The 144,179-nt window shown below is 39.3% G+C and overlaps 2 protein-coding genes across 3 annotated transcripts; one reads left to right on the top strand and one right to left on the bottom strand.

Moving 5' to 3' along the window:
• Window positions 1–9,869: 9,869 nt before the first annotated feature.
• Window positions 9,870–39,953, bottom strand: waca (WW domain containing adaptor with coiled-coil a). Its single transcript, XM_038275172.1, has 13 exons — window positions 39,739–39,953; window positions 39,509–39,539; window positions 38,510–38,702; window positions 29,062–29,153; window positions 28,484–28,599; window positions 28,285–28,400; window positions 21,549–21,803; window positions 16,321–16,443; window positions 16,084–16,232; window positions 13,670–13,794; window positions 10,321–10,513; window positions 10,107–10,234; window positions 9,870–10,019 (listed from the first exon to the last, which is right to left on the bottom strand). Exons 1-13 carry the CDS (start codon window positions 39,777–39,779, stop codon window positions 9,950–9,952), a joined length of 1,632 nt encoding a protein of 543 aa, XP_038131100.1. The 5' UTR covers window positions 39,780–39,953; the 3' UTR covers window positions 9,870–9,949.
• Window positions 39,954–42,763: 2,810 nt separating this feature from the next.
• Window positions 42,764–141,228, top strand: LOC119776630 (MAGUK p55 subfamily member 7-like). Of its 2 annotated transcripts, none has more exons than XM_038275170.1 (4): window positions 42,764–43,032; window positions 122,706–122,874; window positions 133,168–133,286; window positions 141,079–141,228. In XM_038275170.1, the coding sequence occupies exons 2-4, from the start codon at window positions 122,838–122,840 to the stop codon at window positions 141,211–141,213; spliced, it is 291 nt and encodes a 96-aa protein (XP_038131098.1). In that variant the 5' UTR covers window positions 42,764–43,032; window positions 122,706–122,837; the 3' UTR covers window positions 141,214–141,228. The 2 variants fall into 2 exon arrangements, with proteins under 2 accessions (XP_038131098.1, XP_038131099.1); XM_038275171.1 differs by lacking the exon at window positions 42,764–43,032 and adding an exon at window positions 104,665–104,783.
• Window positions 141,229–144,179: the final 2,951 nt, after the last annotated feature.

Raw genomic sequence — 144,179 nt, 5'->3', positions numbered from 1 at the left:
AAAACATATCAAACTTTGCACTTCTGTGGCCTACTGAATTGTTTTTAATCCAACTGAAATATTTGATTTTCTAGTGTGATGCAGACACTAAATATGCTAAGGGTTGAAGCCCTTGAAAGACATCTCCCTTTGCTTAATAAAAGACTCAAGTCATTTTGTTTGGTGATATGCTCACATCTTATGAACAAATGCATTATGTAAATTTTAAATGCATTATTTTTGCAAGACACATTTATAAAGGAATAAAGTAAAAGATTAAATAGCCTTTTTTTAAAGTAGCGTACTTAAGATATGTTTCTGTTGAATATTTACGAATCTCAGATTTCCGACATGTGTCCCCCCCAATTGTAAACATATTCCTACGCCCTTGACCGTAGGTACCGTATTACCCTAGTGGCCGTTAGCTTTAAAAGTCCATAGGTAAGCCGCATTGTTATATACAGAGATGGGAAGTAACGAAGTACAAATACTTAGTTACTGTACTCAAGTAGATTTTTCTGATATTTTTACTTTACTTTCCTACTTATTTTTATGGTGAATTTTTACTTCTACTCCTTACATTTTTACACCAATATCTGTACTTTCTACTCCTTACATTTTAAAAATTGTGTCGTTACTTTAGTTTTGAATCATTTCAATGGAGTTACCGTTATTATTTTTCACGTCATCAATACCAAATTCAATCTAATTGGATGGGAATCTACGTTGCATTTGACGCACCACTACAAGATGAATCGACAGATTCGGAGGTATTCATTGGCGGCAAATCATTGCAGCTTGGTGGCGGTGGCGTTAGCATAGTAGCATGGACGACGAGATGATTGAAAATGAACACAACGGAGATCTAGTCCTATTGGCAGACATCCATTTAAAATGTAGGCAACGGCATGAAAAAAGTGGTTTCTACTTTTACTTTTATACTTTAAGTAAATTTACAAGCCTGTACTTTGTTACTTTTACTTGAGAAAAGAAGTTTAATCAGTACTTCCACTTTTACTAGAGTATTTTTTAACCCAAGTATCTGTACTTTTACTCAGGTATGGAAAGTGAGTACTTTTGCCATCTCTGGTTATATAAGCCACAAGGTGGAAAAATGGGCGAAAAGTCGCGGCTTATAGTCCGAAAATTACGGTAGACTCTGTTTTCCTAAAGCCACTTTAAATTTAAAAAGATGATGTAAAAATAAGCAGTGTTGCACCGATACACATACCAGTATCAGGCGGGCCCCGATCCAGCACTAAAATGGTGGTATCAGTATTGGTGAGTACCAACAAATACGGCATCGACATCATTTTGAGAGTCAAAAGTTTATTCAACTATTGTCACCCATTCCATGTAGGCAATAAAAAAGTTCTACTGGATTTACTTTGTATTCGTCTTTTTCTTGCTTCACAAAGGAAGGCAGCAGCTCGACGAAGCCATGACGGCAATTATTTAACATCCAAGTAGTTTGCAGTTCTTCAGTTATTCACACACATCAATTTCAAACAGATGGTATCGGTATCAGTCAATAATGCACAGCCAGGTATCGGCGCAACACTAAAATTAAATAAACATTTCCTAAAATCTGTGTTTTTTCCTGAATGTAAGCAGATTAATAATAGTGTTTCTGCCCTTTACCCGGTTAATTAGCCGCACGGAAATCACCAAGAACAATTTTGGAACACCTGAAAAAGCATTAATTAAATCAGCTGCTGCTCTTTAACCCTTGGGATGGTCTATAAAACTGTGAAACTATGAATCTGCACATTTGAAAGAGTCTTAAAGACGTGACAGTTAATTGGTTAATGTAGGATTATTAGATATTATGCACTGAGACATGATAACGGAGCTGTTTTTTTTTTTTTCATTTAGAATTAAAATTATCTTATTCACTGCAAAAATAAGTGCATTTGTTCTTGAATTGAGGAGATAAAAAAGACATTTTGCCAATGGAATAAGATAATTTACCCTTAAAATAAGAAAACACAATTGCATTGTCTAATTTAAAGTGACTATTATCTAATTATCTTATTTTAAGAGCAAAAATACTCATTCCATTGGCAAACTATCTCATTTACCTGCTCATATCAAGGGTAAATACACTTAATTTAAGATATTTTTACATATTTCTAGATCGTTTTTCAAGTGTTGCTTTGGTATTTTTTACTTACCTGCTTAAATCAAGGAAGATGCATTTAATTCTAGAGAAATTGACTGATTTTTAGTTTTAGTGTGACTTTCCTGCGAAAATTCACATCTAAATAAGGGCAGTTTCCCCTGATCTGAGGAGGTAGGGAAGACAATTAGCAAATTAGATAAGATTATTTTTGTTTAAAATAAGAACAAAAACAACTCTTCCATCTTATTTCTAGTGACAATAAAGCAGAAATATTCCTTCCATTGGTAGATCATCTTATTTACCTGCTCAAATTCACTGATTTTAGGTCATTTAACTGCATTTAGGGGGAAAGTCTACTTAGATGAACAATCTTTTAATTCACGATTCATGAGTTAAATTGAAATAACAAGCTTCCCATTTGAGTTCTCCTCCAATACATGCAGCAACACACCATGATGCTGCCACCACCGTACGTCACAGTGAGAGTGGCGTTCCTGTTTTTCGGCCAAATGCTTTTATTTTATATCATCAGACCACAAGACGTCCTTCCAGTTTTTCAGGATTCTGTTTTTATGTGTATTTGCATATTTAATCTGGGCTTTTTCCTTTTTACTCTTACGGCTTCTTCCCCTCTGAGTGGCCTCTCAGCCCATGCTGGTACAGGATAATGACGCCTTCTTGCCAGCGTCAGCCATCTTTATCTTTTGTTCCAGGGTGAATACACAAATCCAGTGGAGGGTAGTAACGAGTTACTTTACTCTGTTAACATTTACTTGAGTAACTTTATAAACAATAAGTAGTTATATCACTTTAGTAAGTACTGTTTCTTTTGCTATTAAAAAACGAATGTAAAAATAAGTTAAAATGTATAAAATCAATGTGTTTTCGCTCAATTTGAGCAGGTAAATTAGATAATCAGCCCATGAAATTTGTGTTTCTGCCCAAAAAACAAGATAATTCGATATTATGGACTGGAAATAAGATGATGTTGATGTTTATTTTTCTCACATTAAGCATAAAACATACTTTTTCATTGGTAGATTATCTCACTTATCTGCTCAAATCAAGGGAAAAAACACTTATTTTAAGAAGAATTGATTTTAACTTTTTAACTTCAAGCCCAATACAAACCGATGCACACATTGACCAATAAAAATGTTAATCATAGTTTGGGAACAGTGCAGTTCAACTTAAAAAACTGCAATTTGAACAATAGAAACAGAAAAAAATAGTTACTCTCATAACTTTCTTTGATTTTCAAAGTTTTATTTTCATTTGGTGTATTTCCCTTCAAATTTTTCATTTACAAAATGATGTTTTTATTTTTTTAAATGTCCATGTACAAAATGTTGTTTTATTTTTGCTTGCAACAATAATGGAATAAAATTTACTCCATACATTATTGTGAAATTATGTAAAGCCCCCATAATACTGACTTAAGAAAATGTTTATAATAATTATAATCATTATTGTGGGGATAATTTTCATCATCCTAAGTGAAAAAGTTTATTGTTATGTGGAGTAAATCTAGCGTTTCTAAAGGGACTGGTGGCCTAGAGGTCAGATAGTTTAGTGTTTGCATCCAGATTGCTGGTTTGAACCCTCGACTCAGAGTCCCTAAGCAGGACCAGTGTAGCAACTCCCTATAAAGGGATCTTTCTGGTTTTTATTTAAACTATATATATATAGTTTATATATAAATATATATATATATATATATATATATATATATATATATATATATATATATATATATATATTTATACAGAAGCACTATATGTGTATATATTTGATCTCTTTATTTTATCTTTATTATCTTGTGTAGTTGGATGTGTGTATTATTATATAAAACTGTAACTGGAGCGTGTAACACAAGTAATTTCCCTCTGGGATTATTAAAGTATTTCTGATTCAGAATCATAAAATAAGGGCAGTTTCTCTTAGTTTGAGCAGAAAAGACAATTAACCAATGGAATAAGATGGTTTACCTTTAAATAAAAAAGACAACTTTATGATCTTATCAAATGATTTTACTTAAAATCACTATTCTAGTTGCAAAAAAAAAACAAAAAAAAAAGAAGTGGGATGGTGGATTTTTTTTTTTAATTATACATAGCCTAATTAATATGTACTGTTAACCTAAAGCAATATGCATGGAATGGTTGTTACATTTCATATACGCCGGTCATTGACCTTGACAGAGGCACCTTACAGTAGAACTGCAGTCAGTCCCTGGACTGCCATGGCTGTCACTGCCCATACAGAGCTAGGGACTAATATCCCACTGGGATCAGCTTCATAGTCATGGTCGGACACTTCTTTGATTTTATTTATTTTTCTCAGACTACCCTTAAGCCCACAGCCAGCCAAATGTTGAAAGGGCAATATTATTAGCCACGTGAGACCATCCTGATCTCGCGAGCTTTCAAGATTTCACCCTCTAATCAGTCTGGAGACTCTCCGTTGAAGTAAATTTGGAGCCTTTTACCAAACGAACGTCCAATCAGCGTTGGCTTTGAGGCGGGTTGAGGTGTGACGCAACGAGAAGCGCGACAGTTCAGTCTAAAGAACACGGCGGCTTCAGCCGATGAAACTAGCGTTAGCGTGGCTAACGAGCAAGTTTTATCGGAATTACAGAGTATTTCTTCGCTGAAAGAAGAGCAAAACACTGCTCTGCAGGCTTTTCTCAGAGGAAAAGATGTTTTTGCTCTTCTCCCGACTGGTTTCGGCGAGAGTTTGATCTATCAATTGGCTCCTCTTTGTCGTCGCTCTGTTAGTACGTCATATGCTTCGTTGATCTGATTGGTTTATTTGGCCCGTCTATCACCAACATAGGCCAATCAGCAAACCAGTATTTTATCCCCTTCCCAAAATTACTTTAACGGAAGGTTTCCAGATGGATATGCGGAGCAAATCCATCTGGCGGAGTCAGGTTACAATATTATTGCATATATATCTAAAATATAGAAATGTATAGTTTAGTAGAAATTTTACATTCGTTAATAAAATGACATAATAAAATAAATATAATAAACTGTTAAATAATAAAAAATGGTATGGGGGAATGGTCATTTAAGAAGGGAGAGGATTTAAAAAAATTTTTTTTGAGAAGGGTGATAACACCTCAACTCGAGTACAGCTTTAAAGGCAAGAAACAAATTTTGTTGACAGATAATCTTATTTTGTGCTTATAAAAGGGTCAATACACTTATTTAAAAAAAAAAAAAGTTCTACTTATTTTTTTAAATAATTTTTGCCGTCTTCAGATTGCACTATTTCAAAGTAACGTTAAATAAAATCTTCCCACAAGCGTCCCCTCTGTGGCAGATAGAAGATCCCGGATAGCACCAACTTAGCTCAGCCTAAGCATCCAGGGTTCCTGGTATTCAATATTTCTATAGTACTCCTGTGCATCTAAAATAAATATCCACCCTGAAGTACAACAGCTCCTTTTAGAATCGGGTCATAATTTGACTACAGTGATCACCTAAAGCTAAATGATGGAAATCTGATGGTTCCACCTTAATTTGAATCTTGGCTCAGGGAATTAATAGGATTGTTGCTCTTTGAAAAAATGAGACTTGATGCATCAGGTTGACCTCAGCAGTTCTATACTGTATGGAGCCACTTTTAGAGCATTTGAAACTGGTTTCTATCCAACTTTCTTTTCTTTTTTATCATCTAAACTAGTACTATTTTTTTCCCCCTTTTTATTTATGTGTATTTTTACCTTATTGGTTTGTTTATCAAACTATGCTCACAGTGAATTAACTTGTCATTGTTTTGCTAAAACTAAAATTGAAAATACGGAAGGAGAAAAACCCCTTTAGTCCTGATTTCTGAGGCGATCATCTCAATAATAACAGCAAAGAATAAGACATACAAGAAAAAGTAAGAGCTACTCAATAAAAAACTAATTTAATCATATAAGGTAGAAGAGTGATGCTGCCCCCTGCTGGCAGAGAATCAGCTGTTCAGTCATTTAAAGGTGAGTTTCTGAGAAGAAAATCTGATATTTAACTCTAAAAGGCTCTGTGACACTGCAAATAAGAGTCTCTTTGTAATAATAAACATTTTCTAAAAAACAAAGTGTCAAAATATATTAACTCTGAGAGGATGTAAACTAATGAGCACAGTATTTATTTCATTAAGACCCCTTAGGAAGTAGACAGAATGTCCCTGGTTACTAAGAGGTTTCTACAAAGTCTGATTATTGCAGAAAACCATATGTACAAAAAAAAAAATCAGTTTCATGTATTTTAAAGCAATCTTTTGGGGTATTTGCTTTTTTGGACACAAGGTATTTAGTTATAAACAAACAAAAAAAAAACGATTCCACATGTCTTTAATGGTGAAAAACCTGAATTTTACATACAAATGTAGTTGTTTTATTGAAGAAAAATGAGCTGAAATGTTCTTAACTCAGGTTGGATATGGATGTCAGGCCTGGAGACGATGGGATCCTGTTCTTGCTCTGTTAATGACTTAAAGGGTTAAACCTACACTGGAAAAAATCTAAATCTAGATAAGTCATTATTTCTTAAAATAATTGCATTTGTTCTTGAATTTAGAAGGTAAAAGACATATTTTGCCAATGGAACAAGACAATTTACATTTAAAATAAGAAAACACAATTACATTGTCTTATTTCAAGTGCATTTTATCTAAATACCTTATTCCCAGAGTAAAAATACTCATTCAATTGGCAAATCATCTGATTTACCTACTCAAATTAAGGGTAAATTCACTTAATTTGAGAAATTTTTACTTATTTCTAGATTGTTTTTCCAGTGTAATAGTGGATCTTTTAATGATTTCTGCTGTTCCTTTTACATAAAAGCAGGATTTCACCAAACTTTATACAATATTTTTTTGTAGTTAAGAAAGTTCTGATATATATTGGTTGTAATAATACCTACAAGGTTTAACTTTTCACTCCTATTTCAGCAGCTTGGAGTCTGTTTCACTTTTTACCTCAACATTATGAGACAAAACGAAAAAAATCCTCCCATCTATTGAAAACTCCCCCTGTAGATCAATTAATAACACTGACACCATTGTCATTTTAGCAGGTATCAATACTTTTCGTAGTCCTAAAAGTGTCTCCTCTTTATATATAGTGGCAGCCCTTCTTCTACATACAAGCTCTGAATTCTGCTGGTCATTAAAATTTCAATGGAACGTCTCTCTCCTCCTCAGGTTGAAATATTTTCCACCTTTATCAAAGGAATATTGTTTTTTTTTTTTTTTAGGGGGGGGGAGGTGGTATTTCAAGATGTTATGCAATTGCAAAATAAAAAAAAAAAAAATTGCAAGACACAGGGTACATGTAATTACTTTACTCTGCATTTATATGTCAAATTTTGTTATTCCTAAACATTTAATTTAAATTAAATGCTTTAGGGTGTTATTTATATGGTGGAGCACTTTGCAATTTAAAGTTATATTTCTTATTTGTATTGAGATACATTTGGAGTAGATGGAGAAATGTTAACCTATGTTTTTATATATATATATATATTTTAGGGATGCACGATATAATCGGCCCCCTATCGGTAGCGGCCTTAAAACTGAATATCGGACATCTGCCCCCCCACCGATTTAACCCGATATTTGATCAGCGTCTGAGTTTCTAAAGTCTAAAAAAAAAATAAAAATACTACTTCTTCTTCCTCAAAAACTTCTTTTTTACAGACTTAAAAACTTCTAAAGACGAGGGAAAAAATATTGATACATTAAAATATCCCAATATCTTCATATGCTGATATATTGCCATTTAAAAACACCATATCAATCTCTTTTACTAATGAAATATTGCTATATGTCATCGTTATGCTACGAAATCCCCCGAAAATTCACGAAATTTTGCCATATTTTTATATGTTGATATATAGACGCGGTATCGATCTATTTTACTAACAAAATCTCACAAGAATTGGCAAAATATCACGAGAGTTTGAAACAGAACGATGAAATTTCACGAGATTTTGAAAGTAAAATAGATCGATACCGCGTTTTTAAAAATCAATTTGATATCAGTATATGAAAATATATTTGAGTATATTATTTTTCAAAGTGTCAGAAATGGATAACAAAACTGCTATTTTCAATGACTACTTATTTTTGTCCAGCTTTAACATCAGTATCGATATCGGTTATCGGCTACATGAGTTTTAAAATATCGGCATATCGGATATCGGCCAAAATCCCAATATGGTGCATCCCTAATATATATATATATTTTTCTAATGTATCTCCTTTTTCAACCTCCTATTTTATGGAGGTCAACAATTTTTTTAAGAAAAAAAAAAAAAAAGTACTATTCTAATTGGTGGAGATTCATCAGAACCAGTTTTAGTTGTGGACTTCCAGCCAGCTGCAGCTTTGCAAAAGCACCACCAGGTGTCAGCAGAACGCTTGACTTCACTTAATTGAAATTTCTTTTGGTTCTTTTCATCATCAGAAACTTATTTTATCATCACAATACTTTTGAATCATAATCATCTAAATGAATAAGAATTAGTGACAAAAAAAAAAGGTTAAGTGATTTTATATTTTTCATCTTTTAATCCATAAGCAAATTCAATGCAGTTACTACGGGATTTTTAGTGTTATAAATCTTACTTCTTTATGCACTTGGCCTCCTGAAGAAACCCATTTTGAGTTTGTAGGTTTTCAAGAGTAATGTTTTGATTGTGGTGCTGATTACTGGGGGGATGCATTCACTGATATACTAATATATAGTTTTTAAAGAATGAACAAAGGGTGTTATAATCATCGTTATCAGGATAGTACAACAAAATATAGATTTTAAGGCCATTTTTTTCAGCCCTACAATTATTACAACCAAATATCACACATCCAATAAAAACAGGGCTAGCTTCAGTTTAACATGTTTATTACAATACGTACATTTCACATTTGAGCTTTGACCTCTCGTTGCCCTGCGCTGACTGTAGAGGTGCTCCACATGCACCCGCCTTGGACCTGCTGAAGCCGTACTACAGCTCCTCCACCGGGCGCTGGTGAAAATGTGTGGCTATCGTTGTGATTTACTGCTCGTCACTACAACTCTTATAAATAAAACCTTTTTTTTTTTAACTCTGTCTCTCTTAAAACTCCACTGTTTATGTTAGCAACTGTACAAAGGAATGAAAACAAGAGGTACAACCTCAACTTGAGAAGTCAAAGAGGAGGAGGGAGGAACATTAACAGCGGGAACCCAAAAGGAGAAGAAAATAAAGCACAACACAGAAAGGAGGGATGCGTCGGATGAAGAGGTGGGGCGGGGAGAGTTTAGCGGGAAATGGTCCAAAGCAGCGCGCCGTCACATCCCACCACTGATTTTTGTTTTTTTATTTTAAATAATCACTCACTTCACCAACCACCAGGCACTGATTCTTTTCAGACTGGTTAATGCAGGGCTACCAGAAGCTGCCGACGGACCACTGAACCACTGTTAGCCCCCCCTCCCCTCCAACGGTTGGGTGACGTGCCGAGTGACAGAACCAAGCTTGAAGTCTGCAGATGAGTTAAAGATGAAGGACTGCTGATTAGTCTGGATGTCCAAAGCTTTTGATAAGCATGGCTTTCCATGGCTTCCATCTACAAAACATATTTACAACATAGATAATAACATCTACAAGAAATCTACATCCCCGCCCCCCGTTAAACACACCGCGGGTTTTTACAAAACTAAGTCTTGTAAAGCAACCCTCCCCTACCTCCACCTCTCCCGGTCCAATCCAGCTCTGTTAAGACTGGCTCTGAGAGGAACCAAACAACCGCTCTGTGCAATGGGTTCCCCGCCCCCTCCCCCAAAACAACAAACTCTCGACCCCAAAGTTCTCAGACCATGAAGGAATTTTGATTCTTCAACTTTTCAAGTTCTTTGATTTGCTGTCTCAGAAACAATATCCTGTGGGAGAGACGGAGAGAGGATGATCAGACATCAGGAATGAGACGCGGAGCGGGCGAGAAGGCGGCGTTTTTTTTTTTTTTTTACCTCTGCTCCCGCAGGGTGGCTTGGATTTCACAGACTCGGACCAGAGAGCGCAGGTTTTTGAGCTCGGTGCAGTTCTCAGACATGCAGATGCTCCCCATGCTGTGAGCTTCTTCGCGTAGTCTGGATGCCTGTTTGATGATGGATGTTAAAAATCACCAAAATAAAGGTTGGAAGGATAAAAACCAAAAAAAAAAAGCTGATTTTAAGAACTGACCTGTTTCTCTGCGTGTTCTGCGGGCCATCCCTGCACGTGTTTGATAAGGTTCTCGTTAAAGTGGGTGGCCAGCGTGGGGGTGAGGGAGCAGGAAGGTCGGGCCGCCGAGGCGTTGGGGGGCGCCGAGGCAGAGGTGGAGGTGTTGCTGCTGGAGGCGACGTGGTTGGGTCCTGGAGACGGACTCCTCTGACTGCTGCAGCGGACAAAACGTCAGCAAACTTTAACAAGCGTTTCTCACAGTCCTCATCTGTTAACAGGGAAACTAGGAACGTTCCCAAAACTAGAAAAACAGGAACCTGACCTCAAATATAGGTCAGTGTTTATTCAGTCAGAAACCAGGGAAACCATTATCCAATTTCTAAAAATCTCAACAAATAAGTCATTTTGGGCTCACCTCCCATCATCACATGTTGATCATTAACATGAGCCATGTGTTTTAACCCTCTCCAGGCAGATGTTGCAGATTTGCAACAGCTAAATGCCACTTAGCTTAATACTCAACATCCATATTTTAATAGCTTTTGTTACTCAGAAGTACAACAGAAGGACTTAGTTGTGCATTTGCAACAAACAGTTTCTCTCCAGCTCACCAGAGGGCACTGCTGACTCACTTTCAACATGGCTGAGTCCTTTCTAAGCACCAATTTCATATAAGTATTACTACCAATTTGCATTATTTTGAAATCAATACTACATTAGATGAATCATGAATGTGTTTAGATATGACACATGCCAGTTAGTAGATTTTATCTCCTCTGGGTTTTTCACCAGAGGCATCTTGATTTCAATGTTGTGGATTCGCAACGTGTGCCCAGACAGGTACCAATGAAAGCTACATGCTTTATCTACTAGTTTGCCTATATTGCCAACAGTTTAACAGAAACTGTCTTCTCAAGAGGTTTTAACAAATGTCGGTGGAGAAAAAGTTGTCTCTAATTTTGTGAGACATTTTTTTAGAATTTTGTTTTGTTAATTTTTTGTTTGTGATATTCAAATAAAGTTAATGTTCATATCAGATTCAATCTCCAGTGATAATTTACCACTCCGGACCACTGTTGCAAATCTGCAATATCCCAGAATTCACTGCATGTGAAGTAGGGGTGGACCGGTTCACAAAATCCGCGGTTCGGTTCACAGTTTTCGGTTCGGTATATGTTGATTGTTAGCCTGACATGTTGGTCGTGTTGCTGTTAGCATAAAAAAACGTGTTTCACAATGCTTGCACACTGTTGCACTTTTATCCTCAACATTCTTTCCGCCGTCATGGTTGGCTTTGGTCTCAGTACCGCCACCTTCTGCTCTGGAGTGTACACGCTTCGCCTATGAGAAAAAGGAGCAGCTCATGAACCGAACGCAACACACGTGAACCGAGACAGTCGAACTGAACGGTTCGGACGGTTTTCATAAACCGTTCCATCCCTAATGTGAAGGTCTCTCTCTCTCAAAAAAAAGTCTGAATTGTATATTACTGCCCCATATGATCATGTCCCAAATATCAGATTTTTCCTGCAACTACAACTTAATCTGAGCCTGAGATGGTTAAACAAGCCAGAAACAGAGTAAAGTGTATTTAATGTTTACTTACAGGAAACTTTACTCTGAGGACGCAGCCCTCTATAACCTCTCATCATTATGTTCTATCAAACTGGTTCTATAGTCACTATATTACAGATGGAGTAATGTAACGAAAGTAATCCCTCCCTGGGATTATTAAAGTATTTCTGATTCCTGGTTGATGGGACGGGTGTTGTGAATGAAACGGTGCCCAGCTTGAAAGAGCTCCTGTGTGTCGCTGAATGTGAGCACTGATGACTGAAAGACATCTTCTGCCTCCGTTTATCTGTTTTCTACAATGTGATGAATTCATGTTAATGTGGATTTAAAGACATTTCAATTAGTGGAAAAAATTGCAGGGGGGGTATAAAAAAAAAAAAAAAAGAGTCAAATTCACCAAAACTTTTGCGACCCCCATGCACCCCCTGTCGAAGACCTCCGCTTTAGACAAACTAAAGCAATCCATCGACCCATGTGTGTGTGTGTGTGTGTGTGGGGGGGGGGGGGGGGGAAGCAGAGAACCCATGAATGTACACAGAGAACACTAATTCTCCAAATCTAATCTAGAACCAGGGTTCCTACAGCATAAGGCAAGTTAAATTCAAGACTTTTTAAGACTTTTTAATGCCACTTGAAATAAAACTTTAAGACCAAATTCACAAGAAACAAGAAAAACCTGCTTGCGACAACTTAACCCAAAGGTTAATTTTAACATAAACCACTACACTAATGTTTCAAATTTTGAAACATTAGTGTAGTGGTTAGCTTTCTTCCCAAACAGGAAGAAAGCTAAAAACACACAAATCAAAGATATATTTTAACAATTATTTAACTGGATTCACAAACTTTGTTTTAGCAGGGAACAAAACTAATCAGTTTTAAAGCCACAACATAACCAGTGCTAAGTCTTAATGTCCCGGCCGCAACAATGCTTTTATTGGTTCCGCTATCGGGACAGAACCAATAATGGAGAGCCGCTTTTTTTCTTTTTCTTTTTTTAATAAAAAAAAATTTCTATTTTAATGTTTTATTAAGATTACAAAAATAAATCGTAATAAAAATAATCCTATTTATGATGTTTTAAAATATAAGACCCACGAAAGACTATTAATACCAATTAAGGCCCTAGTTTTATTTTGAAGGACGCGGGAACCCTGTTAGTACAACCTTCTTGTTCTGAAGAAGCTTTGTATGTTAATACCATCTATGTTTAAAGGAGTCTCACTAAAATAGACCTTTAAATATGACATAAAGCAGCCCTCTATAACCTCTCATAGTGTTATCAATAAAAGCACAGTGATTGTTTTTTTTTTTTTTTTTATAAGGCTTTATATAAATAAATGGAACTCGGCAAGGATACCTGGATTAATCTTTAACTGTAATGAGGTCAAAAATGCTAGTAAACAAAAACAACGACCCAAACTGAGTCTGATGGAGAAGAACAGACCCTGATCTGTAAGGTTGAACCATCTGATGGGATCTGGCTCTCAAAGAAAAAAGATCAAAGCTGTATTTTATTTAAAATAAATTAAAATTGATAGGAAACACTTGCAGCAGCTCTGATCTAATTCTTGAAAAATCCACCCAGACGGAGCTGCAGAAAGGCTTAAAAGAATGAAGGCCAACAGAGCAAATAAAGTTCCACAGATGACCAGCAGGGGGAGCAACAAGAGAACATTTAAAAAAAGCTGAATGGAAATAAGCTGAAACAGCACAGCTTAACAGGAAATAGGGAACAGTCCAGTTCTGGGGCGACGGCATTCCGTCAGCTCTGCTTCGATGTGTGCGTACTGACCTCTGGCGCTGAAGCGCGCGCGGCGAGGCCGTGGTGGCGTCGTGACCGTGATGCTTCTCGCTCGATAGGGACTGCTGAGACGGGGGTTGCGAATGAGGCGGCTGCTTCACTGCTGGCGTGCTCACCTGAAACAGACGTCAGCGATGCGACATCAGCACCAAACTTCATTCTGACGACAGAATTCAGCAACATCACAGGAACCGGAAACCTCAATCTGTTTCAGACGGTTTCATCTTTGATGTTTGGTTAGAGATGCCACACTGTGACCTGTTACCTTCATACCTGTTAGATTATTCCCACTGAATTATCTGAAGAGAATAAGTCAATCATCAGGCTAAGGCTTCCCCTAATCAACCGTTTAACAGGTCAAAGAGCAGCAGGGCCTGAAAGTCAGATAATATTCTAGAACATTTTAAACTGTGACCCCAAAAAAATCACCGTAATGCAAACTTTAAACCCCTGAAAAATACATCTCATTACTTCACTCTATCTTTGCATAAAAAGTGAAGTTTATACAATCTTGTCATTTTCATAAGAAAATAATATGAAAGAAAATCATGTATTAAAAGTTACATATACTTATTGGAACATTTATGTATTTTAGGACATATTTTTGGGTCTCTAAATATCTCAGATTACATCAAAACCTGTTGTAAAATGCTACTAAAGATTCTCAGTTATCCGGGGCAGTCATTCCATAAAAGAAAATTAAAAACAATCCACTGGGTTTTGTTTACAAGTTTGAAGACGTTTTGCTTTTTATCCAGAAAACTTTTTCAATTGAAATTTTCATTTTTTATGAAAAAGCTTCCTGGATGGGAAACGAAACGTCTTCGAAAGGAATTTCTTCGGACAAAACTGTGGTACATCTACACCTTATGGACAAAGGACATTCTTTTGAGGACCACATTTTGGACAAAGAAGATAGGTTGTTTGGATGGGGAGTGAAGGAAGCCATCTATGTTAAGAATAAACAACCTTAAACAGAGGGGGTGGACTCAGGTTTCAGCTTTCAAAAACCTACAATTCCACACTAGAGTTGATTCCTTCCTGCATATCATCGTAGCCCCTGAGAACCTCACTTGTTCAACCAGGCCAATAATTCTCTTAGGCTATGTTCAAACAGCAGCCTGAAGTGACCTAAATGTGATTTTTTGGCCCATATGCGACATGGATCTGATCTTTTCAAATGCGACCCGTGTCTTAACAGCCAGGTCGCATTCATCCGACCTGAACGCAATCAATACCCCACAAAGGTCGCTATTCTGAGTCTTGCTATGAAAAAGCGGCAAAAAAACAACAACCATGGTGGAAGATGATGATGCCGAGAGCAGTATTTATGATTTACGATCTTGAAAGGATTGTGTTTTAAGGTTGGGAAAGATCGCTAGATGCGCGCCGGCACTAACATCTATGTTTACTTCTGTAAACACAGAGCCTGTGATGTCATTGCGTCCTCTACTGCGCATGCGGGACACTTGCGTTGTATGACTGCAGTTCACGCAGGAGATCACATACAAGTCGCATATATTTGGAAATGTGAACGCCAACGCAAAAAACACAAAAAAACGGAATTGAGCATCATGGCCCCGCAGTGTGAACGCAACCTTAGACAGATATGAGGTATTGCAGGGTTAGGGTTAGTTAATAAAAGAAACCAAACAACCCTCATTCCCCTTCGTTTGTTTCAATTAGTCTTTTTTTCCCAAAACAAAAACAAGGCTTTGTTGGGCTACTGTATACAGGGTTCGCACACCTTTTCCAAGGTCAAAATCAAGCACTTTTCAAGCACTTTCAAGATCCATTTTAAAACTTTTTCCAGCACCTTACACCACCGTAAATTACATATCAATACATAGTCAAAATTATTATTTAGTGTTTTTATCGCATTAAAAGATATGCTATAAACAACCAAAATTGTGTTAGCAGAAGGATCAGATATTTAAGCAAAACACAAGTTTTAATTTTTCAAAATGTATCAGTCTAAGTAGACGTTGCTTGATATCTAACCTGCCTGAGACAATGTAAAAACAGTTACCTCGAACAAAATCACTCAACAGGTTCACTTCACTTTCAATTAATTTATTGAAAATATAAAAATGCTTTGAGGTAGACAGCTGGAAACAGTTTTTCGCGGATGACTGCCGGGTTTTTTCCCCCCGAAATGAATACATAAAACTAAATCCTATCTTAATTTGTCAGAGCACACGAGGCAGATATTGATTTTCTATTATCAGTTTTAAATAACTACTTACCTTTCCACATATTTTGAATTGAAAAAGCTTCCTGGATGGAAAGCGAAATGCCTTCAAACTTAGAAAACAAAGTCCAGTGGATTGTTTTTAATTTTCTTTTTTTTTTTTATTCCCCACATGAAGCACTTCTTTTTGTTGTTTTTTTTTCTCGTGACTCACTTTTGGCTGTGAGATGACGGGCTGTGCGCTAAGGTGGGGCTTTAAAGGACCAACGTTCGTCTGCGGCGTGCTGATCCTCGGCGAGACGTAGGACCTCGGCGACGACGCGTCTGACGTTAAAGACATTGGTGACTGATTTGATTGTTGAGCTGTTGGAGAAAAAAAACGAAAACGATGAGGCGCCTTTAGGACCAACCAGTGTGCATCAAGCAGCATTAAAACAGAAGCGTCCTTTACCTTGGTTGGAGAGCTGGGCAGCTTGAGAGAGGATAGTAGTGATGTTGAAAGCCGACGGTCCGGCTGTGAGGATCTTGTGGAGCATAGACTGTAATGAAGCTTGTGTGACGGCAGCTGTGAGAACTACAGAAAAACAAAAACGGGAGAGAAGTCGGTTAAGACAGGAACTAAATGCAAATCCTCTTCAATGAGATTCAATAAAGTTATTCACTGTCTGTTGATTTTACTCAGGAAAATTAGCTGTTTTTTTTTTTGTTTAAAGACATTTTGGAGGTCTTTTTTTTTCATTTAATTTAATTTAAGATGAAAAGTGTTTAATGTTTTTTTTCTGTATGTCAGAGAGTTCTCCAAAGACAGATAAATTCTTCCTATGCGGTCTGACAAAGCAGCTAAGGTTAGGTGGTTTTTCTTAAGTTAAATCAGATCTCTGCACAGAAAGCTTGTTAAAATTGAAATAAATAATTATATCCAGATGCTTTTACAAGACAGAAAACGTTTATATTACAGGTTTGTAGTATCCTGATTGTAGTACGATATTTATGCAGTTTAATTTCATTTAATCTCTCTTGGTTTATTGATCAGTATGAAAGAATCTTAATGAGTGCAGTTGAGAAATTAAACCACAAGGAGGCGCAGTTTGTGTTTTAATTTATAGGAACCCTAATAAACTGGTAAAGCTCAAGATTGATTCTCAAAATTTAGGATATTAAATTGGTTTTCTGATATTTAAAACAATCTTTAGATGAAATAAATTACACTGAATTAAATGACTGCAGCTATGCAATATGTTCATTCTAGTATTAAATCAACATTCAACAGGAAATCAAAACAAAACACTGATTTCACTGATTTCAGGTCATATGAACCAATCTCTAGGAATCAATATTAGAATCTATTTTCTTTTAACCCAGCTCTAATATATTTCTTCCCACAATGTTTATTTTTCTTGACTGCAAATGAAAAAGGGAAAAAGCTCATAAATAATAATCTGATGATAATGTTTGTATATCAGATGCATCTTAAGTGTTCCAGAGATGTTTGGAGGATGTTAACAACAATAACTATGCACAGCATATTAATATCAGATTAATTTAGTCATGAAAATCGGTTTAAAATTGATCCTAATCAACAATTAACCCATAAATAGGACAAAGCTGCTAAAAGTTTTCCCACAACTGAACATTTGAAGCCTTGTACTGTAGGATATTTTTTTATTTAACTCACAGCGGGTCATTTAACCAATTCATTTCTAGCATTCTCTCCTCTGCACATATGGGCTGGCACCAATACAAGACGAAACACAGAAAACTGCCAATAATGGCCGCAGATAACTTAGGGCCGCCGTATCGATCAATCTCCAGTGATCACCGTCAGGCTGTTTGCTCATTAGATCTGTGATCCTTTAGATGAGGCTCAGGCAGATTTTTACAGATTTTCCATGATCCCATTTTCTCCTTTCAATGTTCTTTCAATTTGTGTGTAATCTGAAACTAAGTGGCAGATTTAATTATTTGAATAATAGTTTTTAAAAGATGAGTTTGTTTTAAGATTTACCCTGATGGTCTGGTCTTTAAACATAGGCTGAATATCGGACATCGGCCACCCCACCGATATTTACTACTAAACTACTTCTTCTTCCTCAAAAACTTATTTTATTCCTTAAAAACTTCTAAAGACGAGGGAAAAAATATTGATACATTAAAATATCCCAATATCTTCATATGCTGATATATTACCATTTAAAAACACCATATCAATCTCTTTTACTAATGAAATATTGCTATATGTCATCGTTATGCTACGAAATCCCCCGAAAATTCACGAAATGTTGCCATATTTTTATATGTTGATATATTGACGCGGTATCGATCTATTTTACTAACAAAATCTCACGAGAATTTGCAAAATATCACGAGAGTTTGTAACAGAACCATGAAATTTCACGACATTTTGAAAGTAAAATAGATCGATACCGCATTTTAAAAAATCTATTTGATATCAGCATATGAAAATAAATTTGAGTATATTATTTTTCAAAGTGTCAGAAATGGATAACAAAACAGCTATTTTCAATGACTACTTATTTTTGTCCAGCTTAAACATCAGTATCGATATCGGTTATCGGCTACATGAGTTTTAAAATATCGGCATATCGGATATCGGCCAAAATCCCAATATCGTGCATCCTTACCACCAAGAAGTACCCATGACTCTCATATGTACACAACAAAATCCTGCATCATATTTACAGTCGACAAGCTGCAGCCATGTCCCAAATTCTTCAATTTCCAGCCACTTTTGTTGAAATTTGCATTTTCCAATTCTCCAGCTTTTTCTCCACCTCAAGCTTCTTTTCTGAAAATACGGCTTTTTAAATAAAGCATTTTAAATGCCACAATAATCACATTTAATGAATTTCAATGCCAATTCAGACCTTAATTTGAAAAATAATCATTTAATGACTTAATGATTTTTAATCAACCTCTGAAACCCTGAATAAAGTTTTACTAAAAGTACACAGACAATACGATAATGGTTACTTCTCTGGCGGATGCTGAACGCCCTACTAGCTCAAAGACATTGATGATTTCATTACTTGGCGTTTATATCACAGCAACTTTCGAGACTTTTCAGGAGAGGACGATTATTCAACAGGATCAGTTTAGATTACTTATTCAAAATAGGTTAGTAAAATGTTAAATAAAGCACTTTCTCTCCATTTCCATCCAGGCTGCACTTATTAAACAATGACAATGCTCTTCTGAGCAAAGTGAGAAGCTTTTATGCAGGTAATCAAGTGGCAGTAATTCACAGCTTGTAATCGGCCATTTATAATAATATTCTATGGTACCTTCTCATGAAAAAATATGAAACAAAGCCTAAAAAGGTGATCAATAAGCTCAGTAAATATAAAACAGATTTCAATCCAGAATTTACCTTATGGATCATACACAAGAAAACCACTCGGGTCTATAAATATGCTCTTCAGTTAGAGATACACGTTCCAATGCTCTGCTTGATTAATTGGATCAGGTCAAGTCATTTTTACTAATACAATACACTGTAATACAGGTTCATTGATATAGAGATCTGTGCAACAGACTTGGTCTGATATCGGACGATTCAGCCCAAGTATCGTATGGGAAAAAGTGGAAAGGTGCATCTCTATGTTCGGTTGAATACAAACCTAACACAGCAGACAAACAGGACAAACACTTTAGACTTAAAAAAGCTCAACAAGTCAATAGAGAAGGCTCTCTCTGTTCTCAGAACTCCTCTAGAGCATCTGAAGTAGATTTATAAAGAAGACTTCTTCATAAATAGAGACATTATGGACAACAGAGAGCATCATCTTCAGTGTCTTCAGTCAGAGGCTTCTCCAGACCGATTGATGCAGTAGATACTTCTAGCCTACAGCTATTATCACATACAGTAACTGGTAAAAAAAAAGAGCTATTGCAACATTTAATTTCTCTTTTGGATTAATAAAGCACTGTTAAATCAAATACCGTATTTTTGCGACTATAAGGCGCATATAAACGTATTTTTTTCCCCCTCAAAATGTGTGGCGCGCCCTATAGAGCGGTGCGTCCTATTTGTGTTGTTAGTGCGACGTTGTTGAGACCACCATGAGAACGTTAAAGGGGGAAGTGTGGGCGTGGATTGACAGAAACTGCCGCCTATGGTGATTTTTAAGAGAAAGACTTTGCCTAAAGAGACTTTTCCAGCTGTAGTCGTTATTAAGGCAAATGAAAAGGGCTGGATGGATGAGGAGATGATGAAAGAGTGGCTGAGGGAGGTGAATGTAAGGAGACCAGGTGCTTTTTTCCACGCATCACCATCGCTGTTAATCTGTGAAACAAATGAACGCTGTGCTCGCTGTTATTCCGGGAGGTCTGACAAAGGAACTTCAACCGCTCGACATCAGTGTGAACCGGCCGTTCAAAGTAAGGCTGCGAGCGGCGTGGAGGCGATGGATGACCGACGGAGACCACAGTTTCATGAAAAGTAGAAGGCGGCGCCGGGCAAGTCACGCCACAGTTAGCGGATGGATTGTTGATGCTTGGACTAACGTGTCTGCTGGCTCTGTTGTTCGAGCTTTCGCAAAAGCCGGCATCATTTCCGAGGAGCCGCACGGCACGGAAAGTGACTCTGACAGCGAAGAAGGGGAAATTAGCATGTCTGATTTAGTGCAGCTGTTTAATTCAGAAACAGGATGATGACCAAACCAGATGAAAGTGCGCATTCAGCTCGGCAAAGAACTCATGCTCTTCCTCAACACTGAAGTCCTCAGACATTTTTCTTTCGTTGTTTCTTTCTTTGCACAGGTAAACAGCACATTTCTTCTTCTACGCTTGCATTATCTGCAGAGCAGACGCTGAATGCGCACTTTCATCTGGTTTGGTCTGCCGGCTTCCGTAGACTTGTGAACGCGCTTTTAGGAAATCCTATACACTACTGTTTATGCTCTAAAAACATTCTAAATGACTTCGTTTCGAGTAAATTCTGGATGCTACCCACTCAGGACACTTGGAATACATTGGACGAGCAGTATGGAGGAATATTGACACGTTTTTTGTGGACTTTTATGGACCTCTCTGTCTCGGTCACCATAGACCTCCATTATTTGAATGTCAGCAGACAGCAAGAAGCCTCCCAGATCTCCAGATGCATTTGAGATATCAAAAAAGTACTCCAGAGTGTTGTTCAGCATGGGGGTGAGTAGAAAATGAAGGCTAATCATGTTTTGGGTGTACTACTCCTTTAAGCTCAATGTGTCTGCAGGAGAAATAAACGGTGAACAGATAGTTGGGTTTTTGTTTTTTTAAGGCAGATACCAATAAGATGCATCTTTCTATCTCTAGTAGAATTTAACCTATCAGGTTTTTTTGGGGGACGAATTCTTTAAGCTGATATTTATTCTTTTTTTGCTTCATTTACATGACAAAAACAACAAATTAAAGCAAACATTAACGAATGGTGGCAAACAGAGAGCAGCAGCCTTACTTGGTCTCATAGCATGGCTGCTGAATGCACCAGTGAACCTGGGGAACGGATGGACGCACCTGCCTATTAAACAAACAGTTCCTCAGAGCAAAGACACTGCCTCCCTTTCATCCCTTGAATACTTCATGCTACACAAAAGAGCTGAGCAGCAATCTGAGCGTGGACGCAGGCCAAAGAACAGCATCAGATAAACTGATTCATATTCTCTGATGTTTGCTCACCTTCGTTGATTTTTGCCATATCTACGCTGGCGTTGTTGAGCTGCAGAGCCGTCTGAAGTGCTGGGAGGAGCTGGCGAAGCAGATTGGGGTCCTGAAGGATCGGGGGGGTTGGTGACTGAAGGACCGGGGAGACAGGCACGGTGGAGGCGGATGATCCTGGCGGCCCCGATGAAGGGTTCAAGCTCCCCGCAGCCGAGGAGGAGGACTGGGACTGGCTGGGAAGAGTCGCTGTGGGCTTCTCCACCGGAGTCGACTCTGTGGTCAAAGAAAGGAGAGAAGCTGCAGCCTTAAACGTGTTGCACTTAAAGAGCATCAGACTTTAGTTAAATCAGCCAGAAGTGTGTAAACATCTTTTAGGAGCAAAGGGGGAACCTTTTTTCCTGTTTAAAAAACCTTAGTAGAAGTTCGGCAGCTACTCAATCACATTAGCAAACATGTAAATTGAACCTGACTGACTTTATTTGAAGAATTTTACACTGAAATGAAGGTTTATGATGCATAAAAATCATACTGTACAGAAACATGGAGACATTTTAAACTCCATTTGTTATATTCTTCAACAACAAACACCACAAAATGTATAATCTTTAATGATACTAGAGTTAAAAACATTGGAGGTTTATGGAAGGTTTGCAATGACAATCAGGGTCAAAACGAAAACTCATAGCTAAAACCAACTCTAAACTAAACTTCATGTGCAAGAGGAAATATTTTCACTACATATTTATATTTTTAACTATGCAAATGAGTAATATGGATTCAATGATATAAAAGTTTTGCAGAATAATTTGCATAGGAATGATGAGTATTCCTAACAATGACCAGAAGCTTTGCCGTCTTCCAGTCAGGCTCACCACAGTAGAGTGGATCGCTCTTGTCAAGTCGTCCGCATCATTGGACCATAGCGCAGCATTTTACGCTGCTTATCACTCAGTTTCATTTCAGAAAACTGTGGAAGCCTTTCTGGTACAGCAGCTGAATGCTTTAAATCCTACTTGAAGCACAGTGACTTGCTTTTGTCAGTGTGCAACTTTACATCAGATAACAAAGAAATTCCATGTGGGGTGCCCCATGGGGCCATGCTAGGACTCCTCCTTAATATCCACAGCAGGCATGTCCAAAGTCAGCCCTCGATGGCTGCTGTCCTGCAGGTTTTAGAGGTTTCGTTGCTTCAGCACAGCTCATTTCCACTGATGACTGATTAACAGCCTTTTGCTGAACTGCAGTCATCAGAATCAGCCGTGTTAAACCCGTGAGACAGTGAAAACTCACGAAAAAAGATAACAGCCCTTGAGTACTGACTTTGAACATGCATGATCTACATGCTTCCTCTGACTCAGGTCTTAACAGACACAATAAATCTCTTGTTCACAGGTGTCCACAGATGCACATGAATTCTAAAACCTAAGCTGCAGCTACAGACCTCTGAACCTTTATATAGATGTGTATTTGATACTTGTTTGTCTTGTTGCTAGTGTGTTGTGTTTTTCCCTGTAGTGGTTCTACTCTGTTTTTTCCACTCTCATTTCATGCAGGTACTCATGCCAACTTCTGGGATCTAAATATAACCATATCTTAACTAGGGATGGAACGGTTTATGAAAACCGTCCGAACCGTTTGGTTTGCGTGTGTTGTGTTCGGTTCATGCGCTGCTCCTTTTTCTCATAGGCGAAGCGTGAACTATCCAGAGCAGAAGATGGCGGTACTGCGACCAAAGCCAACCACCAGTAGTAAACAAGAAGAAGAAGCGAAGCAGCGTAGCTCTGCTACAATATTAAAAACAATTACAATTCATCAATTTTTTGGGGATTTTTTCATTATTTTTTATGCGATTTCGGTGTAACAATCAACATATGCCGAACCAAACCGAAAACCGTGACCACGAAACCGTGAACCGAACTGTGGATTTTGTGAACCGTTCCACCCCTAATCTTAACTGCATTTAGTGTATTTATACATCAATTCACAACAAATAATATCCAGAGACTTTACAAATACCAATTCATTGACAAAAATGGATGATTAAACCAGTTAAAATATTAAAAAATCTTTGTAACACTGCAGTACTACTGTATCCAAGGTAAGCCAGCTATAGAACATCTTTTAAGAAAGTGAAGCATTATCTGTGAAAAAGAAACTTTCAGTTGGAGAAAAGAAAAAACCCTGATTGCTGCTGTGCAAACTGACACATGCGTTTAATGTGCTCCAAGCATGTTTACCAGCTTAATTTTCAATTTAACCGTTTATGTCCATCAAAAAAAAAAAAAAAAAAAAACAATTTCCTCAGAGTAGAGGATACTGCACAAAGAAAACATCTGATATTCTACTTGTATAAACTGGATGGTTCCTTTTAACAAGAAGTAAAAAGTCATGCAGCTCAGTAAAAGCTAAAGGATGCTAACCAGTTAGCTACAGAGCACAGCGAAGCCCTAACAGAACATCAACACATGCAAAGTCCTGTATGCTGACCTGAAATAAATAAATTACTATATTCCTTACAAATAGGTAATTAGGTAAATGGGGACAACAGGATCAGAAATCCTCCACTCAAGTCCTCCAAATAGTTGAAGGAAAAAAAAAAGTTTCCCCACATCGTAAACATGACTCAGCAGTGATGGTGGGATATTTACCATCAGGTGGAGGACAATAAAAACAGTCACTCTGCTGCCAACAAACATAGAAATACTGCTTAAATTTTAAATTTAGTGTTTTTGTCTTGTGCCAGGTTGCATCAGTTCCTCTAGTCAGTATGAAACCCTGTCAAATCACTAGCTACAAGCATCACTAGATTTTGCTGTCCATAAGTTCTGAAACATATGGGAAATATATATACGAGAACTAAGATGATTCGAACCACATGCCCCTTTTTTTTTCTTTTATAGCAACAATGAAAACAAGAATAAATGTTCTGGGTTCTCATGCAGTATGTAGCAGACAACCAGTGCTCTATGCTCCTTATTTTCAGTCCCATATGAACATCATTGGAATCATTGGGGTTATTCATCTCAAGCAGACAAGGATGATGCAGCTGCAGACAACGGGTTGCTAACGGATGCTAACTGTCCTGAATGCAGGAGTTGTAGCTGTAAAGCTGAGGCTATAGAATACAGTGCAGCCTTTGCTTCTGGATATTCCTCCTGTTGCGTAGCAGGAATGTGCAGTCATTCATTGAATCATAATAATCAGTCCATTAGCTCCTATTAAAGCATCTCATCGAAGACATGACTGCACACTGTATCCAGTCTGTAAGAGCTTGCAGACTGTTACTGGTTAGTCTTTATAGAAGTAGCTGTGGAAATATTTCCCGTCACTTTAAGCTCTTCTGTTTCTAGAACGTTCACCCACCAGTCTGCTCTCTCAGGACTAAATTTGGATGCAGATCCAAAAATTTAAGCTGAAATTGCGTTGAAAAGCCTTTAAATTGTCTCCCCTAGCATCCTGGAAGCACAGAAGGATTCAAAGCTACCATGAGGGAATTCAAATCAATCTTAAAGAAAAGCTGCTGGATCAGTTTGCATCTGTAACTGTCCTAATGTTTAATGAGTTTTATCTATCTTGTTTCATATTTCTAATTTTTGGCTGATTTTTGCTGCTGTCATGGACAGGTTGCTCTTGAAAATAGGTTTTAATCTCAATGAGTTATTTTCTTGGTCCAATAAAAGTTACCCTCCTCTGTAGCGCTTTGCAATACCCATTCTTCCACTTCATCTATGTAACAATGATGCATTTAGGTAACATTTAAATGCTCTGTAGTAATAAAGCACAATGTTTTCTATTATTCGGAACCCAAGGACATGCAGCCCAAGGTTATTCTGGAGGAGTTCCTACCAATAATTCAACGCCGTACATGAAACAAACTGTACGGTTTTCTAAATGTGCCGCAGCTAGCCATTTGCATACTGCGTAGCGCCTCAGGTTCACTGCAGCAAAGTTAGTGTGAATCTGTATGAACGGATTAATCTTCACTCCCCCAGACAACAGGACGTCGCTCTCCAAACTTAAAACAGGGATCCCTCATGTCTGCTCAGTGCTTTTGTTCTGGTCTGGTAAGACATGACTGTACCAACGAGTTCAGAACATCGCAGCTCATCATGTCCACTCATAACACCAGTGGCGGGACGGTGAGTAAGAATTTGCAGACAGATAACCTACTGGGCTTGTTATACGATAACAGTCTCTCAGTAACAGTGAGGGTTTGGTTCTGTGTACGTTTTAATTAGGGGTGTAAATAATAATCGTTTTGTATCGATGCATCGATCCAAAAGCCGACGATCCGATGCATCGATACGTCCGCAAGATAATCGATTCATGTTTTTTTTTTCTCCCTCCGGTCTATTTTTATCCATTTACTCCTGGGCGTAATTCTCCCTCCCGTGCTGCGGTGCCGCTAAACCTATTTTGCCCTCCTACCTCGCTTCCTGGTTATACTCTTACAGCAGTTTGTTGCAGCAAGCTTCACACAGACATTTTTAAATTATGCTCAGTATTGAAGCGTGGTCTGTGCTACATGCTGTGGGTCTAGATACGGCCGAGGCGGTGAGGAAGTGGGGGCCGACGACGGAGGGACATGAGGGCCAAAAAGAGCGGAGATTCAGCTGGAAAAAGGCTCCCAGCGGTCTCGCGCACCTCGCTCTTCTAGCGGGTCAAACTTCACGAGTTGTTTTCGGCAATTTCGGTCATAAAAACAAAACAAGCCGGCCTCCTGTCTGGTGCACTGTTTGCGGTCAGCTACAATCTGGGAGAGGAGCAGCGGAGCGTCTGCGAAGGGGGCGGTGACGCAACACTCTGGAGCTTTCTTCTTCTTCTTTTTTTTAATGGCAGTTGGCAAACAACTTATAGGTGCATTACCGCCACCTTCCAGAATGGAGTATGGACCAGACAAACTATTATATTCTCCCTAAAATACCCGTTCTTCTTAGAAAATTAAAAATACTACCAAAAACTACATCCCCAGATGACCTTTGAAACAATTCCCTTATTTGTAGTTTATTTTTATTCCTGTCTAACTCTCTAAGCAACATCTCTCTTTCCTGAATATATTTATTACATTCTAAAAAAAATATGTTGGACAGTTTCTCTGGAGCCGAGGTATTGCATTGAACTCATTACACTGATATTGTGCAGTATTTTTTTATGCAACTTTTCTACTTCTGTTATTTGCTGTTGTTTCTAAAGAAAATGCATAATGATATTACAGCTTTCATTGATTTATTTCAAACTTGAAACTTTGTTTAGCCTGTAAGGTGTAAAAAAAAAAAAAAAAAAAAAATAAATAAATAAATAATAATAATTAACCGATTAATCGAATCGAATCGTATCGTGGTGTATTCTTAAGTATCGAAAATAATCAAATCGTTGGGTCAGGAAATCGATACTGAATCGAATCGCCATGATGGATGTGATTTACACCCCTAGTTTTAATACATCACCAATTTCTCATTTTATTCCATTAAAAAAATAAATAAATAAAATTGAACTTTATTGATCTCACGTTGGAGAAATGTATCTCTGCATTTAACCCATCCCCTTGGGGAGCTGTGGGCTGTGGGGTTAAGGGTCTTGCTCAGGGATCCAGAGTGGCAGTGGGGCTCAATCTCATAACCTCAGGGCTCTATGCCCGAACCAATAGGCCCCACTCCCCCAACTTGGTGTTTGTTTTTATTCTTTATATGCCTTTTCTACCAAATTCTTATTTTAAAGGTTATATCCAAGTAACGTCTTCCTATGAGCAATGAGTTGAAGGCACAAACTAAACTGTTCATAATTTATTCTTTATGGTACGCCAGCATTCATAACATGTAGGCCAATCACTGTCCCCCCAGACATCCGTGGTTATATTTTTTATATTTATATTTTTTAAAACAAAGCGAGTGTGTATGACGTCATCCGCATGCGGACTGGAGTTGTGACAGGCAGCCCGGGCCATAGGAGGCTACGCTCCACCCCTTATATTCATTCTAGCTAATCTGAATCGTTCAATTCCATTTGAAGAGCGAGATCATCTGTGGTAGCAGCACTAGACATCTTCCAGGCATGTGAGGAAAACTAGCAGCAGTTCAGAGGACGGGATGAATCAACTGTAGCCAGCGCGAGCGGATGACGTCCAAAAAAACGAATAAGTACAGACCACTGCAGCAACACATATATTTCAGTAAGTTTTAGTTTTTTTAAAAAGAAATTGTTTTTTAGTTAAATAAAATTGTTGTTTTTCTATTTTTCATCATTTAGTCGACAATATTAACCTTATTCATCTTCTAGGTTCAAAAGGCAAGGAAACTACCACTCTCAAATGGGGAAAAATGCCCTCAGTGGAAAATCGCCTCAGATTTATAAGTTTAAAGATCAAATCTAAAAACCAGTTACCCTGTTTAAATCAAAAATCAGCCTCTACCCAAAGGGAAACATCTAACCCAAACAGCCATTAAAGCAGAAGCTAAACCTCTAAGATAAAGCTAGCAGCTTGGTTCCAAGTCACACCTTCACCTCTTCCAACTTTAAACCCTAAAGATGTGAGTTGGATAAAGCAGGGCCAGGGCCTGGATGTGTTCGCTCACAGCTATTGTGACTTTAGAAAAGCCTCATAGTCTGTCTGTTGTCCCGATTAGAACATGTCATCCTTTGAGCTTCCAAAGCTAACCATCTTCAACAAAAGACCAAACGAACAGAGCATCTGTGAGCCAGAGAAAGAGATGAAAGCCCGCAGCTCGTCACTGTTGAGCTTATATGTAACACTTACTAGATCCAGCAAAGCCTGGGGCTGCTGTTGCTTGCATGGCCTCCCTTCTGTAGTCCCTGTCTTTGGGGAAACTGTTGACAACAGCGGTCTTTGTCGCCTCCTTTTGCCTCTGTTCTCTGCCAAATGCAAAACAACTCCTGTGAGCCCTCCGCGTCTTAACAGTTGTGCGCCAAATCAAATCTATAAAGTCCAGCATTACCTCTCCAGCCATTCTTTGGGCTTCTCCCACTGGGACACCTCTGTCCTGCAGTTGTAGTAGTATTTCTTCCCAGAGGAGCTGATGTGCTCGGACCAGTCGTCTCCAGGCTCGTAAGGCTGAGGTGAGAAACGCAGTTAGCAGTGTAGGGTACCAGTAATAATAAAAGACAAGCGCTCATGTTGAGAGCCTGATGCAAGAGGTTGTAATCCGATGTGAAATGCACACAGATGCATGGATAAAAGCAGTGGGCTCTGGTTGGGCTATGAGCTTAGAAATTAATGTTAGATGCTGAAGAACTTGTGATACAGATTCACAAAAAAAGTTTCTGTTACTGCTGTTCATCATATTGTTTTCCAGCAGGGAAGTTAGTACAAGCAAACATGTCCAACCAATAAAGACGTCACTGAGAGTTTTTTTTTTTTTTGAGGTTGATAGAATCAATTCAAATACGTCTTATATTACTGCAAACTGCTGAAAGGGAAATATTTGTATAAAACTCTGCAGTAGAAGTGTTTACTGCCCCAAATCCGGGACTATGACAGCATTAGCTTCAAAGCTTTAGCAGAAACAATACGTACCGTGTCTGAGGTCTTGTGGGGGTTAGAATGAGAGTTGGAGCTATGGAGGGAACTGTGGTTGTGGGAATTTTCTTGTGGAGAATAACTGGGTCCTGTAAGAAAAAAAAAAAACTTCATGAATTATCAGATTAAACGAAAGTGTAAAGCGACTAGAGACGAAAACGGATAAATAATCGACTTATTGTTGATTACTGGTTTATTAGGTAAAAATTTGTTCCACTGTATTATAGGGAGCTCCACACAATGCTTATTTGAAACAAAAAAATATTACAGTGGAAGCATGATTGGAAGGAGACCCGTCCAAGAATATTTACAGCATCTAATGGCATTATATAGAATTAACTTTATGTGGTTCTGTTAGTAAACACTATAAACTTTGTAAATTATCGCCTAAATAGCTGTGCTGCATGGAGAAGTGGCGTAATTTCCCTGCTGTGCTCTCAAGGTAAGGATAGAAAAAGACATGCTAGCAATTAGCACAGTAGAAGGTGAAGGCATTAATGAGTTAAAGCAGTTTATGGAGCAAAGTTTTAATGCTGCGTTCACACCGGACGCAGCGAGTTCACATGCAAAGTCAATGGTTGACGTGCGTCAAGGCGCAGCAAAAGGTCCCGCAGCACGTCTGAGCAGCTGAAGCAGTGCGTCGGGAGTGTTCAAGCATCTGACGCGAGCGACGCGACGCAACGCAAACGCGCTGCTGCTCGAGATGGAAAAATTGAACTTTTGCTGCTCGACGCGCCGCTTATACCAATCAGAGAAGCTGATCTGGGAGCTGGCAGAGAGACAGACAGATCGCTCATGATACAGAGCGCTATGATCACTCCTCTGAAACAGTTTATGAACGTCTAAATTAACAATCTTTCTAACAATCTTTCCCAACCTTAAAAACTAAATATTTTCAAGATGGTAAAAAAAAAACAAAAAAAACCCGGCAGCTCTATGCTTCATTGTCAGCCATGGTTGTTTTTTTTCTCTTGCTTCTACGGAGCAAAACGTAAAATAGCGACCTTTGTTGAGTATTGACGACGTTCAGGTCGGCTGAATGCAACTGTTCGTTCACACAGGACGTATTTGAAAAAGATTTACATCGGATTCAGGACCACACAGCCGAGTGGCCTGGGTCGCATTGGAAAACATCAGATCTGTGTTGTTTCGGCTGCCATGAAAAGATCAGATACAGATCGTACATGGGCAAAATAAATAGGATTTGTGTCACTTCAGGCTGCAGTGCGAACTTAGCCTAGCAGTTCAAATGATACTTCTACATCTCTATACATTTATTCACTTTTTTTTATTCAGTAACTTAATGGCTCCTGTTTTTTCCTGTTACACTTTATAAATGTATTAAAGTTGAATAACGGCTAAGAACACATTCCTAGTTTATTCAGTCTAGATTTTATACAGCCAGCAAATATATTCAATTCAGTATTATAGGGCAAATTCACAAGACATGAATTCAATCAGATCATACAGAGATTTAAGTTTTCTGAGGAAAACCCGCTGATTACATCGAGCCATTTTAAAGTGTTAAAATATGAAGTAGGTTTTTGGGGGGTTATTTTTACTTAACAGTGTAAAAAAAAATTATATATATAGTCCATGTTATGGAAAAATATTCCTGATACAAGAGAAAACTGACAATTGAAAGAAATGCCAGTCTTACAACCAATAAGAATAAAGCTACAATAAACTCCTTTTTTCCAACTGAATCAAATTTAAAATTTTCAATAATAATGGTTGAAACTTCACTCCACATCTAAAGTCTGCTTTAGTAGACAGACCAATGCATCAGCAGGCCCATGTTTTGAAATCTGCCATGACACAAGGCAGATTCATTTGTTAAAAAATGTATTTTGTTTAAACAGACTTAACATTTGTTACTACCATGTCATTTATATTATGCAAACCGAGAGGAATCAATCAATGTTCTCCTACAGTGTGTAATGTAAAGCTACATGGTGAGGACAAGAAACCTATTCAGGAAAACTCCAATGTCAGACAGAAAGAACATTGTGCAAAGTTCTCGAGAACAAGAACAGAGTTCAGAGCAGATAGACGTGACTAACGAAGGAGAAGCAGTGGAGATACTTGTTGGACCCATTTTGATGACAGTAGGAAAAGACATTAAAGACCCCCTGATTTAGACCTTAACTATCTCTATACTCCCACTCTGCAGAATCTGTTAGTTCGATCTCTAACGTTCTGCTCACTCTGCTTTTTCTCATAGTAGCTTCATCTGGTCTGTTCCTGTTTGGCTATGACTCCATCCTGGAGAGAAATATCAGCTGTGCTGCTGCCATCGACACCTTTGTTTATAAATGTTGGAGATCGGCCTGTTTTTCAGTGTGGTCCTGTTTTTCTGACTGTGACTGCCTGGATGTGCTCTCTTCATCATCTGGCATGAGAGCTGGCTTGAAGCTCGTCTGCCTGGCCGTGTGCCTCCATTTACAGCTGCTTTTCGTATCTCTGCTTCTGTCTCCTTGAACCCCAGTCGGCCTCAGCAGATGGCCGCTCACACCGAGCCTGGTTATGCTTGAGATTTCTTCCTGTTAAAAGGGAGTTTTTCCTCTCTACTGTCGCTACAAGCATGCTTAGTGTGAGGGATTGTATTCGAATCAATGAGTCGATGCAATCAACTGGTTTTCCTTAGATAGAAAACTTTGAATCAATCTGACTGGATGATCTGGTTGAACTGTAAAGTGCCTTGGAATGACAAGTGTTGTGAATTGGTGCTATATAAATAAAGTGAACTGAAATAAAGGAGTAGAGACAATATGAACGGTGTCTCAGGTGAGACCGATTGACTACACATCCTATCTAACTGGTTGCATCCTTGTCTACTCTCTGGGAGCAACACACACATGGTCATGGGGCAAGAACAATCCTACATGTTGCTTTCCCTGATTTGCACACCACCCATAGCAGGATTATTTTACAAGAATATCAACAGAGCCACCCTCATTATCAAGACCTGTTGGAAGGAAAGGATTGGGAAGAAAATAAAAAATTCAGCACCGTTATCTTGCTGTCTGAACAGAGTGCTCTCAGATGGCGTTAGGCCACATATAGATTGGCTCTAAAGTCCTGCAGTATAATTTTATCAAAGAGAGATGCCCAGGTATGAAAAAATGTGCAACTTTAGTATTAAGAATGTAACTGAATAATGACTTATCTAAGCACTAACACACTTTAATAATACTTTTCTTGTGGCTGCTGTTACTGACTGAAGCAGATTCAATGTTAGCTGATTTGAAGGTGTTTATTAATGAAGTCAAAGGGAACAGAGACGTAAGGAACAGTTTAAAAGGAAACTATTCTCTAGAAGATGTAAGCAGTTCAATCGGACTGCAGCAATGGAAAGTAGATAGCAGGAAATATGATCATATTACAAAGATTAAAGTAGCCAAATTAAACTTTTGTAACCCAAGCCTACCTGCTGCTACTATAAAATCCAAAGCCTCATCATAATTTGAATTTTAAAAAGTACAGAGATTCTCAGCAATGAGACCAGACTAACTTTTACAGAACTTTAATCCACCTAGACTGTTATTTTTTTTTGTCAGCTATTCCACAGCCATTTTCAAAACAGATCCATTGGTGCTGAACGACTACAGATACTGAGCTCTGGCTCAGAGATTCCATCTCAAAAGTTAGTTGCCGTAAACTATGCTAAGGCTATAAACTCAGTCAGGATGCCATCCTGCAGCACTCAGCCTAGAACCAAAGCCAGAATATGTTAAATATAAAAATGAAATTGCCTTAGAAAACATAAAAACCTCCAACATCTGATACTGGATATAGGTAAATGTGCTTTAATTCTGTCTTTAAAAAGAAAGCTCCATGTGAAAAAGAAAATTCACGAGATTATAATAGAGTTTATAGGGTTGACAGTAAGGTTCACACAACGTTAGATGTTTAAGGAATTCAATTTTATAGAAAAGTTTAGACTACGGGTAATCAATTACAAATCAGTGGGGTCTAAATTAGGGCTGGGCGATAATTCAATACCGATATATATCGATCGATAGACGTGTGGCGCAATATAAAAAAAGAGCGTTGATAAAAGTTCGATAAAGAAACGCAGTTTTCCTTCCTTCTCATTGTAGCCTAGCATGTAGGTTTATGCTAGTCACTACTTCCTCCCAACCAATCACAATCGCAGACCCAGGCACGCCGTCACAAAGCGCCGCCCTCTCAAACCACAACACAGAGCACATGAAGGTCAATTTAGTTATTTGTTATATTTATTTTGGTCACTTTTCTGGTCACCTTAGTTTATTCTTTGTCAGTATTTAATAACACAACTCAGGTCTCTTAAGTTATTTTTCTTTAAAATAATTCTGTTATGGTTAAAAAATTTGGTTAAATAAAGATTTAATTAGAAGTCTGTGTTTGTGTTATTTATTATAATTAAATCATTTAGCAATATCATAAAATGTCAAGGCAGAGCTGCACATAAAATATGGTTTCAAATTTTTTCATTAATTATCGATATCGATCAATATGCATTTTTTTTTTTTATCGATAAGCTTTTTTTTTCTATATCGCCCAGCCCTAATCTTTCAGCACACTATTTCACTTTTCTGTCACCAGTTGTTCCAGCAGTCCACACTTTCTTTCCGGCTTGCCACAGGTTTGCCTGCAGTGTCTAAAAGTAGCAGCAGCAGCAGCAACCCAGACTGACAGCTCATTGGCTAATTTGGATCACGTTTAGCCTGGTGCCGGCCGCTCTGGACGGCTTTATCGTACAAACAGAAGAAGCAGTGCAAGTGAAATAAGACACTGCCGTCGGACAACGTGCAGTAATTTATAAATGTTTTAAACCAGGTTGGGTTCGGATTAGCCAGCGGGTGGATCCGGATTCGGGCCGCGGTCGACTAATCCGTGACCTCTGGTTTAGACTATTTCAACCAGACAGAACTGAGTTAGCCAACTCATTTATAACATGTAAACTTTTATAATCCTTTTTCTTGAAAGAAATTTATAGGAGCCAAAATATTTTGATTCAAACGATACCCAGCCCTACGTCTCACTCTGAATAGCTTCAGGCAACTCGCTCCAGTTTCTCACAAATCAGCAGGCTGGAACATCTTTCACACAGATCCCTACTCCTGGCTCTCATAATATCTAAAAATCTAGACCAGATCCATTATTTGCCATTTAAAAACAAAACCCCGCAATAGTTTAAAGCTTAAACTGCTTTATAATCTAATGCAGTTACATCAGAATCCATGGTTCGGGGGCTACTATGCATTCCTTCTCCAACAGGTTTGACTCAATTGAACGACTGAAAGGACTTATCAGCTCGCATTCAGCTCTGCAGAAGCCTGGCAATATCCCATTCATCTGATCCAGGTGCATTAAAGACACTGTAGGATGGTCGCCGCCGACAACTGGCCTTGACGTTTTAGAGGACTCTCTGCTCCAGCTTCAAACTGTATGCTAGCATTGCCTCGTCACTCTTTAAGTGAGGAAGAATCCTGTTTATCACACGCCCATTAAGGCAGGTGTGTGGCAGCAGAGAAACACCAAAAACATACATGTCAGTGCGCCCCAAGTAGCAGGACTGAGACACACCGAACTGATAGATACTGACATCAGTAAGTTTCAAAAGCTGCTTTCACAAAGTAAAAGGCTTTAAGATTAGAATTTTCCATTTGGTCTTTTATCTGTTTTCACTGCTTATGCCTGAAACATTTTAATTGTTTTATATAAACTACAGGAAAGAGAAAATTAATATAACCAAAACATTCCTGCTTAAACCAAAGAAAAATGTATGTTTTACTTTTCCTCTATTTGATCAAAATATAATTGCTGCACAGCTTCATCCTCTCAGAAAATGAAGCGAATACAAGTAAAAAGTGGAGATTTCTTTAGCTGCTGCCACGTTTTGCCTTTAACTGATCACCAATAGCAAAGGAGTTCAGCCTCCCTTCACTGTTGACTCTCTTAAGGCGGGCTACACTGTGCGATACAGCTCAAACTGTACGACGAAACTTGCAGGGTTTAAAAGTTCACAGCTTACAATGCATGCCCTCAAACCGTGCTGGCCGATGCTCTGAAGCGCTTTACTTGCTCAAACTACATCTCCAAAAACCACACGTCAAAATCAGCGCTCCCCTCCACTCCCTTTTTTTGCACATGCTCGAGGTTCTGGTAAATTGGCTCAACAGAAGGATTTGCCCACCTCACGATGGCTGACTGAACTTCAAACATGTTTGATTTTCTCCCGACCTTACGATTGCTCATCGGGAGCTGGTCGTGAGAGGCTGATCTCCCCTCGTTACCCCCTCTATACTACATGACACAGGACGCACGATGAGGATGAAACTCAGCCAGTTTAAAAAATTCTCGCACAACTGGAGAACCCGTCTCTAAAGGGCCAAAAAAAAATCATGCCGTGTACGCCCGGCTGTAGGTAAACTACAGTTAGCACCTAGATGCTAAGTATGAAATTTACAACCAAGGTTTGAACAGCAGCCGCAGATTTGCTAAACTTTCAGTAACTAATATTCCTTTAAGCTGTGTTTTCTGCTTTAAACAATGACACTGCTTCTGCTACTGGAATATGCACATTATTGACCCTTTATGATAGGAATGGAATAAGAAAACATCTTGATTGGATGTTATTAGATCTCACATTCAGCGTGCAGACCTAATACAACTCTGGCTTATACGTTTTCTAGGGGTACATATCAACTGATCACTTGATGAACTTTATAAATTACTTTGAAAATGTTTTCATGATGTTCCAGCCGTTTGGCTGAGGCCTGAGCTTTGTTTCACCCCAGTAACAGACCACAAACTGCTGTGACAAAGAGCCTCAGGCCATCGCCGTTTCTTCTATGGACGCCATCACTATAAACATGAGGAAACAGTGGATTTATCTTCTCAAAGCTCTCCGCATCTCAGAGGGATGAAACATAGTTTAGCTGCCATTCGGTTTGTCCATCAGAACGAATTCTGTAAGTAACCCCTACACAAATAACCGATGCCAATCCTCCAGCATATGATGATGATAGTTTTTCTTATAAATCCTTGTCCACATTACAATGCCTGCAAGCTGCATTCTTGCGGCATGTGTGCATTCACAAATACAGGATAATCCATCACTTTCTGCTTCAACAGTTCAAGACTTGATGACACAGGTAACAGGTTGTTCAATCGCACTACAGTATCATGGTTTAAGGCAGAGCATATTGCTGTTATGAAGGCAAGAGTTGGCAAATCCAAATCCAAACATGGCAGAGCAGGAGGATGCACACTTGGCTGCTGTCATCGCCTCTGTTTTGTCAGAAGCCAATACATCATCTTTAAAAGAACAGCAAGAGTGGAAAAGTTGTTGTGGTTTCTCATGGCGTCTGATACCATTTCATTTGTTAGCGTGATTGGCTAAAAACAAACCTTGGTAGGCGGACACAAGGTGTCGCTTTGTCCAATCCGGTCAGAAGGTTCTGAAGCCGAACAGATTTGATCAGAATGAATAACGTGTAGATCTAAACTTAAAGCTAAGCTTTGTCAGTCTAAAGTTTTAGATTCCATTTTCCTTTGCAGATGTCAACTAAAACTAAATGGGTGAAAAAAGAAAGAAAAAAAAGAACTCTCTCTAGAGTGAGTATACGAAACTAATGCTGTAATGAAAAGTTTCCTAGTTAGACAGACTTTGACACACAACAACCTATTAACTTCTAAACACATGATCTAATATTAATTTTGGTCTAAGCTAAAATGTTTAAGTCCTAAAACAACATCAGCTTTCAGGATTAACTAATACTGATATGAACCTGATACAATATCACCCTGAATTCTACTTTTATTACTCATTTTGTAGTGTAAGAAAAGGACCGATAAAGTGATATTACTCAAAGACAGTCAACAAAATTAGACATGAGGACAACTGATCCATTTATTTTTTTTTTTAAATAAGTTATAGAAACTTTAAAGAGAAGCAGGACATTCCTATCAACTAGCTTAGATCTGAGACTTTTAATGCAGGCTGATATATTCCAATGTTATTTCTATTTGGCTGATAGATTAAATCTGACACTGTGTGATTTTCAGCATTTTTCGATCGGGCCGACTTTCAGCCTGATTGTGAGTCGTGAGTGGTGTAGCGTACAGGGGGTTACGAGCAGCGATCAGCCTCTCATGACCACCTGCCGATCAGGAATCGTGAGTTTGTGGGCAAATCCCTTAGGACGCATGCGCAAAGAAGGATTCTTCTTTTTATTCTTCCTCTCAGATCTAAACACGGCAACATGGCAGGGATGCAAAGAGTGAGATGCAGTTCCGTCTGCAAAATTGGCAGACCGCAGCAGCCATGTTTGCTCAGCCACGTCTTTTTTTTTTTTTTTAAATACGTGGTCACCCTTTCTTACTAGGACTTTCAGCACAAAATTGCACAAATTGCCAAGGCAGCGCGGTTCACTATAGTGAGCTTAGTCGTACAGTGTGAGCAGCAGATGCGTGCAATGATTGAAAAAAATCGCACCGTGTACGCACGGTTTAAGATCTTATATAAATATTGGATTAGTAGAACTCAAAATTTTACTTTCTGATTAAATTATGTTAGCTGCGCTTCATTGCAGAGCAGCATAACTGTTCTGCTGTGCTCCAAAGGTGAGGATGCAATGATTAAGTGGGTATCTTTTTGCAAACTGTGTGCAGCATCTTAGGAAAAAAGAAATTGACAAAACAGCCAAACCTGTAGGTCCCAGATGGTTTGCATAGCAGAACATTCAACTTCTATACACTTTCCAGGTTTATTTTTCTGCATTTTGTATATTTAGTCGTACCTCCAGGTACACATCTTGCCTGTTTTTTACTGTCTTGACTGCAGTCACATATCCATCTCTCTGAGTCATCAGAGCTGCTCTAACTTATTTTTGAATGAAGAGCGTGCAAAAACGTTCAAATGAAACTTGTCTGTCCTCGAGTCCTGCAGGTTTTAGAGATTTCCCTGCTCCTGCACAGCTGAACAGGCCTTTGTTCAACAGGAATCAACATAATCAGCTGTGCTAAAGCAGGGAAACCTCTCAAACCTGCAGGACAACGGCCCTCGAGGACCGACTTTGGTGATGCCTGCTTTAAATTACAGCCATTTGTGAACCCCACAAGGTGCCCAATTGAAAACCTGGGTTAACTCAAACATTAATTATGTCCCTACTACCAATTACTTCTGCTTTGGGTTACAGGTTTTACTAAATAATAGTGAAAAAGCCTAGCTGGGATGAATGTCATAACCCTTCTGCTGGAATCAGAATATCTCCTAATAACTAAAACCTTTTTTCTCAAAATGGAAATCTGTTGCAAAACTTATTAAAAAACGCTTTACTTTCACACTATTCAAATGACCACAAAGGTTTTTTTTTTCCAACATCAAAAAACAAAGAGAAATCCCTTCATCTCGTTGCACGAGTCTGTCGCTCTTTAACTGCAGCCACCTCACCTCCATCCCTTTCTCTGACGCGGTGCGTGTGGACAGCCTTTGCTCTGCCGTGGCCTGCGCTGTCCCCGTGTTTGTTCTCCGGGCTGTCAGACCTCCTGAGCACCTTGCAAGGAGGAGTGACATCTGCAGGGTCGCGCGTCTTTTCGCGCCGATGTTCCCCTCCTGGATGGCTTTTGGATGAATATTTGAGAGTCTGGAAGCACCAAAACAAGGAACTTAGCATCATCTAGTTAGAAAAGTTGATTTTAGTCTAGAGAAAGTATTGGATCAAACTAATATATACATTTAACTGTCTTTACAGACAAATAGGTTGCTAATATAAAAAAAGGTTCAATAATCACCAATTTTGTGCCATCAATTATATCTTTTTTTCTGCTTTTCCCACTCAGACCCCAACTCACTTTAATTTTCTGCAAAAATTGCTCATAAACCTCATAATCTATTACCAAGTTTATATCCACTCAGCATTTAAAATGATAGAGTAGTGATAATTACGTTCAGTTAATTACATAAGGTAAACAACATATCCAAACACAGACGGCTACCTGCCTCTGCTGTCCAATAATAAGTTTATGGTTTTATTCAGTTAAAATAAGTGGCGGCCTTATACAGACATATGGACGACAGTTGAGTTAAAAGATAAGATGACTTTATCCTTAAAATGACAGATTGAGCTCGGGCCCTAATCGGAGCGGCTAGCAAAGAAGGCTAACTGTAGCTAGCTATCGTTAGCTTCGATCTGCACTGGAAACTCCCTCTGTCGTTTCTCTAAACCGCTTCTTTCGATACATTTGTGTCGCTATATGTTGTATCAACATTTAAATGTTTATGTTGTGGATATTTGCTATGCTATATCTACATTTTCGTGTAGGTTATCCACTACTTTTCGTGTTATTTTCCGCACTGAGGCCTGTGCTTTCTATCAGCCTGAGCTAGAGTGTCCATTTTAATCTTATTTGCTGCTAGCAGGCTAACAGGCTACGGCTAGCTAATAAGTACCTGATAGGGCTGAGAATCTCTTCGGTCGCACCTGAAAATAGAAAACAGTGTGTGAGAAACATTCAGTGCCACTGTCGAAAATAAACGACTTTGCAATGCTGCTGAAGCAGCACCTTTAAAGTTTCTAAACACTTATTTTGGTTTCGGCAAAAATGGCGGATAGTCTACGCGTAGCTACGAGGAAAAGGGGGAAAAAATCTGAATAAGTAACGTGAGAAAAGAATGTTTACCCATCGCCGAGTCTCGGTTGTTTCCTTGCATACATTACCATCAATGCCGTGTTAGTGTGCTTAGAGTGGGATGTGAAAGACTTGATAATGGCGCTATGTGTTCCTTGAAATTCGACGACCTGAAATCGTCAGTTATAGCAATGCTATCGGGAGCGCTGGTCTGAAGAGCGCCCTCCCCTCAGTCCAGCTCCCAATCTGAAAACACAGCTCAGCCAGATAGCAGCGGAACACAGCGGCTCAGCAGTCAGCCGGGTTGCCACATCGGAGAAAGAGACCCGTTCAGAATGCCACGCAACACCGTTACAAATTTAGGTATTCCTTTTATCCAATTCAATCCTCGCAGTAACGTTATTGTATTGTAAGGTTTTTGTATTACAACCGTAAATAATCTATACTAAAAATCATAAAGGGAAAACATGATCAGACAGATAAATAAAAAGAGTCTAAATAGAAATACTTTAGAAATAACCCAGACGTAAATTATGAGCAAACCTGGCAACCTTGTTGCTGCAACTCCTGTGATGCAAACATGTAGCCTACTTCTTACAAAACATGACGATGAATTTAAAAAGTGTAAATCAGTAGAGTATCATGTTATTTATTTTCCATCCCACCATTAATTTGAGAAAGAATACAATCCAGGTTTTAGGAAAAAAAAAGTCGAAAACAGTCGGTTTCTGTTTTGTGAATGAGGCAGGGAGTGAGCTTTTCCACTGGTGACATCTACTGGTGGAGTTTTCTTATTACAGGCACATTTCATCTTTAATTTATTTTTTTATTAATTTGGTGTTTATTCAGACTAATAATCATACAAATAACTGTACTATTTTAGAAAATTATTCTTTATTTTAGAAAAATCTTTAAGTAAACTTGATTTATTAACTAAAGAAGACCATATTGAGCTTTAATGTGGCCCCTCCCTAATACTCCCACTGGCTCTAATTTGTTGTTGATGGTGTTTATTAAACTATATACGACTTCTTCTGCAATAATAAAGCTGCATTTACAAAGATTGTAACTGAAAACGTTATTGCAATATTGAGCTTCTAGTGTTGTAGGGGAATTGTGTATGAAATCAGCCCCCATCTGATTTTTTTTTTTTTTTTTTTTTTTTTTTGTAGTAGCTGTATTGCATGAGTTTTTTTTTTTTTTGTTATTCCTGAATTTGTGCTGGTACTGTCCTCCACAGTACTTTGTTTTGGGTATGTGGCAATTTCTTTTTAATCGCAAACATGCAGAAGGTTACAGTATGCCTGTCTCTGTGATAATGCTCTATGTTTTCATGCATCAGTATATCTATACACAGATATTTGACTCGGTTCAGAATGGATAAGTGTCACACAAGGGCTGCTTGCCTGCTTCCCATTGTTAACAAACAATGTATCTCACATCGTATTCAAAGCTGAGGACAAAAGACCCAAGTGCCTCAGCATTTTGGTTCGCAGTGCACCAACACAGGATCGTGAATGGAGGGGGACATCTATTGTCAGCGCATTCACAAAAGCACAGATTTTTTTCGCTCTCTAACAAAGCCAGAGGACCACTGCAGTGCGGCCAAAGAGAAAAAGATAACTTAATTCAATCAGTTCCATTCATTTAATCATCCTGGCCACCTGTTGGTCTTTCCTGTCGTTTGGCCTCTAGGGGGCGATATTTCATCATTTTAATACTTCATAAAATTAGGGTTAATTTCAGCCCTTATTCATTTTTAATAGTGTTATCATGTTATTGTTTTATCATTATTGTTGCTATTACTATTATTAATATTATCATTATTAGTTGTAGTATTTGTCTGTCTGTCTGCCTGAGTTGCTGAATTTATAAAGAATAGTTATACAGAATTTCGCTATCCTTTTGAATGTTTAGCACTTAGTGTCATGAGTATAAATAACACATCAAAGTGAGAAAAAAACAAATGAAATTGCTCCATTACATTTAAGAATGCTCTTTTAACTAAGTCTTAGACTTAGACAACTTTTATACACAGAGTGTATACAAAATGAAATCTCATCTGTAGGGCTTTGATACAGTGAATGAGCAGCAGTGAATAGTGAAATTAAAATTTCCCAATCTTAAATTGCAGCAGTGATCAAATCTAAACATGGTGCAAAAATGCATTGATATGGAAGTCCAGGGCATTGCGTATCAGTGCATTTTTGCACAATTTATTTTTTCTCCTACATTGTTTACAAAGCTGCAAAAATGAAAAAAAATTATATATATATATATATATATATTGATGTTTCAAAATGAAGCCGCTTATGCTGTGTTGAACAAAACAGAAAATCCTGAATCGATTGTCATAACAATTCCAATCTTTGTCACAGCAGCTTTTAGAAAATTCATTTTTTCAATTTCCTTAAACCTACCATCAACTACACTAGTTTCAATATGTGTAAAAAAATATACAATTGTAATCTGATCGTATCAGAAATAATTAGTTTTTAATTCTTGAAGTATAATTGGTTCTTTAAATTTGGATCAGTACTTCATCACTTGAGGCCATTACCATTTATGTCCACCTGTAGTTCTTTCTCCTCATTTAACCTCTAGAGTGTGATATTTATCCATTGTATGACTCAATCTACAAAGCTCCACAGACTGTGGTAAATTAAAGTCAGTGGATTAATACATAATTATAATTAGTGGTCTTTGTGTCAGTAAAAGTAAAATTATATATATCAAATTAAATAAGTTACTTATAACGAGCAAATATTCTAACGGGTTAAATAATGATGTAAACATGTAAAAAAAAAAAAACAGCAAACAAATATGGCTGTAGAAAGGAAATACAATTTTTGTTTTATTTATTTTAATTAATAAATACTCTTCATAATCTCATTAAGACAAATGTAGCAAACGCTTTGTTTTCTTTGAGCCTCGGTAATTGATAGTAAAACCAGCCAATCAAAAAGCAACGCTTTTTCAGTAAGCCCGCCTTTAATACCTCTCAGCCAATGAACGCGCTTTATGGGCGGAGTCCGAAAACACCGCCGGACACAAGGCAGATCTGAGATCAGCGTTCCGGGTCGCCTTGTCTCCAAATACAACGATGTGTCCAAACACGTAAACCGCTTCCAAGTCAGCATAACAACGAAGCACTTTCTCCGCCGTGGGACAGTTGGCACCGTCGAAGCGTAGCATTTTGAAAGATTTCCCTCAGTGGAAGGATAAGAATATGCAGAGGAGAGCAAGAAACGGAGATATTCAGAGCAGGGAATGAAAAAGAGAAGGATTCTGTGTTCAGAGGAAGTAGAAAAGCTGTGAAGAAGATATCATTCAGCTCCGATACAAGTGAGTAGCCTGCGTTTGTTGTTTCCTCTTATCAACTTTTAAATTTAAAGCAATGAAAGCAATGTTGATGTTTACTGTCAGTTAAAAAAACACAACAAAAACAAAAACAATGACGTTGTTTTACTTTAATGTTATACCAGAGGCTAAAATAAATAGATTTTATAGATATAAAGAGTTTCTGCTGCTGCTTTTGGGCTAGAAATACAAATTTCTGCACAGAATGAGTATTTTAGATGTTGAAAGCAGCTTTTCTGAGAAAGACGTCAGAGGTGCTGTCATGTACAGCTCATAACATCAGAGTTTCCTCTCTACTTCCACTCCCTCAGCCTGAGCTCCTCCACTCCAGGAAGTGGACAGGGCTGCTGCTGCAGCTGCTGCTGCAGGGCTCAGAGGGAAAACCAAACCCTGCTGGGTGAAGTGAAGGTGTGTGAGGGCTCTGACTGGCCTCCCACCCATGGGAGACTGAACATTAACAGCCTGATTCATTTGCACCTCAATTCAGTTACTTTAAGAAAACAAAAACAGCTTGTTTTATTGCACCAGTGTAGCTGGGTTCCACTTCTGCACAGAGGCGTAGCCAGAAAATCCTACCTGGGTTGGCCAGTCAATGGCCGAAAGGCACCAGAACCTCAGGGTCAACCCGCACTGTTCCAACAGGATCGAGCACAACATCCATATTTTCTAGACAAACTGTAATTTCCTGCAGCCTTTGCTAACAAATACACAGATATATTTAAACATCTATGCTGTGTAAATAAAAGGTAAATATAGTGGACAAAAGTCTTTCAGGTTTGAGTTCTGGGATGAACATATTTTCAGAATCAGACGTACTTTAATAATCCCAGAGAGAATTACTTTTGTTACACGCTCCATATATATATATATATATCTATATATATATATATATATGTATATGTGTGTGTGTATGTATGTATATATATATATATATATATATATATATATATATATATATATATATATATATATATATATATCAGGGATGCACGATATTGGGATTTTGGCCGATATGCCGATATTTTAAAACTCATGTAGCCGATAACCGATATCGATACCGATGTTAAAGCTGGACAAAAACAAGTAGTCATTGAAAATAGCAGTTTTGTTATCCATTTCTGACACTTTGAAAAATAATATACTCAAATATATTTTCATATGCTGATATCAAATTGATTTTTAAAAACGCGGTATCGATCTATTTTACTTTCAAAATCTCGTCAAATTTCATTGTTCTGTTACAAACTCTCGTGATATTTTGCAAATTCTTGTGAGATTTTGTTAGTAAAATAGATCGATACCGCGTCAATATATCAACATATAAAAATATGGCAACATTTGGTGAATTTTCGGGGGATTTCGTAGCATAACGATGACATATAGCAATATTTCATTAGTAAAAGAGATTGATATGGTGTTTTTAAATGGCAATATATCAGCATATGAAGATATTGTGATATTTTAATGTATCAATATTTTTCCCTCGTCTTTAGAAGTTTTTAAGTCTGTAAAAAAAGAAGTTTTTGAGGAAGAAGAAGAAGTATTATTATTTTTTTTTTAGACTTTAGAAACTCAGAAGCTGCTCAAATATCGGGTTAAATATTGGTGGGGTGGCCGATGTCCGATATTCAGTTTTAAGGCCGATACCGATAGGGGGCCGATTATATCGTGCATTCCTAATAAATATATATATATATATATATATATATATATATATATATATATTTAACTATAAATCCAAATAAAGTGATAGTGATGTGCAAAAAAGTGCAAGAAATGAATGAATAAATGTCAATTACAGAGGGGGGTGTCTGAATCACTTGAGGGAGGCGTTATAGAGATTGATGACCACAGGCAGGAATGATTTCCAGTTGCGCTCTGTGGTGCATCTGGGTGAAAGGAGTCATCTGTTGAAGGAGCTCGTCTTCTGGACCAGTGTGTCATGGAGAGGATGAGGATGTGGAGAGGACCATTTTATCTTTACTTCAAATAATTCAAAATATAGTTCTGAAAAGAGCATGAATTCTCTTATCTATCATCTTTAATGTGTGTATATTGATGTGCATAATTAAAGGAATAGTACACCCAAAACATGATTAGCCTTCATTTTCTACTCACCCCCATGCTGAACAACACTCTGGAGTACTTTTTTGATATCTCAAATGCATCTGGAGATCTGGGAGGCTTCTTGCTGTCTGCTGACATTCAAATAATGGAGGTCTTTGGCGCCCGAGGCAGAAAGGTCCATAAAAGTCCACAAAAAACGTGTCAATATTCCTCCATACTGCTCGTCCAATGTATTCCAAGTGTCCTGAGTGGGTAGCATCCAGAATTTACTCGAAACGAAGTCATTTAGAATGTTTTTAGAGCATAAACAGTAGTGTATAGGATTCCCTGAAAGCGCGCACATGCGCGATCACGACACTACGGAAACCGCGGCAGACCAAACCAGATGAAAGTGCGCATTCAGCTCGGCAAAGAACTCATGCTCTTCCTCAACACTGAAGTCCTCAGACATTTTTCTTTCGTTGTTTCTTTCTTTGCACAGGTAAACAGCACATTTCTTCTTCTACGCTTGCATTATTGGCAGAGCATACGCTGAATGCGCACTTTCATCTGGTTTGGTCTGCCGGCTTCCGTAGCGTCGTGATCGCGCATGTGCGCGCTTTCAGGGAATCCTATACACTACTGTTTATGCTCTAAAAACATTCTAAATGACTTTGTTTCGAGTAAATTCTGGATGCTACCCACTCAGGACACTTGGAATACATTGGACGAGCAGTATGGAGGAATATTGACACGTTTTTTGTGGACTTTTATGGACCTTTCTGCCTCGGGCGCCATAGACCTCAATTATTTGAATGTCAGCAGACAGCAAGAAGCCTCCCAGATCTCCAGATGCATTTGAGATATCAAAAACGTACTCCAGAGTGTTGTTCAGCATGGGGGTGAGTAGAAAATGAAGGCTAATCATGTTTTGGGTGTACTATTCCTTTAACTACAGTGTTTCTGTATTGGCAAAGAAGTCATTAATCGATTCAAATCACGATTCACATGCCACAATGCGATTCTATCACGATGCATCATGATACTTGAAATATTGTGATGCATTGCGATATTTTCACTGAATACTGTAACAAAAGATACAGCCATTACCAGTGGCTGACTGGCTGGGTATGATCTGGATAGTGTCTTCAATTGATACATAACTGAAAGCAACTGAATTTATACATAGCTGTATTTATTAAAATGACTTTTGGAGGTATTGCTATGAAAACAAATACTGGACACAAATATTACTATTACTGGCATGGACACACTGACAAAATGATCTTAGGATTCATCAAACTTTAAATAACAAAATAAGGATAATCAGTGCCATTTACATGGCCTCTGTGGTCCTTTAAACCAATGAAATAAAAAACATTCAAATGTATATTTCCTCTTTTGCAAATTACGTGCATCATATCAATTTTGTTTTTACCTTCTTTGTTTTTAAAGCCAGAATGCATCCAAGCATCTGACTTTAAATGTGATGGAGCCGGGGGGCGAATTTTCTCAGTCTCCTCCATATTTTGTTTACGAATGACTCGTCTCAGTATCCCGAGGCCGGACATGCTTGTGACACAAAGCAGCGGGCGTCAACACATGCGCAGCGACATCTGCTGGACAGGAAGTTGTATTCCACTTGATCTGGCTGATGTGCGCCAACCATTATTGTATTTTATTTGTTCATTTATTTATTTTTTTAATAATCGATTCTTGCCTTCAAGAATCGATGTAGTAGATCACAAAAATTAGAATCGCGATGCATCGTCATAACGATTGTTTTGCACACCCCTAGTTTCTGTTGTCTAGTATGTGTTAATATATGAAAATGTTTGAATGTTTTGAATATTCCCCTTCAGAGTATTGCTGCTGCAATCGTCTGTATTACAGAGAAAAGATGGCAGGAGACCACCTAGCTCCATCCCTGCTTCTGCATCTGTTTAATATGATACTCTGTATTTATGTGTGGTTCTAGACAGGGGTCAACGGGAGCCAGAGCCCCTGTAGATCATGTCCTGGCCACTGTTTTGGCTCCTGAAGACATGGTACTCAAAAAAATTGTAATGATGGATGATATGCGAAGGAGCAGACATGGTTACTGATAGTTCCTTTCATAATTCAGGAATGCAACATATTTTTGAATTATTTTAAATGAAAATTACAAGATTAATTCAAATCAAATAACTTAAAAATGTTAAATTCAGCTGGATCTATTTCATTTTTTTCATTATAAATTCTTTTTTACTAATTATTTAAAAACAATGAGGTAATAGGAATGCTACATATTTTTGAATTATTTTAAATGGAAATTTAAAATAAAACCAGATTTATTGAAATCAAAGAACTTAAATTAGAAGTGTTAAATTCAGCTGGATATTTTCCCTTTTTTTATTATTTTTTTTTTACCAATTCTGTTTTACTAATAATAATAAAAAAAGGTGATAATAATACTACATACATACATGTATAATAATAATAAATATTGTTTTAAATATTTTAAATGAAATTAACCAGATTTATTCAAATAAAAGAACTTACAACTGTTAAATTCAGCTGGATCTTTTTTTTAAACTAATTTTGTTTTAGTAATTATTTAAAAACAATAAGGTGATAGCTTCAGTTGTATTGGAAAACAAGTTTTTCTTGAGTTCTCATTCAGAATTTATAGAAAACGGTAATTTTAACTTAAATTAAGTCACAAATATGTTAAACCCCTAACTTATGAATGTATATTGACCTTATAAGACATAGAATTGTAATGAAACCTAATTGAAAAGAAATTTTACTTCATGCAGACCATCTTAATATTTATTGAATCCTTTGCCCTGTTTTTTTATTTCATGCTTTTCTGTGCCCCCATGAAAACATGCTGGCCCCCCTCCTGGCCCCCTGGTACATTTGTTCTAGAACCGCCACTGCAGAGCTGTTTCTGCTCCAGCACTCCTGATTTAAGGAATGGATCCACCTTATCAGGTTATAATTCTACAGATATGTATGCTGATTTAACTGCGGTGTGCTGAAACGGGGAGCACCAGGTCCCCCGGTCTCCTCTGACATAGATGGAATGTCGCTTATTGTGTTCAAGTCACAATTGCTCTTATATGGTTCCTTCAAACAGATGACACCATTGTTTTTTTTAAGACGTTGGCAAAAAAAAAAGCATGAAACAAAACACACGACAATAATTTATCATTTAAATAATAATAAGAGAGCCACAGGACCAATTAACTATTACTCTGCACTGTGGAGTGCAGAGTAATAGAGTAATATGGAGTAACATTTCTCCATCATTTAGTTGTTGTCCCAATTAAAAATCTGTATTCTTGGATTAAAAATGTTTCATTTATTTAACTAAAATAAAAAAATAAAAAATCCCCTAGCATAAAAAAAAAAAAAGCAACTGATTTAATTAAGTGCCTAAAAAATATCTTTTGAATAATAAAGCTTGCGTTCTTTTCACTCTAAGCCCCATACAAAGAATCACTCTTTACCAATAAAAATGTAAAAGTCCAGCAGACCAATAGATATATGGAAGAAAAACAGTCTCAGCGGGAACAGCGCTGAGTGCAGCCATTGTGTCACGTGATCAAATGAGCTAATTTCATTGGCTAGGAGCTGCCCGACTCTATCGAGTGTAGATTGCTTTGGCTTAAGTTCACCAAAAGGTCAACACTTTTGCAGCTGATTTTTTTGCAGCTGAATTTTTGCAGCTGAATTTTTGCAGCTGAATTTTTTGCATCTGAATTTTTTGCACCTGAATTTTTTGCACCTGAATTTTTTGCATCTGAATTTTTTGCATCTGAATTTTTTGCACCTGAATTTTTTGCATCTGAATTTTTTGGACCTGAATTTTTTGCACCTGAATTTTTTGCACCTGAATTTTTTGCACCTGAATTTTTTGCAGCTGAATTTTTGCCGCTGAATTTTTGCACCTGAATTTTTTGCACCTGATTTTTTTGCACCTGAATTTTTTGCACCTGATTTTTTTGCACCAGATTTTTTTTGCACCTGAATATTTTGCACCTGAATATTTTGCACCTGAATATTTTGCACCTGAATATTTTGCAGCTGAATTTTTTGCACCTGATTTTTTTGCACCTGATTTTTTTGCACCCGAATTTTTTGCAGCTGAATTTTTTGCACCCGAATTTTTTGCACCCGAATTTTTTGCAGCTGAATTTTTGCAGCTGAATTTTATGCAGCTGAATTTTTGCAGCTGAATTTTTGCAGCTGAATTTTTTTTATGGTGAATTTTTACCAGATAAAAATTGAGTGTAAGGAAGTAAATGTCTAAAAAAATTCAGTTTTTAAAATTCGGTGTTAAAAAAAGGCAGATTCCAATGAGACTGTTTTTCTTCCATATAGATATGCATCTTTGCTTCTCACTCCAGAGGAAAGAGTCTCCAGAAGTGAAGAGAATACAAAATGTGAAATGCAGTTTAAAACAATTAAATTAAAGAAATTATTTGGAAAGTAAATGAGGTATTTTTCAGAACTTTTGTTTTTTACAGTTGTAGAGCGATAGATAGAATCCTGTCGTGCATATCTGAGGAAAACTTCGGCAAGATTCCAGAAACCTCTATGATTTAACCGCTGCTCTGCTCCGTCATTCCGCTCCCACTGGGAGTAACCCAGTTCTTCCTCTAAACCTTGAGTACAGAGAGGTGGGAGGCCTTCAGTCTGCATTCCAACAGGACAGATAGAGTCTCCCAGGAGACTTTGATTGTAAGTATTTTAGCCAAGTTCATTACTGGAGCTTGTTGGGGAGGCGAACACCCTAGCATCCTGGCATGATTTCATTAAGCCTTTCAAATAATGAATGAGTTCCTCTAATGACTGAGGGTGTTAAGCTGCAAAGGGTTTACTGCCTGGAAATCAGCTTGCCGGCTCTGACTTCTGTCACAGCTTGTGGCAACAAAAACACACACTTGGCTGTTGGATGGGTGGGTGCACACAGTCCTAGAATGTGTCAGGGTTGGCAGGAGTCGGGGAGAGGGGGGGTTGTGTCCCTGACAAAACCCAGAGCAGGAGAACTTACTCCTGCCTGTTATCTAGACAGGTGTCTGAGTTTGACTCCTGCATAGCTTTCATTCCCAGAATTTGACCCTAGATTGGCCAGACATTAAAAATGGAAAATAGAGTCGTGGGAACTGAGAGCGCCATCGCCAATAAGTCCAGCCAAGCAACCTGCTGATGGAGTCGAATGCCTTCTGTTGTTGACGCACCCGGGGCTGTGTTGATTAGAAATACAGGAGAAGAACTCATGACAAGGGAATAAAAGCTAAGAGCTGGCTTCAATAACTGCTTGTCAGCAAGACGGCTATTTTCTTGGGGCTTAAGCGTGGGTGGGATTCAGTGCTATAAGACGCCTAATCCAAGTGTTAGTTCTGATTGCTATCGGCTCAATAAGAATCCTGAAAACCTTTGAAGGCAAATGTTGACACTTTGCTGTTCAGTCAGGTTTTCTTTTCATGCGTTCCTTTAAAAATATCCAATTTAAACAAGAATTGTTGCATATAAACCTCCCAAGAGATCCAGAGTTAATGAGTAATGGTTCCTCTGATCATTACAGACGACCCTATAGGCTGATATTTTAATCACCCTGGTTGTGAAATGAAACCATAGCTTTGCTTCTTCTTTAGGCTTTAAGAGCTTTCCGTGCGTGAGTGTCTCTGAAATTTTAGGGGAAGTTTTACAGTTAGCAGTGGCTAAACATGGCTTCGCATGAAATATGAATACAAGCAGGCTATTACTTACTTTAAGACCTTGTACATTCACTCTGCAGAGGCCTTGAGGCATCTACTCTTCGGCTACGTTCACACTGCAGGCTTTGATGCTCAATTCCGATTTTTTTTTTTGTGAAATCGATTTTTTTTTGGTTTTGTGTTGCCGTTCACATTTCCAAATATACGACTTGTATGTGATCTCCTGTGTGAACTGCAGTCATACAATGCAAGTGTCCTGCATGCGCAGTAGAGGACGCAATGACATCACAGGGCAGCATGCTCTGTGTTTACGGAAGTAAACATGGATGGTAGTGCCGGCGCGCAACTAGCGATCTTTCCAAACCATAAAAACACAATCTTTTCAAGATGGTTAAACATAAATACTGCTCTTAGCATCATCGTCCACCATGGTTGTTGTTTTTCTTGCTGCTTCTTCATAGCAGGACCCAGAATAGGGACCTTTGTCGGATATTAATGGCGTTCAGGTCAGATGAATGCGACCTGGCCGTTTAGACACAGGTCGCATTTGAAGAAGATCAGATTCTTATCGGATTCAGGACCACATAACCAAGTGGCCTGGGTAGCATTGGAAAAAAATCGGATCTGTGTTGTTCAGACAGCCATGAAAAGATCAGATACAAGTCGTATATGGGCAAAAAAACAGACTCGGGACACTTTAGGCTGCATTGTGAACGTAGCCTTAGATTCCAGGAAACTTTAAATGAGGTGTAAATGTTTAGTTGGGAAACCCATCAAGCTTTGCTTCTCCCTATGTAGTTCTTAGTTTGTGTGCAGTGTGAACACCCATTTTTCTTAAGTCTCCCTCCTGCAGTAGATTGTGGACTTTCTTGTATTATCATACTGTGGCATAGTGTGAGTAACATAACAGCATTAAATGGAGAAAAACTAAAGAAAGAATCAACTTTTATTGTCATTACATTCTCAAGTACAAAGCAACAAAATACACTCTCTGCATTTAACTCATCCCCTTGTGGAGCAGTGGGCTGCCATTGTGTGGCGCCCAGGGAGCAGTGTGGGGTTAGGGTCTTGCTCAGGGACCCATAGTGCAGGCTTTGGGGATTGAACCAGGTACCTGCAATGTTCTCGGAGCACAAGCGCGCTGCTCTAACCACTAGGCCATCACTCTCCCAAAACAAAAGCATTTGGTTGGAATATATTTTTAATAAGACGTCCGTTTTTAATTAATGCTGTTATTTCCAAACACAGAACGAGGAACAACTGAGTGGTTATGGATGCAAAAATGTTTTCCGTCACACTCTTCTTATGCTTTAAAAAAGGGGAAGTTTAATATTTTTCTATTCTATTCTATTCATAAAGAAGTTCTACCCCTCCTTCATTGCTGCACACAAATGGTTAGCTTGCTAAAGGAAGGCTACTACCAGAGAGCAGCTTAGCTTTATATGCTTTAATGATTTGGAAACACTAGTTTTAACATGTTTTTTTTTTATGGAGAAAGCCCACCTAAAAATGTCACCTGTGCAGTCAGTTCATGAAGTTTATGATCTTACTAAAATATTCTCTACTTGTCTGGAGTGGCAGCATTAACAGCAAGCTGACAGCTTAATGAGGAAGTAGAAAATACAGCTGTTTACAACTTTATCAAAGCCTCTTAATGCTGTTCCAGAGCAACAGTTTCTTTCCTTGAGTTTTTCTGCAACCTGTTGATAGTGATGATATTTATGAGCTAAATCACTGGATGTCTGGAGATGTTTATATCTGCAAACCCTCGCCAGCAGTAGCTGGATCTCTCGGCGTAGTAAAACAATTTCCTAGTGCAGAGTTCACAGATTAGCGGACCAGGGTCCAGATCCGGCCCCACCTGCTTGCTAATCCGGACCCAACTTGATCTAAAACATTATAAATTACTGCATGTTGTCCAACCACAGTGTCTAAACGTCACTTGCACTGCTTCTCCTGTTAATACGGTAAAGCCATCCGTAGCGTCCGGCTCCAGGCTGCACGTGATCCAAATGAGCCAATGAGCTGCTGTAAGTCTGGGTTGCTGCTGCTGCTACTTTTAGACACAGCAGGCAAACATGTGGCAAGCCGGGCGATGGGAAAGAAGAAGACGATGAGAAAAAGAGAGCAGAGAAAGTGTGGACTGTGTGGTGAACTAGTGACAAAAAAGTGCAATGGTGTGCTCAAAGATGACCTTGCACATTTTGTGTTTTATAAAAAAAAAAAAAGTGAGTCAGGAAATTGTCTATATATCAAACTGAAAGATTATTTTATTCTCTACTTCAAAAACAATTTAATTTTTATTTATTTATTTTTTATAATTTTTATTTTTAAACGTTTTCACAGTATCAAGACATATATAAACACAAACATAAACATATATGGGAAGTATGCCAATATTCGCAAGACAAGGTTTTAAGTAGGGATGCACGATATAATCGGCCCCCTATCGGTATCGGCCTTAAAACTGAATATCGGACATCGGCCACCCCACCGATATTTAACCCGATATTTGATCAACTTCTGAGTTTCTAAAGTCTAAAAAAAAAATACTACTTCTTCTTCTTCCTCAAAAACTTCTTTTTTACAGACTTAAAAACACCATATCAATCTCTTTTACTAATGAAATATTGCTATATATCATCGTTATGCTACGAAATTCCCCGAAAATTCATGAAATGTTGCCATATTTTTATATGTTGATATATTGACGCGGTATCGATCTATTTTACTAACAAAATCTCACAAGAATTTGCAAAATATCACGAGAGTTTGTAACAGAACGATGAAATTTCATGAGATTTTGAAAGTAAAAAAGATCGATACCGCGGTTTTAAAAATCTATTTGATATCAGCATATGAAAATATATTTGAGTATATTATTTTTCAAAGTGTCAGAAATGGATAACAAAACCGCTATTTTCAATGACTACTTATTTTTGTCCAGCTTTAACATCGGTATCGATATCGGTTATCGGCTACATGAGTTTTAAAATATCGGATATCGGATATCGGCCAAAATCCCAATATCGTGCATCCCTAGTTTTAAGTACAGAAACGTATATTCATACAAAATCTGACCTTAAGGGTTTTATGTACTCAATCCATTTAGTCCAGATTTTGTAAAACATGTCCTTTTGCATCCTGAGGGAAAAAGACAACTTTTCCATGACACATATTTTGTTTATTATATTGATCCAATCCTCAATAGTTGGAGGTTCCACTCTCAGCCATTTTCTTGTGATGGCCTTTTTGCATGCAACAAGTAATCTTTTAATAATAATAATAATCATACATTTTATTTAACAGCGCCTTTCTTGACACTCAAGGTCACTTTACAAAAAATGCAAAAGATAAATAAAGAGAAAGATGAAAATACAAAATACAGATACAGGAACATAAAAACAATTATTGATTGTTATTCCAATTTGTCACAGAAATATCACCCAAATACAGTGTTTCACATTTAAGGGGAATTTTAGTACCAAATACATTATTAACATATTCACCTATCTGTGTCCAATAATTAATTATAACGTGATAATCCCAAAAAATATGGAAGTGGTAGGCACCAGTGACCCCACATAGTCTCCGACATGCGTCTCCACCACCTTGATGACGTTTCTGGATAGGCGTAATAAAGTACCTGATCATGTTCTTCCAGCTGAACTCTCAGCCATGCATTCGACCCTGTTATTGTCCACTGAAACTGACATATCAAAAACAATTTAAGATTTTTTATTTAAAAATTAAATGTAGAGCATGGATGCATAAACACCTGCATTTCATTTCAGTGTTAAATCCTGTTTAAAGTAACGGATTGTAATTAAAAACATCTCCAGACCTTCACTAGGTGTTGATTTTCTTTTATTCGGAACCCACTGATTTTTAATTGTTTGCCCACATCCTAGATGCAGACAGGAAGCTAAAAATGATGTATTTTGGCTCCGTGGACCTCGCAGACACGTCGAGCATAAAACAAGCTTAAAGCTTAAGACCTACTCCGTTCAAGACCTGAAAACTGACAACTTAGTTTGAGACCTGAGGGTGCCCACAAATGTACCCCTGCATATGTATGCCAACATCATGTATGCCAATTTTAATTTCCCCAGTGAAATTCTTTATGTATCTGTCTATCCATCTCATTTTCCATTTATAATCATAATCCTTTCCTTCACTGTCACTAATCTCTGAGTGAATAGCAGACTTGTGAGCCCTCTGCTGCTCTGGATCACAGATGGAGATTAAAATCATGAGCTTCCAAGGGTCTCTGTAAAGGTTATGTTGGAGGGTGATGTGCATCGCCAGTATTGGCGTTGGTGTTGTGTTGTTTTGCCCCTGCCCACCCGGTGGAGGTGTAGGGTTGCTCCACCCTAGCCTCTGCAGCGCTGCGAAGGAATGAGCCCACCCAGCAGATGTTGGCTATCAGACACCAACTCTGGCAGCCTAGCAAAGCTCCGGCTCGAATACATGAAACCGCTGCGCTCACTGTGCAGACATGCTGGCCTCCTGACTCACAGTAGGCTGTGTTTTCATGGAGAAAGCAGCGGGACTTTATGAATGGCAGCAGCATGAATATAAGCACTTGTTGTGGGCAGAGCAGTCAGGCATTGAACCCTTGGGGAGAAGATTAGACTATAATGTGTTACTGTGCTGGTCCTGACATGAATGCTCTGAAAGTGTGCTGTTCTTTTGCACTCATTCTTGTCTTGACACAGTTTCAATATTGATTTTAAGGCTTGCCAAGCTCTGATGTACAAGGAAGCAGTCTGAGTATAGAGTTTTACTTTTAAATTGGCCCCGTTGGTTCCAAGGACGTAGGTTTAAACTCAACTTTGGTAGGGACACTTTTGGTCTTAAGTTGAATTGGTCCGATGTCTTTGGCCCTACGCATTACGCATACTCCAATTTTTTTAATGCTTGCCGTAAGCATCAGGGCGCATTTCGTTTAAAGAGAAAACAGCATTTTTTGCTACATTTATACAAATCTTATAAGGACTACACACACAAGATGCTGTTTTTAATGTTTGAAGCATGACTGGCTTGGAATAATGTAAAATTGGGACAACCTTAAACTTTGAAAGGGGTTCCATTTGAACCAGTGACTAAGACGGAAGGTAAATACAAGCCTTTTTAACCAAATATAGTCTAAATATGTCTTTTGTATGTGTATTTATCCAGTGTTTTCTATGGGTAATATGCAGAGGTAAACAGAGGTAAAACCCACTCTTTTTTTTTTGACCTGATATGCTGACATTCTCTTTATTGTAAAACAAAGCTAAATAACATATTCAAGGGACTGCAAATAGAGTTATTGTATTTACATGGGTGTGGGAACTATAAGAGGAACTGACACTGAGCATTTAAAATATTGACTTCAATATACAAGTTGTGAGAAAAGAAGCGACTGCTGCAACAATGCTGTATTGTAAATTATAAACATGTTCTTCACATCGAATTGTTGGTAGGGACAAATAGGTCGGGCCAAACTTTTGGTAGGGACATGTACCTATGGTCCCTATTAGGGATGCACGATATAATCAGCCCCCTATCGGTATCAGCCTTAAAACTGAATATCGGACATCGGCCACCCCACCGATATTTAACCCGATATTTGATCAGCTTCTGAGTTTCTAAAGTCTAAAAAAAAAGAAAAATACTACTTCTTCTTCTTCCTCAAAAACTTCTTTTTTACAGACTTAAAAACTTCTAAAGACGAGGGAAAAAATATTGATACGTTAAAATATCACAATATCTTCATATGCTGATATATTGCCATTTAAAAACACCATATCAATCTCTTTTACTAATGAAATATTGCTATATGTAATCGTTATGCTACGAAATCCCCCGAAAATCCACGAAATTTTGCCATATTTTTATAAGTTGATATATTGACTCGGTATCGATCTATTTTACTAACAAAATCTCACAAGAATTTGCAAAATATCACGAGGGTTTCTAACAGAACGATGAAATTTCACGAGATTTTGAAAGTAAAATAGATCGATACCGCGTTTTTTTAAATCAATTTGATGTCAGCATATGAAAATATATTTGAGTTTATTATTTTTCAAAGTGTCAGAAATGGATAACAAACTGCTATTTTCAATGACTACTTATTTTTGTCCAGCTTTAACATCAGTATCGATATCGGTTATCGGCTACATGAGTTTTAAAATATCGGCATATCGGATATCGGCTAAAATCCCAATATCGTGCATCCCTAGTCCCTATGCAAACCTACGCCCATGGTTGGTTCTTAATTTCACATGGAAAGCCTTTTCTAATATAATGCACATTGAGGAATTTTCTCAGTTAAACAAAATAATATAGATTTAAGCTTGTTTTCCAAAGTCTTCTTAGTTTCAACACCTCTGCATGTTGGCATGTAACCAATTGGTCAGGAGTGCGTAAGGACCAATTGGTTTTCATGGCTAACATCAAGCTTATTTGTCAGACACTGGTTAATTTATGAGTGTTTTTATCTCATGGCTTCAGCGTGTTCCCTGTATGGCAGCCCTGTGAATAATTTAATATACTTGAAGCATACGGAGCCAAAATAGCTCCGAAGTGTGTCTGTAAATCACATCTGCTGATTAATACATCTTTTTATATATAGAAAGAAGGGATGCACCAGTCAGATATTTGGCAGATTGATGATTTAAAATTTTTGTTAAACTCAAACCTCCCTTTAGAAAAATACACTTCAGCTGTATTCCAAATATTCCTTTCACCTATTTTTACCGTAATTGTCTATGCCAAGTGTGTGTGATTGAGAGAAGTTGCTAAATACAACAAAAACCATTTTAAAGGTAAATGGATTTATGATGACACTGGAATTGGCAAGGTATTAGCTCTACCTGTGAACACAACTCTTGTATATTTCAACTGAAATAATTGGGAATGGCTCTACCATTATCAGGTTTACATACAACCTTTTGGTACTACTGTGAAGGTAAACGATGAAAGAATATTTTCCAATGGAACCAATGCCACAGCTTTTTGTGTTTCTTTTTTATTTGTGTTTAAACATATAAGAAAAAAAATCCCATTTGTTTAACCTTTCCTTAAGTTTTTATCAAAATGTAAAATAAAAAACGACTTGAGGGTCCCTTGAAAAAACTAGAAGTTACCAAAAGTTGTAGTCATCAACATCTTTACAACTGCAGCAAATTAGGACAGAACTGGTTGAAGCACATTTAATCCCGAGTGGTTTTGGTGGGTCATTGTGAAAGGCGGAGCTTTTAATTTGACACAGTACCAGATGGTTTTTCACCTCACAGGGGAATTTTGGTCAAATGAATATGCAGATTTCCAATGACCTACCTATGACGGAGTCTTTGGTCATGATATTTTCGCCATATACCACAATATAAAGCACAAAGATGGAAATTCTTCCACTTGACAACGTCCAATAAAACCATTCAGTAGGAAGTTGGAAATGTATAATGCTCTAGTTTTCCCGGATACCAGCCATGAGGGACGGTGTGTTAACGTTTTTGTGCCGCTAAGCGATTTAGTGAAATTACAGTTTATATGGTAAAATTAGGGATAAACAATTCTGCCAAGGATCAAAATTGCGATTTTTTTTTTTTTCCCAGCTACTATTCTTATTTCAATTATATTTTGATTAGCAATATTGTCCAGGGACTATTGTTGCAGGACTATACTGATACTGTTTTGTGGAAAAGGGCTTACTTCTACTCGCATCTATAGGTCTGTGTGCTAGCTGCAACTCTCTTCCTTTTTGTCTGGCTGGAAATCCCCTTTAAGCCGGTCATACACTCAGTTTTTTTTTTCCGCTTTTCTGGCTTATTCTCTAATTGTGCAAGAATATTTTGAGCGGGTCGACTTTCAGCCTGATCGTGTAGTGTACAGGGTGTAACGAGGGACGCTCAGCCTCTCATGACCACCTTCTGACCAGGAATCTTAAGGTCGGGAGAAAATAAAGTTTGAAATTCAGCCGGCCGTCGTAAGATTGCATCAGAATGTTGTTCGGCACAGTGTGAGAACATGCGTCATGAGCTGTGAACTTTTAAACCCCGTGGTTTGGTCGTACCGTTTGAGCTGTAGCTGCGTGCAATGATCGAAAATAACACACAGTGTATGCCCGGCTATTACCGCCACCTAGAGGCCTGCAGTAAGAAAGCAACTGTTTTACTTCTGTTAAATGTAATGTTTGGTTGGAACATTGCATTTGGGTGAATTCGGACTATGATGCAAATGCATTTAATTGGCTAAACGTAGTTTATATTGCTGTAAACCAAATGTAATTTGGAAAAAAAAAAAACTAATTGGATTGCTTGCTTTAAAAATATTAAAGCCTTCCTCTAGGATTTTTGAGAAAAAATGTGTATCATGTTTGCTCAGCTTAAACAGAAGTTGGACATTGCCCTCTGAGCCTCCTTTAATAGCCCTATGGTGCTCTGGAGGTTTTAAAGAATACAGACCCTAAGCTTAAATGTAGGAGTTTTAAAAGGCTGGCAGATTTTAATTCAGTACTTCAAGAAAAAAGCACAACAATAAAAACTTTAAAAGTATGATACATGGCAACCGTGCTGTAGTACCTTCAGTCATCAAGGTATCTGCTCCAGAGCATTCAGCTCATTCCCCAGTCCAACACAATCTCCTAATGGTGCGTAACAAATAATCTCCTTTGCCAGGTGGTTCCTTTTCATGACTTAAATGTCCATCCGTCCGTCCGTCCGTCCGTCCGTCCATCCATCCATCCATCCATCCATCTTCCTCCGCTTATCCGGGGTCGGGGCGCGGGGGCAGCAGCTTAAGAAGGGAGCCTCCTCCCGGTGGGACGTGCCTGGAACACCTCACCAGGGAGGGGTCCAGGAGGCATCCTAATCAGATGCCCGAGCCACCTCAACTAGCTCCTCTCGACTTGGAGGAGCAGCGGCTCTACCCCGAGTCCCTCCCGGATGACCGAGCTTCTCACCCTACTTCTAAGGGAGAGCCCAGGCACCCTACGGAAGAAACCCCATTTCGGCCGCTTGTATCCGCGATCTCGTTCTTTCGGTCATGACCCAGAGTTCATGACCGAAAGAACGAGATCGCGGATACAAGCGGCCGATATGGTAATGACTTAAATGTAATTTATAAAACCATGTAAATAATGGGGAGTGGGCGCCTAGTGGTTAGGGCATAGAGCTTGGAATCCTGAGTTCTGAGTTCCACTGCCCCGATTGCTCCCTGGGTGCCGCACAATGGCAGCCCCCTGCTCTCAAAGGGGATGGATTAAATGCAGAGGTAAACTTCTTCAATGTGAGATCACTAAAGTTCAATTATTATTTTTATGTACTGTGTAGCAGTGTGAATAAACAGCCAATGTTTAAGTGAGTCTTTCTGGCTGCTTCCTTTAGGGGTCTCCACAGAAAGTCAGTACAACCTGCACACAGACTTAGTAGAATGTTTACACCCTTCGCCCTTCCTGCAGCAACCTGGATTCGAACTCTGGTTCCTCGTGTCAAATGCAGGCATATCCCGCTACATTAAGGGGAAAGGAAAACCAGACTGGTTCAAGCGGACAGTTGTCCATTCCAGTCTCAAACCATCTTATTGGTGCGTTGGTGAAGGGTGAAAACTTCCAGCTAAACAACCATCTGACCTCATTTCTTGATGTTTACATCATCTATGGATCTATGCAGCTCTTCATTAATGGTCCATGAGGTTACAGAATCCTTTAAGTTTGTGTTGACATCCAGAATACCTCTTGGCTACCTTACACCAGTGGTGACCCATGTTTTTCCTCCCTGCCTTGATCTCTCTAGATGACAGCAGTTGGAGCACCAGCAGTAGACTGTAATTTATGTGAGGGTAATTTAAGCCTACTTGTGGTCTAATAACAACTCCGTGCCAACAGCGTCTGCCTTTAGCACGTTGCTGTGAGCGCTGCAAATGACAGAGGTCACAACATTTTCATGACACATTATCTTGTGGACTTTTTGCACAACTTTTCGTAGTTCGCCTCTAGCGTTACTTTTGTCTTTCCTCTGCTGCTTTCTCACTTTGATCAGCCTCTGCCAAGGGATCTTCCCCTTCATTCCTTGGCTTCCTTTGGCTTTGGCTTTTCTTCAATTTTATGGGGGAAAAACTAAAGGAAACTCAGATGTTGTGGTACCATTCTTTTCTGGTATTTAGTAAGACACGATGGACGACTTCTGATTTGTTCTTAAATACCTCTCCCAGATTGTTGATCTTCTGTTTCTTTGATGTTATAGTATGCGATTAGACTAAGGAGAATTTTGATTTTAATTTTTCAAATGGATGGCAAGCAGACTTTCTTGGAAGCAATAAAATGTTTTTTTTTTTAAGACTAAATCATGCCTCTGTGTTTGGGACCTCCCACTAGTTTCTATGCCTATGGCCACCACTTCACAGCCTCATATGCTGCATGTTCATCTGTCTTTAACCACTCAACCAATTTATTTGACTGTCCCCAACTCTATGGGATAGGAAAATCTATTCTGATCTTTTCCCTTGGCAATTGTTTATCGTTATACCACCGGATCAAGATGTGCATCTATTCCACTGCTGCTTGTTAATTGAAATTAGTCCACTTGCACTATGAACACCACATTAACTGTATATTAAAACCATTAAATGTGCTGTTTTTTTTACTTTTTTTTTTCTGGGAAAAAAAAGGTAAACCTAGTCAAGCCCATTTTTTTTTTTTTTTTTTTTCTATCCCAGTGATAAATATTTTCATGTCAGCCATGTAGAATGCCAGTTTAAGTTGTTCTGACTTGCCACCCTGGAACCAAATTTGCCTTCGTACGGAGAAAATGACATAAAACAAACACGTGTTTTTCGACATATTTGGAACCCATCTTTACCACAGATGTATTCTGGCACTTGCCCTTTGGTTGAAAGGCATTCTGAGATCTAAAACAGCTGTAATCTCCGGCATTTTTTTGGGTGTGACGGACGTCTTTGGCGTTCACCCACAACTCACCACTAATTGCTAAGTAACCTTATGTTAGTGCTTTTTAAGCTTGGGTCAGATTAAAGTGTTGTATTTTTATCTTTCTTGGTTTTGTTGCTCCTCGATAACATGAGGCAGATGGTGTTCATGCAGATATCTGGTGTTCTCCGTTGGGAGGTTGCTAGAGCCTTTTTAAATTTGAATAGACTTTGAATAGGTATGTAGGGCGGAGTCAGGGCTGGGTTAAAAGGTTCACTGGGTCAAAGAGTTTGTTTAGGAGGCCAGTGCTCAATTTAGTGATAAACTGTTGCTTTGATAAAGTGTCATGTACCTCAATTGTAGATAAACAAAGAGAAATATAACAGTAAAGGACAAAAAACATGACAACTGTTTAGATACAAAAGGAGGTGGTATGATGTCCATAGCAATTCAGATATGTTGAGGTTAATCCAATTCACTTCATTTATATAGCAAATTTAACAACAAAAAAATATTTCCAATGTGCTGTACATAAAAACAAACTACACAGCAATTTTGATGCAAGTAATGCAGTATTTAAATAAGAAGTGTAATTATACAAGGGATGCAAGTTATGCATTAATGAACTAATGTAATTAAGGTAATTGAGCTTATTGATCGATTAATGATTAACTTACAAGCCATCATTTATTTAAAACCTGACTTTCCTCTTTTATAAAGAGAGTCTGTGTGCTAGCTGCAACTCTCTTCCTTTTTGTCTGGCTGGAAATCCCCTTTAAGCCGGTCATACACTCAGTTTTTTTTTTTTCGCTTTTCTGGCTTATTCTCTAATTGTGCAAGAATATTTTGAGCGGGTCGACTTTCAGCCTGATCGTGTAGTGTACGGGGTGTAACGAGGGGCGCTCAGCCTCTCATGACCACCTTCTGACCAGGAATCTTAAGGTCGGGAGAAAATAAAGTTTGAAATTCAGCCGGCCGTCGTAAGATTGCATCAGAATGTTGTTCGGCACAGTGTGAGAACATGCGTCATGAGCTGTGAACTTTTAAACCCCGTGGTTTGGTCGTACCGTTTGAGCTGTAGCTGCGTGCAATGATCGAAAATAACACACAGTGTATGCCCGGCTATTACCGCCACCTAGAGGCCTGGAGTAAGAAAGCAACTGTTTTACTTCTGTTAAATGTAATGTTTGGTTGGAACATTGCATTTGGGTGAATTCGGACTATGATGCAAATGCATTTAATTGGCTAAACGTAGTTTATATTGCTGTAAACCAAATGTAATTTGGAAAAAAAAAAAACTAATTGGATTGCTTGCTTTAAAAATATTAAAGCCTTCCTCTAGGATTTTTGAGAAAAAATGTGTATCATGTTTGCTCAGCTTAAACAGAAGTTGGACATTGCCCTCTGAGCCTCCTTTAATAGCCCTATGGTGCTCTGGAGGTTTTAAAGAATACAGACCCTAAGCTTAAATGTAGGAGTTTTAAAAGGCTGGCAGATTTTAATTCAGTACTTCAAGAAAAAAGCACAACAATAAAAACTTTAAAAGTATGATACATGGCAACCGTGCTGTAGTACCTTCAGTCATCAAGGTATCAGAATATTTAAATGGAACAAACTTCCAGAAAACTGTAAAAGTGCGGAAAGCCTGAGTTCCTTTAAATCAAGACTAAAAACACATTTGTTTAGGATAGCCGTCGACTGTTCTAGTTAAACAGTTCCCTTTTTTGTTGCTTGCTTTGATTCTGTTTTATCTTCCTGTATTTTAATCATGTAAAGCACTTTGCATTGTCTTAACTGAATTGTGCTAAATAAATTTGCCTTGACTTAAGTAACACAAGGGGCTAAATAGTTTAAAATATGCTAAGTAAAGGGCATATATTTTAACAACTTACTGTGTCAGCTATTTTAAATGCTTTATTACTCATTAAACTCACACATATGTATAAGATAAAGCGAAATTAGGTTAGTGAATTAAAAAAGAGGATTAATTATGTGAAACACATGATTTCCAAAGAACAAAGATGCAAAACTGTCATTAACGGTCAAGTTGTGTCGCACTGACATGCTGTCAGGCTAGTTGTCACTCTGTTTCAAGGAAGTGGATGATAACCGCGGTACAGCTCTCTCTGTGATAAGCCGCTTTCCCACTGAAAACCCAGGTTTTTCAAATCCGGGTTGACCCGCTAAGAATCGGCTTTTGGCTCTTTTCTAGTTGACTGAAAAAGCAGTGTCTGACCGCCCTGCTGGCAAGCTGCGTGGCCACTGTCCCCAACCACTGTGTCTGATGATGGCATTAAGCTGAGTGAGCGTTGATGATGTCATCAGTGCAGCGGAAATCAGGGAAGTAAATAATGGAGAGCAACACGAACAGGAGCCAAAGTGTAGTCCGTATTCTTTATTGTTTTGGTCTTTTATCTGTTCGAATGCCTCTTACCAAAGCGGTGCCATGTTTATCGAATGTAAACAGAGTTGTTTTGGCTTATTAGATCAGACACGACTGGCGCAGTGTGTTGACGCTCAAAGGTATCACGTAAATTTGTTGCTCAACTCTGGTCTGATCCATGCCGAGAGGTCAAATGATCTACCCCGGTCAAATGATCAGATCATTTGACCGGGGTAGACACGTGTCAGTGAGCTGCTCCCACTGCCACTAAAAGCCCATCTTCCCAGATTTAAAGTCGTAGGGAAATCATATTTAAATGTCAAATCATTCTGGTTTAAACCTGAATATAAATGCACTGCGGCAGGCGTAGAGCTAACAGAACTGGCAGCGTTGCGAGGCAAGGGCTCAAACATTTACGGCTGGAAGCCTTCTACACCAACCCAAGCTTCTGCCACCCTGGCGTCCTCTTTCACAACATCTTCGTCCCCGCTTTCCTCCTCTTAATATAAAACTGTTTGACGGAGGAGACTCATCCACGACCTCCTAAACAAAACTCTCCTCCTCTTGCATGTTTCCGCTGTCCATAGCGTTCCTTGACAGTGTTGTTTCTAAGTCACCAGTTTAGTGCTACTTGGTCCCAATGGAATTTCCCATTGGGAACCTACTAGCACTAAGTTGCTAACTGGTTAGGAAGACGCTTCCGAGACACCAGCCACAACCAAACTTGCTTGCAAACCTTCCGCCACAACAACCGAGCCCTCTTGATAAACGACCAATCACATTGACTTTATTAACTCTGGTAAAGACGTGGACCATTCGGGAGAATTTGGGAGAAATGGTTGGAACGGCCGCTTCCCTACGACTTTAAATGGGTTTTTCTGCCAGTGGGTAAGAGGTATTAGTGTGATCTAGTCAGTACAACCCATTTACCGTGCTTATTGCTAGGATGTGTTTTTCTGTCATTTTATAAATGTTTTGTGTAATTCCATCCATTTTTCTATCATCACAACCTTGATATTTGAGCACAGCAGGGAATTAACGCTGCTCCGCTGTGCATTACAGCTAAATGCGCACTATTTAGCTATTTATATACCTATATCACCTAAAATTCATTCTGCATAATTGTCGCCATTAGACAGAATAAATTATTCCTCTGGAATTATTCCTCTATTACTCTTTATCAATAAATGTTTCTGGTGTAGTATGCCTCCGTTTTGGTATTACTTATTTTTTAAAATCCCAGCGATGCTCTGCTTGAGAATGAACAGTGGTGCCACCAAGTGGACGACAGTAACGTTACAACATGTCAAGAAATTCTTTTTAGGCGTATTTTATCACATAACTGGATATAACAATTAATCACAAGCCGATTATTCGTTTATATCCCGTGTACTTTCGGTGGTTGGAGCTTGGATGTGCAGAAACAAATGAACAAGAGAAACGTTGAAGTTTATTCGGGTAGCAGGCTGGTGTATCTCGCCATGAACACTCCATCAGCCTATAGTCAGAGCCTTTTTTTTTTTGAAGAAATTATTTTTGAGAATGTGGAGTCGTACAAATGCTGGTGCATTTTGCAAATTTAGTCAGCTTACGGATACCAAATATTTCTAAAAAGAAGAGCTCCAAGTTTCTCAGCTGGAGCATCTTGGTGTCGATCGCCAGAATGTCTCCTTTTCTGTCCGCCCAGTTTTTAATTTTTAATTTTTTTGGGGTCATTTGAAGTAGAAAAGTAAAGAAAAACAAAACAAATGTGTTCATTCTTTGTTCCTTCAGTGTCTGAATGCTAATCTGACAGATCATCAGCAGCTTCTCATGCAGAGAATGACAAATACAAAGGGAAGTTACTGAGATGGACCTCAGTGAAGGGATGGGGATGTGGGGGGGGGGTTGCATGGAGGGTGATGACTTTAGCATTTGGCATTCTGTGAACAGAGGAGTATTGTCTGAGAAAGTTATGAAAAAATGCAGTGATTTGTTGTTTTGCTTTTTGCAGAATATGGATAATTGTCTTTAGATCTTAGGTTTACATTTACAAACCTTGCATGCTTATTTACTACCTTTGTGCTATGGACTTATGATTTATATCTATAAAATGAGGATATTGATAAGGGCTGCAGATATTGGATATTGTAGTAAATGAATTTATTCTGTATTTCTATTTTTAAATAATCTAATAAGTAGGGATGCACGATATAATCAGCCCCCTATCGGTATCGGCCTGTATCGACCTTAAAACTGAATATCGGACATCGGCCACCCCACCGATATTTAACCCGATATTTGATCAGCTTCTGAGTTTCTAAAGTCTAAAATAAAAACAAAAAAAAAACTACTTCTTCTCCTTCCTCAAAAACTTCTTTTTTACAGACTTAAAATCAAACTGGTCCTATAGTCGCTCAATTACAGATGGAGTAATGAAACGAAAGTAATTTCTCCCTGGGATTATTAAAGTATTTCTGATTCTGATTCCTGGTTGATGGGACAGGTGTTGTGAATGAAACGGTGCCCAGCTTCAAAGAGCTCCTGTGTGTCACTGAATGTGTGCATCGATGACTGAAAGACATCTTCTGCCTCCATTTATCTGTTTACTACAGTGTGTTGAATTCATGTTGATGTGGATTTAAAGAACACATTAACAAAATTTTCATGATCTCCATGCAGTACCTCCGTGGTCCCCCTAGGAGTCACGGACCACCTGTTGAAGACCTCTGGTTTAGAGGGACGGTCCAACTGAGCATGTGCAATATTAATATGAATATAATTTGTGATTGGAGAAAAAAAGTTGTTGCAAACATCCACAGTCAACCCTACTGCACAAACATTACAGTAATAACATTTTATATTTAGGATAATATATTTGCAATATTCCTTACATGTGCAATACATGTTTGGGTTTCTTTTTTAGTTCAAACACTTGTTAAATTTGCACGATATTGGGATTTTGGCCGATATCCGATATGCCGATATTTTAAAACTCATGTAGCCGATAACCGATATCGATACTGATGTTAAAGCTGGACAAAAATAAGTAGTCATTGAAAATAGCAGTTTTGTTATCCATTTCTGACACTTTGAAAAATAATATACTCAAATATATTTTCATATGCTGATATCAAATTGATTTTTAAAAACGCGGTATCGATCTATTTTACTTTCAAAATCTCGTGAAATTTCATCTTTCTGTTACAAACTCTCGTGATATTTTGCAAATTCGTGTGAGATTTTGTTAGTAAAATAGATCGATACCGCGTCAATATATCAACATATAAAAATATGGCAAAATTTCATGAATTTTTGGGGGATTTCGTAGCATAACGATGACATATAGCAATATTTCATTAGTAAAAGAGATTGATATGGTGTTTTTAAATGGCAATATATCAGCATATGAAGATATTGTGATATTTTAATGTATCAATATTTTTTCCCTCGTCTTTAGAAGTTTTTAAGTCTGTAAAAAAGAAGTTTTTGAGGAAGAAGAAGAAGTAGTATTTTTTATTTTTTTTTACACTTTAGAAACTCAGAAGCTGATCAAATATCGGGTTAAATATCGGTGGGGTGGCCGATGTCCGATATTCAGTTTTAAGGCCGATACCGATAGGGGGCTGATTATAGTGCATCCCTAATTATAAGTTTATTTTGCAAATAAATATTTGGCTTGGACCCAAATGCATCAACAATGTCCACAGATACTTTTGCATTTCAGTTTGCATCTTTCCTTCAGAAGTACTAAAAAAGATGCAGAAACCTAGAATAGAATAAAACTTTATTGATCTCTCAATGCTGGAATGACATTATAAACAGCAGAAGATGCACAAAGGAGGAAAAGGTGCAAGAAGTATATAGAGTGCATCCAGATATATACAGTGGATGGCAAAATCTGCAGCTGCAGTTGAGTTTCTGATTTGTAAAATCACTAAATGTTTATATTTGCATATCCTCCACCTGCGGTTTGGTCATTAGAATGTTATCTTCATACAGATAAGGGAAACTTGCACAAAAGGTTTGCAAGCACTGTCTGTTGAATCACAAACACAAATCCTTTTACATCTGCTCTGTGCGTACAAACAGGTTTGCAGCTGTTTTAGGACACACTGATGTTCTGAAAATGAGAACCAAAGAGGGTTGCTGGAAAGTTCAACAGAAATGCTGTGTTTCTGTCGTTTAGTTTAAAGTCTCTTCTTTAGTTTTCTCTTTGTTTTTTTTAAGTCACTTTGGTGGGTGGAGTCTGTACTCTGTTTGGCATTTAGTTCCCTATTAATCACTTCCTTGTTTGCTCCCAACTTCTGCTTGACTTGTGAGGCCTGATAAGTTTCGGATAAAACCCTTCAGCTTTTTCTGCTGCAAGTGTCAGAAGATTGATAAAGATTATCCCTTAGGTTTGGCGCAACGTTCTCAGTCGATCAGTGAATTTTGTGTTTATTGGTGCTTTATTGCCCAAATTATTTTCTTTAGCTGTTTGTGTAGTTAAAGCCAATACAGAGCAATTACTTCTCCTGCAACATTTTTACTGTGAAATTCCAACTTCTAGAGTAAAGATAGTAGCCAGGTACTCCTCCACTAATCCCTCAAGGGTTTTCTGGGGATTTAAAGCCTTAGGGTGAACTCATTTCCAAGAAACATCTCTGAAAGTTTTCAAGATATTGAACAGGAATATCTACTCCCATTTACACGAAAGGATGTGGGGACCTCAGATTGACCTAACTTCCGGAACTATTTTTATTCATTTATAATATGGTATATACCTACAGAAGAGGATTAGGGCCACTGAAAAAAAAAAAGTTAGCTGATTTTTACATTTTATTTCAGTTTAATATGGGAAAAAAAAGTCAGAATTCTGAGTTTAATCTCAGAATTCTGACTTTTTTCTCAGAATTCTGACTTTCATCTCAGAATTCTGACTTTCTTCTCAGAATTCTGACTTTTGTCTCAGAATTCTGACTTTTTTCTCAGAATTCTGACTTTTTTCTCAGAATTCTGACTTTAATCTCAAAATTCAGACTGAATTCTGACAATAAAAAGAAGTCAGACCAAGCATCAAAATTGGGCAAGCTCATTGCGGCACACTGCTGAGGGAGGATAACCAGGCCTTAAAGGGGCTGCAGAGATTCATGGCTCAGATTTGGTTGAAAGACCAACAATCACACACTCTACAAATCTGACAGTAAGGGAAGAGTGGCAAGAAGAAATACTGCTTTGAAAGAAGACCACAAAAAGCAAATTTTTTGTGTTTCTACTTGTCCTGGATAGATTAGGCCAAAGTTTACCCTTCTGGCCTACAATATAATGTGCACATCATCCTGAACACTCCATCCCTATTGAGGAGAGACAAGAAAGCTGTTCAGAACATACTTTCCCCTCTGTTGTTTTTGTTCTCCTGTTGTCTGAGTGCTTTGTAACCAACTGGACTCAGATTTCAGGAGCAAAGCAGCAGGGCAATGCGAGCCAAGCTGTACTAGTAGAACCAGATACCGTTTTGCTCGAGTGGAGGAGGAAGCGCTGGCTTCACGTCGCTGTATGTGTGCGGAATGTGCACAAGAAAAGAGACAAGGGCGCTTCAGAGTGAATGCAGGGGTGGTTTGTGCAGGGCTCGGTGTGTGTTGGACTCTCCCATTGTGTTATTATTGAGGTGCTGACAGGTGTTCCTCAGCCATTCGGAGAGGCTGTTGGAGACAAATGGGGATTAATATTCCTATTATTGGCAGCCAAACATCTATCAGTTCATGAAACTTTCCACCATCTATTACAGGTGTGACAAAGTAGAGAACAAAAAGTGGAGCCAATCACTTTGAATGCAGGAACGATGTTACGTTTCTGATTCTGCAAATCAGAATCAGAAACTTTGGCTTCAATAATGACTCTTTTCAGTACGTCGATAACCATTAACTATTAATAGGCGGGTGGTATTTAAATAGGCTGCTTCTGATTCTCAATTGAAGCATTGTTCTTCAGCCCCCATTACATGCCTCCCCCCCCTATGCTAAGTGAGGTACCAGGAAATGGGGCTACACCCACCCATGTTTTCAAACAAGGGGCCAATATGTCCACACGCCGCCCTCACACAGTGGTAGGAATGCGTTAATGAGTAGATCTGACTAAGAGTAGTAAAAGGCTTTCCCTTGTGATCCGCTTACTCTTTAACCCTGTCTCAGGTGTGTTTAACCTGCATAAATTACTAACAGGAGGAAGCTTTACCTTAAGTGAGAGCTCTGCCAGTACCCATAGCTCTCATGCTCTAAATTTAGGCAATCCTTTTTAAGTCTTCCCAATTACTGCATGCAAGAACTCACTGTGTTGGTTCAGATTTCATTTTTCAGGCCAAGCATCAAGGGATTCTGTGCAAAAAAAAGGACTTTTAATGAGATATGAAGCCATCATTCTTTTTGCTCTACAAGACAGTCGGTGGAGTACTTGAAAATTTAACGACATATTATTAATTTCTGCTTTATAAGAATAAAGTTTACATTAACTTTTTTCTTGTCTGAAAAAGTTAGTCCTGTTATTTTTGAAGTTTAATGCACCTGAACAGCTAAGGTTATGATGCAACCTGAAGTGATGCTTCATGTTTGATCTTGCATCAAGGAATCCCATTGAATAGATCAATTGTACTAAATACAGATGATGCTCAGATTAAGATGTAATCCAGTCTTGCTCTGACTTGCTCAGTTCGCTCTCCACACTTGGAGAATTAATCACTTATCTAAGAAACTTGAGTCAGATAGGAACTTAAATATTTCATAAACAGAAAAAAGTATTTTGTTTGCCAGAGTCTGAAACGCCTAAAACTCTAAATCAAAGCTGTTGGCATATCCCTTCTTTTTTCCTTATTTTTTATGTATTCTTATTAGTTTTAAAGTGATAGAAACTTGCTTAACTCCTTTGGGTCAGTAAGTGCCATACTCCGGCTTGTGGCTATTGTTTCTTACTTTTGGCTAGCATATTTTTTGTTTGTTTTGTGGGTTCAAAAGCACAGAAGAGCAGACTTTCCATAGAGAAGGCTTTTGGTCCTCCTCCTGTAATGAAGTCAACACTGGAAGGATGTTAAAGGAATAGTACACCCAAAACATGATTAGCCTTCATTTTCTACTCACCCCCATGCTGAACAACACTCTGGAGTACTTTTTTGATATCTCAAATGCATCTGGAGATCTGGGAGGCTTCTTGCTGTCTGCTGGCATTCAAATAATGGAGGTCTATGGTGCCCGAGACAGAAAGGTCCATAAAAGTCCACAAAAAACGTGTCAATATTCCTCCATACTGCTCGTCCAATGTATTCCAAGTTTCCTGAGTGGGTAGCGTCCATAATTTACTCAAAACAAAGTCATTTAGAATGTTTTTAGAGCATAAACAGTAGTGTATAGGATTTCCTGAAAGCGCGCGCCTGCGAGTTCACGACGCTACGGAAACCGCGGCAGACACCCAAATCTTTTGAAAAAGTAATAGTTTTGATGAAAACATTGTGGCTATGGCCTTTAAGTTGCTATAAAGATTGATCAAAATGCAGCAATTGCAAAGTCAATGAAATTTAAAGTAAGGTCTTAAACTCTACTATATAGTTGCAAAAATTACCTGCTTGTGTCATTTCAGCTTATCTACTAATCTGAAATTGTTCTGCTATTTTCACATGTTCCAGAAAACAAATATTGCTCTTCATCCCTTATCATGACAGAGATCTGCAGGGAAATGTTGTTTTACTTTTTAGCCTTTAGGTTTAGGTACGAATTAAACATTTACTGAATAACCAGGAGCTTCAGCCTTTTGACTTTTTGGCGGAAAGCTTCAGGTTGTCCAAGAAAAACTATCAAGTGCCAGGACTATCTCTTAAAGAGGATTTAACCAAAGGATTGAGGTACACATAAGGCCGGCGGGTAGGTGTGTGTGTCTGCAAGCACAGGAAACATTTGGATGCTGTCCTGAGGTCAAGAATGGCATTAAGGAAGTAAGAAAAATCCTCAGTGAAAGACTAATATGTTCCAGAAAGTTCCAGGATTGGCCAGTGTGGGACGGGGGTAAAATATTTTTTCAGGTGCGGCACACCCAGTGATTCCTACTTTAACTCTGTCATTCATATGTTGGTTTTCCTCTTCCCCAAAGGAAAAATGAATAAGTGCCAGGACTACCCACTAAAGTTTGTTTGTATTTTACGGTAAGAAAAGGATTAGATTGTGCCTTAGGCCGTTTCTCAATATGCATTCTTGAGCGTTCTCGTGTACTCGTGACACGTCATCAGCCTCAGCCCGAGTACCGTTCCAATTCTCGAGAACGCCAGATCGAGAACGCAACAAATCTCCGGATGTTGTTCTCACCCCGCCCTCTTTATCGAGCATGCATCAGAGCAGACTTGTGCGTTCTTCAGACTGACCGCTTCCCCAGAATGCCCCGCGGCCGCAGCTTGATTCAAGACAGCGCTCACAGTGTTAAGTTAAACATTCCCTTTTCTGCTGCTGTTGTTCTTCAAAAGTACATTTTGAAGTCGTTTGAGGCGATAACACTATACATTTAAGCCTCCCTGTGTGGCCTGTTTACAGAGTTAGTGCGAAATAAAAAAAAAGTCAGACGTTGAGTGGACCAGAGTGACCAGCAGACCTCCGAGGGTAACCGCAATTTTTAACTGTAATTTTTTAAAATGTTTTTTAAGCTTTAGAAATTAAAAATATTGTTTTCAAAATGTTTTGTGTAGGGAATAAATAGTTTTGACTGTTAAAGAAATGCTAAAGAACATTGCATGTGATGACGTCACGAGTACGCTTCTGTTCCAATACACATACGTGCTTGCGCGCTCGCGTTCTCGTCAAGTCCGATCTTCCTGTGTTCTCGCCAAGAACGGACTTGACGAGAACACGAGTACGTACTCGGGTTCTCGTGAATTGAGAAACGGCCTTAGGGTCACTAGCGGCTGGTTACTTCAAATGGTAAGTCACCTGTCCTGCACCTGTCCTGTATCCCAGCTGGGGGAATGAGCTGCAGTGTGGGTCCTTAGTAGAGACTGACACGGGAGTGGATTTTCACTCCCGTCCCACTCCCACGGAAAAAAATTGTGTCCCGTCCCGATCCTGGGCCAGAGTAGAAATCTAAATCCTGTCCCGTCCCACTCCTGGTGAAATGACTCCCACTCCCATCCCGCTCCCATTCAGAATGACTCCCGCTCCTGCACTACTCCCATTCTTGTTGTCTTCAATAAGATTTCTGCCAATACATTGCATCTGAATTTCTATGAAGGGTCAGTTAAGTTCCTGTTTCTAACTGTAGTAAAGGTCAGTTAAAGTAAAAGGAATAATAATTATAAATACATAATAAAAGTAACAAACAAGGAAACAGACCATGCTTATCTTAGGTCAAAAAACAATCAAACTTTCGAAGTCAAGTTCACCACTAACTGTTGGTCCCTCCATTGTTGTTTTTGAGCGTGGGTGAAAAACTCAGAGCGGAAGCACTGTTGGTTTTTGGGTCGTGTATTTTTTTTTGACTCGCATTATAGGGTAGGCTTCAAGGAAAAAAACTACAAAATGGCGGCGCCAGTACAGATTTTTTTCTTTCTATTTTATTTTAGTTTTTGGCATCGATCCTAGTTTTTTTTAGTTACTATTGGTTTGCTCCCGCTCCCGTCTGCTCCCGTTAATGTTTAATCCTTTACCGTCCCAATCATGTGATCGTTACTAATACTGACTCCCATCCCACGGTAATCCCGTGACCCGTGGGATTCCCGAAAAAATGTCAGTCTCTAGTCCTTAGGCAAGACCCTTCATGCTAATGCCTGCTTAGGGGAGCGGCGGCCTAATGGTTAGGGCATTGTGCTAGGAATCTAGAGTTCTGATTTCAAGCTAGAACCTCTGGGCAAACAATGGCTATGAGTTAGCTCCCTAGCTCTCAAACCCCACTCCCACAGGGTCCCTGAGTCTGGCACCCTGAGCAAAAGAGACCCCCACTGCTCCCCGCGTGCCACACAATGGCAACCCACTGGTCCCTAAGGGGATGGGTTAAAATGCAGAGAGTTAATTTCGTTTCTGTGTACTTGTCACAATGTAATAACGATAAAACATTGGAACAGACCCGATACTTCTCCTGGTTTAAGGAAGATATTGGATGTGCTTTTGGCAGGATCCCCTCCGGGGAGGGAGGTTTTTGGACCATGTTCAATCCAGAAGAGATTGTTTGTTGCCATTGGACTCTTGTTATCTCACACATGGAGTTGATTAGGAGCTCAGGATTTCCTCCTGGAACTGATACTTGGGTAAAACTAGTCTGAGACAAACAGAACACCATGAATGGATGGAAATATTCAAGTAAAAATGGTGTGACGTGATATTATTAGATCATTAAAGATATATGAAAAGTTTGCTGGTTGCCCTACAAATGGTTATTTAACTTTAAGGGTCAGACTTGAGTTGTGTCTAAATAAAAGAAAAAAAGGACTTCAGACTCAATTTAAACTCAGGTGTTGACGTTAAGGATGAAATGCCAAAGGGCAAGTGACTTTCACATTTCATTTGCCCAGAAACAATTTTTACTTGCCCAGTATAATGTTTGATAAATATAATTCCTAATATTCACTTTTGTATATATATCAATGAAACATGTTTGTTTTTTAAATGTTTTTTGTAATTCAGTATTTTTTAAGTTAACAGGTTCCTGGTCTGTATCTGCATGCATCAGATAATGAACTCAAGCATACATTACCGCGTTAACATGCTTTTCAATCCTTCCTGCACATTCTTTTCAAACTAAACTTTGCTTTAAACTGTTGTGTGCTTGGAAAAATATAAATTTGAATGTTAAAAATCTAAAAAAAACTTGACAGGTTAAAAACTTAAGATAAATCACAAGATAGAAGTCAATGTCACAAATGAATGACTTTTATTTTAGAGTCACGGTATGTTTATACAAGATAATACCCTTAATATAATGTGACTTTTCTAGGGAATCATTATACAGTTATTTTATACAGGGTTTCCACAGTCTTACATAATTTCAGAATTCTTTGACTTTTAACTGACTCAGGATTAGTTTTCCATGACAAAATAAAGACAGCCGTTTGTCGTTTTGGTAACTACATCAAAATTACCGCTAGGTGGACAAAAATCACGCCATCTGGCGGAAAATCACCCGGCTTTTTCAAATCACGTGCCTTTTTTAAAATCTCGCGAGAATGTGTACAAAACAACAAAAATGGCGCCGGCAACGCTTCTGGGTCGTTTTCATCGAATGTCGGTGATTTTAAAGTAATTTTGAGTGATAAAACATTTTTTTTTGCGATCATTGCACTTACAAATGCAATGAAATTTGTACTCTCCCAACAATAAAAACTGCTTGACCCGGGAGATTGGGCGACGGTTAACATCGAGCCCTGAAGCTTGTGCTTACCAGTAAATGACTTGAAACATGTTGAAATGTTGCACATCTTTGTGTGAGCTGTTTTAGCTGTAGCTTCATAATACCGTCTACAAGATTTTTTCTCCCCTGAATTCTGTGTTTATAGAAAACTGGATCATTTTAGGAAAAACAAAAATTTGCTCCAACCTCTTCAAAGCCTGGCTCCCAAGTTAGCTGTCACACTACACCTTACCCTGTAAATATCAATAGACATTATAGGCAGACCTGTGTAGACACCGCTGTTTGACTATAGGTAAATGCAAGGATTTAGTTTTCTGAGATCCTGCTGAGACGTTAGTCCTTTAATATTGGAAATCATCCTTAGGTGATAGAGGGCTGACTTTGGGTACACATATAAGCAAGCTTCCCTAGTCTTATTAGGCTGAGTAAGAGGCTCAGCTGTCAGGGTCAAGAAAGGGTCGCCTGAGTGATCACTTTATTACTCTTAAGAGTATCTATGTCACCATAAAGGGGGGTGTAGGAGACATAAATGGTTATGTGGTGTATGGTGTGTCTAGGAGGTGGAGACTCAAAGGGAGGTGGGTGTGCACCAAGGAAGAAGGTGTATAAGTGCGCACTCACCTGTCTCACTGATGAGAAGAGTAAGGGTGGGGCTGCCGTAATTTTGTTTGACCGCTTCATTTCACTACGTTTCATATTATTTTGTTTCAGTATTCATTCGTTTCCTATATCAATTAACGCATCAGTTAACGCATAATGATTGTTTGCCACAATCATCCCTGCTGCGCTGTCATTAACTCATGCTGGTGACAATATACAAACAAAAGCATCCTGGATTCCAGCGTATCTGTAAGAACATAAACATTTAAGCGCGTCACAAATAGGGCAAGAAAGGAGGACCCGACCCGAACTCTCAGCGGCCTAAAGGATCTTTAAGGAAGCCGCTATACTTTTGTCAAACAAAATGGTTTTAATGGAAATCATCACCGCGCACAAGTGACAAAAACCAAGTCATCCCTCACTGGAGAACAAGGAAGCCACAGCTAAGTGCCACATCATACCTTTCATTCACCTGGAAACAGGTAGGCCAGAGCCTTTCTTATGTTTGTGGATGGAATTCGTTTTGATTGCTTTCTGGCAAATGAGAATAATTTTGAATGGATGCTCCGCTGGATACATTGGCGCACTGATGATTGCGCAAGTTCTCCGTGCTTTATTTAATTGATAACGGGACTTGGTGGCATAAATGTGTGGCGGTTGCTGTTGTCTGAAGGCCTATTGTTTGTTTGAATGCTTGGATCGAAATTGCTCTGCCAATTAATTTAAATGCAATGTCAAATGAGTGAATTTGTTGCCTGGAAATGTGATTGTGACGAGCCACACAATAAAATATAACCAAATGAGTGGAATAAATTCAGCATTTTAATGTTCAAATATGGAACATGGAAAAAGAGAAATTAAATTGACTGTCAAAGCGTTGGAAAATAAAATTGAACGTCTCCAGCATGAGCGCAAAAGTACTGTTAATAAAATTAAAGGGCTCATTCCGCAAATTAAAGCAAAAATGAAAATAAAAGAAAACGCTGCTGATATCGTTACACAGCTGGACAATTTGAATGTACTGTGTAACAGGGCCAGTGAACTGCACAATGAATTATTGCCACTATTGCCTGATGATGTGGATAAAATTCAAAACGACTGGTTTTCCAGCATTATGGATTACAGTGGTGTATTCAAGGAACAAGTGGAAAAATGGATACAGGAAAATCAAGATGAAAATTCAAATAAAACGCCATTTGAAACAAACATCTCAGAGCAATCAACAAAAGAAATAAATCCTGTTGGAAAGGATAAGGATTTGCTAACTGCGCCTCTGGAAGTTGTTCCCACTGTACAAAACGTACCTGATGAACTTAATCCTTCTGATAGCATCTCAAATGCAACCAAAAGAACACGCTCATCAACTCGTTCAAAAACAGAAAGAAATCTTGCAATTTTGGCAGCAAAGCAAAAGTCCTTAAAGGAAAAACATGCATTGGATGAAGAGGAGTTAAAGTTACGTAAAAGACGAGAGCTTCTTTTACTGGAGAGTGAAATCGCTGAGGAAATGGCAAAACTGAGCGTCATAGAATCACAAAGCAGTGTAGGCAAGAAATCAAAGTCAATGTTTTCTGATGGGATGAACTCTTACTTTGAACAGACACACTCAAAAGGACAACTTAATGTAAATGCCTCCGAGTTCGTGCCACTACCACTAGTAAAACCCCATACAACGGACATCACACAGCCAGCTGTGAAACCTAAAGTCACTCTCTTATGTAATAAAAAACAGCCCTCAGGTACCTCTTACATGCTCGAGCGCTATTTGATGGCTCCTGAAGATCCTGTTGCCACTGCTGCGCAAACTGATGGATTACGAAATGAAAGTGTTTTGGATATAATGAGGAAACAAAATGAAATCACGACACTCCTAATGCAACAACAAAGTCTCTCAGCACTTCCAAAAAGAGAGATTCCCATTTTTGATGGTAATCCACTCAAATATCACTCATTTATTAAAGCTTTTGAAAATGCAGTTGAGCAAAACACCCATAACAATTCTGACAGACTTTATTTCCTTGAACAGTACACTAAAGGGCAAGCAAAAGAGTTGGTGAGGAGTTGTCAGCTCATGGAGTCAGGCCTAGGGTATGCTAAAGCAAAGGCTCTGTTGAAGGATCATTATGGGAATGAGCAAAAGGTGGCTGCAGCATATATGGAGAGAGTTCTGTCATGGACCTCTATTAGGACAGAGGATGTGAGGGCCCTCCAGGAGTACAGCCTCTTTCTGCGTGGATGCTGCAATGCTATGGAAGATGTGCAGTATTTAAATGACCTAGACACACCCACAAACATGGTGGAGATCATCAAAAAACTGCCCTACAAACTCAGAGACCGCTGGAGATGCCATGCCTGTGACCTGCAGGAAAAATACAACAGAAGAGCAAGGTTTATGGATATAGCCAGCTTTGTTGAGAAACAGGTGAAAATCTTAACAGACCCAGTTTTTGGAAATATTCAGGACATTACTTCATCAACTAAACAAATAAAACACAAACCTCAGCCTCGTTCCAGCATCAAAGGAACCAGCTTTGCTACCACTGTGGATAATATGGAAAGAACAGGCACACCTTTTAACAAAGCTAAAGATATAAAACTATCAGCCAAAAGGATTTGTCCCTGCTGCACTAAAGGACACACATTGGATATGTGTGCGCGGTTTGAAGAAAAGGCGCACAAGGAGAAAATTGACTTCCTGAAAGCAAATGGTGCTTGTTTTCGCTGCTTGTGTATAGGACACATCAGCAAAAATTGCCAAAGGAAGATTTCCTGCTCGAAGTGCAGCCAAAAACACCCAACCGTACTTCATAAGGATAGTGTGGAAAGGACAGAATCGGCTGAGAGAAGTGTTCAGGTGGCTCTGGACAGCACTTTGATTTCCAGTGGACTTACAGGGGCCGGTGAGATGGATTGCAAGCTTCCTATTGTGCCAGTACAAGTAAAAGCAAAAAAAGGCAATAAGATAATTTTCACCTATGCCTTTTTGGACCAGGGAAGTACTGCAGTGTTTTGTACTGAGAGTCTGAGGCAGAAACTAAATTTATCTGGAAAGAAGGCAAACATTCTACTCAGGACTATGGGACAGGAGAAAATGGTCAGTAGTTATGTTGTGCCAGAGCTGGAGGTGGCAGCATTTGAAGATGACACCTTCATCGAGTTGCCAAAAGCATATACTCAGTTGTCAATGCCAGTCCACAAAGTAAATATTCCCACAAATGAGGATTTGAGAAGGTGGCCATATTTAAAACATCTTTACTTACCACAGATTGAAGCTGGAATCGAGCTGCTGATTGGCTCTAATGTCCCACGAGCCATGGAACCGCTGGAAGTCATCCGCAGTGAGCATAATGGACCCTATGCTGTAAGGACAGTGCTGGGCTGGACAGTAAATGGACCACTAACAGGAAATAGTGGAGAGGCCAATTACTGCGAGCAGGCAGTAACTGTGAACCGTGTGTCCATTGTGAATTTGGATGAACTCTGGCAACAGCAATTTAAGATGGATTTTCCAGAGTCTGTTGTGGAGGAACAAGTAGGTCTGTCAAGAGAAGACCTGAGGTTCATGGATATGGTTAGAAAGTCAGCCAAACACATTGATGGTCACTACCAAATCGCTCTGCCTTTAAAAAATTCAAACATTAGCATGACCAATAACAGGAGAGTGGCAGAACAACGTTTACACCACTTAAAGAGGAGGTTTCAAAGGGATCCAATGTTTTACATGGAGTATAACACCTTTGTTAATGATCTCCTTTGTAAAGGTTATGCTGAAAGAGTTCCTGGTGCAGAGCTGGAAAGAAGTGATGGCAAGGTTTGGTACATACCGCATCACGGTGTCTACCACCCAACAAAAAGAAAATTAAGAGTCGTGTTTGATTGTGGTGCCCGTTTCAATGGACAGTCTCTAAATGAGGAGTTGTTGCAAGGCCCCGATCTAACCAGCTCACTAATTGGAGTTGTGACCAGGTTCAGGAGGGAACCTGTGGTCATTATGGCTGACATAGAAGCCATGTTCCATCAGGTGCGAGTGCCACCAGAAGATGCCGACTTGCTACGATTCCTATGGTGGCCACAAGGAGACCTGAACCAAGCACCATGTGAATATAGAATGAAAGTGCATCTTTTTGGAGCTACTTCCTCCCCTAGCTGTGCCAACTTCGCCCTCAAAAAATGTGCAGATGATTTTGGACACGGCTACAGAAAGGAGACAGTGGATAAGTTGCAGCACTGTTTCTATGTTGATGACTGTTTGGTGTCAGTTGCAACAGAAGAGGAAGCACTGACCCTCTGTCATGAGCTCACGTCTCTATGTGCTAAAGGTGGTTTCTGTTTGACTAAGTGGTTCAGTAACAGAAGCGAAGTGATTCAGACCATCCCAGAACCTCACAGAGCTAAAGGCATGAAGCAGTTGGATCTGGAGTGTGAGTTTATGCCCATTGAAAGAGTGTTGGGTTTGGAGTGGTGTGTCAAGTCAGACACCTTTAAATTCAACATAATATGGAAGGAAAGACCATTCACTCGCAAAGGCATTCTTTCTGCTGTGTCCTCAATTTACGATCCATTGGGTATGCTCTGTCCCCTTGTTCTGACAGCAAAAAAGATCTTAAGGGATTTGTGCAGAGGAGGAATTGGTTGGGATGACCCCATACCTGAGACTGTCTCCAACAAGTGGCTTAAGTGGAAGCAAGGGCTTCATCTGATGGACAATTATGAATTACATAGATGTCTAAAACCACTGGAGTTTGGAAATGTTGTCAATGCACAATTACATCATTTCTGTGACGCATGTGAGGATGGCTATGGTGTAGTCACTTACCTGATGATGCAGAACGAGCGCCACCAACGGCACTGTGCATTTCTAATGGGAAAGGCTCGTGTTGCCCCACTGAAGATGATTACAATTCCAAGGATGGAACTGATTGCTGCAACAATGGCAAGCCGAATGGACTCTCTGTGGAGGAAAGAGCTGCACATGGATGTTCAGAAATCTGTGTTTTGGACAGATAGTGCATCTGTACTAAAATACATTAAAAATGAGAGCTCAAGATTCAAGGTGTTTGTTGCAAATCGTGTTTCTGAAATACTGAAATCTTCTGACCCTACTCAGTGGAGGTACGTGGATACAGCTTCAAATCCAGCAGATGTAGCATCTAGAGGGGTCAAAGTTGAGGCACTTTTGAAAGACAAACTCTGGTTAAGAGGACCTTCTTTTCTTTGCCAACCTGAAACAGAATGGCCTGTGAACCCTGAGCCTGTAAACCACATCTCTCAGGATGATCCAGAGGTGAAGAAAAGTGCTGTTGTTAACGCTGTACAAGTTGAGGATTCTACCACTCACTTGATCCATCATTATTCCTCTTGGATACGGTTGAAGAAAGCTGTGGCATGGTGGCTGAAATACAAGGACTGGCTTTGGTCCTGTTCCAAGAAGAGGAAAGAGCTTACAGCCAATCATAATGAAGTAAGCATGCAGCAGCAGAGAATGATAGAAAAGGAAATATGCGCGTTCAAACGCACAGCTATCCCAGGACGTCTTACAGTGGAGGACATTGATAAGGCTGAGATAGCCATTATCCGGTTTTGCCAGAGAAGAAGGTTTTCAGAGGAGTTCTCATGTCTGGAAAAGGGACAACATGTAAAGAAAAGTAGCCACCTTTACAAGTTGTGTCCAAGGCTGGAAGATGGAGTCCTGCGTGTGGGAGGTCGGCTCAGTAAAGCAGCTTTGCCTCAGGAGATTAAGCACCCCATTATTTTGGCCAAAGATCTTCATATTTCTACCCTGTTGCTGAGAAATATTCATCTACATGTAGGACACAATGGTCGTAACCATATGTTGTCCAAGCTCAGGGAGAGATACTGGATGACCGGTGCATGCACTGCCATTAGGAGAGTTTTGTCTAAGTGCACCATCTGCAGAAGACTTAATGCTATACCAGTTTCCCAACAGATGGCAGATTTGCCTCCTGAACGACTCAAGCCAGATGAACCTCCATTCACTTGTGTAGGAGTGGACTACTTTGGTCCCTTTGAAGTGAGAAGCAGGAGGAGTACCGTGAAAAGATACGGTGTCATATTCACCTGTCTTACATTGAGAGCTATTCATATCGAGGTAGCACCTTCTTTAGATACCGACTCTTTCATAAATGCTCTGAGGCGTTTTATATCCAGAAGAGGACAAGTCCGCGAGCTGATAACGCGGTCTGATAACGGGACAAACTTCGTGGGAGCAGAACGTGAACTAAAAGAAGCAATTGAACAGTGGAACCTGGCACAGATACATGATGTATTGCTCCAAAAGGGTATAAAGTGGACATTCAACCCCCCTGCTGGGTCACATCATGGAGGAGTATGGGAGAGGCTGATCAGATCTGTGAGGAAAGTTCTGTATTCCACCCTTGGAATGCAACGCCTGGACGAGGAGGGACTACACACAGTTCTCTGTGAAGTTGAAGCCATTATTAACAGCAGGCCCATCACCAAAGCCTCTACAGATCCTAATGACCTGGAAGCACTGACGCCAAACCATCTGTTACTGCTAAAAAACCAACCTTCATTGCCACCTGGAGAGTTCAAAGCTGGAGACCTGTATGCACGGAGGAGATGGAGACAAGTTCAGTATATAGCTGATCTTTTCTGGAAACGATGGACAAAGGAGTACTTGCCTCTGTTACAGGAACGGCAGAAGTGGACTGGAGTCCAGAGAAATCTGGTTGCTGGAGATATAGTACTGCTTATGGACAGCACCGCACCCCGTAATTCTTGGATTATGGGACGTGTGCTGGAAACCTTTCCGGACGGCAAAGGATTTGTTCGGCAAATTCGCATAAAGACTAAAACGAGTTGCTTGGATAGACCTATATCTAAGGTCTGTTTGCTGCTGGAGTCAGAGGAGTCTGCAAGATGATATTGTAACTTCTCCACAGATTATCTTTGTTTTTTCTTCTTGGACTTTCTCTTAGTTGGTTATGGATAACCAAAAGGATTGTTAATCATCATTATCTATGGACTTGAGCAACTTATTACATGTTCTTTTGCATCTGATATTGTTATGATGATTTGTTATGTCTCCTATTGTGTTATGAAATGTAAATTATTGTGACACCTAATAATTAGGGGCAGGTGTGTAGGAGACATAAATGGTTATGTGGTGTATGGTGTGTCTAGGAGGTGGAGACTCAAAGGGAGGTGGGTGTGTACCAAGGAAGAAGGTGTATAAGTGCGCACTCACCTGTCTCACTGATGAGAAGAGTAAGGGTGGGGCTGCCGTAATTTTGTTTGAACGCTTCATTTCACTACGTTTCATATTATTTTGTTTCAGTATTCATTCGTTTCCTATATCAATTAACACATCTAACTTTGTTTGCCACAATCATCCCTGCTGCGCTGTCATTAACTCATGCTGGTGACAATAAACAAACAAAAGCATCCTGGATTCCAGCGTATCTGTAAGAACATAAACATTTAAGCGCGTCACAAATAGGGCAAGAAAGGAGGACCCGACCCGATCTCTCAGCGGCCTAAAGGATCTTTAAGGAAGCCGCTATACTTTTGTCAAACAAAATGGTTTTAATGGAAATCATCACCGCGCACAAGTGACAAAAACCAAGTCATCCCTCACTGGAGAACAAGGAAGCCACAGCTAAGTGCCACATCATACCTTTCAATAGACATTATAGGCAGACCTGTGTAGACACCGCTGTTTCACTAAAGGTAAATGCAAGGATTTAGTTTTCTGAGATCCTGCTGAGACGTTAGTCCTTTAATACTGGAAATCATCCTTAGGTGATAGAGGGCTGACTTTGGGTACACATATAAGCAAGCTTCCCTAGTCTTATTAGGCTGAGTAAGAGGCTCAGCTGTCAGGGTCAAGAAAGGGTCGCCTGAGTGATCACTTTATTACTCTTAAGAGTATCTATGTCACCATAAAGGGGGGTGTAGGAGACATAAATGGTTATGTGGTGTATGGTGTGTCTAGGAGGTGGAGACTCAAAGGGAGGTGGGTGTGCACCAAGGAAGAAGGTGTATAAGTGCGCACTCACCTGTCTCACTGATGAGAAGAGTAAGGGTGGGGCTGCCGTAATTTTGTTTGACCGCTTCATTTCACTACGTTTCATATTATTTTGTTTCAGTATTCATTCGTTTCCTATATCAATTAACGCATCAGTTAACGCATAATGATTGTTTGCCACAATCATCCCTGCTGCGCTGTCATTAACTCATGCTGGTGACAATATACAAACAAAAGCATCCTGGATTCCAGCGTATCTGTAAGAACATAAACATTTAAGCGCGTCACAAATAGGGCAAGAAAGGAGGACCCGACCCGAACTCTCAGCGGCCTAAAGGATCTTTAAGGAAGCCGCTATAGGGGGGACAGAACACGAGGTAGCGACCACCTTAGCATTACCTCCTGAAAAATGGGCACAGCAAATTAAGATTTTCTTTTAAACAAGTAAGGTTTGCATAAAATACCCTATTTTATCCAAGCTGTGCTGTAATGACCCCATTTGCCTGTCTGTAATAACTATTCTTTGTGTTTAGAAGGAAATGCATAAAAAAACATACTCTACTTTAAATGAGATTGTATTCCAGAGGAATTAGTGTCATTGAGCTTTGGGGAAACTAATCTGAGAAGTTCTTTTGAAGTGATTGCTCCTCCCCTGAAAACAAATCCAGAGATCATAAAAGATGTGGAGATGTTTTAGTTGGTAATGCTGAGATGAACTGCGGATTTTCCTGTCTGGACTGTCGTATGAATTCATACAAATTCACTTTCCCTCAGCTGTCGAAACTCTGACATTGCATTCAGTTTAAAGAAGCATGTTTTTGCTGCCAATAATAGGATTCTGTTTGCTATCATCATCATGGCCACTTCCCAGTTTTGACTTCCTCCTTCCACATTATCTCTTGTGTCTCTTTGCACTGAGAGGTCTGACCCAATGGATTAAGTGCCTTTGCAGCAGCAAATGTAATCCTTTGTATAAGGCAGTTTAGTAGATACAGGGTTGGTACTAACAGGCTTACTTTTTAGCAGGACTGCAGCTCTGTAGGGGTGGGTCAGGGAGTAAGGACCAGGCTGAGAAAGCATGTTGGGATCAGCGATCGATTGTATTTCCAATGGTGCTCTTTTTTTTTATTTTAGACTAATGCCCATACCAATTAATTTCATTCTAAACCAATCCCTGATATGTGCTGAGCGTCTTAAGCTAATATTGCTTTTTCTTCCTCAATTATTGTGATTAAACAAAGACACAATTATAAGAAATGTTATGCAAGTCTGAGTTCAAACAAAAAGAAGTGCTGAAGCATATGGTTAATGTACTGCAGTTTAATTCAGTTTTTAGTATGTTGCTCCAAATTTATGTATGAGGATGTAAAAAAAAACAACTAAACACATACATTTTTAACTGAGCATTTTAGACTCATTTTATCAAGGGTTGCTATGACCGTATGTAGGGATGCACGGTATAATCGGCCCCCTATCGGTATCGGCCTGTATCGGCCTTAAAACTGAATATCGGACATCGGCCACCCCACCGATATTTAACCCGATATTTGATCAGCTTCTGAGTTCTGAAGTCTAAAAAAATAAAAAAAAAACTACTTCCTCTTCCTCAAAAACTTCTTTTTTACAGACTTAAAAACTTCTAAAGACGAGGGAAAAAATATTGATACATTAAAATATCACAATACCTTCATATGCTGATATATTGCCATTTAAAAACACAATATCAATCTCTTTTACTAATGAAATATTGCTATATGTCATCGTTATGCTACGAAATCCCCCGAAAATTCACAAAATTTTGCCATATTTTTATATGTTGATATATTGACGCGGTATCGATCTATTTTACTAACAAAATCTCACAAGAATTTGCAAAATATCCCGAGAGTTGTGTCAGAAATGGATAACAAAACTGCTATTTTCAATGATTACTTATTTTTGTCCAGCTTTAACATCGGTATCGATATCGGTTATCGGCTACATGAGTTTTAAAATATCGGCATATCAGATATCGGCCAAAATCCCAATATCGTGCATCCCTAACTGTATGTATTGTCTATATGTATTTTAGACTGTGCTTTTTGTAGTTTATGGCTCATATTGTACAGCACTGTGACGCTTGTCTGAGAAAGGTGCTGTATAAATAAACCTTACTTAGTTACTTACAATTTACAAGAACATTTTATCCAAGAAACTCAACAAGAACCTTCGATCCAGATCATCCAGTCAGATTTATCAAAAGTTTTTTATGTAAGGAAACCCACCCGATTGCATTGATTCATTAACTTTGCTGGATATTCAAGTACTGAATGTGTTTGTAGGGACACTAGACAGTCGGTTGAATTGTGTTGTTGATTACATTGTAAGTACAGTAGAAAGGAAAGCTTCCTTTTAACGAAAATAACTTCCAGGAGAACCAGGCTTAGTGTAAAAACACCTTCTACAGAGACTGACTGTGGGTAGAATAAAGCAGAGTAGTGAAAATGGACCCTATGTCCTTAAGCAGCCTAAGCCTAAAGCAGCATTACTATAGATTTGACAAATGTACCTGAGTAACCATCAGTATTACAGCTGAAATTATTCCTGTGCTGTCTCATAATTTTACTAGTTGGAAGCGTATCTGAAGAGAATTTGCCTTCGCAATGATCCTTGTGGGATCACAAGTTACCCTGAAGAATAAGGAAGATTAATCATCAACAGACTGCAATGTTTCAGAAACACAGGATATGACAACCTAGTACTGTTCCCTTAATTCCTACATCAAGCCATTCTAAAAGCTTGTGATCGACTGTGTTAAATCGAGCACTGAGATCTAACAGGACAAGTATAGATGAAAGTCCATTATCTGAGGCCATAAGATGTCTTTATTGACTTTTAGCAGCGCTGTTTCAGTGTTACGATGAGCTCTAAAACCTGACTAAAGCTCTTAACCCTTTAAAGCCCGATCCAATTATTTTTTTTGGTTTGAAGTCTTTATTTGGCCTTTTAACAAAATATGTAAAAAGAAAAAAACAGAAATACATTTTCTATAGTAATAATTTATTACTATGTGATAAATCAAGATTATTTTTTGTGTAGTCTTCTGCCCTCTGTTATCAGGTATATCTAATTGTGTACAAGAGGATTTTGAGCAAAGTTTTTACCATTAAATTATGCAAAAGGTGTCAAACACACAACATTTCAGAAACCGTATGTATCAAATATGATACATTTGGCAATATGGGGTTAAAAAGGTTACTGCAATGTAAGAACCTACACACTTGATTAGCAAAAAATTTTTTCTCAAGAATTCTAGTCAGAGATTGATTAGATTTACACTCACCGGCCACTTTATTAGGTACCCCATACTAGTAACGGGTTGGACCCCCTTTTGCCTTCAGAACTGCCTCAATTCTTGGTGGCATAGATTCAACAAGGTGCTGGAAGCATTCCTCAGGGAGTTTGGTCCATATTGACATGATGGCATCACACAGTTGCCGCAGATTTGTCGGCTGCAAATCCATGATGCGAATCTCCCGTTCCACCACATCCCAAAGATGCTCTATTGGATTGAGATCTGGTGACTGTGGAGGCCATTTGAGTACAGTGAACTCATTGTCATGTTCAAGAAACCAGTCTGAGATGATTCCAGCTTTATGACATGGCTCATTATCCAGCTGAAAGTAGCCATCAGAAGTTGAGTACATTGTGGTCATAAAGGGATGGACATGGTCAGCAACAATACTCAGGTAGGCTGTGGCGTTGCAACGATGCTCAATTGGTACCAAGGGGCCCAAAGAGTGCCAAGAAAATATTCCCCACACCATGACACCACCACCACCAGCCTGAACCGTTGATACAAGGCAGGATGGATCCATGCTTTCATGTTGTAGACGCCAAATTCTGACCCTACCATCCGAATGTCTCAGCAGAAATCGAGACTCATCAGACCAGGCAACGTTTTTCCAATCTTCTATTGTCCAATTTCGATGAGCTTGTGCAAATTGTAGCCTCAGTTTCCTGTTCTTAGCTGAAAGGAGTGGCACCCGGTGTGGTCTTCTGCTGCTGTAGCCCATCTGCCTCAAAGTTTGACGTACTGTGTGTTCAGAGATGCTCTTCTGCCCACCTTGGTTGTAACGGGTGGTTATTTGAGTCACTGTTGCCCTTCTATCAGCTCGAACCAGTCTGGCCATTCTCCTCTGACCTCTGACATCAACAAGGCATTTCCGCCCACAGAACTGCCGCTCACTGGATGTTTTTTCTTTTTCGGGCCATTCTCTGTAAACCCTAGAGATGGTTTTGCGTGAAAATCCCAGTAGATCAGCAGTTTCTGAAATACTCAGACCAGCCCTTCTGGCACCAACAATCATGCCACGTTCAAAGTCACTCAAATGCCCTTTCTTCCCCATACTGATGCTCGGTTGGAACTGCAGGAGATTGTCTTGACCATGTCTACATGCCTAAATGCACTGAGTTGCCGCCATGTGATTGGCTGCTTAGAAATTAAGTGTTACGAGCAGTTGGACAGGTGTACCTAATAAAGTGGCTGGTGAGTGTAAGTCTTCAGCTAATCATGCTATTTGATTCCAGAGGTTTCTTAATTAAATTATTAATTACAACTACCTTAAAAGCCTGCAGTACATAGCTCTGAATTAGCAATAGATTAATCATATCTAAAATGTCAGTTGTAGCCAGTAGGATTAAGGGCTGTTTATCCTCTGGCAGCAGTGTGTCGTAGTGAGCTTGTCGCAGGTATGATGCAGATATTTTTGAAGCGTAGTCTGCACTATGTTACTCCATGCCTCAACGCAACAGAGACAATCATGAACTAGCTGTGGGTCTAGATACAGCCGAGTTTGTGAGGAGGTGGAAAATTGCTAAGGGCAATTTTGTGCGATAACGGAGGGACATGAGGGTGAAAAAGAGCTGGGATCCTGGTGGAAAAAGGGTCCCATTGTTCTTGCGCACCTCGCTCTTCTAGCTGGTCCATCTTCACGAGTTGTTTTCCAAAATGGCGGTCATACAAACAAAACAAGCCGGTAAGGCACCAAACAGGACATACGCAGAGTGTAGAGTGGATATAGATTTGACCAATCAGAGAACTCCTGTCTGCGGCACTGGTGCGGGGCATATCTGCGTTAACTGCGACACACATGCATACGACCTGGTGTCTGAGCATAAACAAGCCTTTATTCCCTCAAATAACTTTGCAGGAAGTGAATCTAACATACTAGTTAAAGGCTTAGGTCAAGTTAATAGTTTAATGAACTAACTTTGAAAGCTCAACTGGATCAAAACAGTCCAAACACAACTCGGGTTCTATAATCACTGTAGCGACTACCAACCACCTTTTTGTCGCTTGCGGGTGCGGGGAATCTGGGATTTAACACGCTTAAAAGAGGAGATGGAAACCAGGATATGAGGTATGGGCGTTCCCATTTATTGAAGTACGTTTGTATATGGACAAACTTTCCAAACAATCAGAGTAGCGGTCTTTACATCAAGTGAGATGGACAGGTAACTATGGAGAATGTGAAAGATAACAGAGTTTAACCGGAGGACGCAGGCTATTGTGTGCCAAAGAAAGCGGTAAAAACCGTATGACCTCCCGTCACCCAAAACACTTTCTGCCCCCTCACGTCTTACCTATAAAGCATTCCCCTCCACACCGCCACCAGTGGTAGAGCAGAATATAGGTCACCGCCACCCAAAACAAATTGTGTAGACAGCACAATTCAACAAACATCAAAACAGGAGCCCCAGAAATGTACAGGCCCAAGCATTTTTTTTTTTTTTTTTTTTAAGTTGGTTCAAATGGCTTCTTGAAGAAGAAATATTTTGGAGATGGGTCTTTCCAGTTGTCCTGTTTGTGTCTTCAACTGTACAGCACGCACAAGTCCATGTTTATCTGGGTAAGTATTTGTAACTCTTCCGAGGATCCAAGAACCACGAGGAGCAGAACGATCCACAACCACTACGATATCGTCAACAGCAAAACTTCGCCGAGGTCTGGACCATTTCTGTCTTTCTTGCAGCAAAGATAGATATTCCTTTGTCCATCTTTTCCAGAACAGGTCAGAGAGGTACTGCACTTGCCTCCAACGTTTCCTGAGGTAAACATCACTTTCTTGAAAAACACCAGGAGCAACAGTAGGCCTTCCTTTGAACAGCAGAATATGATTTGGAGTTAGAGCTTCCAAATCATTTACATCATCCGAAACCTTTGTAATGGGGCGATCATTAAGGATAGCTTCCACTTCACATAGAATGGTTTGAAGACTTTCGTCATCCAAGGTTTGCTGGTGAAGAACGGAAAGTAACACCCTTTTGACCATTCTGATGAGCCGTTCCCACACTCCTCCATGATGGGATGCAGCAGGTGTGTTAAAAATCCAGTCAATCTCTTTCAACAACAGGGCTTGATGGATTTTTGTATGATCTACAGCTCCCAAAGCCTCCCTTAACTCACGCTCTGCACCAATAAAATTGGTGCCATTATCTGATCTCATTTGCCGTACTGGACCTCTGCGACATACAAAACGCCTGATGGCATTGATGCAGGAGTCAGTTGTTAATGAATGAGCCACCTCCAAATGTATGGCTCGACTGGCCATGCATGTAAAGATAACACCGTATCTTTTAACCATAACACGCCCTCTCTTGACCTCAATGGGCCCAAAGTAGTCCACACCTACATTAGTAAACGGTGGGAATTCTGGACAGACTCGCTCCTGTGGCATATCAGCCATTTTCTGCTCTGCTGGATGTCCTCTGTGGCGTCTACATACAACACATTCAGATAATATCTTTCTGCAAGCTGAGTTGGCGCGAGTAATCCAGTATCTTTCTCTGAGAGCTGACAGCATATGATTTCTACCTGCATGACCAAGCTGCTGGTGGAGGTCTCTCAGAATTAGTTTGGATACATGCTGGTCTTTAGAGAGGATCAAAGGATATTTCTGTTCCTCAGGTAGGACTGAGTGACTAAGCCTACCCCCCACTCTCAATAAACCTTGATGTAGTACTGGATCAAGCCTGTAAATGTTGCTTGTGTTCTTAACAACAGATGCTCCACTTTGCAGATCTTTAATTTCCTCTCTGAAGCTGGCATGCTGGCTGTAACGGATGATGGCAACCTCTGCCTTAGAAATGTCCTTTACTGTAAGAAGTTGTTTACAAATGGCAGCTCTGTTCTTTCTCATCTCCTCTTCCATCCTCCTAGGAGCTATAGAAGCGTCGACAGAGGGACCCGTTGCCATCAACTCTTTCCTCTTCGTACTTATGCTGAGCAGAACATCCTTTAATTTGAGCAACCAAGCAACTGAAATCTTAAGTTTGGCCCAACTTGAAAAATAATGGACAAACTTAGTAGTAGCATCATGCGGTTGTGTGTCAATGGCATTTATCAGTATATCTCTTTTCACCTCTGGGTCCTCAGAACAAACAGGCTGGGGTTCAAAGGGCTCTGGCCACTCCTGCTCGGGCCTTTGGAGGAAATCCGGGCCATTTATCCACCTCTTGCATGACATAAAGCTGTCTGCAGAAAGACCTCTGGAGGCCTCATCTGCTGGATTGGACTTGGAACTGATGTACCTCCACTGAAACACATTGGTAGCCTCTCTTATTGCAGCCACTCTATTTGCAACGAAGGTGTGAAATCGTTTGGTATCATTACTGATGTATCTCAACACCGTTTGACTGTCTGTCCAGAAGAATGAGCTATTCAGCTGGATAGAGAGCTCCCTTTTCAACATTCTGTCCACCTTGACAGCCAACACAGCGGCAGTGAGTTCAAGGCGGGGAATTGTTGTCTGCTTTAATGGAGCTACTCTAGCCTTTCCAAGCATGAAAGCCACATGCACATTTCCTCCTTCATCTTGTACCCTCAAATAAGACACTGTTCCATATCCATGGTCACTACCATCTGCAAAATGATGCAACTGGACAAGTAAACGTCCTTTAAAACTACTTGGCTTGATGCAACGCCTCACTTTAAACCCTGCTATTTTCTCCAGGTCCTGATACCATGATGACCAAAACTGTGACATAGACTGGGGAATAGGGTCATCCCAAGACAAATTTTGTCTACATGCTTCCTGTAACAACAACTTAGGTTGCAAAGTGTAAGGTGCCAAGAAGCCAAGAGGGTCATAGATTGAACTGACCATTGAGAGAATGCCACGCCTAGTGTGAGGCTTTTTTTCCACAGCAAGTTCAAAGCAAAATGTATCACTCTCTGCACTCCAGCTGAGGCCCAGTGCTTTCTCCACAGGCAGCCTGTCTCGTTCCAGGTGAAGTTGTCTTGTTGGTTTGGAGCGCTTTTCTTCTGGAATGGTTGACAACACTGCTCGGCTGTTGCTTGTCCATTTCAACAGCTGAAATCCTCCCTTTGAGCACAAATCAGTGAGATGCACCACCAACTGTACTGCCTCTTGCTCTGTGGCCACAGACTTCAAACAGTCGTCAACATAAAAATTTTTGTAGATGGTGTCAGTCACATACTTGTTGTAGCTGTTTGTATTATCTGCTGCTGTCTTTCTTAGAGCATAATTGGCACAGCTTGGTGATGAGACAGCTCCAAAGATATGCACTTTCATCCTGTGTTCGACTGGTTTGACCGATGTATCTCCTAATGGCCACCACAAGAAGCGGAGAAAATCCATATGTTTCTCTGACACCTTCACTTGATGAAACATAGCCTGGATGTCTGTCATCAATGCAATGTTCTCCTCTCGGAATCGGGTGAGCACACCGAACAGGGAATTTGTAAAATCCGGCCCATGTAGCAGCTGGCTATTCAACGAGGTGCCTTTATAGCTTGCTCCACAATCGAACACCACTCGCAATGTCCTCTTCTTTGGGTGGTAAACTCCGTGGTGGGGCAGATACCACACACCTCCATCCTTGGGTTCCAGCTGGTCATGAGGAACAACCTCAGCATAGCCTTTGTCAATTAGGTCAGTAACAAATGCTGTATATTCTTCCTTATAGGCCTTGTTCCTGTCAAATTTTCTTTTGAGACTTTGAATGCGTTGCTCCACAATACATCGGTTATTGGGCATGATTGTTTCATCCTTATTAAAGGGCAAATCCATGCAGTAATGTCCATCTTGGATACAAGCTGATTGCTCCAATATTTTCATAAACTTCTTGTCCTCCATTGACATTTCATGCTCCTCTTGCAGTGTCTTCTCACTGAACTCCATATTGTATTGAGACACCAACAGCTCCTCCAATTTGACAATGGAAATCCGATTAGTGTAAGCAGTAGGACAGCCTTTCTGACCACCATTTCCACTCCTTAAAGGTCCGTTTATGACCCATCCTAATAGGGTTCTTACGGCATAGGGTCCATCACCTTTGCTGTTTATAATCTCCCATGGCTCCAGGAGCTTTGGTGCGTTTGTCCCAATCAAAAGTCCAACATCAGCATCCAATTCTGTGATCTTAATTTTTTTTAAATATTCCCATTTCTCAACATCTTGCTGACGGGGAATGTTGGTCTTTGAAACGGGAATAGTTTCTTGGGTGTAGACCTCTGGAAGCTCTATGAAGTTGTTTTCTTCCAGCTCAGAAATTTCCAGTCCAGAAACACAGTGGCTAGGCACCACTTTTTCTTGACCCATGGTGCACAGCAGAATGTTAGTCCTTTTACTTTGTAGATTTAGATGGTTCATTAGCCTACTGGTGATAAAAGTGGCTGTACTCCCAGGATCTAAGAAGGCATAAGTCTGCAACACCGTATCTCCTGTCTTAGACCTAACTTTAACTGGAACAATAGATAAAGTACAGTCGTGGTCCCCGGCCCCAGTACAAGAACCAACCTGGTGAGACACAAACGCACTACTTACTGATGGTTCTTCACTGTCTAGATGCAGAATAGTGGGGTGTTTTAGATAACATTTGTCGCAGTTGAGCCGACTCTTACACTCCTTACTGATGTGTCCAACCTTTAAGCATCCAAAACATACTCCTTTCCCTCTCAGGAATTCAATTTTCTCCTTGTGAGAAATTCTTTGCAGTTCTTGACACTTTGATATTAGATGAGGCTGTTCGCAGTAAAGACAGGAGAATGAAGGAGGATTGTTTTGGACAATTGGCTGCTTGTAAAATGTTGGTGCAGAGGCACTATCCGGTGCTGAAACTGATGTTACAAAGCTGCTGCCTTTGATGTTGTCCTTTAATAAGGATTTAGACTTAAATGGTTCCCTAATTACAGGGCTTGGCTTGGTGTCAGAGATGTCTCCAAACAGTGGATGGGACAGGATCTTTACTTGTTGTTCAAGAAAGTTGACCAAATCATTAAATGTGGCTCGGAAGCCTTGCCGCTCTTGTAGTTTATAAGCTGTTATTCTCCATCTTTCACGGAGCTTATAGGGCAACTTCATGATTACTTGTCTCATTTGAGATAGAATGTTCAACTCCTCCATGTACTGTATTTCTAACATGGCATTACAGCAGCCACGTAAAAACAAGGCGAATTCCTGCAATGCTTCAACATCCTCAGATTTTATGACTGGCCAGGCAAACACCTTCTCCATATGTGCAGAAGCAATGTGATGTTCATTTCCAAAATGCTCCATTATGAGTTCCTTTGCTCGCTGGTAGCCCTGCTGTGATGACATGTGCATGCAGCTCCTGACCAGCTCCCTTGGCTGCCCTCTGGTATATTGCTCTAAAAAGTACAGACAATCCTGATAATTGTTTGTTCTTTCTTCCACACAATGTTCAAAAGCTCTTAGGAAAGATATGCACTCCAAAGGATTGCCATCAAAAACTGGGATCTCACGCTGAGGAAGAGTAGCTGATAACTGCTGCTGAACGAGCATTGATGTGATTTCATTCTGTTTTTGCATAATGGTACAGATTACATTATCATTTGGAATTGATGGATTATTTAATTGTTGTTGCATTTGTGCCTTGTGTGTTACTCGTAATTGTAGATCTGATGGTTGAAAGGGAAAAGTGTTTAGTTTGGAGTTGACATTTACAGAAGGTAATCCATCCAACTTTGAATCTGGTTTAACAGCGCCATACAGTGGTTGTTTCGGGTAGTGCGGCTGATCTTCTGGTTTTATACTGCTATAAACCTTTTTCCTCACAGCTGGCGCAGAGGGAGCAGTTACTGTAAAACCCATCGGGGTGTTTGTGGCAGCATTGGGCACAAATTCTGTCGCCTGTGGGTTGAATTCAGCGCGTCTTTGCTCTTTAAGTCCCTTACTGACATAAGAGTTCATTCCATCGGACATCGATTTAGATTTTCCTCCAACGCTACTGCTTTCCAACACAGAAAGGCGTGCTGCTGCAGCTGCTAATTGCGCATCCAGTTCCAGTTGTTCCTTTTTCTTTCTTATCTTGTCAGCTTCCAGTCTGTGTCTCTGCTCTAATTCCTCCAATTCATGTTTCCTTTTCAAAGCATCTGCCTTTGCCAGTAAAGCTGCTTGATCAGCCAGGGCTCGTTTACGAGCAGAGGATGTGCTGGACGCATAACTGCGCTTAGAACGCTTACTTGAGACGTTTGAAGCACTATCCTCAGGGTTTACGTCTTCGACCGCACCACAACAGTTCTCCACTTGAACGTTAGCAGCATCAAGTTCATTACACGCCTTCAAATTTTCTTTCAACCAGGTGTTCACTTTATTCACAAACTCATTATTTGCGCCTTCTTTCTCCTGAAACCAGGCATTTTGTCTTTGTTGCTCATCCTCGGGCAAATTAAAATTATATAACAAGTTGTCGTGGAGAGATGATGCCTTTTCACACAACGTATTGAACTCTTGTATGTATTGTTTAACCTCAGAAACATTTTTATTTGACAACCACAGCTCTGTTATTTTCGACTTTATTTTACTTGCATTTTTAAACACTTCGCTTCTTTCCTTTTGCACCTTTTCAAATGCAAATACAGTACCCTTTAGCGAAAGTTTCCTTTGTCTTTTTTCAGCTTGTGTGCCCATAGGCTCAGTTTCATCATTAATATCACTCATTTTCCACGGTGGCTTAATAAAGACAGTAACGTGCTGCGTTACGTTGCTCCTGCTTTACGTTGTCAGAAACGTTCCAAACTGCAGAACACCAGCGCATTTACATTAGTGGCTGTTGAATATTCACACTTTGAAACATGAATGAAAGAAAGCCATCACATTAGTCCTTGGCAATAAAGAGTATTAACTCCAGAAGACGGCCCGACGCCGTTGCGCATCAAAATCCAATCCAACACGCCCAGCTTTATATTTAATAAGGATGACTGCACTCACCGGAGATGTCTTGATGGTATTCGTGCCTCATACCTTATTGTTTGATTGATCTTACTTAAGATGACAGCGATGGATGGCTGGATAAATCCTTCCTTTGTTGTGCAGGTGAGCTAGGACAGTGCGACATGACGTGTGCCCAACTTATCCAGGTGAGTCGTCCTCTTAATCCAAAAAGGTCGAGGTTTTTACTTTGTGTAGCGACTACCAACCACCTTTTTGTCGCTTGCGGGTGCGGGGAATCTGGGATTTAACACGCTTAAAAGAGGAGATGGAAACCAGGATATGAGGTATGGGCGTTCCCATTTATTGAAGTACGTTTGTATATGGACAAACTTTCCAAACAATCAGAGTAGCGGTCTTTACATCAAGTGAGATGGACAGGTAACTATGGAGAATGTGAAAGATAACAGAGTTTAACCGGAGGACGCAGGCTATTGTGTGCCAAAGAAAGCGGTAAAAACCGTATGACCTCCCGTCACCCAAAACCCTTTCTGCCCCCTCACGTCTTACCTATAAAGCATTCCCCTCCACACCGCCACCAGTGGTAGAGCAGAATATAGGTCACCGCCACCCAAAACAAATAACCCAGAAACAAACCATACCTAAACACCAACAACTATAAATGGCTCCTACAATCACCTTGCATGCTACCTTATTTCGAAGAAAGAAGGATATTTGGAAGGGGGGCAGTGACCTTATTTTTAATAAAATCAATCTTATTTATAAAGAATCCCAAAAAATCACCACTGCTGATAGCTTGGGGAATGAGTGGTTTAACAGAGGTTACCCGTTGCTGCAACTTTTACTTCACTGGTATAGATGAAAGTAATTTGGTTCTTGGCCTGTAAGTGACTAACCTGGAAACCTTCCGTTGAAGTAATTTTAGGAAGGGGCGAAAATACTGGTTAGCTGATTGGCCTATGTTGGTGATAGACGGGCTAAATAAACCAAACAGATCAACAAAGCATATGACGTACTAACAGAGCAATGACGAAAACACAACCACAAGCCAGGCTACTCTTGCCGAAAACAGTCGGGAGAAGAGCAAAAACATCTTTTCCTCTAAGAAAAGCCTCCAGAGCAGTGTTTTGCTCTTCTTTCAGTGAAGAAATACTCTGTAATTCCGATAAAACTTGCTCGATAGCCACGCTAACGCTAGTTTCATCGGCTGAAGCCGCCATGTTCCTTTAGACTGAACTGTCGCGCTTCTCGTTGCGTCACACCTCAACCCGCCTCAAAGCCAACGCTGATTGGACGTTCGTTTGGTGACGGCTCCTAATTTTCTTCAACGGAGAGTCTCCAGACTGATTACCGAGTGAAATCTTGAAAGCTCGCGAGATCAGGATGGTCTCACGAGGCTAGTAATTGACACCAATGGCCTTTTAATTGGGTATTACATGATCTGAGTTTAAAAAACAAAAATCATGTATACCCCCCATTTAGCACATTGTAAAACCACCTTTCGCTGCAATTTCTACCTTAGATGTATTTCTAGAATGTCCCGATGATCACATTTGAAAATAAAGATTGTCACCCATTTTTCATTGCTGAATTGAGTGCTCTCCTAAGTCTATGTCCTTAGTCTTGTCAGAAAGCTCTTATGAGGCAGATTAACCTCATGATGTTGAATAAGAGGAGTGAACAAGTAGCAGGGCTGTTCTAGATGAGCTAGCTTTTTAGGTTGAACACTCCATTCCCAAAAGCCAACCCTCTAGGGATTAGTGAAATGAAGTCCCTATTTTTAGATTGAGCTTTCAATATCACATCTAATTTAGCTGATGCTGTACTGAATAGTCTGCTTTCAAAGATGTTATTTGGCAGTGTCAGTGTATGATGTGGTCTCTGTCTCCAACTGACTCAGAAGTTGGTCTTTAACTGTTAATGATATATTTTTATTTTAAATTCCAAGCTTTTTTATACCAATAACATGGACAAACTTTTAGGTTTTTTAGGTTTAGGTTATGGACTGTTAATGGGAGTGCTTGTCTTTGGTAGTTGCCAAAGGGGTGAATTAGTCCACAACTTGAATGTCAGTCATGTTACCTTTATAAAAATGATAAAAACAACAAGTAGGCTAAAAATTGTAGGGATGCACGATATAATCGGCCCCCTATCGGTATCGGCCTTAAAACTGAATATCGGACATCGGCCACCCCACCGATATTTAACCCGATATTTGATCAGCTTCTGAGTTTCTAAAGTCTAAAAAAAAAAAAAAAAAACTTTTTTCTTCCTCAAAAACTTCTTTTTTACAGACTTAAAAACTTCTAAAGACGAGGGAAAAAATATTGATACATTAAAATATCACAATATCTTCATATGCTGATATGTTGCCATTTAAAAACACCATATCAATCTCTTTTACTAATGAAATATTGCTATATGTCATCGTTATGCTACGAAATACCCCGAAAATTCACGAAATTTTGCCATATTTTTATATGTTGATATATTGACGCGGTATCGATCTATTTTACTAATAAAATCTCACAAGAATTTGCAAAATATCACGAGTTTGTAACAGAACGATGAAATTTCACGAGATTTTGAAAGTAAAATAGATCGATACCGCGTTTTTAAAAATCCATTTGATATCAGCATATGAAAATATATTTGAGTATATTATTTTTCAAAGTGTAAGAAATGGATAACAAAACTGCTATTTTCAATGACTACTTATTTTTGTCCAGCTTTAACATCGGTATCGATATCGGTTATCGGCTACATGAGTTTTAAAATATCGGCATATCGGATATCGGCCAAAATCCCAATATCGTGCATCCTTAAAAAATTGTATTAGTTTGCAATGCCAATTTTAATGAAACCACCCCCCCAAAATATTTAGGGGTTGAACTTTAAGGAAACTTTTCGAAAGAATGTCAAAAAAATTGTATTTTGAACGTAAAGTGGAGGATGTTGTTTTTCTGGGTGGATCATCAAAAAATGTGGTCCTCCTAATTGCGAACATCCCAAGTTCCAAAAACTAATTTCAGGGAGATGCCGATTGAACATCGGTTGTGCTTTCTGTTTTTCATGGGAATTCAGCATACAGTGCACCTCGCCAAGGTGTCATCATTCCTCACCAGTAGTCCTTTGGATCTACTTCATTCTTTTTCTTTACAAATTCTGGTTTACCAATTATTCCCAAACAATAAGACGATAGCTTCAGTGGTACTGAGATAGGATCCCAGTTTTCTTCTGCTAAATGTTTTTTTTCCCCCACAAGAAATAAAAAATGCTCTGAATTTAACAGTTTATCTTGAGTTCTAATTTAAATTTTATAGAAACTACGTAGTTTTAACTTAAATTAAGTCAAAAATATGTAAAATTCCTAAATTATAAATGTATATTGACCTCATAAGAAATAGATTTTTGATTGAACCTAATTGAAAAGAAATCTCAATTCATGCAGCTCTCTTAATATATTTGAATTCCTTGCCCAGTTTTTTATCTTATGCTTTTCTGGGCCTCCTTGAAAACACGCTGGCCCCCTCCTGGCCCCCTGGTACATTTGGTCTAGATCCGCCACTGTTCCTCACCTTCACTAGACATTCTCACTTTCCGTTGGTGAGTCTGACATAGTGGAAAAATTGCAAATCTTCTTTTGGAAAGTAAGCTTACATGAGCGATGCAAACAGCAACTTTTAAACAGAGCGTGCACGCTATTACACACGTTCAATAGGCATTCCCTCTCAGGACCAGGTACAGGGTTGTGCATGTGCTTTTCTTAAATTTTTTAAAAAGGGGAGATGATGGGTCTTTTTAAAAATTTGTGAAAATCTGCACTATAAATTTTATTTGATTTGTTGGATTCAATAAACCCTTTACTGGATGGGTGGCTTTAAAAGACTTTTATTCCACACTGGAAAAAAACAATCTAGAAATAAGTAAAATTAAGTGCATTTACCCACAATGCAATTGTGTTTTCTTATTTTAAGTGTAAATTGTCTTGTTCCATTGGCAAAAGGTCTATTTTACCTCCTTAATCCAAGAACAAATGCACTTATTTTAAGAAAAAATTACTCATCTAGATTTGGATTTTTTCCAGTGCAGTTAGATGGACTTTTTACTTGATGCAAAAGTATTTCAACCTCATATATTTGGGCTATAATACAGCTACGACTATTAACAAGCTTTGTTGGATGCAAAATAGAACTCAGAATTTACAAGATGTAGCGACAAGAACAGTGATCATCTACAGAAAAGGGCACGGATATAAATATTTTTTATTTGATTTATGTGGCCAGTGCATTAATCCCACAGCTGACTGTGATATATATATATTATACAGCCTGCATAAACAGAGCAGAAGGCGCGTTGGGTACCTTGGGTCATGTTCTGCATACAGTCATGTTGGGACTAGCTGGCCTGAGTGGACCCATTGTTAGTCTGTCTGATTCCCATCATTCATGGTGGTCGTTTTTAAATGCCTGGATTACAGTAATGGTTTCGGTCCAATTTTTTATTGATGCTTGAAATAAAACCGGTTTATTTAGCTTTATTTATTTAACAGAGATGCTTTTGGGGGAAAACGTATTTTCCCAAGACTGTGATTTTTTAACCCAAACTTTATCAGTAGAGTTGTAGGTTTGTCTTGTGCACCGCATACTCACAGTCTTACACTGGCAAAGAAACTGATCAGTATCTTTGTTTCTTCTCTCCAGTCTTTCTCTCTTCTTTCAGTCTGCACCTCTATTAATTATGCATCCATTAATAGGCTCACCCCCACTTCCCACTGAAACCTTGTCCTGTAAACATGCACAGTAGCCATGTAGATGTGTTTAAGCATGCTGAACCAGTGTCCAGAACTCACTTTACCCTGTCAGCCTCCCTGTCTGTTGCATCACAGCTTTCTGATCTGCTTTATCTCATCTGTCCTTCTGTCAGACCAGCTGTCTCTTTCTTTGTCTGACATGTTTCACTGCTGGCCCTGCCAGTGCACTCCAGGTAGAGTAATTCACTTGTATGCTATCTGGAGAGGATGAAGGTTATTAAACCACACTGACATTTAGGACCTGCAGATTAGCGAGGCTTACGCCTCTCTGCTTTTCCCTCTGCAGGCTTCTCATCATAGTGAGTATGTGCATGTTAGTTAAACAGTTTTCTGAAAATCCATCATCTACTTAATGCCGTAAAAGCTGTTTCAGAATCTCTATGTCTGCTTTTTGGTAATTTCAGGCCATTTGAAAATAAACAGCATTTATATAGAAATGGGTATTTTTAATTTTCTGACAGATTGTACCCGGGTAGACATTTTTATTTTCCTTCATGTTTACATCACAAGTTCGTAGTTTGCCTTTCCTGTTTGTGTTTACGATCAGGACAATCAATCTGATTATTAAAGAAGATACGGCCTGAGCTTCAGAAGGTTTGCATGTCTTAAAATGGGGGTTAATTTGTTGTGTGCGTAGCGAGGGCGGATTTATGAAATTTGGGGCCCTAGGTAAAAACAGGCATGGGGCCCTCTGAATTGACCCATTATAGATGAGATGTTAATAGAATTTTTCCAGGTTTTGTCCCTTTTCTTCTTGTTTTCCTCTCTATGTTTTGTACTCAGCTGACTTTTCATGCTGTCTCTAAAGGAATGAAAGATTTTTTCCAAGCACTAAGCTCACTTAGCTGATTGCTCCTTCCTGTATTTCCAAAAAGGCCAAAGTAAATAACCCAGTCCTTCTTTTCACTGTAGACAAGCCATGATCTGCTTATCTGTTCTCCATTTTTCATTTGGATGAAATAATAGCTGCATGAATCATGACAGCAGACAAGATAGAGGAGAGCAGGAGGCGGGGTTACCAATCTACTTGCTCTGGAGAGCAGAGTTCGCTGCTTTTAGATGTTGTCTCCAAAGTCTCCAGTAGCAGAAAAAAATCGCTAGATTTGGCACTAGGTGCTTTTCTGGAATAAATGCATTAGAGGGGTCTGAAAAGTTGCTAAATATAGCAACAAAAGCATTAAGTTAGCAACACTGAGCTTTGCATCGTTTGTTTTGCTGTTTGGACCTTTCTGAACATTTGCAGCAAATGGACTGATCTAATGTGGACGCTGAAGGGGGCAGAGACACACTTAATATTATAGTTTCATCAAAAAGATAATTAATTTGCACAAATATATATTAAAAATATATATTTTATGGGGCCCCCAGGAACTTGGGGCCCTAGGCAACTGCCTAGTATTGCCTAATGGTAAATCCCCCCCTGGTGCGTAGAGCAGTTCTTCAAAAAGGATGCAAAGTGCTTGAAGTGTGAAGCTGTTTTTTCCCCCTCCCTCAGTTTTATTAACTTTAACTTTTGTTCACAGTTCTCTGCGATGGACTACGAGGTGCACAGTAAATATTATTTAGTATTATTAGGGATGCACGATATTGGGATTTTGGCCGATATCCGATATGCCGATATTTTAAAACTCATGTAGCCGATAACCGATACCGATACCGATGTTAAAGCTGGACAAAAATAAGTAGTCATTGAAAATAGCTGTTTTGTTATCCATTTCTGACACTTTGAAAAATAATATACTCAAATGTATTTTCATATGCTGATATCAAATAGATTTTTAAAAACGCGGTATCGATCTATTTTACTTTCAAAATCTCGTGAAATTTCATCGTTCTGTTACAAACTCTCATTATATTTTGCAAATTCTTGTGAGATTTTGTTAGTAAAATAGATCGATACCGCGTCAATATATCAACATATAAAAATATGGCAAAATTTCGTGAATTTTCTTGGGATTTCGTAGCATAACGATGATATATAGCAATATTTCATTAGTAAAAGAGATTGATATGGTGTTTTTAAATGGCAATATATCAGCATATGAAGATATTGAGATATTTTAATGGATCAATATTTTTTTCCTCGTCTTTAGAAGTTTTTAAGTCTGTAAAAAAGAAGTTTTTGAGGAATAGAAAAAGTAGTATTTTTTTTTTTTTAGACTTTAGAAACTCAGAAGCTGATCAAATATCAGGTTAGATATCGGTGGGGTGGCCGATGCCCGATATTCAGTTTTAAGGCCGATACCGATAGGGGGCCGATTATATCGTGCATCCCTAAGTATTATTACTGTTTATCAATAATTATCGTGGAGCTGAAGAAGGCATTTGACCGTGTCCCTTATGGTGGTGTGTAGGGGGCGAACCATGAGTATGGAGTTGGGGCCCTTTACATGGGTGAACAAGCGTGACAAGTCTCTGTACAAGCTGAGCCGGTTTAACTTAAATCCATATAAACGTCTTGGGAAAGATTCTTTATTTTCAGATAATGATGCTGCCATTCAACCTCAGTGAATTGAGAGGAATCTGCAGAGACGAATGGAAGAATAAACCCAAACCAGATCTACTAGGCTTTCAGGATGGACAGGATTAAGACTGTGGTTACAGCTGATGGTGGTTCACAAAATTAGGTCTGGTTGAGCAGCTTTGGGTGAAATAACTAGACCATAACATAGTGTGGGAAAAGTATTGGGGTGTGAATACTTAGAAGTGGCAAATGGAGAGAGAGGGTGATGCTGGAATGTATCAGCAGAGACTGATAGCAACTGTTACACCCCTTCCTCGTTACTGGGTCAGCGAGAGACAAAGAGTCGCTGTGTCTGCATGGGAACCAGAGGGGAGAGATGGGACACGGACAAAGGAGTAGAAGAGGTTTTAAGACAAGAGGATGAACACAACGGAGAACGTAAATGTTTCTTGCTATTGAGTTTTCTTTCAGAATCAATCATTTGTTTCAAATATTCAACAAGAAGCTGGAATTAAGGATGCTTTCTTTTGATATTGTAGTAAACTTAAAGATACAATCAGACATTAAAAAAGATCAATACTGACCTGCTGTATCGTTGCTGCTGATCTTATTGGATGGAGATAAAAAAAATACACACACTTTTACAAACCTACACAGTTTAAAGGGCATCTTTGGAAACTAAAAGGGGTTATAGTATTAAAACAAATTCATATTTGGTTGTTTAACAGCCCTGAAACCATTATTTAACGAGGATATTGCTCCATCTAGTGGTAGGATGAAGTTATTGCATTTGCTGAAACGCATCATAACAGCAGGATCACATATTTTTCCAGTAGTTTTCCTAAAACTTATTCTTGAAGTACATAATTAGAAGATTCATGTACTTATGATTTATAGAATAAAATTTACCTCTAATTTGTTTTGATAAAAAAAATACCATCAAAGCCTAAACAGGTTTGAGAAATGCATGTAGAAGCTACATTTTTTGGGGGTTTTAAACTGACCAAAAAAAATGTACAGAAAATTAAAATGGTTGATGTCTTTTTTGTTTACACATGAGCAGGTTTTGTAGTGAAAAGGGTGGAGCAGACGAGGCTTTAAGGAAGCAGGGCTAGAAAACAAAAAAAAAGAAAAACTAGAGTTTCAGGTCTGTTCAGGTGAGCTGAGACTGAGCCGGCGGGCGGGCGGGCTGGTGGTGAGGAGTCGGCTTCTAATTGTGTTTTCACTCTTGCTCTTGTTTGAGAAGCGTTTTTATTGAGGAAAGGGATCTGGTAAGTCTCTGCTCATAGTTTCTATCTTCCTTTTTTTTTTTTTTAGTTCTTCTTGCCAGTGGTGATAAACGTTAGGATCATGTTTGTTCTTAAAAGGGAAACTTCTAGGTTCTCATGTTTGCTTATACTCACAGAAACACCAAGGCACTGTATCCTTTGGGGAAACCTCATTTTATTTTTGTCCTATAAAGGTAATATTGTTTTGTTTCTGGATTCCAGTGCATTTTTGTAGAGATTCTGTAGAGTTGTGCAATGAATGAATAAAATTCATTCAGCGATTTGTGGAAATTGAATGGGATAAAGTTGTAGCCCCAATTTGTGAAAAAACACTTAGACCTTATATATTTATTAATGCAGTGTGATGCACCTGTATTTTTGTTACTAAACTGCTACAAACTTCATTGTTTTTTAATCTGTATTTTAAGGAACACACCGTAACAAAGTAAATAATAATGTCATGTGGAAGCAATATTCTTTGTTACAACTAAGAAACTAAAGAAATGTAGTATATATTTATATTTAACCTTCAATAGAAACTACTCTGTAGATCCACCTTTAGCTGCAGATACAGCCTCAGGTCCGTTAACTTATTGTACGTCTGTACCCGCTTTGCTCGTCTAAAGACAAAAATGTTTTCCAGGGAGACGGCAAGTCTTGCCGTAGGTTGCCTATCTCCACATCTGCTTTCACTAGCTACCCTGTCCTTGATAAATAAGCGTCCCTAAACATTATGCTGCTACCACTATGGTGTACTGTTGGAATGATGCATCTACATGTTGGGAAACGTGCTGTGTTGGCTTGGCATTTTCCATCGAGGCTGAACAGTTCAGTTCTGCTCGCCTCTGACCAGAGCACTTTCTTTCATGTGTCTGGTTGACTTTTATATCCTCCCTGCTCCACGTTAGCCTCGTGAGGCCATCCTGATCTCACGAGCTTTCAAGGTTTCACTCTCTGTTAAACACAATTTGGAGCCGTTCACCAAATGAATGTCCAGTCAGCATTGGCTTTGAGGTGTGACGCAACGGGAAGCGCGACAGTTCAGTCTAAAGAACATGGCGGCTTCAGCCGATGAAACTAGCGTTAGCGTGGCTATCGAGCAAGTTTTATCGGAATTACAGAGTATTTCTTCACTGAAAGAAGAGCAAAACACTGCTCTGGAGGCTTTTCTCAGAGGAAAAGATGTTTTTGCTCTTCTCCCGACTGGTTTCGGCAACAGTAGCCTGGCTTGTGGTTGTGTTTTCATCGTCGCTCTGTTAGTACGTCATATGCTTCGTTAATCTGATTGGTTTATTTGGCCCGTCTATCACCAACATAGGCCAATCAGCTAACCAGTATTTTCGCCCCTTCCCAAAATTACTTCAACGGAAGGTTTCCAGATGGATATGCGAAGCAAATCCATCTGGCGGAGTCAAGTTAGCTCCACGTGCCCCTCCTCCAGAGTTCTGGATCTGTAAGCTTAGTTGGATGAATACGATGCAGTAGGGCTGGGCGATAATTCAATAACGATATATATCGATCGATAGACGTGTGGCGCAATAAAAAAAAAGAGGGTCGATAAAAGTTCGATAAAAAAGAAACGCAGTTTTCCTTCCTTCTCATTGTAGCCTAGCATGTAGGTTTATGCTAGTCACTGCTTCCTCCCAACCAATCACAATCGCGGACCCAGGCATGCCGTCACCAAGCGCCGCCCTCTCAAACCACAACACAGAGCACATGAAGATGTGCAGCAAGGAGAGGCGGAGGAAATTGTTTCAAAGAAAGGTTTTTGTAGTTCGGCAGTCTGGCAGTATTTCGGTCATGGCAACTCGGACCAAAAACAAACCACAGTCATCTGGAAAATGTGTCGGGAACCAGTGAAAACCAGTCTGATAACGAAACCAACTTTTTTTTAATCATCTCAGCCGCTCACAGCCGCAGGAGTACGAGCTGTGTAGGCCCCGGTGCGGCTCTCCTCTGAGGAATCTTCGGAAAATATATATATATTTTCAGTTCTGGGCAGTTTCCCACGTAGTTCTAAGAATTGAGATAAAAATGCTGAAGGGCCAGAAACTTCAAAGTAATAACTCAGGTTAAAGCAGGAAACGGGGCGGTGGCGGTGGGGGGGGCATTTATTTATTTGTTATATTTATTTTGGTCACTTTTCTGGTCACTTTAGTTTATTCTTTGTCAGTATTTAATAACATAACTCAGGTCTCTTAAGTTATTTTTCTTTAAAACAATTCTGTTATGGTTAAAAAAGTTGGTTAAATAAAGATTTAATTCGAAGTCTGTGTTTGTGTTTTTTATTAAAATTAAATCATTTAGCAATATTATAAAAAGTCCAGGCAGAGCTGCACATAAAATATGGTTTCAAATCTTTTCAATAATTATCGATATCGATCAATATGCATTTTTTTTTATCGATACGCTTTTTTTCTATATCGCCCAGCCCTACGATGCAGTAGGCTAGAAATTGTGTCATATCTATGTCTGTTTAGTTTTTCACGATGATCAGTATGATGTTTTTCATCTTTATCATTACCAAATGTTTCATGTTTAAGATTTTAGATTTGTTAAGATCATTAACTATAATTGACGATGTTCTGGTCAAACACCAGAATCTAAGGATTTAGTTGTGATGGGGCAACCGTATAATGTTTGACGGTGATGAATGAGATGTGCTCCTTCTAAAACTTCAATAACTTTAAATTCATTTAAAAAAAATTTTTTTTCAGGAAATCCTCACATTTATTGTTGTCTACGGAGCCCCTAAAGGGACATGGAGGGGGAAAAAAGAACTTTTGCGAGATCCCGCGATAGTTTTGCAGGATCTGGCAATACTTTTGCGAGATCCCGCAATACTTTTGCGAGATCCCGCAATACTTTTGCAGGATCCCGCAATACTTTTGCAGGATCCTGCAATACTTTTGCAGGATCCCGCAATACTTTTGCAAGATCCTGCAATACTTTTGCAGGATCTGGCAATACTTTTGCGAGATCCCGCAATACTTTTGCAGGATCTGGCAATACTTTTGCAGGATCTGGCAATACTTTTGCCAGATCCTGCAAAAGTATTGCGGGATCCTGCAAAAGTATTGCGGGATCTCGCAAAAGTATTGCGGGATCTCGCAAAGGTATTGCCAGATCCTGCAAAACTATCGCGGGATCTCGCAAAAGTTTTGCCAGATCCTGCAAAAGTATTGCCAGATGGCAATACTTTTGCAGGATCTGGCAATACTTTTGCAGGATCTGGCAATACTTTTGCGAGATCTCGCAAAACAATTAAGCTACCTCCGGAGTAAAGGGATCATAAACAAAAAAGTGTTTCACCTGATTCTTTTTTTTTTTACATTAAAATGCATAGGTCCTTTTCAAGGAAAGGATAACTTTTCTAGATTCTAATGCATATGACGGTAAAGTAAAAATATATGTTAGTTTTAAAGTAATTATTTATTTAGAATAAGATTATTTTATTTCATTGATGCTTTCCATGCAAGTAACATTGAAATTTCCATTACGAAATTAAACAATTGTTTCAATAATCAATCTGATTAATTGTTTTAGCTCTACTCCTTTTTAATCTCTTTTCTAGCTTAGTGTAAATTTACAAACCTGCCAATTTTCATATTTAGATTTAGATAATTTAATAAAGCTTTCCACACCTCGAGGAAGTAAATTTAATTTTGCTCTATACTTTATTTACATTATCTTTATTTACGCCAAGTCATGAAAATGAAATAAAATTTCATAACCTGTGGTTTACTAGGTTCATAGTGCCGACCTTTTTTATTACGTTTTTGCACCTTTAAAGAAAACTTTTTCAAGCATCATATTTGGTAGATTCCTTTATTAGTTTTTCAAAGCATAAACTTCTGTGTACAAATGTCTTGAATGCATCACTCAGCCTCTTCCTGGTCCATTTACATCACTTCAGAGGTCAGTTTGGGACACATTCAGAAATTAAGTAAAACACCAGGAAGGATTAAGAGCTCTGGATCAAGAAAAGACAAGAAGCAATAGAAGTGTAATATGTAGGAATGCATTGTATTGTGTTAAAGGTAGATTTATGACCCGGAATAAGGATGAGTTTTTATTATCCATGTCTACGTCAAAGGGTAAATCATTTGCTTAGCCTTATAAATCGATGTCAGCATTGCTTCTTTGGTAGCCAGTTAAATCTGTTTGACTTATGTTAACTTAAAATGCTTTTTTTTTTTATTTATTTTTGAAGTTGTTTTAGGTCATTTTGTGAAGAATTAATTTTAAAGTTAAAAGCACAGTTTTCTGTAGAAAAACTGTTTCTTCTTGTTTTTTTTTTAAAGCGGTTAATCTTTAATCTTTCATTTTCACGCCTGGAGTGATTACTCTACGTCATTACAGCACTGTCAGGTGATGGATGCACATATAGTGAGGAGAAATGTTTTCTTTTTAGGCATTAATAATAATAATAATGAATTTTATTTGTAATGCACTTTACATTTGACTTCAAATCTCTTAGTGCTACATAAAAAAAAAGGGAAAATTATAACAAGGTTAAAAGACCAAAACATTAAAAACACAGTAAAAAGACAATCATTAAAATCAATACATTCAAATGCATACGTAGCCTATTAAAAAAATTTAAAATCAGCAATTGTAGGCATTTCTAAAAAGGAAAGTTTTCAGTCCAGTCTTAAAACAATCCACCGGGGGGCCCTAAGGTGGTCTGGGAGGGCATTCCACAGACAGGGAGCTGCGGCTTCAAAGGCCCTGTCGGCCATTGTTTTTAGCCGTTACGTAGCATTACCGTGAACAAGATGGAATCACCTGAGTTGGATGAAAAGTACAATTTGCAGGGATTGAAAAGTCACATTTTTGTGTGCATTTTTGTATTGCAACAACTAATCAGGGACTAGATGTGGCTGTAATGTAAGGTGAAGGATAACAGTGGAGATTAAGCTTTTTTGAATTAAAATCGATAAAAAAAATGGTGATTGCAAAATGTCGCGTAGGGAATGCTTGTAAGACATTTCTAAGTGGTTGTCATGGGAAAAAAGTATTCAACTATTCACCCTAGTTTAAGAAACGGAGATCGATGGATTTCACTCAGTCGGCACATTTATTCATATCTTTGCAAAGAGAGAACAGTCATCATACAGCCCTTATGGCACAGCGTTCTGCCCTGTTCTGCTAGAGCAGCGTTCATTCCCCCTTACTTACAACAATGCAAAAGTAGTCAAAGTCAAAACTAATTACAAATTACAGGTTAAACAGTAACATGTCATGAATAAATCTTGAGAAAGAATCTGATTTGTTATAGGAAGAAGCAATTTGTTATGGGAAGAAGCAAACACCATCCTGCAGAGAATTGTGTGGCCTTGAGAGAGAAACAGACTGAGTGAAAACTTTTATAGTGAGTAAATAGGATAAATTAATATATAATAGGAGAGAAATCAAACTTTTCCGACAACAGTGGCCTTTGAAAAAGCTTTCCTAATTTACCCTAGAAGGACTGTTAAAGCGTTCATCATTCGTCGTCCTCTGGCCAGCTGCTCTCTCCCCAGCTGTGGCGCTCTCAGCCAGCAAAAAGTGCTCCGATTTACAATTTTCCTCCTCCGACCTCCTTCTCTTAGCTTCCAGAGCTAGCCTCAGTCAACTGCTGCCAGCTCTGACCGCCTCTGCCCAGCTCTGAGACACTCTATGTCTGGGCTCTTGCTGTAATCTCCTCCTTTCTAAGCACTAGAACGCCAGCTCATCTTATCTCTGCTGTCCAGGTGATCCTTTCCCTAATTGGGAGAGTTTCAGGTCCTGATTAGACTGAAGTCTGAATGAAAGCTACCGTCATCTAGACTGTGTTCCTGGCAGTGCTGGTAGGTCCTCTTTCCAAACTGGTTCTGTCTAGGAAGAATATTGTGAATTCTTGTGATTTCTTTGGCTTTTCATGATACATAAACCACCATGACTCTGTGTAAATCCAGGTTCGCCATGTTTAGGTGGAACCAACAAACACAGAAACGGTGACGCAGTGGTGCGTTTAGCCGTTAGGTGTGAAAGTACTTTAGCGATATTGATCATATCCATCTGGAAACCTTCCGTTGAAGTAATTTTGGGAAGGGGCGAAAATACTGGTTAGCTGATTGGCCTATGTTGGTGATAGACGGGCCAAATAAACCAATCAGATCGACAAAGCATATGACGTACTAACAGAGCGACGACGAAGAGGAGCCAATTGATAGATCAAACTCTTGCCGAAACCAGTCGGGAGAAGAGCAAAAACATCTTTTCCTCTGAGAAAAGCCTCCAGAGCAGTGTTTTGCTCTTCTTTCAGTGAACAAATGCTGTGTAATTCCGATAAAACTTGCTCGATAGCCACGCTAACGCTAGTTTCATCGGCTGAAGCCGCCATGTTCTTTAGAATGAACTGTCGCGCTACTCGTTGCGTCACACCTCAACCCGCCTCAAAGCCAACGCTGATTGGATGTTCGTTTGGTGAACTGCTCCAAATTTTCTTTAACGGAGAGTCTCCAGACTGATTAGCGAGTGAAACCTTGAAAGCTCGCGAGATCAGGATGGTCTCACGAGGCTAGTGAGCAAAGCCCTTCTGACTGTCATCATTCCTACATGTCCCACCCCAAAAGACACTGCTGGCATGTCATTAATCCAACTCGCTTGTGTTTCGGAGACGGACGTATTAGCTGGAGTCTTTCAAGATGCATTAGTTGAGGGAATGAAAACTCAGATCTTGCGACAATCCAGTTTGCAGCGCAAGGTTATGTCATCTGTCGTTACTAAACAAATTTTTCAGATTCCTCTGTTAAAGTTAAAAGAATAACAAAGAATAATATAAGAAGGCGTGTTGGATCTTTAAGCAGAACATGTGGCATCAGGAAAGTCTCTCCTGAGGTTTAGAGACTCTTACTTGTGCTTCTATGTAAAGCTATCCTCTGATGAAGCCAATATTTAGATTAAAACTTTATTTTCATCAGTTTTTTCACATTTAGTCCATGCGGTTCTTAGCGAAATGGATTCTCTTCCTGCAGTGAGTCTTTCCAGGAACGTCAATCATCTGAGGGACCACAGCGTTGTATTCCAGTAGCCTCTCTAATGCATTGTAAAGCTCACAGCTTTTAATGAGTAGACACACACTCCAGAAATCACAGCCTTGTCCTGCCAGCAGCCTGCGGTGGATAAAAATCCAAGTGGTGACATCTTGGCTGCGCTGCAGTGAGGTCGGACTTAAACATGATTCAGTAATGTGTTTTTTCCAGAGATCTGAAATGGAAAAGAGCAGCTGTAGTATTTTTTTTTTCAATCTCCAGATGTCATGTTGACGAATATTACTTGAGAGTAGTAGTAGTTATTTAGCAGTTAGTTGGATCCACATCTGGATCCTCTGCATTTAGTCGTCTGTTGTTGTCATTGATGGCTGAGCGATTGTGGCTGCAGCTCTATCGGGTTCCGTCCATCAGGCTTCACACTTTGCGGCTCCAATCGACCGTGTTAATGTAAAGCAGCTGAAATACAAACTGATTTCACATCTAATCCATCTTCACAGCTGCTTCTTACCAACACCCAAAGCTAAGGCTAACCATGAAGGATTCATTAAAGTTAATTTAATTTTCCTTTAAAGATGTTATTCTTCTTCGAACCTTCAGTTTTTTCTTGTCACTACCCGCTCCGTACCGTTAGCAGGATCGGTACCATCAGCTCATTTTTGCATGCTTGAGCAGAGCACATCTATGGAGGATAAAAAGTGCCAAAATTAAATAAATAAATACAGCATTAAATAAATAATTGAATGTGTCAATAATTAATTAAATGTGGAATTAAATAAATAAATGTGTCATTCATTAATTAAAACCACGTCACTAATATAAAGTGCCACAATTAAATAAATAAATACAGCGATAGCAATTAATTAAATGTGTAATTCATTAAATAAATATATAAATGTGTCATTAATTTAATAAAATACGTCTTCATTTTATAAAAAAAAATATATAATTATTTCAGTGTGCATTTAATTATTTCATCTGTCAAACTCACCCATCAAAGTTAGGGGGCGGGGTTAACGCGAATCGAGTCTCTGTAATCGATTTGCTTCGCCTTAATGTGCAGGGTGACCAATCAGGTGTTAGATAACTCTGTCTAATCTGGCTAACAGAATAACAATGGACATGATGTATAAATAATAAACCTAACAGGTATTAACTCAAAATTCAATTCAGTTTATTTCTATAGCACCAATTCACAACACGTCATCTCAAAGCACTTTACAGTTCAACCAGATCATCCAGTGAAATTCATTAAGTTTTCTATCTAAGGAAAACCAGTTGATTGCATCGACTCATTGACTCTTCAGCAATCCCTCACACTAAGCATGCTTGTAGCGACAGTGGAGAGGAAAAACTCCCTTTTAACAGGAAGAAACCTCCAGCAGAAACAGCAGTCATCATGATATTTTGTGTTGCTACCAGTATAATAATTAGTGGTGAAGTTAAAACCTTTTCACTTTGCCAATTATAGCCCCATATTTACAAATACTGTTCTGATAATTCAATTCAATAATGCCCCATTAATCCCCAAAGGAAAATTAAGTTCAGAGTTATACGTCAAAGTGTGATTTATATCACTAAGCATTCCCACCGTAACCCCTCTTTTAATTAAATTTTCTTCATTTTAAAAACAAAATGAAAAAAAATTAAGAAAAAATGTAAAAAAAAATTAAATTGTGTAAATTCACACATTTTTGGAGGCTTTAACTTTACTTTGCTTTTTACTTTAGATGATAAAACAAAATTCTTATCATGACAAAAAAATAAATCACAATGACAAGAAAATATGATAGATTCTCTTCCCTATATGTAGCTATGACCTTCAAGTTTAAAGGAGCAGTAAGTAATACAATTTAGTGTTAAATTAATGAACATCATTTTAATTTGTCACCCAGGATGGCACTGACTATAAACAACCAATCATCTTATTAACTTAGTCCAGCTTTTCTCCCTTTAAATTAAGAGGTGTGGTCCAGACAGGCTTTAGTTTAGTGCGTAGCCCCTGTTTACTTCCTGGTTCCTGAGCCAATCAAATGAGAGTTCCCAGGGTTTGCTGAAACAGAGTGCAGCTTTGGGTATTTAAATGTTGGCCTGCAGACATGGAGGCCTGCAGGAACAATACCTTAGAAGCTTCAGCATCCGTCTAAAGTGCTGTAGCTGAGCCGCCTTCATGGGTGTTTTTGAATTAATGTTTATTACTCCTCTCTCTTGATCTGGCAATCTTCATACACACTCTGGCTTTGTGTTTACGGGTTGCACCACTAGATGTCACTTAAAGCATAGTTTAATACTTTATATCAAAGTCCTTAAACATGATGTTTTCATAGACCACAGCCTCAGAAACATTGAGATATCTGCTGTTAGAACCAGAGCAGACGTCAAGCTGCAGCTCTACAGCAGGTGAAGTAGGAAGAGGAGGGGCAGCAGAAGTCAAAGGGGAACTAATTCGTCTGGAGTTCCTTCCTTCTGCTGTGTGTGATCTCTGACTGAGTCACTGTTTAGGGCTTAACTACTTTATTTGCTCACTACTGGACATGAGCAGTGCACATATAATAAATTACACACGCCTTTTGAATAGCGGTTTTACTGTAAATGCTGGTCCTTGTTTTTTTTTCCGATCACTTCTCTAACTCAAGGGTTCCAAATGTGGGTTCCTAATTCAAATATTAGAAATTAATTTAACTGTAATATAAATCATTAGATAACTAAAAATAAGTTTAATTCAATTCAGTTTATTTCTGTTGAACCAATTCACATCATGTCATCTCAAGGCACTTTGGAGTTCACCTGATCATCCAGTCAGATTCAGTTTTCCATCTAAGGAAAACCAGTTGATTGCATCGACTCATTGACTCAAAGGCAATCACTCACACTAAGCATGCTTGTGGTGACAGTGGAGAGGAAAAACTCCCTTTTAACAGGAAGAAACCTCCAGCAGAACCAGGCTCAGTGTGAGCGGCCATCTACTGAGGCCCACTGGGGTTCAAGGAGACAGAAGCAGAGATACAAAATGAACTGTAAACCAGCTCCACAGGCGGCCTCATCCAGGAAACACACAGCCAGGCAGACGAGCTCTGAGCCAGCTCCCATGTCAGAGGATGAAGAGAGCACATCCAGTTAGTCACAGTCAGAGAAACAGGACTACACTGACTACACTATAAATCATATCAGATCATTAAAATAATAAAATCAAATATTTTATATGATTTTTAGTAAATTCATTTATCCTAAAATGAAAAAAAATTAGCTCCCTTTTTGAAATGTATATTAAATTAAGTCATTATAATATAAATCAATATAAGAAATTAACATTTTTCAACGTGTTTTTAGGAGGCCACTCATCTGTTACAGGTTGGGGTCAGATTTAAATATTTTTTACTTTGTAAGAAAGATGCAATTAGACTCGAATACACAACTGTTTTGAAACAAATAAAAAACTGTGACATTTATGACGTCAGCCAGAAGCAGCTGAAGCTAAACAAACATGGCTGATCCGTTTTTTTTTTGGGCTTTGTGGATAGGAAAGATGTTTGCAAATCTTCCTGGCCAGATCTGGTAATCGTTTTATTTATCAGTTAACTTCGCTAATTATGAAACAAATCAAGAGATTAAATCCATCACAGCTCTGTGATTGGCTAAAAGCTGGACATGGGAGGGAAGTTCAACTTGGCCATTTATCCAATCAGCTTGAAGAATTGTACTGAGTGTCCCTCCCTTTTTGCCAAAACATTCCACAGGAGCCCTTCCAGGTAGCTAGTAGGGGTGTAAATCACACCCATCATGTCAATTTGATTCAGTATCGATTTCTTGACCCAACGATTCTATTATTTTTCGATACTCAAGAATACACCATTCGATTAATTGGTTCATTTTTGTTTTTTGTTTGTTTTACACCTTACAGGCTAGACAATATTTCAAATTTGAAATAAATCAATGAAAACTGTAATATCGTTATGCATTTTTTTTTAGAAATAACAGTAAATAACAGAAATAGGAAAGTTGCATCAAAAAATACTGCAAAAATACTGCACAAAATCAGTGCAATGAGTGCAATTCAATACCTCGGCTCCAGGGTGTCGACATCCCTGCCCCCTTCACAGATTGCAGCTGACCGCAGACAGGAGGCCGGCTTGTTTTGCTTTTATGACCGAAATTACGGAAAACAACTCGTGAAGTTAGACCCGGTAGAAGAGCGAGGTGCGCGAGAACGCTGGGACCCTTTTTCCACCTGGATCTCCGCTCTTTTTGGCCCTCATGTCCCTCCGTCGTCGGACTAAACTCGCCCCCACTTCCTCGCCGCCTCGGCCGTATCTAGACCCACAGCATGTAGCACAGACCACGCTTCAATATTGGGCATAAATCAAAAACATCTGTGTCAAGCTCACTGCAACAAACTGTTGTAAAAGTATAACCAGGAAGCGAAGTAGGAGGGCAAAATAGGTTTAGCGCCATCCCAGTACGGGAGGGAGAATTACGCCCAGGAGCAAATGGATAAAAATAGAGGGGAAAAAAATAAATGAATCGATTCTCTTGCGGACTTGCTCTAATAATCCCGCCTGAATTTGAAATCTAAGCCTGGATTTTTTTTAAAGGTTCTTTACTAGAACCTTTTTTGTGCTGGGTCATGACATCTTAAAGTCCTTTCTGATTCTGCTGCCTTTGAGGAGAATCCACCCAACACATCAGAATCTCTCACTTGTGAACAGATTTCATAGCAGTGCTCAGATTTTCTGGACCAATTGCTCTCCAGATATTCTTAAAAAATCTAAAGGAAACTTATCGGGGAACTTAACCACAGCAGCCTTCTGCTGTTTCTCATTTAGCGGTCTGCAGATTTCGCCCTGTTCTTTGTTTTTCTTGGACAAAAGTCTTTGCTTCCCTTCTTTGCCAGTTGTGACCAAACTCTGTACTGGTGGAAACATTGAGTAAGACACCATTCTGATACTTTGTGAACAGTTTTAGGCGTCACCTCTCTGTTGTTAAAAAACTAGAAAACAGTTTATAAATTTGTTTAAATGTTTCAAAAACACAGCGTTGGTGCGTCGGTTCTTAAAGGAATAGTACACCCAAAACATGATTAGCCTTCATTTTCTACTCACCCCCATGCTGAACAACACTCTGGAGTACTTTTTTGATATCTCAAATGCATCTGGAGATCTGGGAGGCTTCTTGCTGTCTGCTGACATTCAAATAATGGAGGTCTATGGTGCCCGAGGCAGAAAGGTCCATAAAAGTCCACAAAAAACGTGTCAATATTCCTCCATACTGCTCGTCCAATGTATTCCAAGTGTCCTGAGTGGGTAGCGTCCATAATTTACTCGAAACGAAGTCATTTAGAATGTTTTTAGAGCATAAACAGTAGTGTATAGGATTTCCTGAAAGCGCGCGCCTGCGAGTTCACGAGTCTACGGAAACCGCGGCAGACCAAACCAGATGAAAGTGCGCATTCAGCTCGGCAAAGAACTCATGCTCTTCCTCAACACTGAAGTCCTCAGACATTTTTCTTTCGTTGTTTCTTTCTTTGCACAGGTAAACAGCACATTTCTTCTTCTACGCTTGCATTATCGGCAGAGCAGACGCTGAATGCGCACTTTCATCTGGTTGGTCTGCCGGCTTCCGTAGCGTTGTGAACGTGCGGGCGCGCGCTTTCAGGAAATCCTATACACTACTGTTTATGCTCTAAAAACATTCTAAATGACTTCGTTTCGAGTAAATTCTGGATGCTACCCACTCAGAACACTTGGAATACATTGGACGAGCAGTATGGAGGAATATTGACACGTTTTTTGTGGACTTTTATGGACCTTTCTGCCTCGGGCGCCATAGACCTCCATTATTTGAATGTCAGCAGACAGCAAGAAGCCTCCCAGATCTCCAGATGCATTTGAGATATCAAAAAAGTACTCCAGAGTGTTGTTCAGCATGGGGGTGAGTAGAAAATGAAGGCTAATCATGTTTTGGGTGTACTATTCCTTTAAGCTCTCCGCCATCACTAGACTTGGCTGCTCATGGCTGATTTAAAGACCTGAAAATAACATTCAAGGAGTATCATCAGTTGGCATTGATTTCAAATTTTTTAAATAGTTCCAGAAAAATGTAAAACATGTTTAAAAAGAAGAAACTGCAGAACCAGTTTCTTGGCCCTCTGCTCTGGAAGGTGCAGCACATTAAGAAAAACGGAAAGTTACTTACACTTCGATTTGTTTTGATTTGGTTCCTGAAGTTCAGTCAGAAAAGTAACTACTATAACATCTATTCTGCTACATATAATACTTTCAATGTCTGTTAAGGAAAAATATTTGTTGAGGAATGCACTCGGTCGATGGAAAGCTTAAAATAGCTGTTCAGCTTCCAGCTGGTTAATGAGAGGAAAAGAAAAGATGCCTCTGGAGAAATAATCACCCTTTTTAGATTGTTCATCCATAGATATAAGATTCACATTTGAAGGGAAAGGATCCTCTGCGTAAAACACAAATCAACTGTAGGTCTTAAAGGTCAGGAAACACTAAAAGTGAGGAGTAGTCTTCTATAATTTCTGTCATATCGATTCAGGATCTCTAAGCGTAAAAATAATGAGGCTGAAGCTGATACGCAGACACGGACGGATGTGCTGCACTGCTGTCCTTTAGATTTGGAGCTCTAACTAGAGCAGGGGACACAGTTCTGATCTTGGACAAGATTCACGCATGTGAAAAAGATCTGTGCTGTTAATGGAGGGCAAATATGGATCATTATATCTAATTGGCCTTTGTGGGACCTTTAAATGGTGCTGAATAGCTGTGTTGACCTCTCCTGTGTGCTGCTGGTTCTCTTATGGCCCAAGTCTAGATGGATGTACCATAAGTGTGGACCTATTCCACTCAGTTAGATAGCGATGTATGCAGAGCAAGTGTTTTTCTACTCCTGATGAGGTCCTAATGGGGGTTTGGCTGTTTGACCATCCATGATCAGGATGAGAGAAACAGGAAAAGACTGAATAATAAACCTGATGTTCAATGGTCGATCATAACTGAACTGATTGGCTCTTTCAGGTAGGTCTTGGAGGTCATTTAACTGTCAGTCCTTCACCTCCTGACTCTGTTATTCTCAGAGTAACTTTAACATCATCCAGCTGAGAGATGAACACCTCCACCCATGCTGCTCCTCGCCTGGAAGGACAGGCTTGTTTTGGAAAAGTGAAGAAGAAAAACAGCTCCTCCACCTCTGTTCCCCACGTTCCATCTGTCCATCGACCACCTGGAGCTATTTTCTTTTCAAATACTGATCAGACTTTGTGTTTCACACATTGAACAAGGTTAAGCAGGAACAGACGGGAGTCTGCAGGGAATATTTAGTCTTAATTCAGACCAGAAGCCTCCAAACTTCATGCAGATTAAATAAATAAAAAATCCACTAGATGGCAGCAGAAGACTTTACGGTTTAGGAGGATTCTATATCTGAGTTTATCCTACATATTTCATCTTTCTACCTCATGGCAGAGTTGAACTTTCCTTCCCTGCTGACCATCTGAGATCTGAACAGACACCATTGGAGCGTGATGAGAGTGGAGAAGGTTTCTTTAAGCCTGTCAATCAGGAGCCTTTTGGGTCTTGTTAAAAGTCCCAGGTGTTCCTGAACCTGCAGAAAGCTCCAACAGAACATACAGATCCTTCCTTAGACTGAAGATGATGTGGTCAAACCAAAGGTGTCCCACTCACATTAGAGGACTGTTAAACTGCTGGACTCTTCATGTCCTCTGTCTTTCTCCAAGTCTGTCCTTCCAATCACCAAGTTTATGATAGATCCATCTTTCTGAAACACTGAACTGATTTAACATGGGTGAGAACTCCTTGCAGGTCCCTGTTTTTGATTCCCTTGCTACAGAGATCTTGTAGTCGTGCCTCGAGCACAGCAAAACAATCTAGAAAAGTAAAGATTACTTAAATTAAGTGTATTTACCCTTAATTTAAGTAGGTAAGTAAGAAGATTTGCCAATGGAATAAGTATTTTTACTCTTAAAATAAGATAATTAGTAGGGATGCACAATATAATCGGCCCCCTACCGATATTTAACCCGATATTTGATCAGCTTCTGAGTTTCTAAAGTCTAAAAAAAAAACAAAAAACTACTTCTTCTTCTTCTTCCTCAAAAACTTATTTTTTACAGACTTAAAAACTTCTAAAGACGAGGGAAAAAATATTGATACATTAAAATATCCCAATATCTTCATATGCTGATATATTGCCATTTAAAAACACTATATCAATCTCTTTTACTAATGAAATATTGCTATATGTCATTGTTATGCTACGAAATCCCCCGAAAATTCACGAAATTTTGCCATATTTTTATATGTCGATATATTGACGCGGTATCGATCTATTTTACTAACAAAATCTCACAAGAATTTGCAAAATATCACGAGAGTTTGTAACAGAACAATGAAATTTCACGAGATTTTGAAAGTAAAATAGATCAATACCCCGTTTTTAAAAATCAATTTGATATCAGTATATGAAAATATATTTGAGTATATTATTTTTCAAAGTGTCAGAAATGGATAACAAAACTGCTATTTTCAATGACTACTTATTTTTGTCCAGCTTTAACATCGGTATCGATATCGGTTATCGGCTACATGAGTTTTAAAATATCGGCGTATCGGATATCGGCAAAAATACCAATATCGTGCATCCCTACTAATTAGATAAAATGCACTTGAAATAAGACATTGCAATTGTTTTTTCTTAATTAAAATGTAAATTGTCTTGTTCCACTGGCAAAATGTCTCACTTACCTCCTCAATCCAGGAAAAAATGCACTTATTTTAAGAAAAAATTACTTATTAAGCTTTAAATTTTTTGCAGTGAGGCTGCTTTTTCCTAATCTGACTCCGCCAGATGGATTTGCTGGATTTGCTCCGCATATCCATCTGGAAACCTTCCGTTCAAGTAATTTTTGGAAGGGGCGAAAATACTGGTTAGCTGATTGGCCTTTGTTGGTCATAGACGGGCCAAATAAACCAATCAGATCAACGAAGCATATGACGTACTAACAGAGCGACGACAAAGAGGAGCCAATTGATAGATCAAACTCTTGCCGAAACCAGTCGGGAGAAGAACAAAAACATCTTTTCCTCTGAGAAAAGCCTCCAGAGCAGTGTTTTGCTCTTCTTTCAGTGAAGAAATACTCTGTAATTCCGATAACACTTGCACGATAGCCACGCTAACGCTAGTTTCATCGGCTGAACCCGCCATGTTCTTTAGACTGAACTGTCGCGCTTCTCGTTGCGTCACACCTCAACCCGCCTCAAAGCCAACGCTGATTGGACGTTCGTTTGGTGAACTGCTCCAAATTTTCTTTAACGGAGAGTCTCCAGACTGATCTGCGAGTAAAACCTTCAAAGCTCGCAAGATCAGGATGTTCTCACGAGGCTAGCTTTCTCCTCTTGGCTCTCTTAACCTATTTACCAATATAGCGTTAAAGATAGGCTCTCTGTGTCTACACCTCTCTTCTTCTTCTTCTTTTTCCTGAAAAGACATCACTCGGGACAAACTCTTTAAATAACACTCCATAATATATATATATGTATTAAATAACCATGAGACATGACAACAGATTTTGATAGAAATTATAATCTTACTCAGATCAGAGAAGTTGCTCAGAATTACAGAAGGCAGCTGCTTACCCCTGGGCTTACCTTTCAGGAAGTGGCCCCGATGAAAAGTTAAAGAGGCATTTTATCTCTATTTTATCTCTATTTTTATCTATTTTATCTCCAGTCTGCCACATCATCACATTTTACGTCATACACCTAAGCAGATAAGGAGACATCCATGGCTCCAGCCTTGTCAAAATATAACACTTTGTTTTTAGCTGCAGGACACCACTCTCGTTCTATTCCCAAATCTTTGCCACGTACAGAATGAAGATTATAACTGTATATCCAGACAGAGAAACTGTCCTAATTAGATCAAGTATTGGAGAAAACATCAATTCTGACATCCAACAGGCAGCTAATATTAAGGTGTAATAAACTCGGACCTCATCAGTGATAATTATCCTAGCAATAGAAAATGCTAAACAGTGTTTAATTCTGAAATTTTAGGCCTAAAAACTGGTGCTAGCATGCAGTTGTAGCCAGATGTAGATCTCAGATCTCCCTTCTGTTAGAAAACGGATCAGCACTAGTGTGATGTTTGATGATTCCTCCATACTTTGCACATCTCAGTCCAGAACAACCCACTGACTCCATCACATCCTCTGGACTGGATTAACCAGGTGCTTCTTATAAAACAGAACCCTAGGACCTCAAATATGATACAGAAATTGATCCGAAGGACTTGAAATTATGCAGTTCTTCGGGATGTTCCTTTTTATTCAAGTGGTTTTTGGGTCAGCTGCACTACGTTTCTTATGTTGTGAAATTTTCAAAGGACCCCAAGGCCTTCCAGCTCAGATGGCCCCCTGAATTTGGGATTAGACATATAATGGACCATTAAGTTGCATGGTGCAAAGAACCTGATGTCCATTTTTCCATTCCTCTTTGCCACATAGTCTTCCTGCTGGTTGCATGACTGTAGCTGGATGGAATAACTTGGTTATTTTCTTGTATGTTGCTATTTTAGGCAACCCAGTGAATCAAACTATGATCAGTCTCCTCCATCCATCTCCAATCAGAAACTTTCCAATTTAGCCACAATAATCAAGTGTAACTGTTTTGTTTCCATTTCTGTAGGAACTTTTCTAAGTTTGTTGCATTTCCTTCCTTCTCATCAGTGGAAGCAGTTCTCCATGTTTCTGCAGGACATTGAATAACGTCTTAAACATGTAGGAATGTAAACAGCCAGAGTCAGCTTTGAACTTCCTGATGCACACGGTCAATTTTTGACTCGCTTATGTGACAAGCAGACTCTTGTTTCCTCGCAGGGCTCCATGGCATAAAGGCCGTCTTCAGATCCAGCTGCTCTCTGGGCTTTCTGTGGAGCAGCTCTGACACCCTGACACGCTGCTGCCATTTTCCACACCCTGAGGGGAACCAGGAAGCTGTCGGCAGGAAACATGCCTGCCCTGGCCACCGGAGCGGGCCACGAGCCAGGTACGGACCTTTTAGCAAGGAGATCATTCAGTAACACAAATTTCAGCAAAACCACACATCAGTGCAGTATTAAAAAAAATGTAATACCAGACAGACTTTTCCTTTTTTTGGGTCTTTACTTGACTGAACCGGCTCACTGTGTTTGGAAAATAACCCAGAGTCTGGTTTTACTCAGTTGTGGCCGGTGAAATGAGAAACATACCACACTAAATTTGCAGTTTAACAACTAAATTGTGTTAAACCCCCACTTTTTCCCCTCCTCTTTTAAGTTTATGTATATATGTTTTTACTTACGTTTCATATATAACAGGGCTATCCTCATACAGCTTTTTAATTTCCGGTACAATAATGATATTACAGCGTTCAGTATTGAACAATAATTGATACAATATGAGCATGAATCATTCATACCTTTATTTCTCATTTTGTGGTGTGGAGTATTAAAACGGTTTGAAAAATAGTCAACAACAATAGGTATAAGAACAACACAACCCTTTATTATTAACTAGTGGACACTTAAAAAGAACCAGAGGGTTTCTAGTTTGCTTTTTTGGTGATTTTAGATGCAGGCTGATGTTTTCCTAAATGTATTCTTTGATTAATATCAATATCAGAACAAGATATTCCTAATATTTAACAAAGCCACATCCAAATGTGTTTAAGGGCGGAGCTGAGACTTCATGTCAAATCATGTCTTTTACTAAACCCCCCAAAATAAAAGTCTGCATGTAAAATATCTGAGAAGCTCCAGTTTATAAATACACCTAAATATCTTGGAGTTACTTTGGAATTTACTCTATCTTTTAAAAATATGTAAAAACAATATATATCAAGAATTTTTCATTTTTACAGGGTTCCCGCGGGTCCTTAAAAAGTCTTAAAAGGCATTGAATTCTTCAAAATAAAAGTAAGGCCTTAATTGGTATTATAATGTCTTAAATTAGTCTTTCGTAGGTCTTATTTTTTTAAAACATCATCAGTACCAATACCAGGGAACATACATTAGGCTCAGTGTATTTTGTGCAAGAAGCGATTCAAGCTCAGAACGATGGGAATTAAGGCAGTGGAGACACACATGCAAAGCGCAAAACACAAAGCGTCAAAATCAAGTTACTGAGAAACAGCCGGTATTTCTCAGTTTAGTTCCAGCCTTGTCTCTGCAACGCCACCACTTATCACCAAATCAAACATACTAAGAAAACCATACAAAGAAAAATAGCTGCAAAAAAGACTTGGCGCTGGTTATGTTGTGGCTCTAAAACTGATTTGTTTTGTTCCCTGCTAAAACAAAGTTTGTGAATTCAATTAAATATTTGTTAAAATATATCTGTTATTTATGTGTTTTTAGCTTTCTTCCTTAAAATTTGAAACATTAGTGCAGTGGTTTATGTTAAAATAAACTTTTGGGTTAAGTTGTCGCATTAAAAAGTCTTAAAAAATCTTGAATTTAAATTGCCTCATGCTGTAGGAACCCTGTTTTTAATATTGAACATTTCAGACAAATCGGGTCAGAACTGCCAGAAAATGCAGCTAAAAAGTCTTCATTGCATGTTTTTTTTTTTTTTTTTTTTTTTTGCATTTTGAATGCAGTATTACTAACTGGTCCTTGACGAACTGGACAACTTTAAAAAACAATAAAATTGCTCTTCAAAAAAGGCTTTTAAGGTAGATAGAAAACCTCTGTCCTTTCATCATTGTCCCACGCTCCAAAAATATGGTATTCTTAGTTTTGAGCATTTAAAAAATCTTAAAATTGCCTGTTCAATATTTTAGATGGATTCACTCCACCACCTCTAGGAGAGTTTATTAAGCTAAAATCCAGCATTAGTGGACAGGGAACAAGAGCATCTACTAGAGGAGACTGTAATACCTCACAGATGCAGAACATTCAGTCAGCAGGTGTTATCAGACAAGTGACAGAAATTTGTAAGAACAGCTGCTACAAGAGACTCTACTACTACTACTACTACAACTACTACTTTACACCAGTTGTAGATGACATCTCAAAGGGAAGCAGATCTTTGATCACTAATGTCAGATTATCCTGTTTGCCCTGTCACACCTTGACTATTTAGACCAGCCTATGCCTGACGTACGAAAAATCTAGCAAAAATGCTGGTATACATTGGATAAGTTATGGGTATGTTTTGTTTAAGTTATGAGCTTGATGGAACACGCTGCCACGTGTCGACATACGGTGAGTACGAATGCCAGCATATGGGATTCGTTGGGCATACGTTACAGGTAAGTAGTGTTGCACCGATACCAATACCAGTATTGGACGGGGCCCCGATACTTCCCTAAAATGGTGGTATCGGTATCGGCGAGTACCAGCAATTGGGGCACCAATACCATTTTGAGAGCCATAAGTTTATTCAACTGTTGTCAACCACTCCAGGTAGGCAATAAAAAGTTCTACTGGATTCACTTTGTATTAGATTTTTTCCTGCTTCACAAAGGTAGGCAGCAGCTTAACAAAGCCATGATGGCATCTGATCGATGACATACGTTCAGTGTAAGTTACTTACGTAAGTCCAAAAACCTATGAGTAACTTGTGATTAATTTATTCGCAACTTATCAAGAACTTATTTACAATGCATGTCAACGTATTTGACGTTCCATACGACCACGGAACGTGTTTCTAACTTACAGCTACTGTTTAATGGCGTATTGGCGGCGTTTTGGTATAAAGGGGGTTCACCGTCAGTTCTCCTCCACACTTGATTCCTATCATAGCGTGAGCAAGAAGGTGAGTGTGATGGATCCTCCCTGCTTTCACGCCCCTCACCGGCAAACTTCCTAGCAGTCATGATGCTGAATCTGCTGCGATTGCAAACCTATTTCTTTGTTTTTCTTTTTTCTTTTTATATATTCTTTTTTTGTTGGTGGGCGGTAAACAGCAGCTAGGTTAATACAAATCCAAAATAAATCGTTTTATGCAGACTGGAAGCTTCCTGGAAGCATAGCTTAGCAGCTTCAACTGATGCCTTTTTAATTCCCATGAAATGATTCTTGCGCTTTATGCATTACGCTGCTGTTCGTTCTTGCATAAGTTAGGCTGTCGTTGGAGTTCTGGATTTTTTTTTTTTCTGGATTTTTTTATTAATACGTTATGTATAAGCCCAAAGTTGATAAAATACATAGAAAGTTCAGGATATGCCAGCGTTTTAGGAGATTCTGAGATGTCAGACATATGCTTTCTAAATTGGCAAGGTGTGACAGGGCCCTGTGCTGTGTTGATATTGTTGGGGCGACAGTGCCGTTGGATGTAGGAGTTTGCCCTGAAAATAAAGGATTGACGGTTCAAGCCCCGACTCCGACTTTCGTTGCAAGACACTTCGCCTGCATTGTCTACTGATGGTGGTCAGAGGGTCCGGTGGCGCCAGTGTACGGCAGCCCCGCTTCTGTCAGTGAGCCCCAGGGCAGCTGTGGCTACAATGTAGCTTGCCACCATCAGTGTGTGCGTGAATGGGTGAATGAATGTAGTGTAAAGCACTTTGGTCAAGTCTCCTGACTTGAAAAACGGCGCTATATAAGTACATACCATTTACCATTGTCCTTTAGTTTATTGTCAACTCTATTTAAAGTTTATTTGCTTATTTCTGTCTACTGATTGATGGTTGATTGGTGCCAGCGACAACAGATGTAGAAGTAGCCTTTGGGCTAATTCGGGCACTTTTACATGTAAATGTTCTTGTATATGGGCCGTCCCTTTAAATTCAAAATAAAAAAGATGAGTTGAAGGTTTCTTCACCTTTTAATCTGACTTTTTCCTGTAAAAACATGTTTTTGGGTTGGGCTTCAGTTAAAACCTGCTGAGCAAGCTGGAGTGTAAAAGTCGCCTGTTACTTTCTTTTATTTTTGTTTTGTTGCCTATTTTTGTGTGAGCCAACTGATTTTTTTCCCCTATTGTTATTCTGACAACCTGCAGGCGGTTGGTAATTGTTGCTGCTCATTTAACTTATTACCTAATGTGAAAGCCAGAACCCACACACTTAAATACATCCAATTAAACCAATGTTTTCATTATCTAATTACTCCTTCTTATTACATTTATTCCTGCTACATTCCTGCACCTAAACTTCTAAACTGCATTCACGCTCTAACCCTGACGCTGACCTTCATAGGACCAGGCTTAGTTCCCCACAAACCCATGGCTCTAAAGAAAGTAGGTGTCTCTTCCAAAGAAGAGTCCTAAATAACCAACATAAACCGATACACAACCTAAAACACACAGAGATCAAAACCACACGAACGCAGCACAACCGAATAACAGCAGGATGGAAAACAGGACCTGTTCTGATGGATAAAGTGTGTGTTTAACTACATCCTTCTAACAGACTCACCAAAGCCCCATTATTGTGGAAATTTCCGCAGGCAAAGTAGAAAACCAGACCATCACTTATGATTACAGTCATTGTGGCCAATTACCGGCAGGGACTCAGGTTTCCAAATAAAACCCATAAAGACTCCTCTGGCCCATCTCCTCTTCTTTCTCCTTGATGGTCCTGTGACGCTGAGCGTGATGAAGAATATTGGGGAACTTTCTGCATGAGTGGCGGATCTGATGAAGTCACAAAGTCGTGTGGCCTGCATGGCAGTGGGATATAGTCTAGCTTTATACTAAAAATGTGCAGGATGTGAGTAGTTATATCACATTATGTCTGCGTATGGATGTGTCTATATGAATGCAGTAGAGCTCGGACTCAGTCGGTCCACATGTTTTGGCTCAGCTCCCACTCAGGGCGACCCAGACAGACGAACCCACGCCTCTGTCTGCAGCAAACAGTTTATCTTCCTGCTGCACTTCATTAGCTGAAAAGTTGAGTTTTCTACCAACTTTCTTATGCTTTCTTGTCTCCTCTCCTGTCTAAGATGTCCTGACAGCGACATCTGGTTAACGTCATTTAGCGGTCACTCAGCCTCCTGCTGTGAGGGTATATGTTGGCTCCTTGTAGACCCATTTCCTCTGAGCTCCTTAAGGTCTGTGATTATAGTTTTATAGTAGGGAGGTTAATGTCTTGTCTAGATTAATCATTCTTGCATTGATTTTGCACATATACGTTTTTCCACATAAGGCCTGAAGCTATGTTTTTATAGAAGGTCTGAAAAAGAGCAGATAATTCCAGTAATTTTGGCAAAAACTAAAACAAAACTTGAGCCCACCTCATTGTGCTTTTAGAAATACATAACTACTTATTAGCCTTAAAGCATCACGAAATGGTATTTTATAAGTAAAATAATTAAATGGAGCTCATTCAGACTCTTTTTTTATACCCTTTTTTTGTCTCACAAGTGTAATCACAAGAGATCGACTTGTGTGCATGTTCATGTGGATGCAGTGTTAGCAACAGTAGCAGTTAGCCATTGTTCCTTTACTACCATTTTCCTGATCTATGACACAATGGGTAAAAAAGCACTAACAATCATTGATAGGCTGCAGGTTAATCCCTGATTGGTGGAACTTTTGGTGCAATAGAGACAGGAGTGGTGAGACCAAAGCAGGGTAATGCTAGCATCCTTCCATTAATGATATAAATCCAGGTGGACTTTGTCCTGAGACAACAAGCCCATGTGAAAAACAAAGAAGCAAGACACCTTTATACACTGCCTGGCCAAAAAAAAAGTCGCCACCTGGATTCAACTAAACAAATGGGTACGAACCTCCTATTGGATAATTACTACATGGGCGATTATCTTTCAGCTGGCAACAAGTTATTTAACCCCAACTGGTGCAATGACTTGCTTCTCATTTCCTAAACAAGACACATCCCGTGGTCGTGGAAAAGATGTTAGTCTGTTTGAGAAGGGTCAAATCATTGGCACGAATCAAGCAGAGAAAACATCTAAAGAGATTGCAGAAACTACTAAAATTGGGTTAAGAACTGTCCAATGCATTATTAAAAACCGGAAGGATAGTGGGGACCCATTAACCTGACAACAGCCAGATGCATGTCTCGCTCCGCCTAGCTCCACTCACATACATCTGGGACACCGCTCATTGAAAGTGATTTCCCCAACCAAATTTATGGTCTGGCCAATCAGGACACAGGGCGGGTGTTTCCTGGAGTGGAGAAGCGACCGTGAGATTCCAACAACAATGGCGGCTCACATCGAGGAAGCAAGCGTTAGCATTGATGCTGCTATTTCTTCTGTTTTGTCCAATCTATCTGATATTGTTTCATTAAAAGAACATCAGAGAACGGCTTTGAAGGCTTTTGTTGGTGGAAACGATGTTTTCGCCCTTCTCCCGACCGGATTTGGCAAGAGCTCGATCTACCAAATGGATCCTCCTCTCACAGCGTCACGGGTTAGCTTCGGTGTGAGTGGTTGAAATAACACGTCAATAAAGATGACAGACAAGTGGCTTATCCAATCATATGCAAGGAGTTTTGATAAGGCCCAGCCTTCAGTAAAGGCAATTCCTATGGCGGGTTCCCAGATGTATGTGAGTGGAGCTAGGCGGAGCGAGACATGCATCTGGCTGTTGTCAGGTTAGGGACCCATCATCTTCAAGGAAGAAATGTGGCCGGAAAAAAATCCTGAATGATTGTCATTGGCGATCACTTAAACGTGCGGTGTGATCAAATCGAAGAAAAACAACAGTAGAACTTAGGGTTATGTTTAATACTGAAAGTAAGAGCATTTCCACACGCACAATGCGAAGGGAACTCAAGGGATTGGGACCACTAATCAGTGAGGCTAACCGGAAAAAAAGGCTTCAATTTGCTAGGGGGCATAAAGATTGGACTGTGGAGCAATGGAAGGTCTTGTGGTCTGATAAGTCCAGATTTACCCTGTTCCAGAGTGATGGGCCAATCAGGGTAAGAAGAGAGGCAGGTGAAGTGATGCACCCACCATGCCTAGTGCCTACTGTACAAACCTGTAGGGGCGGTGTTATGATCTGGGGTTGCTGCAGTTGGTCAGGTCTAGGTTCAGCAACAGTATGTTCTCAAAGAATGAGGTCAACTGACTACCTGAATATACTGAATGACCAAGTTATTCCACCAATGGTCCTTTTTCTTCCCTGATGGCACAGGCTTATTCCAAGATGACAATGCCAGGATTCATCGGGCTCAAATTGTGAAAGACTGGTTCAGGGAGTATGACATCATTTTCACACATGGATTGGCCACCACAGAGTCCAGACCTTAACCCCATTGAGAATCTTTGGGATGTGTTCTAATACTTTGTTGGACAGCTAAAGGCGGTCCAACAAAGTATTAGAGTGAATGACCTTTTTTTTTTGGTGGCGACTTTTTTTTGGGCCAGGCAGTGTGGTATAACTACCCTTTTATCATAGATAGCTGACTTTATTTAGCACAGTTGTATGGTAGCAACAATACATGACCTTCATGCTGTTAAAATAAATCTGTCATCTTCCCCTTATTCCCACTGGGTTGTATAGGAAGCAGTTTCAGAAGGGCTTCCCTCTCCTCAGACACCACCTCCTGTTCCTATGGGGAAAATCCCAAGACGTTCTGGGGCCAGCTAAAATACATGATCACCTTTGTAGGTTTTGCATCACCTCCAGGGCCTCTGATGACATGTGTTGGGAATTGGTGCTATATAAATAAACTGAATGTAAAATTTATTTGATCATTAGTACGCCTCATAGATGATAAAGATATAAACTGATATAAAGGTATAAACTGTGGCACAACAGTTTATATAACAGTTTAACTCAAAAATATAGGAACACATGAGGAAAAATATTTGATTTCAAATTGTGGTAGTTTATTACCTAAATATATACCAAATAAACGTTTTATATTCACTTTCAGCTAATACAAACAGCAGTGCGAAATCCCTAAGTTCCTGGCTGGTTTTGAGGTAGCTGTTACTGGGGAATCCGGCGTGTATGCTTGGCTCTGCCGGTCTGAACAACTACAAAAGAACAAATAAAGTCCTGACAAACCGACTGCAGGGATTTTGTTTGTTTTGAGATGTCATTTCTACCTTAAAAGCATCTTAAAATGTATTTTTCCCCCACTCATAATGTCACATAATGCATAAAAAAAGAACAGAGACACACCTGTCCACATATGAGTGTCTGACTTTAAAATGCATACAGGTTGAGGCGTTTGACGTCTTTTTTGAAACACGAATCGTTTGGTCTGAAAAGTAACATAACAGCAACAATGCAGAAACCAAATGCAGTCTAGTTAATAGCCCTAGAATCAGTGAGCAAACTTGAACTATGAACCCTAAGTGACCCGTAAAGGGTGAAGAGCAGGTGCAGTGTTCCAAGACCTGGACAAAAAACCCCACTACTGCTTAAAACGGTTGTATTTGATTCTGCATTTTGTAACATTTACACAGTAAAACAAATGCTTATTTTTTCGAAGACTTTAGACTAACCTTTAACTTTAGCCTCTCGTGGAAAATAAATCTGTATTTCAATAAACCTATTAAAGTTAACAGTGTTATTCCAAGCTGGACCTGCAGGTTCTATCCAGGTTTACGGTCCCCACACAGCAATTAAAAGTGGGGACGGTTCAGCTTTGCACAGCTGCTGAGGAGGAGGCTGAAAGACAACACATGGAAATGATTGGATGGAACAAAGCTTTTAGCAGACATGCTAATAACCCATTGACTGCATGCAGTAATGGTGATGACTGTATAATGACTCTGTGTCTTCTGTTGCCACTATTCTGATTTTTCTTTCATGCTTTACCTCAGTGTTGAGATAAGTAGCTGCATTGGCATATTTCTTTTCCGTCTTTAGACACAGAAAATCTTTCGTACTGGTGGAAAAGAATCCTGAGCATCTGGTCTTCAGTCGGTCTCAGCTTGTTGGAGACATCAGGGAGGTTTGGAAGCTGAGGGGGCCGGTGGATCCTCTAAGGGGTTCCAGACAATTTTCCTGGTGGGTAGCCAGTCGGCTGCTTGCTGTCACACTGATACTGGACCAAAATGCAGGAATTAGCTGCCACTGGAGGAGTTCCCGGGCTTCCAGCTAAATATGAGAGGAAATTTCCACATTATTTTAAAAATTGAATAACAGCAAAGTTAAAGGAAGCATTTTTGTACAGTTTTTGACAGACCAATTTAAAACAGCGGAGTTCCACTTTTGTATGTTAGATTCTGAGGCTTCTCCAATTTAATTGTGCAACAATAATTGTGATTAATTTTAGCTAAAATTGTGTTAGTGATTTTAGTTAGTTAATTAATTGCCCTGTCCTAGTAGTTAGGATCACTCTAACCAATCATGGTGAAGACAATTGTTAGAATGCACTAGAAACAGAAGGGGCCAGGAGTGTGCACCACGAACAGGTTGGACAATTCATTCCGGTAGAGGGAGAGGGAAACTGAAAATCTTGGTAATTTTAGTGTTTACCTAGCCTGACGTAGTCCTACTCAATTCTAGTCAGAATATGAGTCTGATTATGCTCCATAGAGCTGTGATTATGGGGTGTGTTTCGAACGAACCAGGAAAAAAAAAGGCCTCTGCACTCAATCGGATAGACCTACAACCAATAAGAGCAACGGAGTGCGTGACGTATGTTAAGCGACGCATAGTTGTTGTCAACAAAAATCAAAGCGTGCAGTTGCACGCCTAGAATAAGAAGATGAGCCTTGATCGCATTTCTCTGTTCCTCTTTTAAAATTAATTTGCTGTCAATATCTTCTAGAACAGACCTAATAGCAGAATCTACTCACCTCAACTCTCCGGCGGCAGCCATTGTTGTTGTCACCCAAGCGCGCTTTGGTCACATGGTTGATTACGTTACTGTTGATCATCTGTCCATCATCGTATAAAGCCCGCCCTGACAATTTGATTGGATCGCCAGAGAGTGGGCGATCATAGTCGCGCTACTATGGAGCAATGCCAGACCGAACTTCCCGACCTCAAACCTTGTGGGCGGGACTAAGTTCGGAATGGCACCCAGGCTAGTGTTTACCATGCCAGAGTCAGAATTCTAGTTTGGATGATGCTAATGTGAACCAATTCCACGACCCTGGAAAAAAACATTTAAACATAACTTTCCGTGAGTTCTGCTGCTGCTGTTCTCTTCATGTTTTATCCGGACCCTCAAGTGGTTTGCTTATGGTCTAAATGTTAGGCTCTGCCAGGGTACCTGAAGCAGAGAGAGGATGATGTTTTTTGGGGTGTTCTTGGTATCACCCTTTAAAAGACCCCACACAGTTTCTATATGACTAAACGCACTTCTGCTGGGGTTTAATGGATTACATGTATACTTAAAATGCTTACAGAAAATGTGTCCTTTAAAAAGCTTCTTATTTTATGAATAAACAGCAAAGGTTTGCATATGTGTCCTTCTCTGCAGGTCTGTATGCACTGCTGGCTGCTCTGCCATCCCAGCTTCAGCCTCATGTCAGCCGACCAGAGGACAATACCTTCCTGCAGGACATGTTTGGAGAGAGAGGCCTGCACTCACTTGTGAAGGTAGGAAAATACATTAACCTTAAGAATCATTCTCCAAGTATAAACCTACGTTATTACTAATAGAATATTATCTGTAAAAGAGTATGCTTGTACAGCCATGAGGATGACACAAACAACTGATGTACTTATATTTGAAGGAAAGCTATGAGTTTTCATAAGATCTAGAGTATGATCATTATTGTGAGTAGGTTTTGCTGCATAGTCAGTAGAATCTGATTCTCAACCTGCAAGTTAAGGTAACCTAAAGCAATAATTCTGGATTTCATTTTATAAATAAAGAAAATACTCTAAGGAAATTATCTAGAGCTGTCGAACTAGAACCGTGCTGTTTAAGGTGGCTGCACATCAAGTAGGACTTCTAGCTTAAAGGAAAATTCCGGTTTTTAACACTTTTAGCCCCTTTTCTGTAGTGTCCAGGATGAAATCGAATGATCGACACCAAAATTTTGACGATTGGTCCTGTCTCTGCTTTTTGGCTCATGTAGAATCCCCCCCTGGCTGCTTCAGAATGGCTTGCATAGTGCATGTCAGATAATGTCCTTAAAACAACCTTAAACTTTCTTTTTTTAAAATATGCTACTCACCGGGTCGTCAGCGCTGTTCAATGACGTTCCAAAAAAAGTTTTGTGAAGAAAAACCGTTCCTGTCTTGTTTTATTTAGCATTTTGTAAATCCCAGAACAATTTTTTCCGATACATCACAACCGCTTATAAACTTCCGCCTTCCGTTTGAATCTGAAGCGTTGCACACTCCAGACCACTAGTTGGCGACAATGTCTCTATACTTTGGGAATGTAGGACCACTGTGTAGGACATAGCAAACAGAAGAAGAAGATGGTCATTGCCGAGTTCAAATCCAAGGTAGCAGCAGGCAGGTAACTGAGCTAGCGAATTATAACAAGATGGGAAGGATTTGTGCTGTCAGGAACTGCGGGAAAAACACTTGGGCCTTGCGAAAAGACTACAACTAAGCGTAAACAGGCCCCCTTTCCGTTTCCGGTGGCGGAGGGATATTGACTATTCCAACAGAACTCAATGGGATTTACAAAATGCTAAATAAAACACTACAGGAACGTTTTTTCTTTACGAAACTTGTTTTTGAACGTCATTGAACAGCGTTGACGACTCGGTGAGTAGCATATTTTAAAAAAAGAACGTTTAAGGTTGTTTTAAGGACATTATCTGACATAGACTATGCAAGCCATTCTGAAGCAGCCAGGGGGGGGATTCTGCATGAGCCAAATAGCCGAGACAGGACCAATCGTCAAAATTTTGGTGTCGATCATTCGATTTCATCCTGGACACTACAGAAAAGGGGCTAAAAGTGTTAAAAACCAGAATTTTCCTTTAAGGGAGTGGTGGCCTAGTGGTTAGAGCAGTGCGCTTGTGCTCTCAGAAGGGTGCAAATACCCAGCTCGATACCCATATCCTGCTCTCTGGGTCCCTGTGCAAGACCCTAATGCTCCCCAGGCACTGCAGGGTGGCAGCCCACTGCTCTCCAAGGGGATAGGTTAAGATGCAGAGATAAATTTCTCCAATGTGTTGTCAGTGATGTTCAATTATTTATGTATTGTTCAATTATTTTTAGTATTATTATTAGCTTGATTCCAATATTCTTTTTTGAAGAATTTTGGTACCTCTGTTTGTTAGTAAAAGTATATTTTTTTATGTCTGTTGGATGCTATCATGTGCAGTTGAAAAGCTTTTTGCCAATATCCATCTATTTTTCGACATTTGTTATTATGCATAACCCTAGCAAAAATTGCAAGTGGGTTTTTCACTCTTTGGAGCAACTCATTAACACCTCAGTATACATACACATAAATAATCTGGTCACAGCAGGTGGTCCTCTGCATGCTCGATCGGCTTGAGTTGGTAATATCCCAAACCCAGACCCTTATTTTGTGTTACCCTGTTGTATGGGGACTTTTTATTGACTTTCATTGATATGTATAGTCTAACCCAGGCCCTTACCCTAAGCCTAACCTGGACTGAACTCACACCTTAGACCTAAAGCTAACCACAAACCCAAGAATAGAACTTTTCCTTATGGGGGACTAATTGGGCCGTTCTAACAAGTAGTATTTTCCTAGGAATTCGGTCCCTGTAAGGTAACAAATACAAGTACCCCTGCGCCAATCCATAGCCCCAACAACCTCCAACACAATCTGGAGGTGTGGCCAAAACAAAAACATCTTGAAGATTTAAAAGGAAGCAGAACATGCATAAACAAGCATTGGCCTTGCTAGATGCAGTCAGCTAGGTCTTCCAGCTCAAAGGAAAATACATCACCAGTTAGACAATGACAATGAAGGAAACTAACATTTGCTCTCACCATTGAACCAAATATAACCTTGTTAAATGTGGCCTCTACCACCTCCTCACAGTCACATTCTTCTTGTTCAGGGCTGAGAGCCCAGGCTGCCTTTGGTGTCTCTGGTTGTTAATTTTGAAGCAGAAGTGGAAACTGTTCTGGTCCAGATGAGGAGGATTCTGTTTCATCTGCTTTCTACTCTGCACTTAGACATAAAGCAGTCATCAGATAACCCACCCAATGTAGACATCCAGACTGAAAAATGACACATTAGTTCAACCATCTACAGCAGACAGCAGCATTTAGAACCAACATTCAGGAGAACCTGGCTAATGTCAGCATCATTGTTAATAGAACTTTACCTGTCCTGGTTCTCTGAAGCCCCAACACCAACCGTCTAAAGCGGGCCTGCCCAAATTCAGCCCCTATTTTAGAGGTTGCCTGCCTTAGCTCATCTGTATTCTCTTGATAGCCGACACAAAGCTGTAACCTAGAGGGTTTGAGAAGATAGACAGAGTAGAGAGAACACACATCCTGTTAACCTGACAGACTTCCACCATGGAAGCATTCATCTCGTTCATAATGACTCATCACTTCCTGCTAATTTTTTCTGGAGGCAAAGAAGAGAGCATCCAGACCCTGATGAAGACTTGTCTTTGGTTACCGACCCTCTCCTATCCCAATGAGCAGATTATTTCCTCTAGATGAAATGTTAACTTCCTGACGGCATCTCTCAGCTTGGCTGGAGCCTCATCAGTTCACCTCATTTTACAGAGTCGTCATCAGTTCAGTAACAAAACAGGAACTGTGAGCTCTGCTGTGGATGCCTAGCATAGCTAAAACAAAAGATCTTTTTATTGAAAGCGGGTCACAGAAGCTAAAGTTCTGCAAACTCCTCCTCCTCCCTCATTGTTCTGCTGCCAAGTTCCCACTCCAGAAAAATCAAATAAATAATATATAAACCAGTGTTTAGTTTCCCCCTTCCTCAGGTGGGACACAGCAGGTCTTTAGATGGCCTCTGAGATCCCTCATTAAATGGTCAGTTGTTTTGCCATACCCTCCTCTCATGTTAGCTGCTAACAGGCTTGGCTCCTGCTTCCTTGTTTGTCAGCATTATTGATGTGGACTCTCCAGGTTGTTCTTCACAAAGTGCTGCAGACCTTTAATAATGGGTGTCCTTGCTGCTGTAGATTCCTGAACCCTAGTGGAAAGTTGGAGACTGTTGTCTGTGAATGAGCTCATGTTTAGACATGTTGAACTGATGTGTTTGGTACCAGCTAGATTATACATCTTCCCAAATTTATGATGAACCATTTTTTACTGAAACTAGATTACTAGATACCTTCCCTAAATCCTTTGAAAAGCACAATAGGAGGGGTACCTCTTCATAAAGTTGCAGGATATGGAGAAAGTATAAAAGAAATACATTTTGTCTTTTCTCTGATACATTGTTGCCAACTATCGATTATAAGTGTCTGGAATCAAAGGCTCAAATAGCTTAAGTTCGCACACATAAAGAGTTTCCCTGGAGGGGTATCGTGTTTTTGAAATTTAAGGTACCATGTCATTACCCTTCTTGTTTCTTGTATTTTTACTACCTCAAGTGAACACCTAGGTAGTTTCACCAATCCTCAAATCTTAAAGAATGGTTTTTCATGCTGTTGATTGTGTCAGATGCTCCTCATGTATTAGTGCCTCCTAACAGAACACTAACAAACTTATTGCTAGCAGGTTCCCAATGAGAAATTCCATTGGGACCAAGTGGCACTAAATTGGTGACTTAGAAACGACACTGTCAAGGAACGCTATGGACAGAGGAAACATGCAAGAGGAGGAGAGTTTAGAGTCGGAGGTCGTGGATGAGTCTCCTCCGTCAACAATTTTTTATTTAGAGGAGGAAAGCGGGGACGAAGATGTTGTGGAAGAGGACGCCAGGGCGGCAGAAGCTTGGTTTGGTGTAGAAGGCTTACAGCCGTACATGTTTGAGCCCTTGCCTCGCAACGCTGCCAGTTCTGTTAGCTCTATGCCTGCTGAAGACACAGACGTCCATCCCCGTGAACACTGGGACGCAACTCAATGGGAAAGGAAAGGATTCTTATTTGTTATTTCCCTGTGATGCTTCTCTAGAAGTGTTCTGCAGAGGGGATGCTGCAGCCTGGGGGTCTGGACGGCTATCCACCAATATGCAATTTCAATATCATGGCTTATGGCACAACAGTTATATTTTACTATAATAAATATATATCTTATTTAATATAATTTTAACAATTTTATATTATATTCTATTTAAATTATGGTCTAACCCCAGGCATGTCCATTATGTCTTTAACTTCAAATGGTGCTGCCCAACTTCTCACTGGGGAAAAGTGATTAAAAAACATTTCACCTACTATGACTTCTCATCCCTTGTTCCCTGTGAGTTTATTTAGATTTTTTTTGTTTTTGCTTATGATTGCTTAAAAATTAGTCAGAACTTTGGAAGCAATCTGAGGTCTGAGGAAGATGAAGCTCTGTTGTTGTTCTAGTCGGGTCTCATTGGACCGCTGTCGGATCTGTCCTTACCTGTGTCACAGGTTTTTTTATGACCTCATGTTGTTTCTGGAAACTCTCTCTCTGTTATTTCTGTGGGTTTTTCTTCCACAGGACATATATTTGATCTGCCAGCAGCAGCTCTGCCTCACTGTGGGGACAGGAGTTCTGCTAAAAGATGGGGAATGACTTTAAAACACATCAATGCATCATGGACAAGAGCTTGGAAAGTGTCCTGAATAGTAAATGAAAGCATTTGCTTTCAGAGGAGAGATTCCTCAGTCAGTCCGTCAGTGAAGGTGGTGGAGCACCAAGTAGCTCAGCAGATGTTACTGGGACTGTGGTATGTTGGAGCGCTGAAGACACTGGCAGCCTCACTCGCTCATTTCACTAGTTTTCTTCCAGTGATGTTGATGAGGATGGATGAAGGAACCGGAGTCGCTCCTTTTATGGCCGCCTGCAGTAGAAGAACAGATAAAGGAGTCAGAGAGCAGGGTGGAGGATCAGAGATTTCATCAGCAGCAGCAGAGAGGAGCTCTTCACATGGAAATTGCACTAGTCTCCCATTAGTGGCAGCATTTGGTAAACTAACGGCAAAATATGAAAAACACCCTTAAGGCTTAAGTGGTTCCACTCCCTCCTAACGGAACTAGGGACGCACGATATTGGGATTTTGGCCGATATCCGATATTTTAAAACTCATGTAGCCGATAACCGATATCGATACCGATGTTAAAGCTGGACAAAAATAAGTAGTCATTTAAAATAGCAGTTTTGTTATCCATTTCTGACACTTTGAAAAATAATATACTCAAATATATTTTCATATGCTGATATCAAATTGATTTTTAAAAACGCATCGATCTATTCTATTTTACTTTCAAAATCTCGTGAAATTTCATCATTCTGTTACAAACTCGTGATATTTTGCAAATTCTTGTGAGATTTTGTTAGTAAAATAGATCGATACCGCGTCAGTATATCAACATATAAATATATAGCAAAATTTCGTGAATTATCGGGGGATTTCGTAGCATAACGATGACATATAGCAATATTTCATTAGTAAAAGAGATTGATATGGTGTTTTTAAATGGCAATATATCAGCATATGAAGATATTGTGATATTTTAATGTATCAATATTTTTTCCCTCGTCTTTAGAAGTTTTGAAGTCTGTAAAAAAGAAGTTTTTGAGGAAGAAAAAGAAGTTTTTTTTTTAGTTTTTTTTAGACTTTAGAAACTCAGAAGCTGATCAAATATCGGGTTAAATATCGGTGGGGTGGCCGATGTCCGATATTCAGTTTTAAGGCCGATACCGATAGGGGGCCGATTATATCGTGCATCCCTAAACGGAACCACAGGTTGATCGCCTCCATGCCACGCTGCACTGATGCAGTAATTCATGCAAAATGAGTCCCAAACAAGTAATACGTAATAAACATACAGATTAACTTCATTTTTTTAGAAGCCTTTTAATTAAATTTCTATTAAATGTGATATTCCAATTCCTAATCAACTTTATTATTATTTTTTTTTCTGTAAGCAATTATCATCAAGATTAGCAGAAATAAATGATCGAAATATTTCAGTTCAGTAGCTTTTATTTGTCCCAGTATGAGCAATTTTTGTGCAGTAGTAGTACACCTTTCACACACACGTTCACATTTCACAAATCAAAGGTAAAAAATAAAAGAAGAAACACAAGAAACACATAAAATATTTAAAAAGATAAAAGTAAGGTGGATAAAAGGTGGACTCTGTGTCATGGCTCCTTTAAAAACATCAGGAATTTTAATTTCTGGGTGTTTCAATCATAACCTGACAGAAAATCAAAGTGAGCTATATAAATAAAATAAACCTTTATTAAATGATGAAAGTAAGATACATTTTCTCTCTCTAAAATTTTGATAATTACATTTTTTTTACTGTATTTGTCCTAAGCTCTTTATATCTCTGTTCCTTGTAGGTTTCCAGTAATGAGAGCAGATGGCTATTGTCTCTCTGACAAACTTAGATCTTTGACTGAATCGGTACTGATTAGTATAAGATACATGAGCAGATAAAAAAAAAGTTTAGTTAGGTTTTTTTTTTTTTTATGAAGATAAAGAGTTTGACAAAAAGTCTAAATGTTTGCGGAAAAAACGTTCTCAGTAATGCTGCAGCCCCACAAATAACCGATTTTCAGGCAGTCTCATTGGGCTGAAATTATCATTTTCTCTTCAAAATTAGATGTATTGATATAATTTCTTTTTCTGACATGGAGTTGAGGTGGCCATCTTTTAACTGTCTTGTTTCTAGTCATGGGGAAGTTGAGGGCTATTGAGGGGATCCCAACTTTTAGGGAGCAAAATGACTGAATAGGATGCAGAAAGTTTGTCCTGCTTGCTTACACTGGAAAAAAAACAAATCTAGATAAGTCATTTTTTCTTAGAATAAGTGCATTTGTTCTTGGATTGAGGAGGTAAACGAGACATTTTGCCAATGGAACAAGACAATTTACACTTAAAATTAAAAAACACAATTGCATTGTCTTATTTCAAGTGCATATTATCTAAATATCTGATTTTAAGAGTAAAATTGGTCATTCCGTTGGCAAACTATCTCATTTACCTGCTCAAATTAAGGGTAAATACACTTAATTTAAGACATTTTTTACAAATTTTTAGATCGTTTTTGGAGTGTATGGTGGTCAGATGATCTAGCGGCAACTTTGTACGGCAGCCTCATTCTGTCAGCGTGCCCCAGGGCAGCTGTGGCTACAATGCAGCTCACCACCATCATTATGTGACTGACTGAATGTAGTGTAAAGCTCTGGAATCTCCTAACTTAAAAAAACCATTTAAACTTTAGCAACGGGGAGATATTTCCCTCTGATCCTGCGGAGTTGGTTCATTTTTTTTAGGTTTTATTCCTTTTTATTTAACATAAATGATTTTTCTTTTTTGTAGATCCACGAACGACTGCAGCACTATGAAGAGAGCAAGCCCGTTCCCGTCCTGGACAGCGCTGCAGCTCTGGCACAAAACGTAAGATTCTTCAGCTTCTGTTTTATATTTTACCACATGATGATGGAGGCTGGATGAAAGGAAACACAAACATAAAAAGTTTCAGTTTCAGCATTTGTTGGCCTGTGATCTCGGAGGAATAAAACTTTAAAAGCCTCTTCAGAGTGCGAAGCGTCAGGCTGTTCTTACCCAACTCTTGGCTCTGCCTCCCCAGATTATAGCCCAGGTCCCGGCTGATCCAGAGACTCTAAATGACAGCCTCCATCCCTCCTACCATTACATATTTTCCCTGTATTTTTTTTGTCAAACAAATTACCAACTATTAAATTCATGGTCGCTCATAAATGCCCTGCAACAAGTCTCACTGGGATTATTGGATATTAGGAGAAAACACCACAGACTTGAGTCTCCTGTCAGCTCAGAACCTTATGATGTATTTTTAGGCTGTTTTTCAGCCATCGTGCTGCTCCAAATGAGCTCTGTTAAAGTGGTGGCTGAAGACCAAAGAGAAAACACAGAGACTTACAGCTAGAGGAATGCATTTCAGGTTTGGGTTTCAGTTAACAGTGGTTTAATTTATTGGCTAAGATGAATTGGTATTTCAGGCCTGTCTGGCTGCGACTTCACTGTCTGGAGCTCACAACAGGTTGCTCCACTGCTCAGATCATTCTTAGGAATCTAACATAGCAGAAGAAATGTCAGCTCCACACCCATTCCTCTAAATAAGAAGGATCGGTGATGCACAGATCGTCTCTCTGCCAATCGAAAGTCCTAAGTAAAAAAATATTCAACTATTTAGACAGAGAGTCAGTCCAGTACCTGCATGCAGGAAAAGGTTATTTTTTCTATTCCATGGTACAGAGTACTACACAGATTTATTAATAAAAATTGGCAGTAGCAAAATATTTTGAGACTCTTGAGTATTTTGGGTCTATCGCCTCGAAATACACATATAATCGGTATGAATACCCGTCAAGCTCCAAGTAACTGTGAGAATGATGCTGACAGGTCGTTACATGAAGACTTTGTGAAAACTTTTAATTGACATTTATTTTACCAACAACTTATTAAATGACATCAAAAACTCGCTGTGGTTGAATTTTTTGGCAAATTCTGGTGAAGATTCTCAGTCAGTTGAACTGAAAAAGCTTCCTGAATGGGAAACGAAACGTCTTCAAACTTGGAAAAGAAAGTTCAGCACTTTGTTTTTTAACCTTTTTAACCTCTTTTGGTAAAGTTTATATGAAGTCTAAAATGTTCAGTATAACTCTGGTCTGTCTAAAGGCCGCTGTCCTGCAGGTTTTGAAGATGTGTGTGTGTGTGTGTGTGTGTGTATGTATATATACACTATATTGCCAAAAGTATTTGCTCACCCATCCAAATTATTGGAATCAGGTGTTCCAATCACTTCCATGGCCACAGGTGTATAAATTCAAGCACCTAGGCATGCAGACTGTTTTTACAAACATTTGTGAAAGAATGGGTCGCTCTCAGGAGCTCAGTGAATTCCAGCGTGGAACTGTGATAGGATGCCACCTGTGCAACAAATCCAGTCGTGAAATTTCCTCGCTCCTAAATATTCCACAGTCAACTGTCAGCTGTATTATAAGAAAATGGAAGTGTTTGGGAACGACAGCAACTCAGCCACGAAGTGGTAGGCCACGTAAACTGACGGAGCGGGGTCAGCGGATGCTGACGCGCATAGTGCGAAGAGGTCGCCAACTTTCTGCAGAGTCAATCACTACAGACCTCCAAACTTCATGTGGCCTTCAGATTAGCTCAAGAACAGTGCGCAGAGAGCTTCATGGAATGGGTTTCCATGGTCGAGCAGCTGCATCCAAGCCATACATCACCAAGTGCAATGCAAAGCGTCGGATGCGGTGGTGTAAAGCACGCCGCCACTGGACTCTAGAGCAGTGGAGACGCGTTCTCTGGAGTGACGAATCGCGCTTCTCCATCTGGCAATCTGATGGACGGGTCTGGGTTTGGCGGTTGCCAGGAGAACGGTACTTGTCTGACTGCATTGTGCCAAGTGTAAAGTTTGTTGGAGGGGGGATTATGGTGTGGGGTTGTTTTTCAGGAGCTGGGCTTGGCCCCTTAGTTCCAGTGAAAGGAACTCTGAATGCTTCAGCATCCCAAGACATTTTGGACAATTCCATGCTCCCAACTTTGTGGGAACAGTTTGGAGCTGGCCCCTTCCTCTTCCAACATGACTGTGCACCAGTGCACAAAGCAAGGTCCATAAAGACATGGATGACAGAGTCTGGTGTGGATGAACTTGACTGGCCTGCACAGAGTCCTGACCTCAACCCGATAGAACACCTTTGGGATGAATTAGAGCGGAGACTGAGAGCCAGGCCTTCTCGTCCAACATCAGTGTGCAACCTCACAAATGCGCTTCTGGAAGAATGGTCAAAAATTCCCATAAACACACTCCTAAACCTTGTGGACAGCCTTCCCAGAAGAGTTGAAGCTGTTCTAGCTGCAAAGGGTGGACCGACGTCATATTGAACCCTATGGATTAGGAACGGGATGTCACTTAAGCTCATATGTGAGTCAAGGCAGGTGAGCAAATACTTTTGGCAATATAGTGTATATATATATATATATATATATATATATATATATATATATATATATATATATATATATATATACTGATTTTTTTTCTGCTACACCCGGCTATGCTGCTTTGCTTCTTCTTCTTCTTGTTTACTACTGGTGGTTGGCTTTGGTCGCAGTACCGCCACCTTCTGCTCTGGAGTGTAATCGCTTCCCCTATGAGAAAAAGGAGCAGCACATGAACCGAACGAAACACACGCGAACCGAACCGAGACAGTCAAACCGAACGGTTCAGACGGTTTTGATGGTTTAGATTAAGCTCCTATTATAAAGTTGGAAACTTTAAAGTAGGATCTGTTATTCAATTCAATTCAATTCAGTTTATTTATATAGCGCCAAATTCACAACACATGTCATCTCAAGGCACTTTACAGTTCAACCAGATCATACAGTCAAATTGATACAAAGTTTTCTATGTAAGG

The sequence above is a fragment of the Cyprinodon tularosa genome, unplaced genomic scaffold, assembly GCF_016077235.1.
Source record: "Cyprinodon tularosa strain WSP-4 unplaced genomic scaffold, ASM1607723v1 ctg948, whole genome shotgun sequence".
Taxonomy (NCBI): domain Eukaryota; kingdom Metazoa; phylum Chordata; class Actinopteri; order Cyprinodontiformes; family Cyprinodontidae; genus Cyprinodon; species Cyprinodon tularosa.
The sequence above is the reverse complement of the archived record's forward strand: the minus strand, read 5'-3'. Positions and strand labels throughout refer to the sequence as shown.

Excerpts from the sequence above, each read along its gene's own strand:
- waca (XM_038275172.1), bottom strand. The coding sequence starts at position 39,779 with ATGGTAATGTATGCAAGGAAACAACCGAGACTCGGCGATGG. Across the intron at positions 38,703-39,508 it reads GAGATTCTCAGCCCTATCAG|ACTCTCAAATATTCATCCAA; the intron begins GTACTTATTAGC and ends TGGTGCTTCCAG. Across the intron at positions 21,804-28,284 it reads CCCAGGCTTTGCTGGATCTA|AGTCGACTCCGGTGGAGAAG; the intron begins GTAAGTGTTACA and ends CTTTGACCACAG.
- LOC119776630 (XM_038275170.1), top strand. The coding sequence starts at position 122,838 with ATGCCTGCCCTGGCCACCGGAGCGGGCCACGAGCCAG. Across the intron at positions 122,875-133,167 it reads CGGAGCGGGCCACGAGCCAG|GTCTGTATGCACTGCTGGCT; the intron begins GTACGGACCTTT and ends CCTTCTCTGCAG. Across the intron at positions 133,287-141,078 it reads GCCTGCACTCACTTGTGAAG|ATCCACGAACGACTGCAGCA; the intron begins GTAGGAAAATAC and ends TCTTTTTTGTAG.